Here is a 144179-nt window from a genome sequence, read left to right on the forward strand (position 1 = left end):
TTTTAGGCAAAGCTGAATCTTCCTAATGCCTTTTAAGAAGGGCCAAGGGAGTATGTGTCCATTGGAACATGAGCTCACATGTTTCCACCTCCTGCAGGCTGAGAGCTGAGCACCTGGGTGCCTTTAAGGACTTGGGAACGCACAAGCATGAAGTGACAGAAATGTCAGCCCAGAAGATCTTGACAGGAAGGAGCTGAAGGTGCTCTTGAGGTGTGTGCATGAGGAAACCTCTGCAGGGCAGGGTTACTGAGGGCTGGCACTTCAGCCTTGGATCCCCCATGCCAGACATTCAAACACCTCACAGGTCTGGCATGTGAATGTACAGAATTGATCAGAAATAGGTGAAACCATACATCTTCTAGGAAATAAAAGTTTTGAAGGCAGCCAAGAGTAGCTGAAAAGATTGCAGTTAAGAGAAGAAGATGATCCTTAAGGGAGGAAAAAAGTGGGAAAAGTTAAATCAGAGTAAACACAAAAAAAGCCTCTTTGGATTGTTAAATTGACTGGGTAGTTAACTGGTTTTGTGTAATAAGAATCTGAAATGAAGCTGTATTTACTTTTAGGAATTTGTTCAATAGGCATGGATGACAAAGTGCTGTATCCTTTTTTTTGGAGTACAGACACACAAGGATTTGCCTCGAGCACTGCAGGTAGAGACACAGAGGGACCTGCACCCAGAGGGAAGTAAACTCTGGAAAAGAGGTTTTTATACACCAAGAAGGCACCAAGGGATGAGTATTGGGACACTTTTCTAGGTTTTGGATTAAACCTCTGCTGCTCAGGAAGATTATTTTAAATGAGGCACAATGCATTATATTTAAGGATACATTCTCTATGTCTTTTGGGATTGTCATTCCTGACTTCTAAAATTAGACTTTCACTGCTCTTTTTCTTCTTCTGCTTTTTTTTTTTGTTGTTGCTGTTGTTTTGAAATTCAACAAATTATTTCAGCAACCGTTTCTCCCTTATTTCTTGAATAACAGAATACAGTAAGTTCTACTGTTACATTTTAATTTTTTTACCTTAACTAGTTAAAATGTTTCTGGGAAACAACTATGTGCCCATAATTTACTTTTCATATAAAGTCAGAATTGTATATTATATTAGAAATCAAGAATATAATCCAGTACTAATAATATATTTTAATTTTTTTAAAATTTACAACCAGATTTTCATCATAATAATCATATTATTATTGTTATTAGATTATTATTATTATTATTTAGAATAAATATCTTTCATATATAAAGGCTTTAAGAAAACTAGCCTACCAGGTAGAGGGCATAGAAGCAAAAAAAGGAAGGCAGAGAACTGCATATTCTTCTCCACCTTCACAATACTGATTCACTCCAATCTTTTGTAAGGCTTTCACTACCATCTCCAATACATATAAAAAAACAATTATTTGCATATTCTGATAAAACTGAATTCTACTGCAAATTTTCAGTTAACCTCTTGTACTATACCCCATGAATTGCAGCAGTAATTTGGCACACACAGCTGTAGGACTTGTACATCAAGGGATTTGTCTTAACATCGAGTTGGCTCTCTAAAAAGTCATTTATTTAACCTGTAGAGAGAGCATCTCAGCACAAGAGCATCTTAGTGCAAAGGAATAAGATAGCAAAATAATTCCAGAAGACAATAAACATGAACGTGTAGACAACTCTTCACTGCTACATTATGATTTCATTAAAATTATAACCACTGAAAACAAGACCTTTTAATGTGATCTATTTCTGTATTGTTCTGTGCAGAATGATTTCACATGTCAAATACATCAGTTTGCAATAGGAATTGTTGCTTTCACAAGAGTACCTCCAATTTAAACATATACTTTAAAATAAACAGAGGCTAGGATGCAAATTGCTATAATTTCTTAGCTTAGAGTGCTTTAAGGAAGCACAAAATTAGAATAATCTTCCTGGATCACAAAATTTACTTCTTTAGTATTACAGGTAGCATTTGATGAATTCACTTTCAAAACTGTTCATAGACTTAGCTTAAAATAACTTTTTTTCCTCCCCCCACCATTCTCCTTCAAAGGTAGTCCCAAAATATATTGTTCCAGTAGACTGGGCCTTTTGCCTCATTTCCAGCTTGAGTGTATTTATAATTGTTTTCTCCCTTTTTGTTCTTGTACAAACATTGGCTTTTAGCCTAAATGGCAATATTTCTTCCAGTTTTAACCCTCCTACTGAATATCTTAACAAAGACATGCCCTTTTCACTTGTTTACCCTCAGATAACAAGCTCTGGCTCTTTGCAGAAGACATTCCTCCTTCTTTACTTATCTATCCAGCAGAGATTTTGTGTAATTATTTTAATTTATTGATCTTGGACATTGACAATCAAAACTAAGAAAATATTCCAGATAAGCATCACTAGAGTCTTTATTTCTACTGGAGTTGCTTTTCTGACACAGTCATATCAATTCTGGGCTAAATTAATTCACTAATTTTTAATCTTACTGTTTAGTAGCACAGCCAAGTATATTTCCACCTTATTTCTTTGCTAAATTTTAGCTTTCAACAGAAGTGGGATATCAGTAGCAAGGTTGTGATGATCCACCCTTTAGGGGAAGGGTGCATCACTTTATATTATCTATTATTGAATTTAATCTGATTTCTATTAATCCAGTTGAAGTGATTTTTATACAATACCATACCCTATAATGACAATGCTTACATATTTGTGTCATCAACAAATGCAATCAGTATTTTTACTGTATTTCCACCATGGTCATGACTGACATTATTTAATAACTTCAGTGACAAATTATTTTTGGAATATCTCCAGTAACTACTTTGCTACCAGATATTGCAGAATTGTCTTTCCCTGTTGGAAAGCTTTTATCCATCTTCTAGTAATTTCATTAATTCTTGTCATTTGTAGTTCGACTATTATTTTCTCCCAAGCTCAATTTCAGGAAGATTGTATCAGGTGTTTTATTCATCTGTTAAATCAACCAAAAAATAGCATCTCAATTTACATAGATTGAGAACTTTACGGTGTTTTACTTTCACCTTTTTCTGTGGTCCATTGAATTGTCTCAGTATATCTGTGCATAAAATCTGCCTTTTGAAGATCCAGACATGGATTACTGCCATTTAATTCCATTTAATTTTAAATAAATCCTTTTATTTTTTTCATGAAAGCCCAGTTTTGATATGCTGGATTTTTTTTACAGTCGATCTTGTAAATACTTCTTATCAAAAATAATTTCAAATAATGCTACTTTCTGCAGGTTCATAACCTAACTAAAAAATGGCTGGTCAGTATGCATACAAATATCCAGGTCTTATCATATCCTTAGGATTTTTCCCCAGTCTGTACCTGCAAAGTCAAAGATCCCAAACATTTCTCTGGTCAGAAACATTACTGACAAGAGCTTCATTTATATTGATATAGCCAAAGCTGGGTTACAATAGATAATTGTTCGTTCTGTGTTACTCCGAGTAAAACATTTCTACTCTTTTTCTCTAATGATTTTGAAGTTAAGAATAATACTTTTTATGGCATAGGTCAGACCTGAAGTCCATTTAGCTTTATGGAATCCCTGACTGTTTCTGCTGCCAAATGGTCAGGGCAAGAGTTTAGGAACAAGCTTTGGAACTGTGCATGGTGGATTCTTCTCTTGGTACGTCCTATGAGGTTTTGGGAGTTTGCACAATAGTACCTTCTTAAATCAAAAGTTGCATGGCATTTTACAGATCTTCACTTTCATGAATGTAGCTATTAGCTTCTTGTCATTTTTATACCTCACCAACCCTAACATTTTGCAATGAACAACAAAATTTAATTATGTTCTGTAAAGATATTATTTTTACCAACAAAATTTTCATCCATTTAAGTCATTCAGCCTGCTGTTAAGGGAAATAGTGTCACTTCCGGTTCACCTGTACTGCAAGTTGCATGATTCTTCTCTGGAAAATCCTTGCATAAGTAATGCATGACTTTGCAATGCCTCTGCATTAATTTAGTTGCTGCTATCTTTCTCTATACATTTTTGAATGCTAACACATACACCAGGAGTTAGCCCCAGTGGTATCTGCCATGCAAAATGTCTCACTCTGGCTGTGCTGAAGTGGTTGGCAAGCACAGTGCTGTCCTCACCAGGGCATGACTGCTGAGGAGCCTGAAGAAGGCAATATGCCAAGGGGGTGACAAGCCTCTGAACAGCAGAATCATCTGCAAATGGCAATGCTGAGTACAATTATTTTCTTGCATTTATTTAGAACTACCCTTGCTGCAGCTTGTGTTCATTACCTTTCAAATTATTTGCTTCTGTGCAAATACTGTTCCAGAGTTGAAGATGGCAGTAAGAAGCCCCTGTAATTCCTGTCTCTTGAGGCAAAAATGAATGAGCTGCTTCAGCCTCTCTTCACACATCACATGCCGCAGCCCCCTTGGATACGCTGCAGAGCTCCTTCTCAGACAGCCACACCAAATGAAACCAGAACCAGTCTATGTAACCCACTTTCAGTATCTGAAAGCAAATGCTCAGAAAAAGTGTAAAGCAAGTAGGAAGTGATATTAATCTAGGGTTTACTCAAGCATTCAGTAATTTGTGGAGTATATATGTCTTGACTCACTGGTGGTACATTTGTGTGCAAAAATCTTATTCATTTTTTTATTATTCCACTTCAGCCTTTCCAGTCATGTTGTACCTGCAATATTCCAAATACGGTCTTCACAGCAGTTTCACCATTTGGTGCTATTGTATGTACATGAGCTTCAGGATCTATGCATAACCATCTTGAATTAAAACTAAAAAACTTCGATATGGAAATTGACTGTAACATTTAAAAGCAAATTAGTATTTTCTCTTTAATTAAGCAGTTGAAGAAAAGCAATAAATTCTTCAGAAGAAAATCACAGGCTGGGAGGAAGGTTAACAAACAATATCGTGAAGACTGTCATATTTCAGTAGAATTAAGAAGCTTTGTAAGACCCTAGATGCTTTTTTGCTAGTCCCAAATATGTAAGAAAAATGCCATTTTTATTTATTTCTCGGTTTAGATCATCACATTCTTCCATGATGATAAGATTCTCAGGTCAGAGGCCACATCTTACAGTGGTTTATTTAGAGCACTGCAATTTATCCTGTCACAGGGAGAACATGGGTTGGATTGTTGCTTAAGATTTATAGTTACTGGCCTAAGGTATACAAAAGTTGCTACCAGGACTATGAAGAAAACATTCTGTAAAAGGTGAATTCAGGATAGAAACACAGAACAATTCTGTCTAATTTTGTCTTCATCCATAGAGTGATACAATCACGATCTTCTGCAAATCGTGTTGTAGTTTAGCCTGTTGAATGAGCCCTCAGATCCACATTTTAACGAGATACTTGCCAAGAAGTACAAAGATAGCAGCCTTCACCTCTGAAGTGATAATGAACAGCAGATAACAGTTTGAACAGCTGCTGCCCTTGGAAGCAGAAACTCCCACCTTTGCAAAACCCTGCCAGATCACGAGCAAAACAAATCCCATCACAACACACAACAGCAAATATCAAACAGCCACACGGTGTTACGGTCTATATATTATACAACTGTACTGATTATTTATGTAAGTCTCTGCTTTTAGCTGATCATTTGTGTGATTTATGTAGCTGCCTCACAATGGGTAATAACCTGAAGCAGTTACTTGGTCATCAGTCCCTGTAGGTATTTTTCTACATTGCTGTTCCAAGGACAATAATGAAAGTTTTGAATCAAAAAGCAAAATGAGCACTTTATTCATAGTGAATGTTGAAATAATCGTGTTCCACTTTTTTAGCAGAGACTTAGATATGCAATTTCTATATTTATATAAACACATACGTTCATATGCATTTAACCAAAAGCAAAGAGCAGAACACTGAAGATGCTTATTAGTTACGTATAAAGACTTTAATCCTTCAGTTACCTCCTCTTTTCAGCCCTCTGTCCTGGAACACTCGCAGTGTGAGAAAGTATCACTGCCACAGAAACAAAAAAAAAAGATGAGAGAACAAAGGAAAGAGAACATAAAGACATCAAAAACAATACAATACAGAGACTGCTACTGAAATTCAATCTCACCTCCAATCCCTTTATGCAGGTTCACCTAGAGCTGAAGAAGGAGCAGCGTAAGTACTAAAACCAGCCAAATGACACAGCTTTTAGACTCCAAAGTTGAGATTGTCAGTAATTGATGAGTTAAAAGTTTGCTTTATTTCCTCATAAGCCAGAAGGCTCTTAAGACACTCAGACACAAAACAGCCTAAGATAACAGTGTTTGTTTTTTTGGTATTAACTTTTAAACTAAACTCCCCCATTTGCTTTCTTGCATTTCAGTTGCTTTCTGTTTTATGTGGTTTTCTGTTTTTCTAGTCAGTATGTTGTGTTTGTAAGCTGAAGGATCATCAGTCATGTTTATACTCAGAATTTTTAAAAAGACTGTTATTTAGGGGAAAAGGTCTTACAGTCAGTTAAATAATCACAATATAAAGGAAGTCAATGGAAAGAAGGATCCTTTTTAGTACAAGATAAACCACTGCAGATAATTGGAAGATCTTAAATCTTTATGCATCTTTGTAATGTCAGTGGTGCTTTTATCTTCATGCAATACATCTATATTTTGGTCAAATAAAGAATTTTTCATGTATATTGATCCGAAGGAAAATACTCCTTAAACTCAATTATACTTATTTTTGCAAATTAGCTCCTTTGCAATATCTGTTAAACCATCTGAAGGATTATCCTTGGAATGGAAAATTTAAACCTAAATATTTGTACTAAAACTTTGGCTACATTCATCCAAGTAAGGGGCAGAAATACAGTGTGAACTATAGAAATAGTAGTCAGTGTTACAAATCATACTATAACTTCATGAAAACCCTCTCATATAAATATATCTAAAGAAGTAGTACAGAATTCAGCTTCTTTTATGTTTTTGCCCAGTATTTGAATTTCATGAGATTTAAGCTGTCACATTCCTTTCCATTCTTTTTATTTATTTGTTTGTAGCTATTTATACTGGAAAACTGATAAAAGTGTATGCATAGAGTTGAAGACAACCCAGTATTCTAGACCTGTTCAAAATTTGTTCAAGGGGTAGAAAGGGGGTTCAGAAGCTCCCTTTAAGCCACTTTTATCTACAGAACAATTACTGTATCTTGCAAACGGAGGCAATCATCCATAACACCTGATATTCCTGTAGATGAAACGAGCAGTGCACCCAAACAAACAAGCAAACCTTGATTATTCAGCTGGAGGCTGTGGAGTGGTAACAACTAATCCCCCAATCTGTCAGCTCCCGGCGTCACAATCTCCTGCCAGCTCTCGGTACTGGGGAGTCGGCGCCACAGACCGCGCTCCAATGACGCTCACGTACAACTAAAGCGTGAGGCTGGGTTAACAACTGCAAATGAAATCAAGGTGAGTGCATGTTCTAGATGGTATTTTAAAAAACAAGATTTATGACTTCTACTTTTGGTAAGACATCCTGTAATTGTTGTATTTTCCTCCTCCACCTACTCTCATTGTGAGCAGATGAATACTCGTGTAATTAAAAATACCTTGCTATGCCTATTTAAAAAGACAATACCCTGATAATTACATGTGAGGAACAAACATATATGCTAAATAGGGGTAGGATATCTGAACAACATGCTTTTTTCCAAAGCACAGAGTACTATGTGGAGTCCTTTAAGGCTTCACGTTCACCACAGTTACAGAATTCACAGCCTCAGATAAATAATCTAAGTTGTATCACCATCCAAAACTGTATCAAATACACCAAATTGCCTGCTGCAGTGATCTATGAGTAACTAAAATTTCAGAAAATATGTATACATTTTTCCTCAATGCCAATGTGTAGTCCTGCATGCAACACCCCGAGCCAAGCTTTTAATTTCTTTGTTTCTGTCCATAACCACAAAAGACTGAACTCACCCACGCAAGCAGGTAACTCCCAAATTTGCTGTAATGTTAGTGCCTCTGTATGAGTATTTAGCAAAAGACATTTAAAATAAACACTGGTGAAGACACAAACTGAACAAGGATTTTTTACTCCTTTTTTTTTGGTAGTGTCTTTCTTATACTGGTAAAGATGTAGCAGTTAACAGTTGTTTGCATTATGCTGGAGTAATAACATGACATTAATTTTACTCTAAACAGAATTCATTAGTTGACAGTAGATGGTATCCAGAAATTCCAATTATCTTTTCAGCAATCTTTTAAATTATGACCATGCCAGAGAAGGTTAAATGTGGTGATTTCCTAGCTCAGGAAAATTATAAAGTTTATTATGTTGTTCTGAAACCAAGATACTTACACATGAAGTCCTCTGATTTGTTTGTTTAGGTTTTTTTTTTCTTTCCCTGGTTTGATTTTGTCATTATTGCTTTTTATTAGTTGATATCTGTATGTGATTTCCTCTGGCCGTTTGCAAGGGACATATAACCCACATGCCAAACCACTAGTTTGTAGACAGGCACTAGACTGCAGAAAGCAGTTTTAAAGTTTTTCTAAGAATATCAACTGCACTACTACTCAGAACTATAAAAATGTCATATCTAAGATTATTTAAAACAAAGTGTAGCATTGCATTATTTGTAACATACTAAGCTCTGTTATTTTGATTTCAAGAAGGAATTTATGTTTTTTAAGCTCTGTTGGAGGTCTGGGGGACAGGTTCCTTTTGCTATAGTTGAAACACTACACAGAGTGTTGTATTTTTGTATGGGGAGGAAGTTGGGAAGAGGAAAAGGATGGGTGGAAAGTGTCTAACAGCCTTTCCGTTCTCAAGGTTTCTGTCTAGGCAGAGTAGGATTCCTAGGCTCAAAGTCCAAGGATAGTTTTGGTTACACAGCAGCAGGTGAAGCAGGTTCTGCTGCAACTCCAGACATTGTGCCAGGCAGAAGTGAATTACAGAACTTGCAAGGAAAAGCCTAGCCATGTACACTCACCCAAATGAGGACCCTTCTTGGAGCTTTGGTGCAATGCAAAGCTTGCAAGAGACTGGGATGGGCTGAAAACTTCCCTGGATTGTTTTGATCTTCATTGAGTCTTTCCATAAGAAACGTCAGGAAGGCACAGATACCTGCATTCTTAGCCCAAAGGTCCACACCCCTGAGAAAGGCATGTGAGCTACAAGGCTGTCATAGTTTGACATGGGAGGAATTCAGGGAAGTGAATGAATAAGTTTAACTGAAGTACTTTTTTGTTGCCCCTCTGCAAATGCACAACCTCTAGGTATTAGTGTCCCAACTATATGCATGCATATCCAATTAATCCATATGCTTACAAGTCTATCTATGCATATATTCACCTGCAAAAGATCCAAAGAATAATCTGACAAATGCACGCGTCTGTACTCAAATCACATGCACAAATATGTGTAATACTTCAAATGTTTACTCTGCACCTATATGTGTAAGTGGGAAAAAATTTGCATATGGATGCCAAGATGATATAAGACATGCATTTCATTTTTTCAGCAACCACAGTAATGGCACTGTATGAATAGAGAGCTACAAATTATTTTAGTATGCCTGTCCCACTCTTCGAAATTCCTGATTGCACGTCTAGTGAAGTTGGGGAATTCTGAAAAGGGATGATATTTATGGTATTTTGCACATGATGATGGCGGGAAGAGAAAAGACAGGTTGAACTAGAAGGGAGAAAAATACCTGTTGATTATTCTGTTCTATCTGCAAGCAGAAAAAGCTAAAATTACTCTTTTTGATGGTTTTCCCATGTGTAAATGTTATTTTGATGGTTTTTCACAAGCTATGTCACTTCAATTTAATGAACCCTTTTTTTGTGAAAGTCTAATTTTAAAATGGCTGACCCATCCTAACAGGATAAATACAACTTGTTAGTCAAAATACTTGTTTTTACTAACATTTCTTTGAGAGAGACAAAGAGGGAATAGAACTTGAGAACAGGCTTGAAAGACATCCAGCAACATTCAGTTTCCATCCATCTGATGATTTTAGTTAAAACTGATGGCACTTAGCCCCAATAAATCTAACAGTTCTTGGTAGTACCTAAAGAGCTACTTGGATGGTCAAGATGAGACATGACAGAGACTCCGATGCAGAGACTGAGACTGTGTCTTTACTCCCCTCTTCAATTTACACACCAAATAAAAATGGTGGGGCAATGGCAATAAGAGGAACTCTTTATATAGAAGAGAGGAGAATCCTGAAATTCTCTATCAGAATACCTTTTCATATTATGTAGTTCCAGCCATTTTCACATGAAGGTTCCTTCATCTTGCCCAGAACAATGGCTAATCCTTTTCTAAAACAAAGATTTGGAGGAAGACTTAATACGCAAGTTAATGTTTCTATAAAAGTCAACACACTCGCTATTTTAGGTGCAAGTATCTGAGTTATTCACAGACAAGTGATTTTCAAGGTGTGGTCAACAGATTCCTGTGAGCACTTCTTTAAAAGCAGCACTTAAACACTCTTTTGTATGACGAACAGCTGCACACCATATACTTGTTCCTGTCAGCTGCTCAAATAACATTTTTTAAAACACATTCCCCCCTCCCACCCCCCGCAGTTATTACCATGCAAGCAATTGTTGTGCTAACATTAAGAATGATAAGCAATGAATAAAAGGTCTGTGCAAGGAAGCCCTTTACCCACTTAAGACCTCTCCCACAGAGATTATTATTACATTTTACAGCTGGATTACTGCCTGAGGCAGAAAGTTGAGCAGGTACAGAAAGGATTAATTTTAAATAAATATTTCCACATCATGAAATAACACAAAACATGAAGAATAAGAGTTAGATTTAATGATCAGTGAAAATTATGAGTGAACTCATCTCTTACACTTCTTTTCTTTCTGAGAATTAAGGAAAACATCAGGTTTAGGTAATCGGTAGCATATTTAAACAAAAATATATGCATTGCATAAAGATAAAAGCAATACTGAAATTTGAAAGATTTTCCTTTTGTGTAAGAAATTAAAATGATGCACTAGTGAAAAAGTGTAAATGGGAATATTTTAGTAGTCAAAATAAATATTTAATAAAAACCACACACCCAAGACAAAGTATCAAAACAATAGAACTTAGTATTTGAAAGGACACTACCTACATTGTCTTGTGTTAAACATGACTAAATTCAGTGGTTTAATTATTATCACACTGCATTGAGCAAACATTGCTTATATTAGTGTTGTAAAAAGTCATGAGAATAGAAATACTGTTGCAATGACAGAAATAGTAAAACCAGATTACCATACAAGAAAGAATTTACTACACCAAGGTGTCAATCCACAGTCATTCATACAAAGTCAACAAAATGGACTACTGCATAGCATACTGGTTACTGTACCAAAGTGCATTTATCAGCATTCAATGAACTGGGGAAGAAACCACCCTTTATAATATAGTTTTTAAAAACAATCAGATGATTGACAGTTGAAGAAAACCCACACATTTCCTTTAAAATAAAAAAGCAGAGTCTAAAGATCTTAAGAGCACCGTAAGACTTCTTACCAGGTAAAAGAGTACAAACCATTAGCATTGTAAATAAAGACCATCTAAAAATTAATATATCATTCCATATTTAGAATGCAACTGAAAATTTTAATGTGTTGTTGCATCCTCCTATACTACATCCAGTGGCTTTTTGATGAATTTGTTAAGTTCTGGAAACAAATAATGCAAAGAAAAGCTGTTTTTCTTGTACAACACAGGTCTAGAAAAATTTCAGCTGATGTTTAAACTGAAATGTAGATAATGAGAATACAAACAGATTTGCTGGGGAAAAGGAGGAGTGTCTGGCTTATCCCACTAATTCACCATTCAATTCTTCCACTGAATCTTTGAAAGTAGCATTACTTACTATCCCTGACTACCAATAACTTTTATGAGTGCTATTTTCTCATTATTAAGGATTCTGCATGAAGATTTTTCTCAACCCTTTATCCTTTAATTCCCACCCATCCCTCCATCATATTCAAAAGTTGTGGTTTTCTCACATAGAGCATTGTAATGCCTTTTGCTGCTTGATAAGTGATATGCAGTCAACATTATTTCTATTTTCAAAGCACTGAGAACACTTTCCAGTTGGCTCACAAATTAAACAATAATTAAAAATAGCTCCCCTTATTCTTTTGTGACATGGTAAAGACTATTCACCATTTAATATACGCTCAATTTCTTCTAGTCTTTTCAATGCAGCAACTCTCTTTTTCTCAATGTCTTTGATTTCTTTTGTAGATTTTTTGGGAATCTCTTTGTCCACACTGCTTTTCTCTGTTGGTTTCTTGTTTTTTGAGTGCTCTTTATTATCAACTGTTGATTGGGTGGTTGTCTTCTCACTTTTTGCTTCTTTCAAATTCTGAAATGAGTTTTTTTTTGCTTCTGTAGCTGCAGTCCCATCTGATGGAAGTGATGACTGTTCCATAGCACCAAGTGATGCAATTTTACTTCTAACTATGTTTAGATGACGCTGAATATACTCTTCATGAGGTGCCAGTGCTAGTGTTTCAACCAGACATTTTTCTGCCTTTATTAAATCCTTTTCCTCAAAATAAACCACACAAAGATTATGTTTTCCTTGTACATTTTTGGGATCCAGTTCCAAAATTTTTTCAAAACACTTTTTTGCTCCAACAATATCCTTCTTTTGGTTCATAAGGATATCACCTTTCAAAATCAGACCTTTGGTATGATCAGGGTAGTATCTCAGTAGGTCTTCCAAGACAGGCAAAGCCATCAATTCTTTTCCTGTCTGAGAATAAAGCAGGGCCAAATTGAACAAAGCACTTCGGAAGTTGGGTTGTAACCTTATAGCTTTCTTCATCCACGCCTCTGCTTCCACGTCCTTTTTGTCATCCATTGCCAGCATACCCAAATTGAAGTACCCATTTGAATCCTGTGGTTCTTCTTTCACATAATGTAGCAGTCTTTGCTTAGCTTCAGGTCTAAGTCGAGCATCACCTAAGTGACAGAAAATGCATTTAATTCTCAAGATATTTCCTGAAACATTTATTCTGAAGGATTTTTAGACTGTAAAATGCAGTCTTTATACAAATTAAAATGCAACTGTAAAAGTGAAAGGGTTTAAATGCTATTTTTCATCATAGCTATGTAACAGCAAAAACAAATGTTATCTACCTTCGTTATGGCATGAAACTATATACAGTTGACTTCCAGCCAAAGTCAGCATCATTACTCTATTAGCTGTTGAATGATATTTAGGTTTGGTATAGCAGATACAAAAGGCGTCTCTACAAGCTTAAAAGAAATTATTTTCATGCACAGTTGAGCAAATGGAATGCAGAACAGACATCAGTTCTGACAAACCAGCTCTTATAGAGGCAAACTTTGAGTGGAAGATCTCATTTTATTAAAGATAGATTGAAAGAGTTTAGACAGAGAGCACATAGAGTGACTTCTAATGTAGCCAGGCTAAGATATCTTCTAACACCAAAACAATAAAATCTGTAACCCCTATATTTTAATTTGCATCAAAGTTTAAAAAGGATTTAGTAAAACAATTTTATCTGACAGTACCAGGATTGTCAAGCTAGACATGCTTGTGGTCTGTGCTATTTTACTGAATAGTACAGTGAATGTATTTTACCAACAAATTCCAGACACAGACTTACTGAAGGACAGGGGAGCTGCTTTAATCTGCCCTCTTTCACCTCCTGAAACAATATTGCACCTTCTTGTATGAAAAAGTGAATGCTAAATAGTTAATACTTCTGCTTGTTTGAAGCTGCTTGTACTTCTACAGAAAAGGAACAAGGCATGTCTTGAACTACCTAATTTACAATGTGATAAGGGATGGAAAATTATTAAGTGTCTTCAGCTTCAATCAACTCTGTTTTATCTTTCTTAGGGGCAGTTCACCATCTTAACAAAAGGGAAACAAATCTTAGCAGCTCACCTGCCAAATACTGCAACAGCCTTAATTCACTAAGGACTCACCCTTATCCACAGAGCTATTCATATAAAAAAACAAACTCATGAAAATCTAACTGAATTCATCCCAATTAGCAGTATTACAGAAAAACCTATGAAAACATTCCTATTTGTAGAGCAGGATTTAAGCCCAGAGACGTAAGCTAGATTTTTTTAGTCAATAATTAAATCAATCACTATAAATGCAAACCAGGTATTAAATGTATTTTACTAACTACTATCTTTAAAGTTTATACAGGTATTATTTTGAAGATGTTTGAGTAACACTATTCTTTATATGTGTAAGATATATTGTAAAATAGTGCTTGTATAAAAGATGCTGATCAGCTAAGGTATACGTACACTTAGCACAAATTCCATACACTAAAAAATAACAAAGCTTCTTTTTTAAGGATGCTGTGTACTTCCCCTTTCCAAAACCAAAAGAGTTAATAAAAAGTTAAACAGTGTGGATGCTATAAATGCAAACATGCAATAGGCACAGAGAGGACAATTAACATACCAGATTCCTGCATTAGCAGCGCTGAGTTGAATAACGCCAGTTTATGCGTTGGGTTGAGTTCTAGAGCTCGGTTGAAATTCTTCAGGGCTTCTGTTGGGTCTTTCAGTTCAATGTAAACAATTGCCAAGTTGTACCACAGGTCTGCATTGGTTCTGTCTAGTTCTAGAGCTCTAAGGTAAGCTTCCTTGGCTTTCAGAGGTTTGTTCATTTTTAAAAGTAATTCTCCCCTGTTGAAGAACCATACTTTTCTTGTTACCCATATAAGAATTGACAGGTTTTTTTTAAAGTTTGTCTTCCTACAGACAGCAGGCGTCAGATAACAGTGGTTTTTTATTTAGTTTTAAGCACAAAACAATACAAGACCCTATTTTGCATTCTATTCATAAAGCTTTCAGATCTCAAAAACCTGTATACAACAATCGCATAAGCAGGACAAGAACAAAAAAGGAACTGATCAAGGGTGCCTGATTTGGCTCTGTAATTACACTGCAAAACTATAGTTCAGGCATCCTTGAACATCCCAGTGGGAATCACAACAAACAAAACAGTGGACAGAAGCCTCAATATTCACATCCACATTACTCTTAACGAAAATGAAATAATGTCAACTAAATAGTTACAACTTGTGTTTTCTGGACCATCTTTAACAAGAAAGTATAAAGAAAGCTCCATGATTCACACTAACCAAAAGCTTTTTAGTTCAAACTAAACTATGAGGTTAGAAATTAGAGTTAGAGATTCATAAAGAAATCTAATGGAAGTGTCTTTCTATACAATGTTTGAATACAGAATCTACATGAAAATATGCCATTTGAAGGAGGAATTTAAAAGAACAGGCTTGTAATGAATAATTGATTATTGTCCCAAAACTTCATCTTCTCACTTGGAAATGAAACAATTTCAGAAGATAATTGAACTGTACAAACTAAATAGTGTTCATAGTACTACAAATACAAACAAGTTTACTCAAGAATATGTATCTCTAAAATTAGAAAATATACCTGCTGATGTAAGCCTGTTTGAAATCCGGCCTCATACTAATTGCTTGTCGATACAACTGATCTGCTTCTTCGAGGCGAGATTCGTTTGCACGAATTAAGTTTGCAAGATTGATATAAACATTTAAATGGTTAGGAGCAACTCTTGCTGCATACTTTTTCCCTGGAATAATCTGTCAAAGACAATATATTACCAAACACAGATGAGGAGAAATATGAAAGATGATCAGTATAGAACTCCTTTTCACTCTGCTACATTTATTTTAGGGTACTACTGGACAGTATTGTGTAGGCTTTTGATAATGACAAAGAACAGTAATTCTTTCCCAGAAAAATCATATAAAAAATAAACAAAATATTATTTATGTTTTCATAGAAATAAAGAATAAACAACTTGTACAACATTTAAGCTCTGCTGCCACTTAATTTGGTTCATGTAGATAGCCATTTGAAACCAAACAGACATTGGAAAATTTTCTCCAATCAGATGAAAATATTTCCTAAAGCATAAACTGACATTCTGTCAGACATTTTAATTCCTTTTTATGACCCTTCAGCCTAAGAAAAGTGTAAGTAAGATTTTACAGCCAATGATTTGCCAACTGATAGAGAAAATGAAAAGTAGTGAGGAGAGATGAAAATGCTATGACATTGCAACTGCTGTACTGTTTATACTTTATCCATTTAGGATCTTTCCACTGTTTCACAGAAACAGTGTTTCACAAACTTCTAAGTGCCATGCTTCTACTCAACAGGCTGCTCATTTTTGCTGCCAGTTTCATTTTCACCACAGCTTTTATTATCTTCACACATTCTTCAAAATACTATTATCTTTTACTCTAAAGATCTTGAACAAGTAAAATTTCCTAGGTATAAATATAATTTAACAAATAGAAAAGGTAACAAAACGCATGTTTATGAAAGCATATTCAGGCCAAATTTTTTTGTTGCTGCTGTGGCTACCTTCTCCAACCTTCAATGCTGTATTTAAGCCTTCTCTGAAGGGCTCAAAAACTCAGTCATCATCAATGCATTAGCTGTGAGTCAAAATAAACCAACTGTTACTAGAAACTGCAGGTTTTGGCTGCTGCTTTCTTTTACAACCACAATTTCAGTAAAAAAGTATACACCCTATTTTTTCATAGATAGCTTTTAAAAGAACACTGATAAACTTTAAAGTAGACAGCCACACAAAGCAACAGAAAAAAACCCAAAAATTGTATCAGAAATAGAGGTTTTGTGCTGCAGTGGTAGATGAAGTTCCTAATTACCTGTGGCATCAATGATTTAGCAATCATATACGATTCTTCAGCTTCTTTTGTTTTGTTTAGGTTCTTGTAAGTTCTTCCTACATTCATGTGGGCACCAATATCATCTTAATAAAGAAAAGAATGAAATTTAAAATATTTCCATGCACTTAGTATAATGAAATTAAACACATATGTTTCTGATGAAACATCTCCATCACTAAAAGAAGAAAGCAATTCTATCAGTTTTCATCTTAATTGTGAAGCTACTAATTTAACCAGGAACTGGTTAATGAAGAATTGTAAAATTAAAACTGTAAGAAGTTTAAGGTCCTATCATACTTCCCTGTATCTAATTTCTTGCTATAATAGAGGCATATAAATTGAAGGTTATTTATTAATCTTCTAAAAGGAAAGATTGTCCAGTAATACCTAGAACTTCTTTTGCAACAATATATAAAATGGATTAAATGTGCATTTTAATATTATCTAAGATTTTTTAATTTTCTTACACACTTCCTTAGTTTTGAATAAAAAAAAGTCGTATTTATACTCCATTAGAAATCACAGTTGAAGTTAATTCATAAAGAATGTGATACGAGAAATAGTTTTGAAAGTATTTGCAGCTTTTTATAGACAAATCTCTTCTGGAGGACTTTTTTAGTTTATTTTCAAAAACCCTGGATCAATTAACTTATTATACGACTTTGTTTGATGTTCAGTTGAAGCATGACAGAGCATTGAGAAGCTGTTAGTGTAAGCTAAAGTATACTGAAATACCAGGAGTGAAGAGATGGCAATTAGTTAAAGCTTTACCTGGTTGCACTTGTGTGGCCTGTATGAAAAACTGCAGAGCTCTTTCAAAATTTTTTTCATTTTCTAATGCATGCCCCACATTGTTCCATAGTTTTGCATTGTTCTTATTCACCTAAACCCAGAAAAAGATACCAAAGCATAAGGTATTAAGTTGAAATTACTTAACAATTGAGTTTCTCTTAACAATATCTTAAGACATAAAAATGTATTGCAAATGACAGATTTCATCAAGCTTCTATATGCAAAGAATAACAGAACACTACATACAGAATGATTACATTGTTCTTGTTGTGTAACATCAATTTGTTTTAGTTATTTGCTTAGAAATACCAATCATCTTAAAATTCATTTTAACTGTTATGGGATATTTTACCAATTGCCTCATCATGCCATATGAACTTAGAAGAAATAATTCTATGCCTCAAACTTTTTGTAGATTTTTGTACTGAAACATATCCGGCTTTCATCCAGACAAGAGAATGAATTCAACTGCTTTGACACAAGAAAAATTATCATCTATTTTCTGCATATGAATTTCTATATGTGCATCACACTTCCTTTAAAGCATTCCCAAAAGCAACTAATTAAATGTCAATACTCTCAATATAGAAATTAGTGTGCTGAAACAGGCATAATTTTTGTCAATTTTTATCATGTTCCACTGCAGTTTCTTAAGAACAGCAACAAGAACTTCCCATTATCCTTTCCAAACAGAATACAGTACCTTTAAAGCAGACATGAACAAAGTGTACTCCGACTCCCAATCCCAGTTTCTGTGCAGTGTTTTTAAGGCATGAGTGAACAGCACCGCAGCCAAACAAACCCAAGAAATTTTTCTTAGTACACTATTAAATAAAACAAACAAAGACTTGTTGTAAGCACATCAGCAATTCTAATTTTTATTAGAATAAGTATATCATATGGTAAAAGGCAAACAAAGGACCACATTTGTGATTAGCACACTCCAGTTTGAAAGGAAATATGTTCAATCTAAAATTAATTTTGTTTACCTTCTTTTGTTGTTATGCTCATGCAAGTCCCTTAATAAGAACAAGTCCAATTCCCACAACACAATAGAATTTTTATAGAATGTTCACAGAAATTGTACTTCTCTTAAAACTTATCTGTAATTTAGAACAATACATATGATGCCAAAAAGTGAGGTTCTCCAAAACACTATTTTTAACAAAATGTTAAAAAATGAAAACAGCAACTAAAAAATCCTCTCATACTTTTGTTTCACATCAGACAATTCCACACATTCTTTACTGCACACATTGCAAATCTTTCCCACACTGCAGAACACACCTTAATGGAGAGGTCTGTGGAGACTACCCAATCTTCCATAAGCAAATATAATCCTAGTGCTACTGGAATATCTAAGTAGGAGAACATTTTAGTGTTTTTCTAGCAATTTTATTTATAAAGCTGCAAACTGGGGCAAAGGTCACTCTCTGTGACAAGCTTGTCAGGAATAACCTTCATTTTGTGCAGTTTATTTTTCTGGAGTTTAAACATGACAGATCTAAAACATACACATTAACATGCTGATCATTTGGTTTCTGGATTCTAATTTAATTATAAAAAAGATGCCAAACATTCAATAGCATTCCCACAATTATGAATACTATTTGTTTTTAAAAAAATCTCATTCTTGAGTGGACATACAGGTGTTCACCCTTAACCACTATTTCTCACATTTGACTTCCAGAACAGTTGTTCACTCTGCTATCTATTTCACAAGAGTTTACTAAAAACTGCAAGGTTTTTTCCCCATCTACTTCTAAGAAAAACAAAATGCATGTTTTGTCTACCATGTTTGGTTTTAAAAATACTAAAAAAGGGAAACTGTAAAATTAAGAGAGTAATTCTAAAATACTGCCAAAGTGATCAATAAGAACTCTCATATACAGTAATCTGTAAACCCATCAGGCTTATAAGAATTCCTCTTTCCACATATTTCTAAAGCAAGGAACCTTTTCTTTCTCATTTTAGAGAACTTATTTCCAATATTTTTGTAGTAAATGACACTAGCTGCCTAATTTTTCTCCCCAGCCGTCCTCTCCTGGTTCCTTTCTTTCACATCACTTCTATTTTTACTGCCTTGTAGTGGGATTTGTGAGAAATCCACACTCCCACAATATATCATTAATTTCTCATTATCCAGTGCTGTCGCTTCAGCAGCACCAGTTAGTGTAAATTTTTTGCAAGGCCTCATCTCTAACAATAGCAGACAACACAGACTGCAAATTTCTGCCTTTCCATTTGTCTGAACTGGCATTAGGACACCACTGGGCTAAGGGCAAAGCATCAGTGGGATGTGTGTCCAAGCCAATGCAAAAGATATCAGAAAACACAAAAGTGTGCACAAAACATGCTTTTAAAGCACAATTTTTAAGGAGAAATTATTAACCAAAGAATTGTTTTGTTTAAAAAATACTGAATGGCTGATATCCATTCCTAGCATGGCATTTCTGAGAATTTAATTTTTTACTGATTAAATTTTCAGCACCTTTAACTGGCTGACTCACATGCACTGTATAAACTTCAGTCAGTAATCAACTCTGAATAAAGTGAAACCAGTTTTGATTTACACTCATCAATTATTTTCATAGAGGATAACCATATTTATGGCTATGCAAGCTTTCCCATTAGAGCTTTTATCAGTATGAATTTATTTACCTTTTATTTGATAATTTCTTCCATCCATGTGCTACTAAAATGCAGAATCCCATGCTAGGAACATATAACACTCGCTCTGCAACTACAAATCCAACAGGAAAAAACAGGTTTGACGCAGGAATGAATGGTAGCACTATTAAGCAGAGAGCCTAGAAAGGAAATGCAAACAACATTAGTAATCAAGATATTGGCAGTGACAAGCTGTACCCAAGAAACAAGTTAAAAACTACAAAAATATTCCCATAAAACCAGACATAAATAGTAGATATTTGGTCTTTTTTTAATATTCAGATCTGTTTCACATTGAATATAGCAAGTAGTAACCTGCAATTTATTCTATTCCTTACTTAAGGGCTTGGAAGTATATTTGCTTTACTATACTACAAAAAGAGGACAAATAAACACATTAATTAAATTCAAAACAATTTTAGTAAGAGTTCCAGATACAGAAACAAGACCGTGTAAAACCTTGGTCATTATCTGATAATTAAAAATTTGTATCAGCTTATTTGAGGCATAAAGCAGCAATTTTTACAGTACAATAGAGTCTGTTGTGCATTTCTGTAAGAAATGTGAAAAACAAAATCAGAGTCAGTCACTGAATAAACAGCAGTTTTTGGACAAAGTGCTAAGAGTACCCCAAAATATCTGAAATTACGATGAACTTAAGAACTGCACAATTGTAGTTCTTAGGTTGGGGACTCACTTCTTGTCAAAAATTGTGTTTATTAAGAGACAAAGAAATCCATCTGTTGCAAAGAAAGTGGACATGACCAGTTGCTTTAAGTCCTGAATGACTGTTAAGTAGCAGATTTCCAAACTCTGGTTCCAGAAAAGACATGAATAATTATTTCAAAATATCTGGCCTTCAAGTTACAAAAAAACCCCCATAAAAACAAATCTACAGAAATGGAATTTTTCTTTGAAGAAAGAGGAATTTTCTAGAAACTTTCAGTACAACTGGCTGTTAGAGTTAAGCATGACATTAACTGCCTCTTCCACGCTAAAACAGTTAAATAATCCAGTTTGAAAATCAACCCAGGATTACATATATAAAAATGCAACACTGATTGATAAGTAAGATTTTGTGTCTTATTTCAAGGATATTTCAAGAATATGCACATGGATCATTAACACAGCCCAGCTGCTGATCCACAGCATTTCATTAAGCTCCATGAAAACAAAACCACAACAGAGCCTTGCAACATACAGAATACACTGATTACTTGGGGGATATCAATGGCTTTGGCCTATCGTATAGCTTCATTTTGTAGCACATAACAATTAATATTTAATATAAAATACTGCATTCCCATTTCCTATGAAATCTGCTCCCAGGCACTTCAATGCTGAAGAAAATCAGCATAATATTGAAAGTTATATACACAGCATAGGTATAGATTAAAGGAAAACAACTTGCATTAAACCAGGACTATACTGTGTCGGGTGACATTGAGGTGTGCATGCCGGAGTGAATGACCTCAGAAAATCCTTCCTATAAAACCCACTTGAAATAAAAACACATATAAAAATACCACCCTCAAACAAAACCTAACTGACTTACACCAACGTATGCTAAAAAACCCATTAACTCTTTCCTCTTGTGAACTTCACCAGATAGGGAATAAACAGAAATGCAGGGAAATAAACAGCCTTAATATTCAGGACTGTCCTATAAAAAAAGTGAACCACACCCAACACACATTTTTCGTGCTAACAGTGCAGTGAAGAAATACTTATGCCTCAGCTTATATAAGGAGGAAAATGCAACTACTCTGCATACTTGAAGTGCTGGGCACTTCTTTTCCAAGCATGTCACCTTGCACATCTACTATATAAATAATTTCTTCTCTTCATACACAGTTTCCAAATTCAAGACAAGAAATTTCATCAGCAATACTAGATATCATTTTCACTGGTCTTCTAGGGAAATATATTGCCTTGCTCCAGTGACAAGACAAGAAGAAAACATATGAGTCAGAACTATAATGCTAGGTCTTTTAGAAGTGCATCAAAATTTGTCAGCTGCTTAGCAAAGAACTTCTTAAATCTTAGGTTATGCATAAATATTACCACCCATCTGAAACTTCTGTTTGCTGATTAACATACTAAAAAATGCATTATTTCTGAAGCAGACTAAGATAAATGCATGCATTTTTTTGTACGCATAACTTCATCGCCGAACTAATAAAGTATGGTATCAGGTTATCATTCACCTTGCAAAAATTTGCAATGGAATCAATAATTGATGACTTTTTTTTTTCCAAAAATACCAGCTCCTTTGATCCTTCCCATTTCTTCCAAAATATTCTTTTCTATTAATCCATCTCAGTTTCAAGATCATATATAATACTGAACAGATACAGGAACTGATTTTACAGCTTGACAAAATTAGTTTTTCATAATATGAAAACAACTTAAGAAGAAAAACAAAATAACAATAACAAAAGTGGAAACTTATTCCTAAATGCAAAAATATGTCCTTTCTTTTACACCTATGAGAAAGAAAATCAAATCTTTTGCTAAATACACATCATGACTACTGACATTTAAACAAAGTAGACAGCTTGCAGGATGAAAATGCATTCTGGTCCTTGAAAAATTTAAATTCTATTGAAAGCCACCATGTGCCAGTTGAGCTCTGAATATCTGAGAAAGGCTGCAATACAGTTTACAAATACCTAACAAGGGGCATATTTATTCTCATCTCTAACAGAGTCACATACTTAATTGCAATTTAGCAGTTTCGTCACCAGACAATTCTCCTCTTAGGCGTTCATTCTAGCCTAAAAGGCGAGATACACATAGTATCTCTGGATCACAGCAGATTACACATCTGACCATACAACCTGAGCCACTTGCTCTTAACAAAAGGACAAAACCAGGGCATCATTCATACCATCAATACTGTCTTGGAGGAATCTCCGGGGTATCGGAGACTGAAGACCATCAAAGATCCCAGAAAGCAAAAGAAGGTAAGGGTGGCAATATTTCTAACATCTAACAAAGACTCCACAAGAGGAATAGTTCCCATTGTCCAGTCGCAGCATAATTCTGAGGGATTGAGAAGAAGCCAAGCATTTACAGGGAGGAGGTAGTTGAAAGTCAGCTGTCTTGCTGGGGATGGACTAACAGCAGCTGGGTTATCAAACCTAAAGCAAAAGAAAGGAGAAAAAGGAGCTTTTAATGAAGAAAGATATGATGTTGATTCACTTTGTTGCAAACTTTAGAGTCATAGCTAGAACTACTAATTACAGACATAAAATATCCTACTCTTCCTGCATTTGTCAGGTGTGAAACCATGCACAGTGATTCACTGAAGAGAGGGACAGACCTCCTCCATGTTTATGAAACTGTTTTGGGATATAATCAACATAAGTTTGAAGAAACAGAATGATTTACATCTCAAGTTGAGTTCAGTGGTCCTTGTTCATGTTTTTAATAGTTCGTCTGAATTTTTCAGGGACAGTTCTAGATTCTTGTGTTTCTATATTGCTCAAGCTCAAGATAAATTAGTCTTTCAGTTCTAACATCATTCATATACATCTTCAAGCAGTCTATCTGAAGACAACAATGGTTTCTGCATATTACATAAAATGTAAAATATATTCTGTATGTAGAAGAGGAAAAATTTAAGAGGTTTGGAGAATTCAGATAAGGTTCAAATAAAGAGACAAAAATATTTAAGCAATAAGACATTTAATTTCTGAATTATTAAGATAAACTATCAACTGTAAACTTTTTTAAATGGCTGCCTGCCAAGATAGCTCAGTATTTTGAACATTTTATTCAACAGTTGCTGAAATATATCATTTAGCAACTTCACAAAAAATGCAATATTGTACAGACACTGAATACTAATATTGAAACAGGTGAATAACACTTAAGTTCATATATTTTTGGCTATTTCATTCCGACTTCATTAAGTCACATCTTATTTATAAACAACTGTAAATAAGAAACACTTTACTATTACCTTGTAAACACTGGAAGCTGAGACTGGATAACCTGGACTCTGACAACTACAAGCAGGAGTGTACTGAACATTAGGACTATGAGCTTCAACAGTGTTTGGAGCATAGAGAAAGGAATACTGCCCTTTCCTCGAAGAATCTGTACAGCTGTGTCCAATAATGCTGGCAAGGTGTACTGCAAATTAAAAAATGGTGTATAATCAGACAGAGTATTCATTAGTTCCTCAGATAAATATGAGCTAATACTTTTTTTCCTTGGTTTTCTGTAAACGTCTGCTCCTAACAGTTAATTAATTCAGCTTCTTAGTATCCTTATGACAAGTCCCCAGAATCAGGTCTCCATTCTAATAAACTAGTCAAGTATTCTTGCTAACACTATCACAGCTGAACCTGTACACCCATAGCTATTTTGTGCTGACAGATCAAAAAATTGTACCATCTTCAGAGGCTTGAACAAATGAATCAAAACCACAAAAGGAACTCTCAAGAAGAAAAATCACTATTTTCAGAATTATCAGCCCCTCTATAAACAAAATTCCTTACGAATGACAGAAATACAATTTGCTTCCTGATTAGCCCTGGCTTTCTATTTTATGCCACTACTGCAGTAAGTCATCCCTCCTTGCCTCATGAACATCATAACCTTGCACAGTTTCTCATTACATAAGCTAATTTCTTCTCAGTGTACCTCTTTCCCTTTGTTTTCATGACTTCTGCTGGTGATGATTTATTGATTCACATATACCGGCTGGCTAAACTAGAGAAACTGAAAAGTTTTTGAGGACAGGTAAAAATCTAAGTTCATGTAACACCTGTGCTTTCAGAAGAAGCCTCAGTTTGCATTTTAGCTTTCCTACTCAAATGACTTACACAACCTTATTAAACTTCAGTGAAATTGAAGATCAGATCAAAAGTTACTAGAAGAAAGGAAGAGTGGGTTGAACACCAGTCACGTATTGGTGATTTCCTTAAAAATCCAGCTAGAAAATTGTATTTTAATTCACTAGACCTGCAAAGGCAATAGTTACTAAGACATCTATGTGAGTCTGGTATTTCGGCCTTGATTATGTGTCCCCAGGATCGACAATCTTTTGGCTTTTATTGGTGCATTTTTGGCAAAATTTTCCAGCAAGCAATTAAGAAACAACTATAAAATCTTCTTAAAATATGGAATGTTAAATTTTAATTTTTAATTTATTTTGGTTATTGAAAAGTCTAGAATTATTGAAATGCAGGAGAATCTTGTTTCTTTAAGGAAAAGTCACAATTAATTTAAAGGCTTATCAATGCTTAAAATGAAATATATCAGATAACAGTATTCTTAGAACAACAAATTCCTTAAGAATATTAGTTATTCAAATAGGACTACTCTAAAGTATTTGGTTACTCAATAGAAAATGATGAAATGAATTTGTATATAAGATGTTCTCTATTTTTACTACAGGGATTAAAACCAAATAATCCTCCATCTTCATGCACCTCAAACTTTAATCAAGACTGTTACAAGTTAGGATTTGCAAATCTCAGTCAGTTAAAACCAAAGGCTTCCATTAAGACCTGTCAAGTCGTTACTGAGTATATTTGCTAACATCTCCGCATGGCACGTAAAGGACAACTTGGAAATTATTTGATTCCCTCACTGTTAACTGTCAAAAATCAATGGACTCCACAAAATCTGAAAAATGTAACAGAACTATTGAGTTAACCTTAACTGAGAAAGATCAGTGCCAAATATGATGCTTCAAAGTACTTAATGTCTCATAACAGGAATCCACTTTATTTTTCAACAGCTTACCCCTTGAGCAATAAAGACTTCATACACACAGCATATCCCCACCACTGTTATTCCTTGTTCTTTACACAGTGTTGCAACAGCTACTAGAAATACAGTCACTGCAATTGGTGTCCACACTGCAAATAAAGAAGATATTATTGAAAATGTTCCATCTTACAAAAAACACATTTAGTAAACTAAATTACTTTAAAAAGTGAAGGCTTTGACTCCTCACATCTGAATATGCTATGTTCTGTAAATATTTTGAGTATATGTAATGTCTTATGAAAGATGACCACTTTTACTCTACAGATAATAATACACACGCACCAATATTAAAATTGCCTCCCTTAAACTGAATAAAATAGATGAAGGGTAAAAGACTAATTTATAATAAGCAAAACAAAATATGTCAGTATTTCCTAAATCACCAGAGCACTTTTTCAAACGGAATACTTTATAGGGAGTCATGGCTTCTCACTATGTCAATCTGACTCTGGCAAAGATGGAAGCCTCCTTTATCTGCACTGAAACTTTGGAGTTTACTTGTGACTGATCATCTGAGGCACCTCAGCACAATTCCACTTAAATTGCAGTAATAAAAGTCAGTGCAAGAATATCCTAGGGTAGGTGCTATAAACTAAGAAGGCATTAAAGAACTGCCTAAGTCTTGGGGAAAAAAATGCAATTTATAATGGAAAGTAGTATTATATGGGTATCTTAGCTCTGAAGGAGTTTTGGTACACACTTGCTGAATAACCAGTTCACCTCTATTATGGTTTTAAGAGCATTTTTATCAGTGGTAAAGAAACTGAATTATATCTCTATTTGTCAATCATTTACCTATGGTATTATCCGGACCTTTAGACTTTGTGTATGACAAAAAAGCAGCTAGGAAAAAAATAGACGATAAAAGCTCTGCTCTGCCCACAACTCCAGTTACCTGAAAAATAAAAGAAAAAAAAACTTAATTTTTTTAAAGTATTTATTGTTATTTGATATTTTAAGATAGCATTTATTGAGTTTTTATTAATAATCTAGGTATGCCATTTATGTTACTAGATATTTATTATTATATAGATAGCAGATCTCTAAGGAAGTATTCCATAGAACACAGGAGTTACCAATCCCCAGGAGCAAGAAATTGGGTAAGAAGAGTAAGAGGTCAGTGTTGTTGAGTAGAGAACTGTTGGTCAAACTAAAGTGAAAGAAGCAAATGCCCAGACAGAGGAGGTGAGGACTGGCAACTTGGGACAAAGCTCAGCTGTGCAGAGATGGAGTGTGGAAGGCCCAGGCAAAGCTGGAACTGAACATGGCAAGGGACATAAAGAATAACAAGAAAGGCTTCTACAGGTAGGTTAACCAGAAAAGGAATGTCAGAGGTGTACCTCCCCACACCAACAGTACTGAAAAAACTGATAACAATGGACAAGGAGAAGGCTGAGGTACTCAACATTTCTGCCTCAGTGTTCAATCACAACTTCTCTTCCCTTGATGAGACAGTGAGGAGTGGATTTTATGAAATTCAGAGAAGAGTTAAAATGCATATGGCAAAGGGTTCTTTCAGAATCCCCAAAGAAATACACTCATTCCCATGTCGAAAACTGTTTTCAAAAAATGCTGAAGTGAAACCAACACTCAGCTATGGAAGACAGGTCATTATGCTCATGGTTATTGCAGTAGCCACTGTGCTGCCTACAGCACCTTCTGGGACCACCATTCTTCCTCACTTGTCCTCTTGTGTAGTGCCTCTGACTGCTTCCGAATTTTTACAAGTAACATGGCTGAAAAATAGCATGTTGTCCCTAGGCAGATGGTCATATTTAGCTAAGGAAACTGCATAGCTCATGATTTAACTATGACGATGCTGAAAACTGACTTTTTTCCATCTGGACCCAGCTAGAAAATTTTATTGCTAGTACATTCTTGGTCAAGCATGATTGATCCAGCACAGCATAAAATGAGAAAGTAACTCAGTACCCAAGGTCACAGTGTAAAGAAAAGCATTCTAATCTGAATCTGAAATCATACTCTAGTATTTCTCTTAGGACTACAGTATGTTTACCAAAGGATTCACTGAATCACGCACAGAGAGAGCATGTTTCACCATTGGTAAGACACTACAGTTTGTGTTAATATTTTGAAGAGCACCTAAGTATTTGTTTCCAAAATATCTTAAGATGTTTCAAAGATTCCTGGTCTGGAATCCAAAATTGTCTAGCATTAAGACATTAAAGAGAACTTTATCTGTAGATCAGTTGAAAGAGAACATTAATAAAGCATGTTGGTGTGCCTCCACAGTTGACTGCCAACAAAAGAGAGGTTCTATTTCTGGATACAAACGTGACTTATGAGAGAAAATTCCAGCACTCACGACGTTAGTTGATATCCTGTAGTTATAAAGGTGGTTTACATACTTCTGGCCAGAACAGTAGCAAAGCAGTTAGCAAGACTGAACTTGAATTGTAAAGATAAGGACAGATGAATCTATGGGGCTGTTGATTCAACTCATGTCCTAAAAACGTCTTCCTCAGAAAAACAGATATCACTGCAAGAGCCTAGCTCCTTCTTAACTCAAGCAGAAAATTATCTTCTACTTATCCCGCTCTGATAACTTTTCCAGGAAAAAACTGTTTATCTTAAGATAGGCAAAGGATTGAAATATTTATGTATTGTATCTGCTGTTTCAAACTCCTGTACAGGTGATTAATAAGTAAGAGATTAATTTAAAGGAATTAAGACCAAATACCTTTCAATTATACTTTTAAAAGATAAAAATCCAAAAATCCTAGTCCAAACATACATCTAACATACACCTAACATTATTACTTCCTCTTTTCTGCGTAAGGAAACTTCCATTTGTTCTTTTTACACACTGAAAGAGGTGAGGGTAAGAAGCAAGCAAGCCCTTATCTAACTCTTCAGTGAGTACCGGGGTACAACAGCAGGGGGACTGAACTAGAATTGCGCTCGGCGGTGTTCCCAGCCAGCAGCAGCTTGTAGCGATCCTTGTGTTGCAGCGCCCTCACGTGGCCGACACCAGGCCTTACACACGCTCTGCCTTACACAATGAGCTTCTGTTACACAACGGGTTGTAGGACCTGCACGCTACTTCTTACTAACTCTGATGGCACAGCACTAAAAGCATCTGTGCTACTTGCCACTTGAGGCAGAATCTGAAAGTTCAATCATAATGAAGAATCACTGAAATTTGGAATTGAAGTGATAAAATTACCCTGGCTGATCTAACCTGTGAGCCACTAACCTAAGTCACTGGAAACTTGCTAGCGCTGCTGCAAAGATCCCGTCACATTTACTACAAAGAGGTAAAGCCAAATTCAGCAATTTAAAGCATGGTTTTTCAAAGAACCAGAAAACCAAATTAAATAAAGAATTTAATTTTTTTAACTCATATTTTATCCAAGTTTTTAAAGGGGTTGGTGCAAACTCCTTTAAAACTCCTCTCCAAAGCCGGGGTTTCCTGCTTTGGAGCAAGCAGGAATTTTTTGGTGCCGAACTTCCTCATTTTAAACATTCCATTAACTTCTAGCAAGGACATATTAGTAGCTTAAATAACAACCAACTTTATCAACTCAATTCCTGTAAAATTTGCTCAAAATGCAAAGATGTAGGTTTCTTAATTATTGCTTAAAGGGATCTGTACTACTAGTGAATAAGAGATAGATGCAAACTCTTTACCCAAAAAATCAGGACCAAAAAATTAGAACATAAAGCCCTCTCATTTTATTACAATCAAAAGACTCTGTTCCCCAGTTCCCTACCCAAAAAAACTCCTTCCACTCAATAAAGTGGTATAATCTTCAAAGCAGCAAAAGATTCAAACATTTTCAGTTTTCTGAAAATAAGCTAATACTATTTTAAAAAAAGAAAGAGACAGGGCTTTGCAATACCTGTGTACTGAAATCCAGGAAAGCAAATTGAAGGGGAGCAGAAATAACAGCAGAAAATGCCAGACGTCTGCTTTATCAGATTTTCTGGCAGAAAGAAATCTAATGAATAGTGATCACAAGAGTTCATTTCCTCCACAACATTGCAAGCCTGGCTGGCCGTTAAAAAGTATATAATCAGAAACCTTGTACAAACAAAGCTTTTTGGTTTTTTTTTTAAATAGCAGTGAAGAATTCCTTCAGAATCAAAGAAAAGAAGAGAGAAGCGAAATGTATTTCTTCTTCCTGGCATGCTTTATGTTAAAAAATGGAAGGTTTAAACAGAATTGGGCCTAAGCCGGCTATAGCATAGGAATAACAATCCTAGAGAAAATCCCACTGAGACAGACAACTGACATAAAAGAAAGCAGACAGAACAGGCATGGTGATTAGCCACAAGGGGTTCTGGAAATGCATTGAGAGGCATTCATAGTATTTGCAAAATAGGATACTGTATGAATCATCACAGAACACAAATGTCTACGTAAACTGAAGTCATAAAAGCCAACATGAATAGCAGAGGCCTAAATTATTCAGTAACTAAATTCATGTTTCTTTAATTATTTTCCAGTAGTTGCATGTAATATAAAACAACTCTTGAGCATGGAAATTTGTCACTTCCACCACTCACTGCAAAGGAAAAATTAAGTACAAATAAAATCATACTTTCTGAAGTTATATATATATACAAGCAGATACAAACACCATGAAATTTAAGTTTAATTAACACAGTTCAAACAAATTAAGCACATTACAGCTGTACCTACCGCTTCAGTATGTATTGGGTGCACTGCGAAGAGCAAGGATGCAACTACACTGCTCCTGTTGTCCAGGAAGAGCTTACAGACCTTGAGGAAGACTATGCAAACCACCACATGAAAGACCAGATTTAGAAAGTGGTAAGAAACTGCATTTAACTCACTGAACAAGTAGTTTAAGCGAAACGTTAGAACTGTAAGGGGACGATAAGATTTATGACTCCTCTCCTGAAAGAAAACAAATAAAATAGTCACCACTAACTTACAAAATTACTTTCACTCCAAAATACCTTCCTAAACACCTTTCCATATCTAAATCTCCTTCCACTGTCAGGCATCTACCTTCAAAACAAAGATTTGAAAATCAGTAGCCCAAAAAAAGGCAAAAGAAAAAAAAAAAGCTTTTTCCTCTAGATGTGGTTAAGGATTTTTTTCAGTAAAAACATACTACTTGAAACTTCACTGGGGGAATTTAGGAACCTTTTTAACTCGCAATGAATACAGAACTAAATGGCATCTAGAAGCTTTGGTTACAGGGTTATATGAAAATTATGTATCAGAGTCTATTTACAGACCTAGCAAATAGTATGTCACAAGGAACTAACCCTGTAGGTTATGAACATAAGAAAAGATTATAAAGTGGAATGCCTTGATAAGCAGAGAATGTATGAATGGGAGAGAATTTTTATTCATTTGCTCAGCAATAACACCATGTGTGACTTTTAAAATGGTATCAAAATCCTTTAGCTATTGCCATTTAACAATGTTTATCAAGAGCCTCAATGCCAATGCAGCTTTTCAGATAATACACAGCCACTCTATATGATTACAAATCAGAAACTCTGAATTCATATCTATCTATCTATCTATCTATCTATCTATCTATCTATATATATATACTTAAATAAATTTAAAGGAGTCAATATCCTAATCCCAAGCTTTGTTGTTTAAGTTTTATTTTCCTTCCAGGTTGCATTCAGAAATAAATGCCCTTTCATGGCAATAACTAATTTGAAAAGAGAAAAGAAATTGGTCAGAGTTGTTCAATTTTGATATTGCAATTACATAGAAAATAACATCATGCCGCTGTGTGCTGTAAGTACAACTTCATCTTCTTACCAGCTCTTTTATTGAACAAAGGGAAAGAATATAAGCTACAAGTGTTCCTGATATTATTGTACAAAACACTAACACCACCAAATTCCATCAAATCCAAGCTGTTCTGTTAAAACCACACTAGGGAAAAGAAGTGTAAAAACACTCTGCAAGGTTTTTTTCAATTTCCTAAACGTTTCAAAGTGTTTCACAAACCACCTACCTCAGACATTGGAGTGCCCCAGAAGTCATTCTGAAACAGATTTCTTAATGGAGTAGAAGGATGCAAATCTTTATTGTCCAATATTGCTGAAACATCATCAAAAACAAACCCACAAAAGAGACTGTTCCAGTAGCAGGCTGCCACCACACCAACTATTAGTGCAGCTTCCTTCAGGCTTACGTCAGCCATCTTCTCAAGGAGGTTTCATGGACAGAAACTGAAATATACGTAGAGAAACTTGAGTAGTTTTACTTACTAAACTTGATTTAAAAAGTCAAATTAAGACATCAAATACTTTACAAGTTAATGATACTCCATACCTATAAATCAGTAAGATAGAAAAGTTTTTCCTCAAGTCACACATGTAACATGGTTTAGTGTTTAAAAGAAATACTCTCATTAAAATATCTTACCCTTAAAAAGCCTTACAAAAGGTAGATACACTGCTACTTTTCATGTTTACTTGCGGGCAAAGAAAAAAAAGCATTGATAATAAATTGTGATGTAGCTTTTCCAGACAGCTATTGCAGTTCAAGAGAGTGGTGTAAACTGATAAACTATGAAAAATAAGTTCTCTGGAATCCTGAGTAATTTAACATACACAAATTCTTAGTTAGCAACGAGGCAGATAATGTGTCAATTATTTATGGGGTTTGGATTTAAAGGTGTTTCTCAAAATATTTCAAAATAAATTAAAACTAAACCAAACTTCAAACATTTTGATGAACAAACTGGAAACTTGTAGAATTTCATAAATACAGGGGTTCAAGGACAGGTAAAGGACATTAATAATGTTAAACTTACCATTGAAGGTCACACAAGGCTCATTAGCATTCTTTGTAGAAGTTCATGAAAAGGTCATTTTTTTCCTCAACTCTGCCAGTTGCTCTGATGTCACGGACTGTTCATGAGACTACTGCCTAAAAAAATAGTATGCAAAAAACCAAAATTAACTTTATCTTGTATTATTTTCTCTCATCTTGCTTAACTTCCTAAGCCCCAGAAATTATTGATCAGCAGTTTTATGACTGTTTACATAATATTCTATGGGTGAACTGATCAAAAGGTGAAATTACAGTGTATTGGGTTGTTTGAAAATACTGTTCTGCCTCAGAAGAGTAAGAAGGTAACTACAGGTCAAAGGTATTCCTTTTGAGCACTAGTGAATCTGCATAGACCACTGCCAACTGCTGGGACTGATGGTACTGAAAAGCTACACAGCTGAACACTAACTTCATTTTGAGAAAATGGACATGACTGAACAAGAGTAGTTTCCCCCCAAATTGTAGAAGGGGAGCATCTGTAAGGATACAGAGCAGCTAGTATTAGCCAGATTATGTGGATCCATGAATACATAATGACTGAAGCTTTATGCTTATCACAGTTCACACATCAAAGCTGATGAGCTATTTGAAAGCTACAGTCTGCTTTATTGTACTAAACCCTGAAATTCTGGTGATTTTTTTTCTCTGGTCTAGTGTGCTTTTTAAAAATTGTGTTCATATTTATCATAAAACATGCTGAACTGGAAAGGACTCATAAGGATCACTGAGTCCAACTAGGTACAGGAAGGAATACACGTGCAACAAGATGCAGGTGCAGCTAAACTGAAAACCAGGACACATATAATTTCAAAGAAATCAAACTAAACCATTTGGTGTTCCTCACATAATCGCAGTTAAGGGTTTTTTAGTACTTGGAGCATGGGCTATTGATGTTACTTCAACAAAGAAAGCCTTTTTTCAAAGCTGCCACCACCTTTGTAATTAACAAAAACAAATTTAAAAAACACCACAATGTTGAAGGATGTTGTGACACCTTTTTCATAGAATGACACAATGGTTTGGGTTGGAAGGGACCTTAAAGATCATCTAGTTCCAATCCCCCTACCATGGGCTTGATGCAATTACTTGGAAACACTAAGATAAGTTTACAACTGAACATGTCTGCGATCCTCTTGGCAGACAGAGAAATCTTATCAAAAAAAGAAAACAAAGCATGCTACAGGAATACACTTTTGAACTTGAACTCATTACTTTTTTAGATCCCCCTTCAAAGGTGGATATGAAACATATGCTTCTACCCTGCCAGAATTTGAAATTCCTTTTTTGCAACAGCCTCTAAAGAGTCCCCTTCCTACTTCTTGAAGTTCACTAATTCTACTGAAAAGGACCTACAATAAACATGTCAGGATTTTCCAACATATTAGCCTTTATTATTTTAAATACTGTGACATAGTAATATTACCACACAGAACCAACTGTAAGATTTATTTAAATTCAACCTTTAAGAAAAGGTTTTGTTAGGTGTTTTAACACTTATTCAGAAACAGCTACTGTTACCCAACTAGCAAAAAATCAAAAATTGATTCCTAAGTACTGCATCTTATCAAAATGGGAAGCTTAACCAGCCTTAATTATTAGCTCTTTCAAATTTTAGTAGGTTTTCACTTTTCCACACATGGAAAACTATATCAAAACATCTACTATACCTATCCCTTAATCCCAGGTGATTCTGATGCTTCCACAAGCCTTTCATTTTGCTCTGAACTAGCATTCCTTCCATCCAGAACTCCACACTCTACACTATTGTTGACCATGCTGCTCCCTGACAGAGCTCCACTTACCTACACGACAACTGTAGGGAAAATACTGTTTTCATTTGAATGAAAGGGAACTCTTAAGCATAAATAAATTCAGATATTAGATAAATACAAAGTTCATGTTTTAGTGGTTAGCCCACCATCAGAGAACTCCAGAAAATATCCACATTTAACACGGGAAGCTTTTATTGCAATTCACCTTTGCACATTTCAATCACAGATAAAATTACAACTACATGCAAATACATGGCTATACCTTGGTCTTTCAAGGCAAGTATTTGAGTCACAGACACTCCAGACAATCCTGAACAGGTTTACTGAATTTACTGTAGGCAATGAATATATGCAACAAAATGCACTGTTCTGGTTTTAGCAGCAAGTCACCCACCATACTGTTTGAACTGTATCAACTTAGTAACCTTTAAATCATCACACCATACCCCTCTAAAATTTTAGTTGTGTGCTAAAGCACCAGGTCTTGAAAATTGAGAGGCATAATGGAAATCTGGTAAAGCCCTCATATCCAAGCACTCTGCTTCCAGGCTAAGCACAAAGAGAAAAATGGGAAATGTAAGGCCACATAAAACCTGTAGATTGCACAAAACTGCAGTACAGGTACTTTACTCCTTCTGACTTGCATTCTGGCATTCTAAGGTCTTATTTTCCTGAAATATACTGTAAAGATACACAGGGTTAGGAAAATTACTTTTTTCTACCTGGTCTGATTACAGAGTACTTTTAATGTTCTGGCTGACCTAAAGCATAAATATGGAATAAAAAAAACCCGCAGTCCTTTATGTTAGCGTAACAATGCAGATTTTGAGCAAGTCTTGCAATCAGAACCACTACTTCCTACCTGCTATTGTAGCTGGGTCCACCCTCACACTCCAAGCTCCAATCCTGCAATGATTATCAACACGTTGAGAATGCAAAAGTAAACCAGAGCTTTATAAAAGATCACCCGTACTTGGTAAGCCAGGCAAAAGTATGCCTGCCTTTAAAGTCAGTGGAAAACAGCAACTGCTTCTTGGCAACCAAAATAACTTTCACATCAACTAATCTATTATCAGTTTGATGTTGGAAAGACAGAATCCATGTAAGGAGTATATTAGACTGAGAACCTTGCAAATCACAGACGTGCAAGAGGCTGCTGGAGCCTTGATATGACTGGGCTGCTCATGTGAGTGGATATATTCTCCTTCTTACCAACTGACATGTTGATCAAGCCAAGTATGGTCTTGCAAGTGCCAGTACTTCACTTCCTATGATGAATGTATTTGATAAACACCTGCAAAATGCTGCCTAACAACTTCTTTGCTAAAACAGACTTGCTGCAAGGGAGAACCACATCACTGCCTAGTCCTAAACATGCAAAGAGACTGACCAACCCTCAGGTTATTTTTTCATCTCACCTACCTGCTACTCTCACAGCTACTAAGACTGCCCCTGAGATACCTTAAGCAGCCCTTGGGCTGTATGACTGCCAGCTTGTGGTTTAGTACACAGCCACAGAGCTACTATTTGACTGGATGATATCAGGACAGACATGTACTTCCCATACTTTATTAAAAAGACTTCTGTTGAATGCTTTAATTTACAACAATATCTGACCATGTCATGAAGAATATACAGCTGAAAACAATGAATGGCAAGGTAAACCTTAAGAGTCAGAAAATGCACAGTAGTCATAAGAGCCAACTGTAAAAAAAAGAATACCCAGTCTGTGCCAAACAGCTTATCATTGGACTAAATCTCTTAGGCTGTTTGGCACAGAAATCTGCACTTTGCACGGCACCGTTTTCACATTTGTACAGAGACGCTAAATGGAAAGGACAGAAGAGAACCAGCACTCTCAAGCCCATTTGGCTCATGAAGTACATAGTTATCCTGTTCCAGCTTCTCGAGATCACTCCAATAGTTCATCCAATCTTCAACAATAACAGGCAAGAGTAAAATGCAACAAAGTTTCACAAAACTGAAAAAATGCGCTGACAAAAAAACAAGTAACAACCACCAAAAGAGCCAAAGCACCTTTAGAAGGTAAGAAGATGCATTTCTGCGTCTTCTTACCTTCTGATTGCTACTAAATCCACGGCACTACGGATGGTTTAGCACACCACATGTTGCAAGATGAAGTAGTCTGCATAAGAAAACTTCTGTTGCAAATAAAAAATGCATAATGATGTTCTAAGAGTATCCTCAGTTGGGAAATTTGGGAGTGCAGAAGCCATTTTCTGTCCATCAATTTAGGAAAAATTGGCAAGTGTCTATCTTGGCAAGAACACAGCTGCAATCTTGAAAACATGCAAAAGCTATTTAGCGTTCCATCATTAGCTATCTGCCACCTTACGTTAAAAGACCCTTGCAGGAACAAATATGTTTTTGTCTGTTAGACACATCTGACTGTCAAACTTTAGAAACTTAAACATACATTTAAATTTTTTTCTTCTACTGAGTAATGGCACTTGCATGGATTGAAAGGCATTAACAACAACGTGTTATGCCAATTTACTAAAAAATAATCAGGCAATACTAGAGATTTATTTACTAGAGACACAAACTTTATTAATCACTGAAGGTTCTGAACTGTTTAGAACATCGGTTACAGTTCACACAGAAACCTTCAAATTATCAAAGGTGGAAGAAAGTGAAAAGCTGTTAAAATCACTCCTAGGGTTATTTTTATTTTTAAACAGGTAAGCAACTCATTCATCTAAGAGCTGGTAGCTGAACTGATGAATATTAGCACATATATACAAACAAATAGCACAGTCACTTAAAAACAGTATTTTTAATTAATCTTTTGAGGCTTTGCTAACATCCTAATTTGTGTTGCCTACTTGCTAACCTTTATTTTTATTCTGAGTCAAAGTGAACATTTTGTGCTGATTATTACAAATGTTTACTGACAGAGAGATCATAATTTTGTTTCTATTTTGCCTTTCCAACAAAGCCTTAAACTTTATCTACTCATGCCACTACAAGGTACAACTCCAATAGGAAAAAACTCAGATGCACAGCTGAAATTTAAATGATTGGGCTTGAATCTGATCTAGAAAGCAAGAAGTATTTGGGAAGATGAGAGGAGAAATGATACAAAACATGCCTGAATTTCCCTTTCATCTTGCTGAAATCCTATACCAGGATAAATATAACAAGAAAAAATTTATTTTGAAAACCTTCTGCAAGGTTTTTGCTACCAGATCAAGAGGCATGGGACTACTAAGAAACATTCTTCACTGCTCAGGAAGGCCTTCAGCTGTCTCTTCACATGGTTCTGAAGGATTAACTAGAAGAGCACTGGCAGTTCTGATACAAGTCAGAACACGTGCTGCAGGCCAGATGAAAATCTCCCACGGGGAAAGAACTTGCGGGCAACCAGGCAGCAGGACTAACACTGCGACATTTTAGGTTACTCTGATACAAACAAGGACCAAAATGTAACACAATTTAAAATGGGTAAGATTAAGCTGCTGGTTTAGCTTCAATGTGTTGTGAGTAGATATATTGCAACTGGTACACATCAGTTGAAACACAAACCACACAGGTCTAGCTTGTACTTTATAACTCAGAAACCTAAATCAGTAACAGAATTTCACATTTCAATGTCAAGCCTTTAGGGGGTTTTTGCTACATTCAAACAGCAGCAAAATAATGCCCGTCCTATTTAGAGCAACTACATAAAACATCTTTTGTGGCCTCACTGATGCAAAAATAGTGTCTCTAAAATAACACTTATCACCACTCTCACCGTTCCATAAATGCACAGCACAAACTGTATGCTTGTTTACTCCAAAGAATAAATGAACAAAAGCTACACGTGAGGTATAAGCTGAAAACACAGCCTTCAGACTCTGCTACTCTGTCCTTACTTAGTATGCTGGGTCTGTATAAGATTTCTTATGTACTTTAAATAACATTCCATTAGGCTTTTCATAGTGCAGTTTCTCAATTAGGTCTTTGCAAGGGCACACTGCTATCAAAGCTGTGATTTAACATGTATGCCTGACTCTTCCATCAGAGTAGGTCAAACTGCTCACTATGGAGCTGACTTGATTCCTTGGCTCCAGAACTGTAAGTATCTATTCCCACTAAAAGAAGATTCACTTACACAAAGTTCATCGTGTGAGATGATGCAAAACATACTGATTTACTTGGTCCAAGCCATGCTGTATTTTAAATGTTTTCTCATTTAAAGTGTGTGGGGTTAATACTTCAATTCCTTTTACTCTTTTTTCACTTTTGGAGTTTCAATGCCCACGTCAAATCCAAAAACCTTTTATTTCTGCACCAATGGTCTTTAGTAGCTGCACTATACAATTACAACCCAGATATGGTTTCACTAACAGTAAATGTAGAAATGTGTTCTCTGCTGATTCTGAAACAGAACACTCAAAAATGCTGATGCATATTAAATAAAGCACATTAAATCGCTATACTGGCATTAACAGCTGGTTAAGATGATGAAGATGATTAAAAAAAAAACCTCCTATACAGGAGCATTCCAGCATCAATGGATTATTTTCTCTACCACAGAAGGATTCATTTCCTGAAGGCTTAGTTTGTGGCTAAGGTGCCATTATTTTCTGTGTCACTTCCTACACCTAAGAAAGTCCATGCTACTAAGAAATCATTGTTTTACACCTAACCATAATTAATTTTATTTTTAGTAACATTGTCCATTCATTAAATATAACCCAGTCTCTTTCCCTTCCCTAACTACACAGTTTGCCTTTAGCACCCAATATGGAACTATATATGGAACTGAGATATAGAAGTCTTAGGAGTTGTGCTGTGACTGCATAGCTATACAAACTGCATAACTATAAGGAGTGCAAGGCATCTTGCATCTTGTCAGTCTCCTACTAAATATCAAGGATATACTGATCAAGAGATAGCAACAAAAACTGAAAAGAATTATTAATCCAAAAAAGGACAAAAGTACAAAGATAACGTTATAATCGCCTTTCTCTTACCATTAAAAACAAAACAAAACAAATCCACTTCAGCTCTCCGCAGCTGTTGAACGAACAACTACAAAGAGATAAACACGCCTGGAATGGTTACTAGCTTTCTTTTTTTATTTGAAAACATGTCTTCATAACCCTTTAACCAAAACACAGGATCCCAAACTTTATCAGCTATCAGACCTCTACCAAAACTCAGACTTGCTGGCTAGCAGTACCCAAAGGATGCAAGTAATTTATAGGCGTGCTTTCCCCGCGCCTTCTGCCCCCACCGTTCCCTGCCCACCCCGAAGCGCGCCCGTACCCGGGCAGCCCCGCAGCCCTCCCGCCGGCCGGGCAGGAGCCGGCACGCTGCCCGCAGCGCTGGGGCGAGGCACGCAAGGCAGGGCAGCCTGGGCGGCGGAGGCGGCAGAGCCGGGGCGCGGTCCCGTCCGCCGCTCAAGCGCCGCAGTCAGCGGGCGCGGCCGCACCGCAGCCCGGCAGGCGCGGGGGGCTCACCGACGGACCACGGCGGGCACGGCCGGCGGACCGAAAGTACCGCGGGCAGCAGCCACACCAGGCCCACTCCTTCCTCCCTCCCTCCCTCCCCCCAGCTCGGCAAGGCCCGCCGCGGGGCGCGGCCGCAGCGCCGTGCCCGCCCTACCTGAGGCCGGCACCACCGCCGGCACCACCGCCGGAGCCGCGGCCCCGCCACCGGAGCCGCCACCCACCGCGCGCTCCGCCGCCACCGCCGCACACGGAGCATGCGCGCCGCCCCGCAGAGGCTATCGGGAAAAAGGTGAGCGGGGCGGTCGGCCCAGAGGCATGCCGGGAGCTGTAGTCCCGGGGAGCCCGCCCGGTGGCGGGGGTGGTGCTCGGGGCCGTTGCCCCGGCGAAGCGGCGCTCTCGGGCGAGATCGCGTCCTGCCCGCCTGGCGGCCCCTCGGGACTGGGAGAGCCCGATTGGCACCGTGGGGCTTGTGTGTGGGTGCCACGGAAGGGCTGACTTTCCCTGCGCCCACAGTATCCGCGACCGCGGGAGAGTCTGATGGCGTCGCCTGGCAGCGGCCACCGTCATCCCCCGGGAGCGGTGAGGCCACGGGGCGGGGGGTGCTCCGGCGACGAGACCAAAAGCTGCCCCCGGCCGGAGCGGCTTCCCCGGGAGCAGCCGGGCTGGGGGCGGCGGCGGGGCCGCTCCGCTGCGGCGGGCCGGCCGCGGGTCCCGGGCAGGCGCGTCCGGGCGCAGGCTGAGCCCGGCATGGAGCGTCCCGCCCGGTCTGCTCTCGGCTGCTGCCTCTGCTGCGCCTCCTTGGGAAGGCGGCTGCAGAGTAAGGCAGGCTGTTAGTTCAGCAGAGCTGGAATGAAACGGGGACAAAATCGTCTCAGCAGCATCCTGGAGGGATCCTGGGCTGTCACTGTATCCTGTTTCTGGGATGTGCCAAAGAGGAGAGAATGGGAACCTGCCAAGATCCTCTCTTGGTTGGGGCTTTGTAATTAAGATCTTGTGATTCTCAGACCTACTCAGGGTAAATGCAATTTGAAAGTCAAAAGTAGCTTACATTGGGTTACGCCATGTAAACAAATACGGAGATAGCAGAGCACCGCGAGGTGCTTCTTGATGCTCCGTCCCCTCGTGTGCAGGCACTCTGTGCTTGCTGCCCATTACACACACCCTGGTGGGACAAGATCAGCTCTGCCCAGTGGTGCGTGATCTCCCTGTCATGGTAAGGTGTCACCACGTGAGCTTGGCTGCCTCTGCGTGGTTTGCTGCAGTCAGACCAGGGCACTGATGTTCTGGTAGTACTTGAGCATACCCTCCAATCTTCCTTTTCCGTCTGAGACTGCTGAACTTTACGACATCTGAACGTTTTATGTATGCTTGATTCCCTGAGTAAGTCCAGAAAATCTTGTGGTAACTAATACCAAATCCCCATCTATGTCACACATTTTGTAGACCCATGAGTTCAACGTCTCACCACATGGATAATCTGTTTACTAAAACCACGGGTTTTACTTAATGACAACAGATGAGCAAAGATTGAAAAAAAACCCCAACTTTTCAATTAAATAAATTTTCTCACAGTATGTACATACTGTGGACTTTACTCTGTGCATGGGTTGTGCCCCCCTAACTTACTGTAGCTGGTCTCCCAACAAGTTGGATTCAGTTGTTTATGTACAATCTAGTTATGTTTTATCCTTTTGGATAAAATTTTAGGACTGATATTTTCTTAGGACATTATTTTGTAAGTTAAGGGAAAAAGATACACGAGATATGGAAGGTGGGAAACAATTGACAGTGTAAGTTTGTGTATTTGCTTTCAGAATAGTTTTGATTGTTGAGCATTTAAAACTTCTAACTCATTGCTTAAGAAAAAATAAATATGTTTAAGAACTCTGATCCTTAAACAAGTATGTTGCTGAAATCAAGTAGTATTCAGTTCACTGAACAAGTCAAAGTGCCAGTATTCTCTTTGTATTATCCTTTGCCATTACGACAAAACAGAAAAGCAATAATGCATATAAAGTGTCATCCTTGTGAAGTCATGGATTGAATGTAATGCCTGTTTTATGGTTAGCAAACACTGAAGAACTATAGTAAATAGAGGGGACCTTTCAAGTAGTTCGCATATTCAGAAAGGATGAGGATCATTTTTATCCTTCCTTAAGCGTACAGTTGTATTTCTGAGTCTGAAAGCTCTTCTTTCAGAATGCTTAGGCATATTAGTTTTGGAAAGTAATACCAGTTTCAGCCTTTTATTAACAAAGGAGATTTCAGTTGTTGAGTCTTTAGACTGCTGAAGGGGGAACAGGGTGCATGATGGATCAGATCTCAAAATATTGTGCTCAGCATACAGTATTGCTGAAATTAGTGCTTGAGCTTGATTTTTTTTCTATAAAATACATACCCCGCTGTGTCATTAGCTTTTTGAATAATACTGCATTTACTATTCTAGTTAGTTTTATTTCTTTCTTAATTTTTCTTAACCATTTGTGCTATATTCATAATTTAGGGCAGTAAGTAGATTAAAAATGTTCTGTTCTAAACTTGGTAGAATTTACTTTTTGAAATATTGATCAGAAAGTCTGGAGACAGCTCCAAAGAACAGAATAATCCCAGATTTCCAATCCCTTCTGCCTTTTTCAGATACTGCATTGACTTTCAGGTATGTGAGAAATCACTGTGGCCCACAATATCCTGTAGGTAAGCAGTAGAAAAAACTTTCCATCACTTTCTGATTTTTCTCAGTTTCCAGGTTGATTAATGTCCTTTGTCAGTTCAAGTATTCTAATCAAAAAGAAATGATGTTTAATAGAATGCCAAGAAGTTGGTGTTCACAGTATGAAACTGAAAGTGTTGATTGTGTTTTAAATATTAGAAATAATGATTTTTGTGTTTGTTCATTGGCTTAAAAATACCACATTAAGAGATGGGGAAGAAAATAAGGATATTGAAATCAAAGTACAGATTTCAGGAGTGTTCTGATCTTCACTGATAGTTCTAAGAATTCATTGAGTCTGCATGGTGTAATTCTTAAAGAAAAACTGGTTTTATTATAGACTCCTAGTTTGCAATAGATCAAAATGTAAACAGAATGTTAATCAGTGTTACAGTTATTAAAATCATCTGCTGTGTTCAGTGGCCAGCCTCCATTAAATCATTTGACTTAAAATTGGTTTGCACTGATAATAGCTGATAACTGTTATTTTAATCTTTGTTCCAGGAAAAAAAAGTCCCACCTTCAATATGGCAGCTGTTTTAGATTGGAAGAAGCTCATGAAAGTTGATCCAGATACCCTGCCTCGTCAAGAGGAGCTAGCCGACAAGTTGCTGGATATCATCATCAAGGTGCTTGAGAAAAAGGGAACATGAGGGTTCTGTCATACCTTCTTCCCTAAATCATCTCTGCTCCTTCACATACATGAAAACTTTATTTTGTGTATTTCATTGATATGAGTGTAAAACGACATTTGTCTCTTTCGTTAGGTTGATGGGAAAGACTTAAAAACTGAAAGTCCAGAAAAGACGATACACCTTTTTAAAATTACTCAGTCACTACTGAAGGTTTGTATTAAGGCTTACTTTCTTCAATTCTGCAAATGCATTTGTTTTGTTTTGTGTGTTTTTGTTTGTTTTTTGTTCGGGTTTTTGTGTTTTGGTTTGGTTGTTTTGTTGTTTTTTTTTTTGTTTGGTTGGGTTTTTTTTGTTTGTTTGTTTGTTTTTTGTTTAAATTGAAGCATCTTTTTTTCTCCTGTTCGTGAAAATACTGCTTACTCCTAAGGTAATTTATATGTCAAGTGGGTGCTTGCACCAGAGTACTTTCTTGTGTAGCTGTTGGAATTTAGTAGTGGGAAGTGAAGTGAATTGGAATAACATAGTTAGATAAATGGAAAATGCAAATAAATTTCTCAAAATAAATATGTTCTAAACATACGGTCTATGGAACAATCTTTTAATTTATGGTAGTAGTAAATATTTCTTCTTTGCTTGCTATGTTTCTTTTCTCAGATGAAAGCTCAAGAGGTAGAACTTGCACTAGAAGAAGTTGAAAAAGCTGGGGAGGAGCAAGCTAAATGTGGTAAGCCAGCTTTTTTATGCTGTTCCTAAAAGATTTGTTAAATATGTTTTTAGGTTTTTGTTCTTGCTGTTTTGTGGCTTTTTCTAAGGTTTAGAGAACTGGACAAAATACCAACTGCTCTGAAGTCAGTTGCTTTAATGTATTGTGTTTTTTACCTTATTGGGTAATTCACTGTATCTGTTCTATTTTAACAGAAAATAGTTTTAAAACCAAGCTGGTGAAACTTCAAAATGAATTAGAGGTATGTTTTCAAATTTTGTTAGTGTATAGAGTGCTCTGGTGGTGTCTTTTTAATTATTTTATTTTAGACTTGTATTTAGTCTTGTAAAGTTATGAAATAGCCCTACATTTTAGCAAATGCTTTTTATTGTTTTTTGAATATGCACCAGTCTTAGCTGAAGAATTACTTGAGTTTTTTTGCACTTGAAAAATCCCATTTATTTTAGTCTTAGTATCTGCTTTGTTTTTTTTAGTTCTTTCTACTTTGAATATCTACTGTATTTATAATGTTATTTTAATGCTTATAAGATGGCACAAAAGTCTGCTGGTGGTCGTGATACTCGTTTTTTGCGTGATGAGATCCACCAACTGGAGAAGCAATTGGAACAAAAAGAGAGACTGTTAACAGATACAGAAAAAGAGTTGGAAAAGGAGAAGAAAGTGAATGAACAGGTATGAAGGACTTGAGCTTGACATCTCTAGAAGCTGTTCTGTCAAATATTTTGAGAAGTTGATATTCTGAAAAAAGCATCTGAAAAAAAAGAAAGAAAACACTGATGACACAGGATTGCTGTGCATTTGTTTTTTTGTTTCTGGAGTTCTTTGTGGTGTCAGTGATGCTTATAAAGTTTTCTGTCTTGTAGCTTTCTCTTCGAATTGAAGATGCTGAAAATGAAAACATCAGATTCAGGAGAGAGGTTAGCAAAAATTATTGCTGATTTACTGTATTTTTAAATTTTTTATAAATATACTACTATATTTCTGTATTTATAATTTTTTGTGTGATGTTTAATTTTGGAACATTGCCTGTGTACTACTGCAAAGTAAATATGTTGTACATCTGCTCCAATGAAACATAGTTAATTGAGGTCAGGAAGTCTCTACATTTCAATTTGAATACTCCTACTGTGCATTAGCTTGGCCTGGATTTTGGGTTTTGAATTTTTGACATTTTTGTTAAATATTGTTTCCAATATTGTCCTGGGGGTAAAACCTTGATAATCATTTGTCAAAATACCCTTCTATATATGTGTGTCTATATATGTGTGTCTATATATGTGTGTCTATATATGTGTGTGTGTATATGTATATGCCTGCAGAGGTATAACAAAAACTATTTTATTTTGTCTCTATATTGGTTAATATTTGGTCTTCCAAAAGCAAAGCTAATTTCTAATATTTTTCATGCTTTGTTCTCTTGGTCTTGTTTTCTCCTTTTTAATATGAAGAAAAAGCGCATAAAGAAAAAGGTGAGGCTTCTAAGACTTCTAAAAGCAGACTGTAGGAATTTGGATGGGTTTTGCGTGTCTTAGCTCTTTGTGTTAGCTTTCTAGAAATGCAGCAACTTTGTCTTCAACTCTTAGAAATGGATTTAAGTTTGGGTTGCTTTTTGTGCAGAATGAGCAATTGCGTCAGGATGTGGTTGACTATCAGAGGCAAATAGATTCTCAAAAAGAAGCAATTCCATTACGAAGAGGAGAGGTATCTGATTACACATCACAGCTGTCCAAAAGAAGCTCTGAACTTGTCCAGTATTTGGATGAAATTCAGGTAAGAATCTATGCATTCTATTGAGTAGCTATTGGAATTTTACTGACCATAGTGTCTGTCATGACACTACATCAATTTACAGATAAAGTCATGTGGAGTAAGGGAATTCATAATAAGGATTCAGTCATACATACAATCTGCATCCCTGAATTTGGTAGAGGTAATGAAGTTACTGATGGGGAGAGAGATTTGTCTTACTTGCTGTTTGGGTTTGTTGAAATTGATAACCTAGAGAGGAAATACTCTATTCTGTGCTAATTTTGAATAAGACTTTCCAGTTCTTATTCAGGTTTTAAAACAGGCACTTTCTAAAAGCAGTTTTTTCTTTATCTTTTGCAGAATTTGACTGAAGCTAATGAGAAGTTGGAGATTCAAAACCAAGAAATGAGGAAAAACCTTGAGGAATCAGTGCAAGAAATGGAGAAGATGACTGATGAATATAGCAAAATGAAACTAATTGTGCAACAGTCTGATATTATTATGGATGAGTTAAGAAAAGAGAAAGATCGATACAAATTTCAAGTAAGAAATGACTCATCATTTAGTATAATTCTTTTTTAGGTTTCTACTCTGTTTTCATATTTTAGCTTAAGTTAAAACTTTCTGTCTATGCAGTTAAAACCTTACACTCCTCTAAAGTAATGCTCTTTAAAAATAATGTGATCTTTGAATATGGTACAGATTTTAAAATTTTACTGCAGACCACAAATTTTTTTTTTTGTATAGTATGTTAGTCATGCACTGTTCTCAAAAGTCATTCCCTTGCTGTTGTAACTCAGATCTCTTAAGTTTTGTATCCTTGATTTAGTGTGTTTGTACATAATATATATATTAGTTCCAAACCTTTTTGTAATGATGTTCATCCAAATGGCATGTCTAGGTTCAGGATCTTTCAGACCAGTTGAAAGCAAAGAATGAGGAAGATGATCCACTCATGGCAGCTGTAAATGCAAAAGTTGAAGAATGGAAGGTATTTTTTAGTACTTTTAAAATCCTTTCTAGGAATTCCTTCAAGTGTTCTGATGGTATTTTATCTTCTTTTCAGAAAATCTTAGCTTCAAAAGATGATGAACTGCTAGATTATCAGCAAATGTTACTTAACTTGGAAGAGAAAATGAAAATGCTCCAACTTGATGTAGACAGAAACAGTATACTGTCCCTTCAGCAGGTACAGTTCATGTGAGACATTGCACACATAGAAATCACCATTAACTACATATGCTATTGACTAAATATGTATTTAATCTTTCATAGTTTGCAAATACAAAATACTTAATTTTGAGAATTAAGAGACAGGTTGATTCATTGCACTGCAAAGTTAGCTTAATAGACATTGTACAAAGGAAACTTCTCTGTATGTATGTGTGTATGACCTGAACTCTTCGTAGCTGACTCTATTAATTTCATATTACTCTATTATGTAGTGTTTCTAAAATATGGCTTTAGCTTCCACTAAATTTGTTAGTTAAGGAACGGTCTTACCTAGTACATTATTTTTTGTGTTCATTTACCTCATCTTGTTAATTCTGTGGTTCATCATATGACAGAACTGTCTAAATTTGTGTATCTCTCATATTCAGGCAAAATTACATAGCTCTTCATGATTCTGAATGTCTCTACTTTCTTAAAAAACATAACCTCCTCCCCGTCCCCCCAAAATAATGGCCCATTAGGAATCCTGAAATAGTCTCTATGGAAAGCATACTCTCTGATTCCAGGATGATTTCCTGCCTTGCTTCAAGTTTTTTAAGCAAATGTGTAATGGCATTTATGTTACATTTTGGGTTCTTGTAAACTGAGCAGTATGGTGAGATATATTTATGTCATCTTCCAAACCTGATGACAGATAGCTTCTCAAGAGAAAAACACTCTAAATTACAAACCAGCCTTAAGTATCAGAAGAGGAAAGCAGCTGAAAGTAACTTTGATAGGCAGTTGTTTGGTTTTAGCTGATTATATGGCTGTAGAGGTTGCTTTTGGCGGGGGGGGGCTGGGGGAAGGAGGGGACATTATTGGCATGGCATTTTGAAATGTTTGTGTAAATCAGCATGTATTTTAAGCAGATATTTAAAAATTAATCAAGTTACTGCTCAGGTTTTTGCTCAAAATGGACTGAGCTTGCTATCCTTCAACGTGTGTTCATATTCTAATGGGTTGTATCTAGGTTTTTACAACTTTGCTAAGCTCTGTACTTTTAGGTTTCAAATGTGGTTATATTTGTAAGAAATTCTGTAAGTTGTTTTTCAGAGCATTGGTATAAAGTAAGGACCTTGAGATTTTTGTGGTTTTTATTATTAAAATATTATTATTTTACATTTTATTATTATTAATTCCTGTAAATTTTGAAGTATCATTTTTATCTTTTAGCACTTTTTATTACTCACAGAAAAAGTAACGTTAAGATTTCTGTGTTGTTTCTGAAGTTCATGTACAAGTACAGAAATAGGGTAGTATACACAGAAGTCACTTCCCCAGTCTGTATGTACCTATGAATGTATATGCATCCAAAACAAGGTAGGATATGAATTTTGAAAAGTTAGATGACTTGCTGAAAGGCTGTCTGCAATTTATGTGTCATGTATGATGGATTGTTAGTCCTTGCTATCTTGAACTTGTGTCTCTTAGTTCCCAATGCAATTGTTTATGAGGAAGTTGCCAAGAAACCTGTATTATCCAAAACTTTTCTTCTAACACTGGCAAACTCTGAGAGTATTGTTTCTATTTAAAGTCATTATGCTAAAATGCTGCTTATTTTTCTGTGTTTGAGTGCTTTATTTTTACTTTCTTTTTTATTTTTCCTGCTTTGCATTTATATACCAAACTTCTAGATAATATCTGAACTCTCTGTTGTAAGTATATTTTATGTTCTATAAATTGTTTTGTATTAGCTACATGTAATTTCTTCATTTCCCATGTGGTGTTCTTCATTGGTAGTTTGCCTGTGAGTAAAGAAGGATCCTTTAATGGAGTTTCTTTTTTTTTTTTGTATGCATAGGGTGTGCAAGAGCGAGATGCTCAGATAAGATTGCTCACTGAGCAAGTTGAACAGTATACCAAAGAAATGGAGAAAAATGCATTCCTTATTGAGAAATTAAAAGATGATCTCCAAAAAGATAAAGGTAACATGACTGTTTTGTATTAATGTCAAAATCAGGAAAATCAGAAACCACAAATTTACCTTACATGATTTATTTTTTTAGAAATACAGGAAAAAAATTTGCAGTATTTGAGTAATTTTTTTAGGTCTCTGATATTTTTTCTTAGTTTTCTTTTATTAAACATTCATGAAGAGTGTAAATTTTTCCAGATTACCTCAGTGGGCTTTATGGGTAAAAAAATTATACCTGATCTGTAAAAGTTAGAGCATAAAATATCTCAGCTCCATGAAGAATTGAAAGGGAGTAATAGTTTGCAATTCCAAATAAATTCTGATGTCCTTTCTGTGCACTCAGTTATGATAAATATTGTTTGAAGAAAATTTTAGGGGGAAGAGAGCCAAACCTCTTATATGTAGTGTCTTGTAATTTCTAATTAAAAAGAGCAGGAAATGAAAATCTCCTTTATAATGTTTTCTGAAGTGTTTCTGTCTTGATTAACGGCAGATAGCAAGAATTCCTAGTTGAATTATAAACATCAAAGTTTTTCTTTCCAGGTCACTCATCTCTTGCTCAGCAGAACCAAATTGGGGATATGCAAGAAAAGTTTAAAATGCTAGAAGAGAGAACTATGGAGGCTGAGAAATCAGCAGAATTGGCAGAAGCACATGCTAGAGAAAAAGACAAAGAGCTTGTTGACACTTTGAAAAGAATGAGAGACTATGAGCTGGTAAACAGTTTGTCAGAGTGGAGAGGGTATTAATCATATTTTTAGAAGATTGTTTTGTTCTCCCATATTTATTTAATTGATCTAAATAAAACTTAAATAAATAAATTTGGTGCCCTTCCCCTTCGTTCTTCCCTTCCCTATTGAACAGTAATTGAATGCTCAAGATACAATTCTTCAAATGATCATGTAGTTGGAGGACTCACTTTTGAAATATGCAGGCTCCTCTGTAGTCAGGGACAGATGTACAGGATCTGCTTTCTATTCAGTAACTATTTTCACTAAGCATAGTACAGAAGAGTGATAGAGGTTGAAAAATATTTTTTCTTGTCTGTGTAATGATGAAAGAAAGATTCATTATCTATTTTAGTACGTCTTCTATTGGTTGTTTAGTTCTTACTTCCTGTTATTCCCTGTTTTTTACAGGGAATATATGGCTTGGAAGAAGCTGTTGCTGAAATCAAAGATTTAAGAAAGCAAGTCAAAATACGAGAACATGAGATTGAGTCATTAATTAAGGAAGTCAATAAACTTGGACTTAAAATAAATGACCTTCTTGATGAGAATGAAGAACTCAGAGAGCGCTTAGGTATGCTATATCCAGTACATGTTCAATTATTTGTTGTGTAAAAATTGAAATAGGATTCTGTAATGGTAATTTTTTACTGTGCTAAGTCACTGGAAATAGCTGGTTATGTTCTGCTAATATTTCCAAGTAGTTTTAATTATTTTGGACAAACTGCATTAATGAACTCGGCTTACAGGTTCCTTTGAGTGAACAAAGTAGGAGAGTAGGTTCTCCACTATTTTTTTGTTTTGATTCCTCTTCAGTCATGCATTGCCTAATAAACTTCATAATATGGCATCTGGAAACCATAGTGTCCTGAAGTTGTAATGCTAGATGAAACACACAGAGAAAACTTCTGATAGGCTTCTTTTTAAATAGAAGAATTTAAATGTAAATAAATTTAATTTTAGGTGCCACTTTATTTTATTTTGGGTTTTGAGTAACTGTGGTAAATTAAGCTTTCTTCTGTTCTTAATACATGGAGTGTAAGATGTGTGTTTATGTTATATAGATAGTTATATATTTTTATAGATAGTTGAGAATACAATCAACTACCCACAAATTATTTTTTTAACTCTACTTCTCTAGTTAGGTTCTTACATAAATCAACTTCATTAACTACCATTAATCTTCCTCCTTAATAAATGACTGTGATCTGTTTTCTTGTAGGTCTTGAGCCAAAGACAATGATTGATTTAAATGAATTCAGAAACAGCAAAGCACTGAAGCAGCAGCAATATAGAGCTGAAAACCAGATTCTTTTGCAAGAGGTAAGTGATAAATTCTATTTTTGTGTAAAAGCTACGTAATAAAAATGCATTTGAACAAAATGGAATACTGATTTGTGAATAATAATATGCAGATTGAAAGACTAGAAGAGGAAAGAATTGAACTGAAAAAACACATTCGTAAGTTGGCTCAGGAGAAAGGAAGAAGAGTTGCAACATTAGGTAGGATGTTTTTGATATACACTGTCATTTCAAAAAGATTCTGCTTATACATAAACATAAAAATTCTGTTTATAGTTAATGTAGCTATGTTGTACTTGCTCATTTGTTTAAATTAGAGGGCTTAATACGTTGCATTGAATCTGTAGGGAGAGGTGAGTGGTTTTGGATTTCCTGATCTTACAGCCCAGTATCTTCTTGAGTTGTGATGACTTGTAATGCACCTCTGGGCCTTCTGTCTTTGCTTTACAATAGGTGTAGGATCATCTTCCCAAAATTTCCAGTAAATCAACATAATTCGTGTGTTCCAAAATTCTTAAAATTTCAATTCCATTCCACTCATGGTACCATAATGCTCAGATGGAAAGGCAGAAAACTAGAACTCAGATACAATAAATGGAGTGTATTCTTTTGGTTGAAGACCAGTTAAAATTTCCTAATAATTTATTACTTTTACATCTGCTTGCATTAGGATTGGATGCTGATAATATGTCAATGACTGATAGCTTTACTGAAGAGAAGGAAAAGAATACGAGGAAGTTGGATTTCTTGAACAGACATGACATTGCTGAAGTAGAAGCAAAAGTAGGTTCATTAAGCAAGTTTATGAACGTTTCTTGTATTTCTCTTTCAATGACTAAAACCACCTATTTTGTAAATACTTGTTAAAATACTTATCTAGGGGCTTTTATTAACTGCTTTTAAAAAATCCTAAAATGAATAATCTGTCATATTTTTTAGAAGACAAGTGAATATTCTATATTTTTTGTAAATACTTGCTAGCAGCTCATGTAATGTGCAATGGAGAAACACACTTGCAGATGGAATAGCACCAGCTGAAGTTCTGAAGACAGAAAAATAAAGCTGAAAACAGAAAGGCTGTGGGAAAAACTTGTGGCATACACGAGAATTCAGATCACTTGGAAAAAACCAGTTTTTCAGTTCATTTAGGTGCTAAGTCTATGAGATAGAGTGGCAACTAGTTAATCACAAGTGTAATTTTGAAACTCTTGGTGTTTTCATATGTAGAGCTACAACTTGCAAGGCCCCACAGACTTCTGTTTTGTTCCAGACCACTATTCCAGCTGCTGCATGACCCAAGAGTACATATTTCGCTATGGACAGTGTTACATGGCATACACCTCATGTAACTATTCCAGTGAATCCATTTCTGTTCCTATTTAGGCGAGAAATCAGTATGTGCATGGGGAAATTTTCATGAATGCCTATTTTGAATTTGAAAAAGTCTGGGAATAAAATATTAAACTGCTAAAATTAGATTCTGTGGTTGTTTTTTTAGAATGAATATCTTGCAACTGAATTACGTGAGAGAGAGAGAGACTTGGAGAAGAACAGGACTGTAATGGCCAAATTTCAATCTAAATGTGAGTTGCAGCCTGTTTTAAAACTAGGGAACATTATCAGATACCTATAGATAGTTTGCTAATTTAGTTGTTCTGTTTCTGTAATTGTGATCATAAATATCTGACTTGTAAAAAAAATCTTGTGTTTATATTAGTGTATATCCTTGTGTCTATGTGTAAATATACATTTGTGGTGTTACCAAAGCAGTGATAGTACATGAAACATAGTTTATTCACACTAAATACTTTAAAATGTTATCTCTCATGTTTTTCCTTATTGATTCAGACCTAGTAAAGTCTTTAGGTGTGTGAGTAATCCCACTTGTAACAATTATACAACTTGTGTAGCTGTAGGGATTTTCTGGCTGAAAGGAAGTATTGGGGAATTAGAGCCACTTGCTGCTTACATATATATCTATGTTAGCTGAAGTGCACTGTTTAAAAACACAGGAATAAAATAAATTCTAATTTCTTCTGGATAAGAAGCTTTATTTTTTTCCCCAGAAAATGTGAATTCTTAAAATTATTTTTGAATTTCAAAATAGACTTGGTGAAACTACTCAAGTTTTTGCAGCTCCCTCCTGGGTGTTCAGGATGAGTAGCAATATTGTTTGAATGCAGAAAATGTCCTGACAGGTTTATTGTGGTTTTTTCAGTTTTCAGACTTCTCATTTTTGCTGGAAATTGGAATTTCATTGAGAAACTACAGGGGGTAGGAGTCTAGAGACTCCTTGACAGCCACATAATTTAAATGCTCCTTTTTTCTTATTCTGGAGAAGGAATTCAGGCAATTCTTAGATACTTCATTGTTACACCCAGACATTTCCAACACAGTTGTGTTTCTGAGCTGGTAAAAATCAGGCTACTAAAGAAGTTTAAAATGAAGTAAACATTGAAGACTGGAAAATTCAGTAAAGTTACTTGTGTCCCATGAAGCTTTTTTTTTTTTTGATATATCATCACATATTTCATCTCCCAGATATTCCTAGCAGCTCTTGATTTTCATTTCATAATTGCTTATGCCTGTGCATGTATAACATGAACATTCTTTTAATGTTTCAAATCAACAAGAATCATGATGAAATGTCCTAGGAAACCTTAAATCATTTTTTCAGTGCTTTTTGACTGATTTAAACTTTTATTGCAGTAAAAGAGTTATCAGAAGAGAATAAACAACTTGAACAAGGAATGAAAGAAATATTGCAAGCCATCAAGGAAATGCAGAAGGATTCTAGTATGAAGGGAGGAGAAACAGCCTTAATAATCCCTAGTCTGGATCGCTTAGTTCATGTAAGCTTGCCTTCTAAAATATTATTTAGCTTTGTAGGATTTACAGGAATAACATGTTATGTTTTTTGCTGATTTCATGTACTCTAAACTTGAGGGCTCCAGTTTACTCTGAAAAAATTAAAGCTTTTCTACACTTTTTCTTTATTATGTTAATTAACTGTTTACTGCATTAGGCAATGGAGTCAAAGAATTCAGAGGGCATCTTTGATGCTAGTGTACACTTGAAAGCCCAGGTTGACCAGCTTACAGGACGAAATGAGGAATTGAGACAGGAGCTAAAAGAGACTCAGAAGGAAGCAACAAGTTTGTCTAATCAGCTGGCAAGTGCCAATGAAAAGGTACATAATTTATTTTATATAGTTTATTTCCAACTTCAAAAGTGGCTGTTCTGATAATTTAGAACAATCCACATGATCTATAAGACACTGAATTCAGCTTATTGAACGATGTCATTGTACAAATCAAACTGAAATTTATGTAGTGGACCAACTAATTTGTCCTTTTTAACTTCAGATCTTAACTCTTCTTAATGTTACTTTATCCTTGCAATATTAAATCATGTTAAACACCAAGCATGCCTGTCTTCTGGGGAGAGCTGTGGCCAAAAAAGCTCACAGATCTATTTCTTCAAAAAAGCCAGGAGTCTTACATTTTTTATTTATAAATATGTAACAGAAATTCAGTGATTGAAACGATGAGTCGTTCTTTAAAGTCTTATATCTTGTTTTAAGTTGTACAATTTATTCTGTGGAATGGTTCTTCCAGGGAAGGAATGATGAATGAAATAATTTCTTACAAGAAGCTGAATTTAAATTTGCCTTTTATCACAGCTTTGGTGATAAACTAATCCTCTAAAATAGTGTTAGAAAACCAGAGAGCTTTTAAATTAAATGAAAAGGCAAAGATTTGATTAGAAAAAACTGTCAAATAACCACTGCAATAATTCTTTCCATAACTTAATCTTACTAAAGGAGTAGGAATGCACCGTGTTTCAAACAATTGGAATAAAACTGTGATTATATGTGTAGTTGCCCTGATTGCTGGGGTAATTTGATAAATTTGGATTAATGTATTATGCATTTATTGATTTATGAAATCATAGCATTTTTAAAGGATATTTTAGGGAGTATTAGAGTGTTTTAGAATATAAGTGAAATTATTAGGTTCTTAATAACAATTGATGTAGCAGTATATTTTTCATCATTTTTTTAAATCAAATAGCAAGAGCTACTTCTTTATGAGAGTTTTGTATCCTGTCTTTAGATTGAACAAATGAAAAAGGAAATTTGCTTACTACATCAGTCAGAAGGTGCCAATATTGTCTTCCAAACAGTGAATCTTCCAGAAGGAATGGCTCCTTCCAGTGTTAATACAATTAATTCTCTGAATGAATATATAATACATCTTACACAGGTAACTCATATATTCCTTGAAATAAAGAGTATTTGTAACATGTATCTAATTCCTTTCAAGTCCAGTAGAATGCCATGTATGGACATGAGAGATGTCTCCAACATTATTTTGGTGTTCTAACATCTACTAAACCCTTTGGGATATTCTGTAATTTAAAGTTGTAAGTATTGTGCTGTGCTGTAAGCCTGAAAGGTAATAGCTAACTAAATGGACAGCAATTCAGATTTTTTTATGTTTTAAATCTGAATTTTGATCTAAATATTTGCCCACTCTTCCTTCTACTTCCACAGTTGCACTCTTTCTATGAGAACCTCTCTCTTACTGCTGTCTGGATTCCACACCTGAGTCTGCATGTGCAAATCCTACCTGAACAGTTTTTCCCTATAGAGCCAAGGTCTCTAGTCATTTACTATATGATTTTTCATTCCGTTATTTGTCAGAAATACATCGACAATTGTAGATAAAGGCATGAATACATTGAAACCAATTCCAGTGATTCCCATGGGAAGCCTAGGAAACAGGCATATTGTAATGAAGAATGATTTCAGAATTGGAGTAAGAAAAGAAAAGGAAGTTATCTTTTTATTATTGTTAATTTATCTTTTTATGTCTTTGATCATTTTTTCATTTTTTCATTAGAAAATATTTCTTCAACTCTGTGTGCTTATAAAGTAGAAGAGTATTTGAGAAAATGAGAGGAAAAAGCCCCTTGCCAGTTAGACATTTAGTTTTCTTTGTGAGCTAGCTACAAGTCATAGTGTTTTGAACTTTGAGGACTGAAACTGCAGTGCAGGCTTTGTGTTCTCTTTCACACCAATAAATGTGAATGCTGAAGCTCATTGGATTTTTTCATCTGTTGCTTCTAAAGAAAATGCATATTTCATATTCATAGTTCACGCAGTTCATGGCAGAAGCATCTATCATGAAAACACAAAGGACTGCCATTTTAATTAAATTGCTAGTTTCATGTTTAAAACTTACATTAATAATATATGTATTTTTATTTGGAAAATAATAACTAGGAACTGGAAAACAAAGAAAAGTTGCTTAAACAATTAGAAGATGCAGTGGAGGACTACAAGCGAAAATTTGCAGTAATTCGTCATCAACAAGGCTTGCTGTATAAAGAATATCAAAGGTATTGCTCTCTTTTCTGAATTATGAAAGTTCAATTATCTTAATATTTAACAGTCTTGAAACAAGATTTGCTACTGTGGTGAATTTCTTTGGTTAATGTAATAAATGTGCCATGTTTGGATATGGACTCCATGCATTTTCTTTAGTCCTGTAAAGATTCAGAAAACCGTCTTCTGTTGGACTCTTCTCATTTTGCATGTTCTATCATGAAGATTTCATTGTGCTTTCTACATCTGATATCTTACACTTACTAGAACCTGGTATGATGGTTATTAGCCTCATTTTCTTTTGCTTTCAAGTATGCGTTCTCATAGGTTTTTGGGAGTGGAGAGGAGGGGAGGGAAAAAAGGAAACTGCTGTCCAAATACAGTCAGAGATCTCTGAAAATTTCATGTTGTCAGGATTTTGTGGTTGCTTTTCTTTTGGACTCCTTTTATATGCTTCAGTGAACCTAAATTCCATATAATTATTCTTACGGTCAAAAAAATTGAAAAGATATTTTCATCTGTTGGGAGGATAGGGATGATTAAGATAATTTGGATTTTTCAATTAACAAACTATTGGTTGGATACTCTCTGGATTGGGATGAATACCCAGATGGCTTCTGGAATAAGGGTTTAACTTTTCAGAAACTTCTGTTTGTTCTTTGAATCAGTTAAGATTCCCAGACAATGTTATCTTTTTTTTAGGCATAAAAGAGACAGTTTTTATTGAAGGCTGTAATATACTGCCTCATTTACTACTAGGTGAGATTTCTCCAATATCCAATGGGGATAAAATGATGATTCAAGGTTTTTTCTCTAAAGCTGGTACAGATTGAAGTTATGAAAGGAGATTCTTTGACTTGACATCCCATTAAATTGACTTGCAAAGAATTTTCTTTAATTCTCCTCCATTTTGCTCCATTATTTAAGAAACTTAGATACCTCTTTGGAGAGAAAATGCCACTTCTAAAATACCCTTGATGAACCATTTTTTAAACTAAGGAACTTCCTTATTACACTTGTATGAAAGATCATAGTTGGTTTTTTTTCTCCCAAAAATATAAATAAAAATGGACAGAGGAGAGTAGTTTGCGCCTAAGTGAAGCTTAATTAGCTGAATCTTTTTATGTTTTGGGTGTGGTTTTCACTGAAAAAACAATGCTGGGAAATTACATCCTTTAAGCATCAATAATATACATTTGAAGAACAAATAAGATACTGAAGAATTATTTTCATCATTTAACCAGCTGTAGGCTAAACAGAGGATATTGTTTTTCAGTAATCCAGCTACAATTTATCATGTGCTTTTCAAATTATCTTACTGCTAAAAGTAAGTACCTTAGTTTGCAATATTTCGGAATTGCTTTTGAAGTACAGTTTTAAAAATCATCAGCTCTTTCATTATAATAAATTAAAATTTGGTACTGTTTTAGTCAAAAAGAAAACTGGCAAAAAGAATCAGAAAATATTAAAAAGGAAATGAAAAAACTGGAAGAGCAAAAAGAAGAGGATGCTATGAAGATAAAGGCATATTCTGTAAGTAATTTTGTTACTTTCAATTTTCAAAAACATTTTAGGACACAGAACAGAGGTTTTAATACACTACTCTTGTTTATTAGCTGGGGAAAATGTGTACACACACCTCTTGTGCCTGTCCCAGGGTGCTGTGTATGCATGGGGGTGCTCCAGTGTTGCGTGTGCCTGTTGGCCTTCCTGCAGTCTGCTAATCCATGCACTGGCGAGAAACCACCCCAAGAGGTCACATCACTCACCTGATGAGGTGTGGGCCCTTAATTGTTCCACTTAGTACCCCCAGACCATTATCTGGAGTGCTGAGGTGTGGTGTCCACCAGGGAAGATACAGGGACATTGGAGAGGCTTCTGAAGCTGAGCTAGGTTATGAGTGCTGCATTATAACCCTTTCTGCCTTTGCTGTTAGAAGTTTTAATGCTTTTTTAATGCCAGTTTTCAAGCTGACAACTTCAAATAAAGAAGTCTCTAATTTTATGGTTACCCTTCAGTCTGGTTAATGGTTATCTTTCTCTTCAACATTATCAGTTTTGAGAAAATGCCTTCTAAGGCAGGTATTCTGTTCACACCCACTCTTTACAGCCACGCTGCTCCCTGAACAGCAGTTGTTACCCAGGCTGTTTGACTGGGAGGAGGTGCATGCAAACAAGCCCTTGGAAAACACATTGGTTTACACTAAGAATTAAGGTTATTACTTTCAGTCGTGTCATTATATATAGCTGTTAATGTATATGAATCAGTGTTTCAGAAAAACAGGAAGCAATTCATCTTTTTACACATGCATGCAAACACGTGTGTCACACATACACATAAATGTTACTATGGAAGGAATCCTGTGGTTTTTTACTTTACAAGTACAGGTTTGATCTTCGAAGTAGAAGAGTATTAGGGTTTGTTTGGAGCCACAGGACTTCTATTTTGTTTAGAAAGTTGTTCCAATGCAATTTTTTATTCTAGTATAAATGGGAGGACTGATGAGAGTGAATGCAGAGAACCATTCTTGTTCTAAATTGTGAAAGTGTCAGCATTAATTAAAATTCCAGTTAGTCAGTCAAATGTACTTAGCTACTGGTTTTGAGAATTCATCTTTTTCTTAGAATACTGTATGTTTGAGCATATGTTGTGTGTGTGTACATATTTTATTAGCAAAAAGAAATTATTTCAGACAAATTAATGGAATTTTTCCACCTAGATTAAAAAATACACAAAAGATCTTGTGTATGTAGTTGTGCTTTACCATACTTATGTACAAAGGTCTTGTTTTAAAAAATTGTTTTACAGAATTTACTTGATGCACTTCAGATGGATCCTGATGAAGCAAAGAAAGTACTTGCAGAAAATAATAGAAAAATAACTGTTTTACGAGTTAATGAAAAATCACTAACAAGGCAGTGTACCACTTTACTTGAAATGGAGCGGCACCTCAGAAAAGAAAATGATAAACTAAAGGGTGAAATAACAGATATGGAGACTGCAGTTACAGGGAAGATTGGAAACTTGCAGCGATTCAAGGTATAGTTTATGGCAGTAATAGCACATATTTTTTATTTTTACAGTTGGCAAAGAAATACCCTTTGGTTTTAAATGGAGTTATTACTAGTTTCTTGAATGCATTTTCCAAAAAGTTTTTAATTGGTGTTACAAATCTTGCAGAAATATTCTTTGTATTTATATAAGTACTGTGTCCTGGACAAGCTCAGTAAGTGGGTCCATGTGAATCTCATATTCACAGTGCAAGGTGCTGTACTTGGGTCAGGGCAACCCCTGGTACCAATCCAGGCTGGGGAATGAACACATGGAGAGCAGCCCTGCTGAGAAGGACTTGGGGGTGCTGGTGGATGGGAGGCTGGACATCACCCACCCATGTGCACTTGCAGCTTGGAAAGCCAAAACACATCCTGGGCTGCACCAGAAGCAGTGTGACTGCTGTGAGGAAAGGCTGAGAAAATTGGGATTATTCAGACTGGAAACAAGGACGCCTCTGTGGTGACCTAAATCTGGCCTTCCAGTATCTGGAGGGAGCCTACAAGAAATATGGAGAGAGACTTTTGGCAATGGTGTATGGTGACAGGACAAGGGGGACAGGCTTCAAACTGAAGGAGAGTAGATTTAGATTAGATATTAGGAAGAAATTCTTAGCTATGAGGGTGGTGAGCCCTGGCACAGGTTGCCCAGAGAAGTTGTGAATGCTCTGTCCCTGGAAGCATTCAAGGCCAGGTCAGATGGGGCTCTGAACAAGCTGGTCTAGTGGAAGGTGTCCCTGCCCATGGCAGAGTGGTTTGGAACTAGATGATCTTCAAGGTGCCCTTCCAACCCAAACCATTCTATGATTCTTTGATCATCATATGAAACTGAATCTTACCTTTTGGTCTTGCAGGTTTCAAGGGCCTGTATTCATTTTACAAGATACCTTTTGACAGTGCCTTGAGAGGCAACTGTTGATAAAATTACCCAGAGAGTTGGAATATCAGAGAAGTTTTGTCAATGTTTATTGCAGATGATTTTTGAAGATGAACAGTTATTTAGAAAAATAAACTAATATACAAAACATTTTATTAAGTATTATTCTTTTTACATGGAGCAGTTTTATGTTTAAATTTCTAGATGACCTAGTAACCTATTGTGTTGATTATTTTCATAGGAAATGGCTAGCTTTAAGATTGCAGCTCTGCAAAAAGTGCTGGACAGTAGTGTGCCATTGTCTGAGCTAGAAGTGGCCAATAAGCAGTACAATGCATTAACTGCTAAATACAGAGAGATGTTACAGAAAGATAATTTGCTTGTGCAACGGACAACAAATATGGAACACACAGAGGTAATGTTTGTGTTACATTTTAACCCTAAGGGGAAAAAATGGGCAGACAGAAAAGCATTTCCTTTTGGTTCTTTGTTTATTTGTTTGTTTGTTCTTTAAACTAAGCTTTGGATGTGTTCTCTCAGAAATTACTTTTAGTTCTTTGATTACTAAAATGAGACAGGCGGGAGGAATGTTTGCTATCATCTTCAGTTTTGGAGGTCATTAGGAAAGTAGAATGGATGTAAACACTTTGAAAGCTTACTCTCAAAGTATGTGCTCTTACTACTTCCCAACTTTCCCAGGAATGAAATGTTTAGTTCCAAAAAGTGTAAAGCTTTTAATTTTACTTCCATAAAAGAAGCCAAAGATTGTTGATAATGTACTTGCAAAATATTGTAGATACTGCAAATATTTAACTCTTCTCGTAAAACTTTTATTCTGAAGTAGAAGGGAGTTTCTTCTCAAGAACTGTGAAGTTGGCTTCAAAGATATGTTACTACCTCCCACTTTTCATGGATGGTAAAGAATGAAGGACTCCTATGTCTATTTTATGGAATTTTGTGTGTATGAAAACTTGCATTACCTATTTCAGCAACTTCATAGAGCTAGAGAATAATATATCAACTAAAATGTGTCCAGAAAACTCAAACTGAAAATTAATATAAAGTATTTAATTTGTTTTATTGGTTAATGTGGAAATTTGTATTTCTATTTGGAGGAGTGAAAGAACATTTACAAAAGTAACATTTGCCATCATATTAGACGCCTAAAAGAACTAAAAGAAATGTGATATGTCTCAAAGAGGTATTAATGTGCAAGAGGAAGTATTCTTTGTGGGATGAAGTACTCCAGAAGTATTTCTTTCCCACTGTTAATGAGGTGCTCAGTATGACAAACAAAGATTTTCTCATCTAATTGTAGCTGCAGTAGGAATCTCAGTTGCTGGTAATAAATATTCACAGTATTCACTAGCTGTGACGGGAGGATACAGAGGACAAAGACTAATACTTTTACACTTTACAAATATATACACTTTACAAACATATAGTCTTCTGTTGCCATATATGTAGGTTAGGGGTTGCACACAAGTAAAGTCTGTTTATCTAAAAGATTTCATAGATACTAAAGATGAAATCTGCTACAATGAAATAGTTTGCTGTTATGTTGCAACTTTTCTGTCATATAGCGTGAGAATGAATCCCTGAAAGCACAGATATCTTCATTGAATAAGGAACTGGAGATCACAAAAGAAAAACTTCACACTGTAGAACAAGCTTGGGAGCAGATGACTAAACTGGGCAAGTATGAAAGTTATATTGCAACATCAAACACCAAATGGTACATCCTGTATAAAAGTAGTATTTTAAAATATTTTTAAAATGATGTGTCTTAAAATAATGAAAATTAAAAAAGAATGATAACTATTGTATGTCTTTCAGTAGTGATGTCCATTTTTGTGCTGAATTTTTTTGTTTGTAAATTTCATTTGACTAAAAGCAAGTTCAGTATTTTTCTAATAAAACTCTTCCACTTTGACTTTCTTGGGTTATTGGGTCAAGGGGTATTGGGTCTAGGGTTTAAAATCTTTTAACACAACGTCACCTGAATTTTTTTTTCTTAATATTGTCTAACTTGATTGTCTGTCATGGTGTTTTGGAGTTTGTTAAGAAAGTGAGTTCATTTTGCTGGTTTCATGCCTTGCAACAAAGTATTCTTTCCTAATGGGTGGGGTTTCTTTCTATAGATTTCATTCCCATTATTCAGCCCTGTTTCTTTTACAGATTTTAAAATAAATTTCCTGAAGGTTTGCCAATTGTATTAAGCATAAGGTGAAAGGCTACATTAAAATAGCTATCAGTCTCAGTAACCATGGTTGCAGATACATGCATTGATAATTGATAGTAGTATTTTATTCAAATTGTATATTTTTCTAACATGTAGTAAGGCCAGATAACCATGCATCCAGATGTGTTAAAGTTTACTTGACACAGATAAAGCAAGACTCCTTTTTGGTTTCATGGAGGAAATAATTTTCATAGTTGAATCAGTTTGTGTATGTCTAATTTAAATATTTTTTCTTGTAGGGGATGACAATGCCATGGACAAAGCCACAAAAGCAATAACCAACAGTGAGATTTTGTCCATTTCTAAAAAAATCACAATGTTGGAAATGAAGGAGCTAAATGAAAGACAGCGAGCAGAGCATTCACAACGAATGTATGAACACTTAAGGAGTACTGTAAAGCAAATAGAAGAGCGTAATTTTGAATTGGAAACAAAATTTGCTGAGGTAAATCTGCTGAGATTTAACAACCTAATTTGATACATCTTAAAAACATAATTTTGAGCTTTTCAAAAATGATTTATATCAATAATATCAATTTGTATCAATAAATGTGTATACATAAACTTATGATGCAAAACATAGTTTTGTAGCCTTTAAGAGCTGCAATTTTGCATATGAGAGTCATGGGTAAAAATAGAACTAATTAATTTGTCAGTAGTTTATTTTAAAATTCTGTTTATAATACAACACATGATGAGCATCTTGACAGATAGTTTCCTAGTTTTGTCAGTGGTCTGCAAGAAAAAAGTCTGTTCCAAAATTGTTATTTCTTTTGTCTAATCCATATGATCTCTTTTTCTTATAATTTTTTCATTATAATTACCAATTATTCAAAAAAAAGGTTAGAACTTTACATCACTTGTGCAAATGATAGGATTGTGATTCTGTTACAGACTGGCTACATCCTATGCCACAAGTTTTCTATATTACAGATATAGAAGTCATATGCTATTGAAGCTGATGAAGCTCAGTATTCCTGGCCTATCAGTCTTAAGCTTGTTAGATTTTTTTGTCCGCACTATTTGTTTTTGAATTTTCTGTAGACATTTATTTTTTACTAGCAGGAGACTTTATTATAGTTTCTACAATAAATTTATCTATGGGAATTGTACAGATTTGTTCTTGTGATGGTACTGGTCTATAATTTCAGCACAAGGGCTGAAAGAGAATAATTGATAGGAATGAAAACAGATTGTATTAATTTCCACTCCTTGTCCTTTGCTAGAGTGTAGTCTATTTTAGATTGCTGTTGGGTGACTCCCTGTTTCTCTGTTGTTTTAGTTATGTTTGTTACATGGTTTTTATTTGATTTAATCTGGGAGATGGAGTAACTGAAAGTGTATAAAGCTTTTCAGCAGCGGCATTGCTGAAGCCTTTTCTGATGGGATGGGTTCTTTTATTTCTATAAGGAATGCTTTAGGTGATGCACCCTAGTGTCACATTTTTCATATTCTCTTTTGTATATATTGTTTGTCTTGTGATACTTTTATACTTTAGGTCTGATGGTCTTCCTTCATTCTGAGTTGATGAATGCCTAATGCCATTCTTTATTACTAGTACCTCTGTATCCCTTTTTGCCCCATTTCTGTAGTTCCAGGACATACATTTTCTGTTTCATATACTCCTGTTGTCAGTATTTCCTAACCTGGTGTAATTGCTTTTTTTGTTTGAGAAAGAGATAACAAGATTGTACGGACGTAATTAATGAAAGCTGTAAGTACTACCAGTTTAAGAACTGATAACTAGAAGTCCACTATACATTTTTTAAGTCATAAATCAACTTCAGCATTCTACTTTTAGTTTTCCACATATATGAGGATACCCTGCACTTCTTTTTGTTTATTTAGGAAATCAGTTATTTTTTTAAGAAGAAGTGGTATCAGAATAATGGGCCACAACTGTATGTACTGATGTCCTGGGGACTTCTGTGTGTTAGGATTAAGATAGATTAAGATTATTTCTTTTAATGCTTTTTGGTTTGAATTGAAATATTGGTTACTCAGTATTTGATAATCAACTTGAAAAATCAGACTGCTCGAAAGAATGTCGTTTAATTAAGAAAGGATTTTTTAGAAGGAATAAAAGAACACAATATTATTGTCAGTCTTGGCATTTATAACCTCTGTTATAACCAATTCCAATATAAAAGACAGTATATAAATATATAACTGTTAATTTCCTAAAGTGTTTAAAGTCTTTTTTTAAATTTGTTTTTATTTTTCATTTTAGTTTAGGAGCAAGTTATGGCAGTAATGGTTTTAAGAAAAAAAATTCGCTAATGAAAATTGTATTTAGTTTAGAATCCTTTTCTGTGCCAAACTGTGTATCCATTGCTATGTGCATGGAATCCTGCAAACAAAAAAGATGTTTAACCAGAGAGTAAGGGAAACTGGGTTTTGAACACAACCTCATCACATCTTAACTGTGTTTTGTAATGACTGAAAAAGAAAAAATACTTTTGGTGCTGCTATTTCATTGCTGAGTTTGAGCAGTTATGTGCTTAGGATGCCATTTTGTTCATTTGTTTCTGGTTTTGATTTTTTTAAGCTCACCAAAATCAATCTTGAGGCACAGAAAGTGGAACAGGAATTAAGGGATGAACTGTCAAAGAGTGTAAGTAAGGCAGTAAGTGATGCAGATAGACGACAGATCATGGACCTAGAGAAGCGTGAGATGGAGCTCAAGATTGAAGTATCAAAGTAAGTCTTGCATTTATAAATTTTGAATTAAGTATATGTTCAGAAATATGTGAAAATTCAGGCATATTAGTCTCACATGATACATTACTTGTGAATAACTAACATGCAATTTTCAATGCCTGTATTTTTGAGTATATATACATGCCAAATTTAGGATTGAAAATGAAGCATTTAATTCCTGACTATAAAGAATGCAATTTGTTTCACTTTAATTTGAACAAGGAATTAAGTGCTGGCTGGGATAGATAGGGTAAGTGTGCAATTAGATACTTATACTAGTATTTTTACACTAATTAAAGTTGATTTTGTTTCTGTGCCACAACCCCCGTTCTGTACATGAAAACCTTGTAGAACTAATTGGAAAGCAGTTCTTTCTTTGAAAGACTCATATCTCAAACATTAAGGTACAGTAGGTGCGAAGATTTACATTTACTTAGAAGAGATTAACTTTGCAGAAATTGGAGCTTTTTAGCTATGTTGGTATGAACATTTGTCTTTGAGTAATTAATGTAATCCTGTTATATGCCTAAACCAGAAAAATCTATAGGGATACTCGCAGTGATTTTTGGCACTGCAAGTAAGTTTTACAAGTAAGTTTTATTAGATTTGGGGAAGCAGAGAAGGGAATTGAGAATGAAATGTTTTGAGCATTTATAAAATGTTGAGTGTTTATATCGTGAAGTAGGAGAGAAATAGAGGACAGAGATGATTAGGTCAGGTAAAAACCCCATGTCATTGTTTTCCTGGAGTAGGTTACTGCTAGCGAACTTCTGTATAGTGTATAAGAAAATGTCCTGTGAAAAAGTTGAGAGGCAACACAGAAGAATTTTCTTAAACAGAACTCTAAGTAGTAGAGAAGAGTTTGCTGAAAAGAATGAAATCCAAATATGTTTTGATATGAGGAAACATAACTTTTCTTAGTATCTTCTATGTAGAAAAACATAATAGGTTATTCACTGGTTTCAAGTGACACAATTCTCTTGTTTTCCCTGAAAGGTTAAGAGAACTGTCTGATGTAGCACGAACACAAGTTGAAGCTCTGGAGGCACGCCAGCAATACAGAGATAAAGAAGTGGAATATCTTAGAATGCAAATTTTAGATTATCAGGTAAAATTTAACCTTTATTAAAACTGCAGTTTGTATTCTTTTTTCCCTGGAGTGAGAAGAAATGAAGTAATTTTGCAATGAATTACAAAGCAGCAAAAGTATTTCAGAAGAATCTTAGCAAGCTAGTCCTTGTAGTGCCCATACCCTTTCAAAAAGTTCCATATTACATTAATTATTCCCTTCACTATTTACTCCATTCTAGCTGTGCAGCTATTACATATCCTGATCTTTTTCATATTGTTTACATACTATTCATTCTTGTATCATCAATAGCTCATGGTCAAGGAAAAACTCATGGTGAGGAAAGTCTAATCATTTTTCACAAGCAAGAAATTACTTGTAAATATTGAAGATTTGCAACAGGTTTACTATTTTGTTTTGTTATTAGCTAAAACAATTTATTGGAATTTGGTTTCACACTATGAAACGGTTTGAGACCTTAAATCCAACACTTGTGTCAGCTTTAACATTTTTATATTTTCTAAGTTTAGGTACATATTTCTTCCTCAGTTTCTGGTATTTTGGAAAGAGACCATTCTTAAGATCAGTATCTGAAAAGGTGTACTTCTAAAATGTGCCTGTAGAAACAATAGTGGAAAAATTAAAAGCCTGTTAGAGGCTGATTCTTACTCTTCTCTGTGGAATAATACACGCAATATATAACACATATATATAAAAAATAGCTTGTTTATAACATATGCATGTGTTAACATGTTCTGTGTTAAAATGAAAAATAAATTTGTTCTATCAATTTTGTTCTTAGGCACAATCAGATGAAAAAGCAATTATTGCAAAACTGCATCAAGATATTGTAGCTCTTCAAGGTAGTGAATCTGTTGCCGTAGACCAGTTGGAGAAGTTTAAGTTGAAACTACAGAAGATGGAGATCCATAATCTACGTTTGGAGCAGAAGCTTGATGAGAGAGATCAAGCCTTATATTTTGCCCGACTTGAAGGAAGAAATAGAGCCAAACATCTACAACAGACGGTTCAATCCTTGCGGCGACAGTTTAGTGGTGCTCTGCCTTTAGCACAGCAAGAAAAATTCTCTAAAACAATGATTCAGCTACAGAATGACAAACTGAAGATCTTGGAAGAAGTTCAGTATGCCCAGCAGGAGCGTAGAAATGCAGAAAACAGAGCTTTAGAGCTGGAGTTGAAACTGAAAAGTTTAGAAGAATTAGTAAGTGCATTGAAGGATAGCAGAGGAGCTCAAAAGGTTTGTGATTTTGTAGCTTTGAATACTTTTCCTTATCTCATCTGCATTTAAATTCAGTTTCAGTTCAGTTTGTATTCTTAATATATGTTTTAATGTAAAACTTACTAATTTCAAAATACACTGTTAGAATATGACAGCTGTCATATTTTGTTTTTTGTAGAAATCAGGGCAGATATATGTAATTATCTTCTTTTGTGCCAAATTAAGGCACATAGGAACTAGACACTAACTTTAAGTGCAGTTACATTAAATTGAATTAAATTATGAATCTAATTAAATAATACATTAAATACAGACTAGCATTTTGAAGTTTTGTCCCATGAGCTTGCAGTGAAATCTTCACTCCAGATCTGTGCCTTTTTAAAAAAAATCCAGAGGCAGTAATTTAGACAGCATGGTTAGAAATGCTCATGTAAATTCTGCTAGCATATTTTGCAACTGTAAGCAATGTCGCCCTGAAATCTTAAGAATGCTATCTCACTTCTCTTCAAGAGAACTGTATATTAGATATTATGATTGTATCTGTTGTGACTAAAGTTGTCTGCATGTAAGCAATGCTTGTAATGCTCTGGGCATGTTATAGTTTTAAGTCAGTTTTCAAATATTTTTCTAGAGCATTTTGACAAAAGTATGTCTGTTATTTTTAGTACATGTACATTTTTTTGAATACGTACAGTTTTTAATGATTTTGAATTCTCTTGCTCTTTTAGAAAATACAAACCAAACTTCTTGCATACTTTTTTTTGTTCGTTCTGGACAGATACATAAGGTATAACTTGAATCACTTGAAAATTGTTTGCAATGCACTTTTGTCAGTGTAAGGGAAACCTTTTGCCTCTCCAGTTGGCTGCTGCACTTATCAGTCATTCCCCTTGCAGTTTCATACTCTTGTCATGCCTCCTCTCTCAAGACAAGTGAAGAAGCTTAAAAAGGCAGAGCACGTGTCTTCCAGTTAGTTTGAAAAGTTCCATCCTGCCTCAAAGCCAAAGAGTGAAGCCAAATCTAGTTGGCCTGGGGTAAATTATAATATACTCTGTGTTATTCATTGCAAGGTAATTGTATGGCACATGAAAATGGAGGAACTGCATCTGCAGGAACTTAAACTCAGTCGAGAATTAGTCAAGCAAAAAGAAGAGGTGAAGTATTTGCGTAATATAATTTCTGAATATGAATGTACAATCAGTAATCTGGAAGAAGAAATTGTACAGCAGAACAAGGTATGTATTCCTGCATGCTATTGAAAAAATATACTATTCCTTATTTTACTAATTGATTTTCTAATAGCTTTTTAACACAAGTGTTTATATCTTGGTTTTATAATCCTTTTTTATAGCTCGTTTGAGTGTTTTACTTTTTGGTAACTTTTTTTTCAGTTGAAGTTTTCTATAAAATTCCCATTGCCTTCAATAAATAAACTAACTATTTTGTTACAGTTTCATGAAGAAAGGCAAATGGCTTGGGACCAGAGAGAAGTAGAACTGCAGCGCCAGTTAGACCAGTATGATCATCAACAAACTGAAATACTTAGAACAGCTTTAAAGGTACATGCACTAAAAGTAGGCACATAGGCATGTTTTTCAGAGCTGTCAGATTACATGAATATCAATTTTTCTGTGCAGTTTGAAGATGCTACAGGCTCAGTTCCAGACCCTAGTTTGCCAATCCCACAACAACTTGAGTTGGCTTTAAGAAAGATTCAGGAATATATTCAAACAATCCTGGAAACTAGGGCAACCTGCAGATCACTGGAGGAGGTAATTTAATGTATAAATTATAATTTAATGTGACAAAGTTTGTGTTTCCATATGCCTTTACTTTTTTTTCCCATGAAAAATATTCTTTTTAAAATGTCATTTAGACATGCATAACACTCGGAAAATGTAAATAATATAATCACACCATGAGCAAAATGAAATATTTTTTCCATTGGAAAAAATCATGCAGGAGAATTTTATAATGTTTTTATTAATCCATTTAGTAGGTTTTATTAATCCATTTAGTCTTTAGAATTTTTTAATGTTTTATTAATACATTTAGTCTTGCTATACAAAATTCAGTTGACTATGCATAGTTAAATTTAGCAAGTGCTACAAAATACTTTTATCTTGGGTTGTCAAATTGCTACTCTGCTTATGGTTCTTAAATAATTTGTAAAACACCAGCTTCTTAATTTGGTAGGACAAAAGGAGTTAAGTGTCATGTGCCAAGCAAATAATACATAAAGACACAGTAATGATATTCTAGGACGTTTTCATCTAATAGTAATCCCATACAGACAGATCCCAGTACAAAGTGTTTTGTGTTTATAAGTATATTTAGACAAATTTTTCTGGTACATTTCTTGAAAAGTGAGATTTTTTTCCAGTGTTTGAATTCTGGAAATGCAGAAATTGCCTTTTGTTGTAGAAATTGGAAGAAAAGGAAACCGCTCTGTGGAAAGCTGAACAAAATGTTATATCAAGAGACAAAGTTATAAATGAATTGAGACTTCGATTACCTGCAACATCAGGAGAGAAAATAATGTCTGAATTAAGCAAAGAAGAAGATGACCCAGAGTACCGTCATGCCATTAAAATTGCTCAGCAAACCATTGCAAATATGCAAGCAAGATTAAATCAAAAGGAGGAAGTGTTAAAAAGATACCAATATATGCTTGCCAAAGCAAGAGAGGTAGTTAAACCCTTTTTTCTGAAATTTCTTCGATTTTCAAGTTGTTTTAGTTGATTCTTTGTTTTCTCATTGCTAGTGAAATCTAAAAATAAAAGTTTCTGATCTCACACAGAACAGAGACAATTACTTACTTTACATGTAGAAAGTTCATATATAATTTTTTTGCTTTTTAGAATAGTAAGTTTACTTAGTCAAGATGCTATGTATACAATGTCTGTCTAGGAATTAAAGTAGTATGACATGAAGAAAATTAAATTTCTGCTGATGTGGTTCTCAGTCTATTTTGTATATTTCTTTGGGATTTTTCAGTATTTGCATCTGGTAGTGAATTTGGGCAGTACAAGAAAAGTATACATTTATGTATAACATTCTTCTTAAAGCATATTTAAAACTAAAGCATTTTTTAAAGCATAAACAGTGTATCTAAGCATACTTTATATTATTGAAGCATAATTCATATTGTTTTTTCTTTATATCCATAAAGTGTATTTTAGAACATAAATGTTTTGTCAAAGAGGTACTTCAAGACCAGACATGCATTGGTTTTAGATCAGAAGCACATTTCCAAAGCAGACTTTTATCATCTTCACTTAGTGTACTTTGGTTAACACATGGAGCTATTTCTTTTGGGAGAAATCAAGGGGTTTTGTTTGGAAAACACCCAGAAGATGGAGTCTTAAAATGAGCCTGTTGTGCTCTGTGTGCTAGCATTCCATCCATGGGATCACATTATATTCCAAGGTACATAAACTCAAAATGTACCTGGTATGGATGTTACTGTCCATACTGATAGTCACAGTTGGTGAAGACCAGCACCAACTGTTTTGTTCTCCAGCTTCTGTGCTGTTACACCATACTACTTGCTGCTTAGTTTAAAACTGCAAGAGTTAATTTTTTTTTCTCCCAATAGTGTAAAAAGGAAAAAAGAAAATCATTGATTATAGCTAGAAGAAAAGAATTTAAAAATTTGCAGAATTAGAGGAAAATCTGCAGAGCATTATTGAGCAATGAGTGAACAAACAACTTGAAGGCATTGCAGTTTAATAACTTTATGTGATAATGTACATCACTAGAGTTTTATTTTGAACTACCAGGAACAAGAGGAAATAGCAAAGAAGCATGAGGAAGACATAAGAATTCTACACCAGAAGTTAGATTTGTACACTGAAAACTCCCTTAATAACTTCAAAGCGGCTGCTTTGGTGAGTCATGTATTTGTAGAATTTGTGAAGTTGTTCCTATATTTTTTGCTTTGTTGCTGGAAAGAACAGTTTGGCAGTCAAAAGTGAGTAATAACTGGTGACAGGAAAAATAAAATGGTGATTGATTTATAATTGTTGCTTTGTTTTTGAGAGATTTCACATGAGAGGCATTAGGAGCCAACTGTAAAAAAAACAGAGTGACGACCTCAGAATATATGGGCATTACCCATATCATCCTAATTTATGGAGAATGCTGGGGGAGATAGTTATATATTGCTTCCTATTCTTCTCTTTCAGTGTATGGTTATATTAAGCTAATCCATTTCAATTCAAAATTCCTCTCTGGACCTTATGATAAGGTGAAGCTTGTATTCTGCTGTATTCTGTTGATCATTAGATGTACAAAGCTCTTTTCAAACCAGCCTGACCCATTTCTCTGTGAACTAAAAATCACATCTCAGTAAACAAATGATAGCTATTAATGCTTGATTATATTTAGGAATGAGTTAAAAATGCATCAGTAATGCTTATCTTTTGCTTAAAGCTTAAAATGTTTATCATTTGCATTTGTTGTGTTTTGCAGGAATTAGGGAAAAAGACTTCTATGTCCCTATCCAACAGCAAATATTTTCATCACTTAGAGCAAACTGTAGCAGAACAGGACAATTCTCTTGCTTCACTTATTGGAAAATTAAAGAAAACATCATCTGATTTGGAGAAACAAAAACAAATCACTATATTGAAAATCAATGAGTTTGAGACAATCAGAGCCCAGTAAGTTTTTTAACTATTAATATAATGCACATTGGAGTGGTTCAAATCAATTATGTGTTGCTGCTACAGGACTGATCTATCAAAAGGAACATGTCTTTGCTGACGTTAGGATTTAGCTGAAAAAGAAAATCCCAAAAGTGTTAGTAAAGTTGGCAATTGTGAGTTATTTTTAATCTCTAGCCCTTCACTGGGGCTAATACTGTGGCTTGGAAAAATGCTGTTTAGTTGTTAGCTTTATGCCATTTAATGAAAAAGAAAGTTGTTTCTAAGTTACTGCATTACTTGCTGGCTTGTGTTCTGTCATTTTTCTCCCCATGACACATCCATTTGGGTTTGCTGCTGAGCAAGTTTAAATTCATGAAAGTATAGCCCATGTTTAAAAGGAAAAAAATATGATGCTTCTTTACCTGTAAGGGCCAGGAATGAAAATTAAAAACGCTCTAATGTAATTTTGCTGACCTTCATGAGTAATTCTCTTATTAAATGGGAGCTGCCTTTGTTGAGTCAGTCTTTCTTTGCTGTTTTCAAATCTAAGTGTCTTTTAAATTTATTATTATCATTATTATTATTATTATTATTATTATTATTATTATTATTATTATTAATAATAATAATAATAATAATAATAATAATAATAGTAATAATAATAGTAACGTGTCCTTTGTGATTTATTTGGAGTTTGCTAACTTAATTATTACACTGTACCCTATTCATGCTTATTTTTTCATTAGGCTTCAAGAAAAGCACATAGTTGATGTGCAGCAAATCAAAGAAGAAGCAAATGAACTGAGGAACATATTATCTCAGAAGGAGAAGGAATTAGCAAATGTTAAAGCTGAACTACAGGTCCAAAAAGAAGCAAATAATAGAGCGCCCACAGCAACAATGAAAAACCTGGTGGAACAGTTGAAGAGCCAGTTAGCCATAAAAGAGAACCAGCACAAAGTTAGTCAACAAAAATTAATCTCTATGTCACTTAAAGACTAAATTTTTCATAATGCTTAAGAATTCTTTGTGTAGCTGAGCAGGAGATACAATATAACTGCATAACATGCTGAAGTAAAATGTAACTGCCTTTTCTTGTTTTGTAGCAGCATCTTCATTTACAAAAAAAATTGAATTAATTATTTTCAGGCTTTGAGTAGAGCACTTCTAGAGCTCCGAGCAGAAATGACTGCCAATGCTGAACAGCAAATTATTTCTGCTGCATCACAAAAAGAGGCATATATGAATGTGCAGGAGATTGTTGACAGAGAAACCAAGGGGCTTACGGTGAGTACTAGGTAATATCACTGTACTGCTCTGTTGTGTTTTACAGCAGTTAGGGAAAAAGACTTCAACCTGATTTGGCACCTTCGCTGACTTTTTTTGTTTCCTTCTAGACACAGATAGAGGAACTGAATAATCAGATTACAAAACTTACAGAGAACCTTAAAATAAGTAAAAACAAGGAATCTTTATTGTCCGATGAAAGGGATGAGTTAAACCAAGAGTTTCAGAAGAAAGAAAAAGCACTTGCTAAAATATTGAGGGAAAAAAATGAAATAGACAAAGAAAATGAAGAACTGAAGAACCGAATTAGGAGGCTAAGCAGTAACATTCAGGTAGAAGTGACTTTTCAGACTATGTTTGATCTTGGTCAAGTTTCTGTATAGATGAGCTGGGGGGATGAAAGATTTAAGTATCTTACACTTGATTAAAATTTTTTTTTCCTAATCAGCTGGGTTACATGTAAGCTATTAGCTTGTTTCTTTGCCTCAGCTAAAAAAAAAAAAAAAGAAATTACGTACTTCTTGAGATATGTTTGAAAGAGTCTGAGGAGTTGAATAACCACTTCCATAGCTTCGTGGAAAAATGGTATTTTGTCTTCTTCCTGGCTGTCCTTATTTGTCCTTTTAGAAGAAAAGTAAGGGATTTACAGAAGAATCATCTATGTATTGTTTAAAATTCAGGTACTTGCTGCTGATTATTCAGTTCAGAGGGAGAAGCTGCATTCCAATATTTTAATAATTTAAAGGTAATTTTTAAAAGATCATTTAGGTTTTAAACAAATTTTACTAATTTGGAATTTAAATCCTTATTGTTTGACTGGAGAAAAATCTCAGTAGTTACTAAACTTGAAGCTGGAAAATTTGTAATTTTTCAGAGCAAAGCTGATGAACAAAATCTGATAGATGTGCTTCAGAAAAAAATTAAAAAGTTGGAAAGTGAACTTGAGAAAAAGTGTGAAGAAACAGAAAAAAAGGGTCTAAGAGAAGACAAGGTATGTGATATTTATACCATGGCTTTGAAAGAGCTCATCAGCTGAGGTCAAGGTTGTTCACCTCTCCCTATTTCTTCTAAAAGCTACCAGCCAAACTTGATCAGAAAAAAAGCAGTTTCATGGCTGCAACTTCTCATATTTCCCATGCTCTTTGTTACTGCTCTTGTTATTTAGTATCCTAATGTTTTCCTGACTTTTTCTAACGGATGTTTAATTCTACAAAATCTTAGAAAACTAAGATTTTTTAGGTAGCGGTGAAATTGATTACAGGAGTTCTGCCCAATGTGCTTTTGTGAAATCAGTGCAACAGTAAAAGCATAAAATACTGAGGAGCAAAAAGGTGAATCTTTAAAGGAATGGTCTCTCTGTAAGTGATTATTCTTGACAATTGTGACCTCCACATACAAGAACTTCTGAGTGATTAGAGTTAATCACTCAGATTAATTTATGTTAATTTATAAGTTTTTTGATGGTTTCTTGCTTGTTTCTACATCAGTAATTAATTAGTGGCTGCTCATATTAATTATAAAGTATGCTGGAATATTATAGCATACTTGTGTAAAGAGAGACTGTTGATGTATGATGTGAAATATTATTCTGCAACTGAATGTATGCTTTCAATTAATTTGAAATGTTTTAAATACCTGTTGCTTTGTGTCTAGAGGTATTTTTCTCACACTTGGCATGCATTTTTCCTGTTTTCCAAGATTTTCCTTTCATTCCATTGCTTCATAGCAGTAACTGTTTAGAACAAAACCAGAAAATGAAGTACAGGGAATAACCAGAGAGAGAAAAATTCCAGCTAAAAATAAACAAAGAAAACCCCAGACCAAACCAAAAATTTCATACAGGAATATTGACTGTGATTTTTCAGTAGCCATTTGTGATTCTATAGGCACAGGTTTTAACCAATGTATAATTTATAGTTACTGAGTTATTAACTCTAAGTAGAGATTCCATTTCTTGTAGGAAGAAAAAGCTCTGCAGCAGGGGCAAGCAAGCCCCTGGTGAGTTGTAGAAGACAGATCTGTTGTAAATTGCCATACAAAAAACCTACTTTGTCTTAAATCTAATGTGTAATTTTAAGTAAAAGGACACATTGCACTAGCACCTCTAATTTCATGAAATGCTTCACTTCTTTTTTTGTAAAATGAACATTAAAATCCAAGTAAGAATTTGGTAGGAGCAATCAGCTGCAATAGCTTTATCCACCAATCACAGCAGTGTATCCAGCTGAACGTGCTACTTAACTATGGCAAATAAAATATGCTGCTATGGCTGCCTGGTTTGAACTGATAAATGAGGAATATATAATTCTTAGTTTTCTAATGTGTTTTCTTGTTTTGCTGTAAGAGAAGAAATCAAAGGGAAATACAGAATTTATTTATGTTCTTCACAGGCCTCCAAGGAGGAAATAATTAGATGGGATGAAGGTAAAAAATGGCAAATCAAAATGGAAGGATTGCGGAACAAACTAAGGGAAAAGGAAAAAGAAGCAGATGCTTTATCCAAACAGTTTAATACATTGAAGGAAATTTATACAAAGTGAGTTGGCTTTAATTGATTCAGCTACAAAATGATGGCATAAGAGAAATCCAGATATGTTTGACATACAGTAATTATTGCAGTTTGCTGCCTTTCTAAGATTGATGGTGAGAATTTGACATTGCTGTTGAGACTAAAAGGATTAGTTAATTTTCAAGCAGCAGGCTGCTGACTCTTCTAGTATCCTTTCCCTTGTGGAAGCCAACTACCTTTATTAGAATAAAGTGTCTTGAGATAAAATTTATTTAAGTCCTTTATTAATCTTCCTGGTTTAGCATTCTATGATTCTCATAAAGGAAATAACAGCTTTATCAAGACAGGCTGTTTCTCACAGTGGTGTTATTTAATCAGGTTGCTAGGACTGGATACTTGTAGTGTTACTGCAGTAATGACAGTTCCAGGATTGTGAATTGGAAGCCTTTTCAGGAAACAACCATATGTCCATACTCTCTGCAGATGTTTACTTCAGTGAAATAATGGCAAGATCTTACTGATAAAAGATGTGGTGGTGGTGATTGTAGCTGTTTGTAAATTGTGATTTGAAACTGCTTCAAAATTGCCCTTATTCTTAGCAAGCCTTGCCTGAATTTCACATAGAACAAGGCAAGAACAACAAGTGGCTTATGACGTGCATGATACTGACTTAATGTCCACTGGGTTTTTTTGGGCTTTGAGTTGAGATTTTGGTAAGGCTTTAGTGTCTATACAGTAACCTTATTAAATAGAAAAGGGGGTGTGTTTCAGTTGGCAGATAAAATGCAAATGTGATTCTTTAAGACAGAAAATATTTTCTATTCAAAAGAGAAGTTTAGCAAATAAACTTTAAAATGTAAATTCACTGGATGTTGCAGGGGTGAAAAAGAGAAAGTTGCTCTGCAGAAGAAACTGAAAATTACTGGTGTTACTGTTGACCGTGTTGTTGGAGTAAGAGCCACAGAAACTGAAAGAGAAGTGGAAGAACTAAGAAAACGGAATCTAGAATTAGAAAATGAAGTTGCACACTTGAGGTGGGAGACTTTTTAAAAGAATATAAAAAGTGAGAAATCTAAATTAGTAAAAAAATATGTGGAATGAGATAGTCTCTAATAAGCAAACTGTAAATCAAGAAAGAAAAAAAGAAACAAGAATTTTAAAATTTCTTCTTGGAGTCCATGATGAGCAAACTTAAAAGTATTTGGCAGCAGTTGTGCATGTTCAGAGAATATGCAGCATTGGCTCATTATTCTAAAAAGCTAAATAATATGAAAAACATATGGCTTCTATTGTGAAAAATTTTAACTACAATTTAGAGTTGGTGAAAGTTATGGAACTGCTAAGTGCAGTTAGGAAGTGCTTAACCAGTTGTCCACTACCACAGTGGATAATGAGTTATAGAAGCTGTATACATCTGAAAAGAGTGGATTCCTTTTGCCAAAGCAAGTATCTTCCATTCATTGGGATTAGTTGAAATATGGCCAACATTGATTCAGAATAACTAGCTTAGAAACGTCAGAAAAATCCAGTGTAGAAATCCAGAATTTCACAATGCTTTTACATTGAGGGGTGTTTTTCTGTTTGTTTTGGCTTGATTCATTTTTTGATGTAGAACACTGCAAGCAATCCCACGAGACTCTGTTGTAGAAGATTTACACTTCAAAAATCAATACCTCCAGGAGAAACTTCATGCATTGCAGAAACAATGTTCAAGAGAGACGTTTTTGAAACCATCGGTAAGTTAATTATGTAACCATAGTACATAGAATACTACTTAGGAAAAGATTTTGTTTTCTATTTGGTATTCTATGTCATTTAGCTGGTTTTATTTAAATGACAGTATCCTACAGCAGGATATGATATACTCAACTTCTAGTGGTTTTTAAAAAAACCAACAACAAACCAAACACAAAAAACACCCAAATCCCCAAAATTTAAAGTTTCTGTGTCCTACAAGTTGAAGATGAAATATTCAGTATCCTAGCATATGTGGAGAAATTAAAAAATAGTTTTTTAAACATGAGTCTGCTACTGAGAGACTACTTTTATATTACATAGTGATTTAAAATTAATGATGCACAGAGTTTGTGAAATACTGATCTTCATTTCAGTTGCGTTAGGTGGTTTTGTCCCCCTTTGATTTTTACAAGGCTACTTACATTGCAAATTTTGAATTATTAAGTTTTCTGAATCTTTCAAGAATAGATTTAACAGTAAATTCTAGTTTCCTTTATTTCCTGTTTTCTTTTACCGTGTTCTGCTTTTCTTTCATGCTTCACTCTATCTTCAACTTGACTCAGAGTACATGTGACCAAACTGAACTGACCGAGTCTGTTCCTATCACTGTCAGTAAACAAAAGTATCTGAATATCCTTCACAAGAAATCTATTTCAAATAGGGCCGAAATCAAACATCAGACTAATAATAGAGTTACTGATGGCAGTGAAGTAGATGAGGATACAGGCATGCAAGCATGCATCATGCCTAATGAAGTCCAGGAGGCTGCTGCAGATGTAAGCAAAGAAGGGTGTCCTAAAGAGCACCCTGAAGATGGTGAGAAATGCGAGGACACAGAGATTTCTAGGGAAGGACTGAAAACCAAAATTATAGCTGAAGCTGGTAAAGAGAACTGTGGTGAAAAAGAAGAAAATATAACCCAGCCTGAAAATGGAAAAGTTAATGAGAAACATGAAGAAGAAGAGAGGAAGCAAGAAATCTTCAAGCAGTCAAATGTTGATGAAGAAGAATGTGTAGAGGAGCCTGATGCTGACAAAATGAGCTGCAATCAGTCTGATTCAGGGCAACCTCCTAATCAAGCTAATGACTGTGAAGCAGAGAAAATAAATATGAGTAATGAAATGAATCAACACACTGCAGAGAATAAACAGGAAAATGACCCAAGCTGTACAGAAGGGATTGAAACTGCCCCAGAATTTTGTGAAATGCTCGAGGTTTGATGCTGTAGTGGCCCTCTAGCATTTCTTCAGTACAAATGATGTAGAAGTAGAATAGTTTGATCTTGATAAAGCAGTGCTTTCCTATGCATGGTCTGCAGGGATATTGAAGTACTCACCAAATGGTCCATAAAGCAAACTATATTACTTTCATGATAGCATGCATGTCAGCTTGCAAGTAAGCTACTGTCAATTCTAAAATTTTGATCCAGAGAGTTTACAAATAACCCTAAAGATACATGGAGCTAATTGATGTCTTTCATTCTTTAAGAAACTTATGATATGTTATTATTTACACTAAAAAAATGCTTTAATGAAGCAAATACTTGATTGCTATAGTTAGTGATAAAGTAATGAATCAAAACCACTGATTATTAAGTTATTAAAAGGTTTTACTCTTTACTAGTCAGGCATAATAATTTACTGTATCACAATGATTTCAGTTGGCACTATTAAGTATGAAAAGCTGTCCTTGTATAGTTGAAATCACTATCCTCCATGGATAAAGACTTAAGATTTTGGGAACTAACAAATTCAATGAGAGTTACATACTACTATTCCTGGCTTGCTCTCTGATCATTTGAGATAATTGAAATTTCTTATGACAGATGTGCTATTTAAAAAACTATCAGAATATGCCCTTAAAATTAGGTGCTATTCCCAGGTACAGTGTCACAGCCTACTTCATTCAGTAGCTTATTTATCTTTTAGTCTTTGAGGTTTACTTCTACAGAATAGTTTGAGAAGTAATTTTGGTTTGACAAAATGTTTACTGATTTATACTGATCTGTAAACTTCCCTTAAAGGTTAAGCAAGTTTAAGAAATGTAGGAGAAGTTGGCAAAATCAAAGCAGATTAGTTTAAAACTGGTAATAATGCTTTCTTTTTTGATTTCTGTGAAAAATACTAGATTTCTGTTGCTCTTAATCAGCTACAACTGATAGTTGTATTGAATTAGTACATTACCACTTAATAATATTTTTCCCCCTCTTTTCTCAAGACATCAGGAACAGGATCAAGTGATCAGCATCGAAGAGAACAAGAAAAGGAAAATATAAGATTGTCATCTGAAAACATTGAGCTAAGATTCCAACTAGAGCAGGCCAATAAAGATTTGCCAAGACTAAAGGTAACATCTTCTTTACTCCCCTTTACCCTCACACTGGTCAGGGAATTGCTTAAAAAGAAATGGATATTTTTTCTGTACATACTGTAATTTTTTCATTTGTTTACAGAAGATGAGATGGTTGAATAGCTAGTAGAAATAATGGAAAATGTCATTGAGATGGGAAATTGCTTTCTCTTAAATTTTTCCAAGTAAAATCACTGCAATTTTTTTCACCAGTTTTTTGCCTCAAATTGAGATCTAAGTTGCTTATTACTTTTTTTTTTTGTTTTTTTGTAGGACCAAGTAGAGGACTTAAAAGAAATGTGTGAACTTCTCAAAAAAGAGAAAGCAGAAGCTGAACGAAAGCTGAACAGCATTAGAGGGGTGAGTGTTCTAACAGCACTTTCATCATAAGTAAATGAAAAAAACGTGCAAAAAAAAGCAGCTACGTATTATTGAAACAAAATCATTTGGAATCAACCAAAATGAAACATGAATTTTTCTTGTTTATTTTATTGACACAATGCTATAATGAATTAATGGCATTAAGTTAACAGGACCATTACAATGACTATTAAATATTTGCACTATCATGGCCTTATTTTGTCATTTGCATTAGTTACCTTCAGAAGCATATTGTACAATAAATAGCAGTTACAACCATAATAATGAAAATTATATTCATGTATTTATGTAAATGATTTGATGCAGGTGTAGAAAGGGTAAGTTACTGTTAGTGAAGTTTTTTGTTTGTTGTGCTACAGAAGGTGACACAGCTAAATTTTACTCGAGCTACTGCCAACTACCTTAATTGTATTTCCAAAGTTCAAGGGAAAAAAATACTCAGCAGTGTGTCTCCTGCAGTTCACTTATCAAACTATTTGAGTGACCTTCTAGGGAAAGCCAAACTAATAAAAGCTCCTAAGTGACTCTGTAGCTCAGTATACAAGGAGAATTGAGTTCTGCTCCTGCATACCTGGAAAAGATCAAATATTTTTCATTATTTTACTTATGGTTTGCATGGACTGCTTGTGTACTTGTCTCTCTTATGCAGTGGTAATCTTGGACAAGAAAATTCAGTTTGTACAACTGTTTCACACAAAGGTTCTGAGGAGAAAGCAAATTCTGAATCTTTCTCCATTCACAGGCAGCAAGATGTGACAGGTTTTTCTTTAACTCTGCTGTGTACCGACACAAACCTCCTAATTCCTCCAATTATTTTTGAGAAAAATAAGTACTTTTTAATAATGAAATTTGGTGGCTATATACATTTATGTAGAAGTCTAGGGTGTAAAATCCTTCCCATTTTCCTTATGAGATGCCTTATGGCCCCAGAACTAGAATCAGCAGCATCTTTAAATTATGATTGCTGAGGAAATTGCTACAAAGAGAATAAGAAAATAAATGGATTTGAAGACTTTCTAACAGATTTTTTAAACTCATTAATTGTTGTAGTGAAATAAGAAAATTAGAGAAATTGCCTATTTTCACCCACATTTATTTATTTATCATTTTGCAAGAAGAATCTATTCCTTTGGAAAGGGAGATCTACTTATGCTTTAATATATAGTTTTTCTGTCAGTTCAATTCAGCAGAAGGAGGGTTGCTATAAAGGGCCTTCTTTTCTTCCCTCAAGCTTCCAGCCCAGCATTTTTCCCCAATGCCCCCAACAGTAATTGCATGGTCTGTTGGATTGGGGGATTTTTCCACAAGAAAAGCTAAATAAATTAAGTAGTTCTTTGATTTATTTTCCTAATCTTTCAGTTTAGTTCAAAAGTACAGCAGATTTTGAGACTTAACTGCAACCCTTTAGGGTAAGGTAGAAAATGAAGGAGTTGATTTGTTGGCTTGGGGAATTAATAAATCATTAGATGTTTTGGAGAGGTAAGTATGCTGGAAATTCTAGGGTTCAAGTCATATCAAAATAAAGCATCTTTTTTCCTATAAATGTGAATTGCAATGGGAAAAAAAAGCGATAAAGTAAGATTTGGAGTATCTCAGAATGTTAAGACTAACTATTTGCTCACTTTTACTTTTTTCCTTCCCCCCTCTGTAGGGTGGTAAAAGTGGAAAGACAGTCCCAGAACTGGAAAAAACAATTGGCTTGATGAAAAAGGTTGTAGAGAGAGTCCAAAGAGAAAATGAAGAACTGAAAAAAACTCCAGCTGTGGTTTCTAATGAGAAATTACTTGTTCTTAAGCAGGAAAATGAGAGGCTAAAGGTACAGATTTAGTAACTATATTTAGGTAACACTTTATATGCAAGTTAGTAACAAAATGGAGTAGTAAGCCTGTTGATACTGATTGGCACAAAACTGTTTTGAAAATACCAGTCATGAAATATATAGAACAGAAAGGCAAAACTTCATTTTAGCATAATATACTGCAGAGTTTAAGGTACTGTATACCTTAAGGATATATTTAACTATGTGATAAAATGTTCACTGTGCTAAGTAGCTGTAACTATGCTATGCTTTAAAAATGGAAATCTGAAGTCTTCTACTAAGAGATGTAAATGTGTTTTAACAAATTGTTTGATCTTTAGTCTGAAATGGAAAAAACGAAACTTGATCTGGAGGGCCAGCTGAATGTGCGTTATGAATCTAAAACCAAAGGAATGGAAAAACTCATTACTGAAAATGAGAGACTGCGTAAAGAACTGAAAAAGGTATGATCATTTTAATGCATCCCTTTATTTCCATTAGGCACTGGTTATGGTAAGTATATGGTTTTTATTTTTCTTAATGGTTGATATAACACTGATACTGCTATGACAGTTTTATTTCACTATATGTGGAGAGGAGATGTCCAAGGACCAGCTCAAGACCAAATCTGGAAGTTGAAGTGCTAGTAGTCTTGGGTGCAATTTTCCCCTCCATCAGCACTGACCCTCTCTCACCATCGTTTGAGATGCTTCCTGTGAGGTTAAGTATTCCATAAAGCTTTTCTTTTATTGAACAATAGGAAGCTGACACTGTAGAGAAGCTACGAATAGAGAAAAATAACTTGGAGATATTAAATGGGAAATTAAATGTTCAGCTGGAGGATACCATTAAGAAGCTAAATTTGGCTGAGAGCCAATTTGATGGAGCTGACAGCAGAAACTGGAAGTCCATTGTAACAAGGTAGGAATTGAGAATGTTATAAGAGGACAGAAAAATGATACCATTCTTATGCTATTGAGAGAAATAAACAACCTGTCTTCTGTGTAAGGATGGCAGAGAGCAAATTTTTGGTAAGAAATATTAGTCCTGGACTCCTGGATGACTTCAGGGTGAAGTAAGTTGATGAGTTGCAAAGTATTATTTAATAAACAGAAATGGAATGTATCTACAAAATCAGAACCTCTGACAGTAAACTTGTTAGGACATAAAATCAGCTGGACAGGAGAGAGACTTGTCTAATTTCATCTTAGGTCAGATCACTGCTGATGTCCAAGATTTTACTCCCTTCCCAGTCTTGCACTCCCACAGGATCCCTTGGAGGGTCTAGTGCTACTATGACATACATATTGCTGAGCCATTTTTTCACTGAGACTTCAAAAAGCCATTTGGTTGTTTTTAAGCTTCCCCTGAACTATCCAGTGAGGTAAAATGTCTCTATGCAAGGCCAGATGACAACCATATTTTGTCTAAGGAGGGTAAAACCGACCACAGGACAGGACAGAAGTAGCTAATGGCTACAGCAGAGAGAGGATATGAGCATGCAGTGAAGATCACAGGCCCTTAACAGCTGGCATATCAGCACAGCAGCATTCATACATTTATTCTTTTTGTTCTTCACCTCTTTTGAAAAACATTTCTACTTGGTTCTATTTAGTTGAGAGACACATAGTTATGTATAGCTACAAAATACATGGTCATGTTTAATTGTACTTGCCTATTTCAACTCTTGTGAATAAAGCCATCTATTTGCATTTACTTTAACATGAATTTAAAGTAAGTTAATAACATAATGACCTTGCTAACCTAGAGAAGCTGCTTAGAGAACTTTAACATGCAATCTACCTCACCAGCACATCTACCAATGCATATACATGGTAACAGTAAGTGTTTCTTAGGGCAGACAAAGGGATGGGTGTCATCCCAGTGACCCTTCAGAAGACTCTGGCAGGTAGCAAGGTGTTGGACACTGAATTGCTATCTGAAAATCCAGATGGATTCAGATGGGAGATTGGGCTGCATAACCTCTAGAGGTACCTTACAACATTTCAAATTCTACACAAACCTTTTGGAGCCTTGTAAAGCTCAAAGCAAAATGGAATCTTCCTCAGACTGCTCTTCCTCCAGGATAAACAATTTACTGCAGAATAGTTTTGGCATTGGAGTCTTCATCTTCTCCATCTGTATTAACCCTTTTCTCAGTACATTTTCCATAAATTACTAAATCATTAAAAAAACACTTTCAAAGGTATAACACTGAAATAAGATCCAACTAGTGTCTATACTGCACCAGTATGTACACTTTTAGCAGCAGGTGTTTGGGGTTTATGTGCAATAGCCTAAAGAGATTCCTGTCCCCTTTTAATAAAGTGTAGGCGCAAAAAGAGAACTACAGAAGTGTAACATCTAGAAAAGCCTTTATTTATTCAAGGATTAAAGATGTGTTTCTCATAATGCTTATTTCAGAAAACTGTATTTAAAAGGCCAGTGGTTATTTCAAGGCCAATGCCCCAAATATATTTTAGGGTGTATTTTACAGCATTTATTCTCCTAAAGATATTTTAATCTCTGTTTCTGCATAAGTATTAACTTTTGCTCTTATTCTTTCTAAATAAAAATACTGCCAGAATGCAGGAAACCAAGTTGAAGGAAATGGAAATAGATATTGCTAAAAAAACCCAAAGCATTGGTAACCTTAAACGGCTGCTTCAGGAAGCAACAGAACGTGAACACAATGCTGATAAAAATTTACAAGATCTAAAAGAACAAGTGAGTAAAATTAACCTAGATAACTCTAAAAGTAGAATGCTTGTCTTTGTAATGTCTGTAGTGGCAGAATACTTGTTTTTTCTCCAATCCTTTACTTTTTAGGTTTTTTGAGTCATAGTTGCTATATTTACATATTTTAGCCAATTAATGAGGTTTACCATGTATTATCAATATATATTCTTGACTTGCAGTCAACTGTTATTTTTCTACTGTGTTCTTCTATTGGGTTTTTACTATAGTTTCAGTGATCACATGAAAGCCTGTGGATGGATGCTTCAAAAGGTCTTACAATCTTTCCAGCTTGTTCTGCAGTAAGGTTGCTGCAGAGATTCCCCTATTCCCTCCAGTTTGGATTTTTGGTTGGGGGCAGGAGCGTATTGAGTTCACTGTCCCAAACAGGATCCTCATTTCTGTTTCCAGTCTGCCCTCTTATGTGCAGTCTCTAGTATTCTTACAAGTGCTATTGTACACGTGAAGGAGTTAATGAATTTTGAACTCAGGTACCTTTGAAGAAATGCATCATGTTTTGGCTTTTAAGTACAGAGGTGCAGTGCTAGAAGTGCCCCTACATCAGCTTTCATCTCAATTATTTATATGCAGATGATTTACTTCCTCAGGCACCTGGTACTGGCCCTTCTCAGTGTAAGATATCAAATACAAAACTTCCAATTTGTGAAGTCATATATATATATTATGTGAGGAAGTAGATGTGTTCAATAAATAGAACTTGGAATTGATTCCTGTAAAACAATTACTTCATTAATTTTTCCCTGGTCTTCCTTTTCTAACATCAGTGTTATTAACATGAAGTGTATACTAGGAGCAGATTTAAGAGGGATAGAATATTACTCTGGGAGCAACACAGTTTCAAGTTTCTTTCATGTCTCAAGTACTGATGAAGGGATGAAATCAAAGTTAACTACATTTCAGAAAACAGAGCCTGACTGTGTAAAAAAAAATAACCCAAATCCTTACCACATTAGGTAGTAACAGAACAAAAACCTCTAATTGCCAGTAGCCTCATGTGAGTTCATGAACTGTCACTGCATTTATTACCTGTACATAATCATATATTTAAACCACTACTGTGCTCCTGCATCTTTACCAGGCATCTCTTTCAGAGGCTCCCTCCCTCTCTTATAACTTAACTGCAGGCCACCCCTAGTCAGTGTACCCTCGTTGGGGTTGGCATTGCAAATCACAGAGTTTTCATACAGTTTTTCAAAATGAACTGGGACAAACGTGCAAATAAGCACATCAGTAATATTTTTAAAGCATTTAAATTATTTAGGCATATAAATTTCTTATGCATATGAATATAGTATATTGGTGTAGCTATGTATCCAACTTTTTTGTAAATCTAATTTCTAAATACTTACTTCTTCACCCTTCATGAAATATGTAGCAATGATCTTTACTAACTTTGGAAAGGCTGGCAAGAATGAGCTTTGGGTGCAGAAACTGTACAGGAACAATTATTTTGTTTCTGATAGCTTAATGTTTGGTTACATCCTTAGTATTATTTTCATTCTTTTTTATTCTTGGGCTCAAGAGAACTCTATCTGAACTGTACTGCCATGGATATTGTTTTCAACATTAAAACTTCCTTAATTTTTCTTTTAAGATTGAGCATCTTAAACATCTTCCTGAAGCTACAGGGACAGAACAAAACATCATGAAGGAGCTTCAGCTTTTAAGGTAATGTACTTCTAAACTAACTAAACACCTCAGCCAATATACATGAAATAAGATCAGGAAATGGTCATTGCAATTTTTAGTTAAATATTTTATGGTTTAAAATGCTTTAATAATTAAAAAAAATTCTATTTTTTTTTTTAATATTCCAGATTAACTAATAATCAATTAGAGAAAGAAAAAGCAGAACTAGTGCATCAGATGAACGCTTGTAAGAATGAAAGACACACCTCTACAAGTGAAGGTCCTGCAGCTGGTAATAATTTTCAATACCTTAAAATAATTATCTTCTTGTATTTAGGGTCTGAAACCACTTAACATGTGTGCAAACTGATAAGAAATCTACAGAATTATTTTAAGTAGATTAATACTGAAGTAGTGTAAACTCAAGCAGATTGAGGTCTTGGATTTTGTACAAGCTTTTTAAAGAGAATTTTCAGTAAAAATCTCCATAATCAATTATTTTGAGCAACAGGCTGTAAACTTTATATGATTTTCCCCAGGTGACTTGTTTGGTGATCTCAATTGGTTTTATTTACCTGTTTCAGCTTTCAGGAGATGCAGAACTATTGAAACAAGATTATTTGTGCCATGGGTTTTCACTACTTAATATTTCATAAAAAAAAAATCTTTATTTTTGCAGGACACAATAAAACTTTGGAGGATAAAATTGACAAACTACTGAAAGAAATGGATGATCTCCAGTCACAGCTGGAGGCTTCAGAGCTCGAAAAACAGAAATTAAAGGTGAGCTGCAAGGATCATCCTAGGCAAGATAACAAACAAAACTATGGTTAGCTAGAAAGCTGTTTAATAGCTGAATTAATATTTAATGACCAAGTCAATTTTTAAACATTGTTTACAAAGCCTATTTTGTTTTTATGAAGGTACTGTTTATGGGTAGAATTTTTTGCTTCTAGACAAGATTGTTATTCTCTTATATATGATAAGTTTTTGCCCTCAAGAAAAAGGCAAAAAAGGTGTTGTGTAGTATTAACAAAGTTCGGGATAAAGGTGGTACTCCTTCATTCTTTTCAATAGGAAGAGACAAAAGAGCTGAGAAGAGAACTAGAAACCTATAACCCTTCCTTTTTCGAAGAACTTGAGGATCTAAAATATAACTACAAAGAAGAAGTTAAAAAAAATGTTATCTTGGAAGAGAGATTGAAGCAGCTTTGTGAAGAGTTTGGCATTCAGCATAGTCCAGGCAATACTTCTGTTGATTAGGGTAGTGTTCAGTATCCTCATCATTGATACAAAAAATAAAATTGTCTGTGTTTATCTTGGAATTATACAAGTCTCTTAAAGTTATATTAGTTTGCACACACCTAAGAGGGCAGAATTGGATTATTCAACAATTCATTGTCAGTATTTATATACAGCAGTCAAAATAAAAGGGAGTTTTACCTCTCCCAGCTCTTGTGCAATGGTATATTTTAATTCAGAACAGTTAATTTGAGTAATAAGGTGTCAGGTAAAATTAAAAGTTTGGGCTTCTCTTAAAAGTTAATAAGCATTTAAACTGTCAGCATACTAAGTATGCTAAGTCCCAGATCAGTAACAATATGTAATTTGTTCTTGTTGTCTTGTGCAACCATAATGTTTAACTCTGAACTCAGGGTGAATGTGCTGCATGTCTTTTCTTACGTTCCTGGTTATTTTTACCTCAATGTTAAAAATTCCAAGAACAAAGAACTGAAAATGAAGCTGTAGTATCTCAGCCAAACCACTGGTATTTTTGTACATAACTGATTTTTCATTTTGTTTATTTTGTATTGCTGGATGTATACTTTTATAGCAGAGATGAAATAAAGCCAACTCAAATGATCATTCAGTTTCACCTTTATTATTTATATACCTTATCTTAATATGCCTGTGATGAAGTTTTGTAATTGAGACACAGTTGTAAATGGGAATTACTAAGCCAAGTCATGTCTCCCTCTACTTACTAGGCTCTCCAAAATAAAACTATTTTCTATTATTTACTCTTTTTGTCCCAATATAGTGCAAGTGCCTTTAAAATATAGGTTAGCTGGGTTTTTAAATAATAGCATAATGCTGCAGATGTAGTTAAGTGATACCAGGAAGTTTTCCCCCGTAAGAAACAGTTACAACTTCAAAAAAATTGTCAAATTTTAAGACTAATTCTGGTCCCAACTGAAATATGTCTTTTCACTGTTAAGAAGCATTATGCTAAGTCTCAAATCTACATACAACAGTGTCAAAATAATTACATTTGTAGAAGCACAACCTATGTAACTTTTCCAGTTGATTGCATTCATTAGTAAAGCTTTTAGGACCAGCCAGTGGTAGAAAACATACTTCCTACACTTAATGCTAACAGTTTCCAGGAATGTGTTCAAAAGTCAAGGATTTTTCATAAAAGAAACATGCTGGAAGCTAGATCTCTGCTCTGACTGCCATAACTCTGTTATTTAGTCATTTAGGATAAACTTAAAATGATACAGTAGTACCTGGGCTGTTGCCCAAGCTAGAAGAGTATTCATGAAGAATTCTGTGGTAGACACAAGTAAGAGCAATGCAGAACATACAACAATTAACTTAAAAGAATAAATTAATTTCAAGCATCAAACTTGATATCTTTGAGTCTGTCAAATTTTTGTCCATCCAACACTGAAAAACGGTGAAACAAACTCTTTGGTTCAAAGTCATAGTCACATTTAGTTCCATTAAAAGAAATTACAACAGGCTGAGAATTCAGGTATGTCTCTGCAAGTGGCCAAGGTAAACCAAGATGATGGCGATGGAGCTAAAAGAAAAGGAAAGAAGATCAGTTCAGCCATTTTGATATAGTGCAAAAATTCCCAGCTTGGGAATGTGTGGGTGGCTGTGGTTTCTAGGATCCTCTGCATCAGGACACTTAAAATCATTTATAAGTCATCTCTGTAACATGAACAACGAAGTGCAAAAGGCAAACCAGAACCAAGGTGTCGTCCACAGTTTCAGAAATAGTACAAACCTGCCAATTAATCAGAAATCATATTCTTATTAAATAATACTTGTTCTATTAGTCAACATTATGAGAATTAAATTTTTTAACAGAGGAATTAAGCTTTAATGATTTCTATACAGAGAGCCAAGAACATATGTTCTCAATTACTTTATAAGCATGTTGGGAATGAAAAAGTTCAACATGTTATGTTGTCATTCAGTGGCTTTTCTAATTGTACTGTCATCTTGTTTGTTGAAGAATATTCACTATTAAAGAATTTGGAAAAGAAGACAAAAAATGAACACAGTACATCACATTTTATATTCTTACAGTGCTTTCCACATGTCCATCCACATACTTGCCTTGATTAAACACCCATCATGGCAGTGCCACACAATTCCTTCAACTTTACCCTCTGTACAGCTTTCAAACCAGGACAGTATGTCATTTTGCTTCAAGGCAGGTGGATTCTTTATTTCAAAAGCTCCATGTGGGACCAGAAGATGTACAGGGTGCTTCTTGCTTCCCAATCCTACATTCAAAGAAACAAATACCTTCCTCCTAGTTAAGAGTGTTTCCTCACTTTTGTTATTGCAGATATCTTAAAAGCACTCTGTAAAGGTAAACTTCTATCAGATGCTACAATGTTGTCCTGCCTTTAACAGAACAGTTAATTAAATTTTTAAGTACCAAATGCAGCTGTCCCTTCTCACATTTTAATTTATATTTATTAAAACATCCTCCTCCTCTGTATAAAACAAACATGACACAGATTTATAGTTGTCTGTTTTCCATTGTGGTCACCTCCTCAGTCACCATACAGCTAGCAGCTACATCCTCCACCCTTCAGATCATGATCAATGGCACAAACATCTTAGTTCCTGAAAAATCTGGCAAATCTTCTCATGAATACTTAAAACTGGGCTGTTAACAACTGCATTGCCTTTTCCTGTTAACATAAATCTTCATTTAAGAACACAGCTATTAGAACTTTTTGTTGCAATTCTTGTACATACTGAGGAAGTGCTTAGGACACCAGGGTAGGACTGTTTTTCCTATCCATCCTTGCAAGTTATCCTAACAGCAAAGCACAGAAGTTAGAACTCACTTGTGCTCATATGTAATTGGTTTCTCCTTATAAGGCCTTTAAATGAAGAAGCCACGACTGAAATTTAGGCTAAATTACATTTCCTTAAAAAAATTCCTATTTTATCATCTAAGAATTGCAACTTGTGGGGGCTCCAAAAGCTAACTTTAGGGGCTCCAAAAAATGGCTGAATGAAGTTTTCTACTTCAATTCATCAAAAGAGTATGCAAAAAAGTGAAGGCTCCAAGAAACAAACTTAAAAAATTCTACTAGTATTTTAACAGTAATATTTACAACAGTTTTCCCAGTTTTTTGGAAGACAAAAGCAATGCATTTTTATAGTAACTGAGGTTTAACAGACATAACTAGTCCCATGACAACTCAGCTTTCTAAGGTATTTCTGGGTGAGAGTTCCTTCAGCCAGCCCTTTCTCTCCTTTCTAAGAAGGTTGCTACTGGAAAACTCTTAAAAAACTAACACAAAGAAAATGCATTGATTTCACTCAAAAATACCACTTAAGAAAAAAGTATTTAAGAACAGACCATATAAACTTACCATATGGATTTGCATTGATATTAGTTCCAATCAGCTCCAATGTTTGTTCTAAAATTTCTGATAATGGCACGGGACTGATTTCCAGAAGCCCTGGGTCAGCATGGTGTTTCAGTACCAGTGCTACTCCAGCTTCATAATTTACAACAGATGAGTGCCAGCAATACTGCTTACTGTTCTTCTCCACAGGCACCCAACCTAGGAGAAAACACATTTTACCAAAGTAAATATCTGAAGTTATTAAATGCATACTAGAAGCCTTTACAGGCATTATAAAAAATCCTACAGCTAACTACAAAGGGAAAGAGTAAAAACTGTTGTATCTTAGAAGAATGCAAATGTGACAATTATGCCTTCAGCTGAAGGCCTGTAAGTTTGTACAGCAAACTGCAATTATTTCCACGTGTCACGTGTCAGAAAAACAAAGCCTTTCTGGATAGTGAATGAATGACATTCCAATTTTATTTTTTCTGAATACGTTAACTACTATTTTTAACTCTGGAATTAATTCCAATTCACTTCAGAAATTCACACACACCTTTCCCCAGTTTTACCTGTGCTGCATCATAGGTACCTGGCATATGTCCATTTTCATCAGGCAAAGGATTGCCATTAGAGAACTCTATGTCCTTTGCTGGAATCCAGGTATCCGGAACAGGCTTGAAATCCTCTTCAATATTCCAAACAAATTCTAGACATATAAATGCAATACTTTGTTTTTGATAAGCTGTTAACCAACTTTGCTTTAGTCATCTTTCAATGCAATTATCAAAATATGATTGATTTAAACCTTGTTACAGACAGTAGTCCCAGTTACTTTGTACAAACACCAACATCTGTCACACTCAAGTGCTTTACCATTAGGGTAGTTTAAAGATGCATTTAGCCTTTAAGAAGTTTAAAAGTTCAAAAATTAGGATTAAAATTTTAGCTACTTAGTCCAGTTTAAATCTCTTCAACGTAAAGGGTGATGTTAAAAAAACTGGAGCAAGACAACTGATTATTTGTTAGCCTAGTTGTTTTTCTAACTGGATACCTCACATTGTCAAAAAGAAGGAAAGAAATGTTCACTAACCTTTGCAATCTTCCAATGAATACAAGAATCGCTTAAACCTTTTTTCACCTTGTTTGGAGGGTTTTCGATCCAACCTGGCCCATAGGTAGGGCTGTCCTAGGAGTTCCCAAAGACAAAACCAGCACTTTACTGAGGTGACCATATCCTGCAGAGTACTGAAACCAGCTACATAACAGGCAAGATAGGAATTCCTATTTGCCACTAGAGAAATTTTATAAGCAAAGCCATCCACTCTAAATTCAAAGTACACTGTGAATTTCCAAATCTATTTTAGCTTCTATGTAGAGTCCTGCCTAGTGTAATACAGAGTTCACTTACAACTGCAGGTGAAGGCATGAGCCCCAGTCAGTCAATGAGCCACAGTCTTCTCATTTCTTCCAACCTCTCTACTTCTATAAATATTCCCCAAGGAAATCAGACACTCTATTATATGTGACCCAGTTTGCAAGGAAGACTTACTAACAGAAGTTTAAAAACTAGAATAGTTCCTGGATGTTAGTATTCACTTCAATCATACTTCACATATTTTAGAGAGTAAATGCTAAAACAACTTTAGAAACACGTTCCAAGTCTATGGTAACTATTACTTTGTGGTGAACATGCTTAATGACACTTGAGTTCACAAACAGCTGTAAATAAATCATACAAAAAAAGGGAAAACTAAGTAAAACAAGTTCTAGTCAGCATGAGAAGTCTGCAAATGGATCTTCCTTATTACCTTTATATGTTGTTACATAACAGCAGGTTCCATCCACCTTTTCAGTAGGAACTGCATTGTGTACATCTGCCTCTAATGCCTTTCCAGTTATAGTGTCAGTTGCCAAAACTTTAAATGGCTGAAAAGAAGACAAATGTCTATGTTACTGCCTTGCTCTCATAAGGATTCCTGCTCCTTTTTCAGTTGCCGTCTATAAATCCAGCTCTTTAGGTATTACACATTATAGGGCAGATTTCTAATAATTTCTTCAAAACTTGATAGTTTGCAAAGTACTCTAAGACAGAATAACTAGGGCAATCTGTTTGTAAAGTCTCTCCCTCTTTCCCATTTTTGATTATTATTTAAAGATGATTTTGCTTTCCCCTTTAAACAGGGCATATAAACTGCCAGGGTCGCACTCCAACACAGCAACATTTTGAGATCCACCTTCCTGCACTAAGGCTGCAATAGAAATTCCTCCTGACTAGCTCTTCCCAGGCTTTCAGTTTGGAGATGAAAGTCAATAGCACCATGATAGTGCAATACACAGAGCAGGTGTTTTTGCAAGGTAGCAAAAGCACCCTGGTATTAAACACTCAGCATCAGCAATGTCAGTTAAACACTTGCTTTGAAAGAGCAAAGAAATACATGACCTGTGGATCTTAAACAAACAGCCAACTAGTAAAAATTTCTAGGACTTCTGCAGAGCTTCTCTAAGAGTTTCACTGCAAACATGCAATCAGTGATGTTTGGATTCAAATATTTTTCTCTATAATTATCATACCTCCCCCTCTTCTCTCCCCAGTCAACTTTGTCTTTTAATCTGGACTCTCTCTGCTAGCAAAACACAAAGCAAGTCCTTGTCTTGCAGAAGTCTTGAAATAGAATGTGGAATTCATAAAATGAGATCTTGTGTGACATGACGTGATTGTTTCATATTATAAGATGTGTAACCATAACAAATAGCGCATATCAAGATTACATTAAAAATTTCAGGGTAGTGATAAAACATTCCCATTGGTTTCACCACCAGTACCACCCCCTTTTTCCCTACCAGTCATAAACACGTTTTGTTCTTGCCTGGACTTCAAAAACATAACAAAAACAAATCAAAGCAACAATAAAAAAAAAAAAAAAAAAAAAAAAAAAAAAACCAAAAAAACCCTAACCCAAACCAGCCAAACAAAAATAGCACATGCCAGTTCCAGATCTATTACCCTGTTAGGTTTTTCTGTGAAGATAATCACCAGTGTAGGAAGGTACCCTTATATTACCATTATTGAGACGGTTTAACTCTAAGTCGAACAATTATGTTACTGTTGTTTTGGCAACCATTTCAGCTCTTTCATCCAGAAGCGAATCACCAATGGGAGAACACCCGCAGTTGCATTCCATCTCACTACACAGCTGCCACTAAAACCAGGGAACACAAGCTGGAGGTCTGCAGCTAGACAGGTGAGTGTGCCGCCCCAGTCTGCCCACATCTCACAGCCTCGCTTTTCCTCCTACGAGGCTCACAGGCGGCAGTGGCAGGCCGCTTTCCCACAGGCTCCCCGTGCGGCCATGCTGGGGTGGCCCTCACTTAGAAAAAGCAAACACAGCATCAGGGTGAACACCTGTACGCGCTTGCCAGGAAAAGCGTGGGGCTGAGCTGGCACGGCTCTCAGACGGGCGTTCCTGCCTGCATTTCAGCGGGAAGCCCCTACACAAGCCTGTCCCGTGAGGTTCCCTCAACTCCGCAGCCGACCTTCTGGCCACTCGGCCGTGGCTGGGGGCGCCGGCACGGTCCGTGCTGTTGCGAGCCGCGGCCCAGCGGTTTCCCCTGCTCGGACACGGCCCAGCCCCACCTGCCTGCCCCCCGTCCTCCCGTCCCGGTGCTGCCCCAGCCACCTGTCGCTCCCGCTTGGCCGAGGGCTCGTCCTTCACCTCGGTGACGAACAGACACGGCACCTTGCGCTGCACCGCGCCCCGCCGCCTCATGGCCCCGGCCGGCCGCCCGCGCCCGTCGCCGCCGCCGCGCCTGCGCCCGCCCGCCCGCGCTGCCCTACGGGAAATGGAGTCCGGCGCGGCCGCCGCCGGGGGCGCTGCTGCTGCTGCTGCGCGGGGCGGGGCCGCCTCCCGTCCAACATCGGGCCCAGCAGCGCCCGGCTCCGCTCGCCCGGCCCGGCCCGGCCCGGGCGGGGGCAGCTGCGCTTTCTCCGGCGCCGGCTCCTGCGAGAGTAGACTCCTATGGACTCCTGGGTCTATAGGTTCTGCCAGGAAGTTACTCCAGCGCGGACTTCTCATGGGCTCACAGCCCCCCCACCCACCTGCCCTGGCGTGGGGCCCTGCGCAGGCTGCGGGTCCATGTCTGCCGCACCGTGGATCTCCATGGGCTGCAGGGGCACAGCTGCCTCGCCATGGCCTTCACCACGGGCTGCAGGAGACACTCTCTGCCCGGCATCTGGAGCACCTTCTCCCCCTTCTTCTTCCCTGACCTTGGTGGCCGAGGGTTCTTTCTCCCACACATATTCTCACTCCTCCCTCTGACTGTTGTTGCCCAGCTGTGGTATCTTTGTGGTATCAGAGATTTGTTTTTAAGACCACAGTTGCATCAACAAGAAGTTGGGTATTATTTAAGCTTCGCTAAATTGGTTTGTTACACTTCACATTAAAAAAGTACCAGAATGGGCGACTCTTTGAAACGACACGATATTCTATATTTTACTTGGATGCAGCAGAGAGAAAGGAAGGTGTTCAGCCTGGACAGGTCATGTAGCAGCATCATGCTGGTGTCCCAAGCTGGAAGAGCAGTTGGCAACTGTTAAAATGTAACATTCCATCCTGGCTAACAACTGCTCTCAGTTCAGTTCAACAGTTCAGCCACATGGAGAAGGTACCACATGCTTCCTTCAACTATTTTTTGTTTTAGTTACTCTATCCACTGAGTTTATTGTCGTCTGAAGGTTGGCATTTGGAAGAAAACTGTTTTCAGGATAAGATGATTTGCCTGACTGCTGATAGCTTTGATTCAAAGAAGTACTTACATTCCACCTGGTAAAAATCTAGGGATGGTTTTAGGGCTCTTGGTTATTCCATCCATTTTTAAGGGTCTGGGAGTTAGGTGTTAATGCCTGGGAGATGGGCTTTGTGTCTCAGGGGGTGGCCCAATTGTACTGACTACAATCCAAAAGTTTTTGGAGATGCTGCTCTTAGCTGTTAATGTCTGGAACTGGGAGAAACCTGCTTCCAAACATTCCAATATTTTCAAGTAGGGCCTTGTTTTCATTTAAAAAATTACTCAGAAACTCATTCTAAAATAACACCCAACGTGACATTTACAATTTTCAGGTGGGATGCCATTTACATCCAGGATATAAGCCTGAGTTTACGTATTCAGGGTGAATCTCGTGAGCCCTTGCCTCTTTGGAATCACAAGTTTATCATATGTTTGAGATAGATACCTCAGGTTATAAGGAGAAGTGAATTGCATCATCAGAGATGGTGCTAAAAACTGCAGACTCTGATAAGATGGAGATGTGGAACAACAATTTTATGTCTGACTAAAATTGGAATGACTTGTGTTGTGAAAGTACTATCTCTGCAATATTGTGCACACTTTTTTTAACTTTTTAACTGCCACATTGATCAATAGAGGGACAGCTGCAGTATGAGCATATGTATGAGTAAAGAAACAATTAAATAATTTAAAAAATCCATGTAGACAATCTATTATTCCCATTAGGTTTTTGTTTGTCATCTTTAAAAACAGCTGAAGTTGAAAGATGGTGTGAGCAGTGCAATAGCAGTAATGCCAACATCAAATCCCAAATTTTTTAAGTTTTTGTCAGGAATCTTTTTGGGTTTTGTTTCTTACCATGTGTTTTCCCATAGATTCATGTCCTTTAATAGTAAGACAGTTCAAGTGCAAGATTTGCACTTGTACAGCACATTTAATTGGAGATTTATCTGATTTTTCCATTGTACAGAAAAGTAAACTCAGCCACGTCAGTTAAATGACTTAAGAGATTTTTTTTCCTTCCCACCAGCTCATGAAAAGTCTGCAGTAAATTCAGTAGACTGTCTTACCCCTATTGTAATCTAGAAACAATTTTACATCACCAAACACCATTGACTTAACTCAGTAACTTTAGAGCTATCTAGAGCTTATGACAAGTCATAAAAGATAATTTGAAATGTTGTAAACTGTAAGAATGTGGTCCCACAAAATCTTGATCATACATTTACAGCAGTGTGAACTCTCATATATTCAATCCTAAGTTCACACAGCATGTACTAATCCATGTTTTCAATTTTGGTTGTTCTATTTACAACACCTGAAAACTCCTTTCTCCTGCAGCAAAACTACAGCAAGTTTTCCTGTTTCTGGGAGACAGAGCCTGTAGGCTGTAGGAGGATAAGCTGTGACTTCTTTCACAGAAAACCTCGTAATATAAATGGACTTTATTTGCCACCTAGTAACAGTGAGTAAAAATATTTTCTAAACAGTTTTTTCACTAGAGTAATGAAATAGACAAAAATATCCTTCCAGTGCTTATGTAATATATAGTAAGGTCAAGAAATGCACTATGAATCAATCAGGTATGATCTGCTAGCCTAGCAAGTTTAAGGGAAAGAAAGGAATTTGAATAAGATTACCACATGAATAATTTTAGCTGTCATATTATGAATCTTCATACCTATTAGTGATATAAAAGATGAAGTCACATTTAGATTGCTGAGATCCACGGAATAAAAATGTTGCTTAACTTGAATTTCTGATAGATTAAATCTCTCTAGTAATTCAAATGGTTAGTATGGAGGTAATAATTTAAGAGAAATCAAAAGCAGTGTGTGTGGTGGGATGAGGAGGGACACCAATATCTGTTGATAGAACACATGTATGGATGAGACACCCCTTGTAGAGATAACACCAGATAACAGAGCTGTTTGTGCAGATGTATTTCCAGTTTGTTGTTTTGAATAAAAATTTGGGGCTTGAACATTGGTTAAATATTACTGAAGTACAGTAATAGTGTATAAAGCAACACTCTTATTTGTGGAAAACTCGATCATTACAAGACCCTTTTTTTCCTCATCCATTTCTAAGAGGAGCTCTTAAATACCAGAAATCCTGGTAGACAGCTGGAACCTGGAACAAGATAATAGTCCAGGGCAAACAACAAAGCTGTCGGAAGCAGGAGTGAGGAGAACAAGTCACCATGAAACCTCATGTTCCTGAAATTGCCCCAGGAACATGTAGCCTGTGGTATCTGGGCATGTGGAGCCTAACTAAGCACACAGGATCAAGGCAAGACCTGGAGTGCTGTTTTCCAGGTGCCCATTCTGCCTTCAGCACAGCTCCCCCTTACACAGCACACTTTTGGCTGTGGTGCAAGTCAGAGACTGTGTCCAAAAGTACTGTGGGCAAGGGTATCCTGTACCAGAGCAATGTCTGACAATCACAGCTGGAAACAGACCAAACCCTTTTACTTTTTACTGAAATATGTACAAGTTCAAAGCCTGTGTGTGCCACGTTGCTGATACTAAGTGTGCTTTTTTTGTTGTTCTTATATTCAAAAATCTTGTCAAACAAATTTAATTTAACTTATTCTACATGGGGCTAAAAATAGCCTGTTCTGAACACTGAAAAAGGCTCCATCAAGTTAGTGTTGTATCTTACACATCTCTTATATGAGGCGCAACAAATCTTATTTGCAATCATGTTATGAGAATAGGTTTAACATTATATACATGGTGCTCATAGGCAAGCAAGAGATGCACAAAAATAAAAACAACTGGAATAATAGAAAAATGCCCACTCTTTCTTTTAGACTGGAAAATATATCAAATTTCACTATTTTTAATATAATGCACAGGATATTGTGGTTGAAAATCAGTCAGCTAAAACAATAACTGTAGACTCGCCATCATTCATAATTTTTCTTTTTAGTCCATTGTATTTCGTTGCTCTTGGAATGTGTTATCCCAGTACTAAAGCCATTTTGCTGAAAATATTATGTGTGCAGATAAATTCCTTAGCAAATTAATATATAAATTCCTTAGGAAAATTATATATATTCTGATTTTCTTTCTGATTAAGTGTAAATTATTTTTGTGTACTTTACATTCCTTCACAAAATCTACATTTTGTACCTAGTAATGAGAGTTGAGATTTAGTTTGATATAAAAAAAGGTCTTCAAATTTAAAATTAACAATCCTGTGCTTAGCATTGCTGAATTCTTCAAAATGGATGCTGTAGGGATTGATATGGCATGTTTGCAACTTTTTAAAATAGGGCAGTGATGAAAATGTTCCACATTTCCAAAGTCTGTACTCAACAGTACCTGTGTCCGTTCAGAGGAGCTGGCACCTGTGTTTTTCATACTTTCTGGAGTTGGAAGGCACTCTCTTGCCAGCCTCTGCACAACGTATATAATGCCTAATCTTGATAATGTTCTCAGAAGTATGCCTGCTGCTGTCAGTCTGGATGTGATACTTCCGTTTCCTTCTACCAAAAGAAGTTTAATGTTCTTGTCTGCAGATGTCCCATTGAAACAGGATGTCCAAGGAGGCATTCTGCATCCAGCCCATCGTCAGGACTCACTCAGAAATCAAGACAATGTTTTAGTACCAATTCATCCTCCACTGATTATAAACCTCAGTGATGAAGAGGATGATGAAGAGGATGATGAAGATGATGATGACGAGGATGACAACTGTAAACAGTTTTTTTCTTTTATAAGCAAGTTGTATGGGTTTTGTCAGCTCTTGCAATGTATCTCACAACTGGCTTGTTATAATAACCATGAAACTTTTAGAAAAGACTTGTTGAAAAGTTTTTTGAGATAGTTTTCAGCTGATCTTTAAAATGTTGGAACTGGTAGTCACCAGATGTGAGCAGGCAGTATTTTTTAAAGCCTGCAATCTAATTCAAATGGCCATCAAAAACTCTTCAAAATTCTGGGATGAAATTACAAGTTTGGGAGGTATTTGTTTCTGAGAAATAAACTTTTGAACAAGGGCTGTATGCACTCGTCAGTGAAAGTGAAGTCACAAGTTTTTTACAAAAGATAATTGTGACTTAAGTAATTTTTCAGCTGATTTACCAAACTCTATAGGCAGTAATTTTTTAGAGAAAGTTATTCTTAAATCTAGCAAAGAGAGTTGATGCGAAACTCTCCAGTAGTTGAACTGAATGTTTTTACATTTATATATACATATATGTTAATACAGTTAAACCATTGACCATATCTCACTTAGAGATAAGAGACTCGTGGGGATGGAACAAATGGCACGTTCCTGGAGAGTGAAAAGTGAAAGAATGACCTGCTTTCAGGCATGCATTCAGCAAATTGCTGTGCTGCCCCAACCCATTTTTCCCTTTCCCACTGCCCGTCAGGTTGGCTGGTAGACCAGCCTGTTAATGCCTCCTAACTTGCCCTCAGCCTGAGTATGCCACTTAAACAGTATAGAAAACAGGGCTTTGCTAATCCTCATGGCCTTAACTGAGAGAGATCCAGAGCTCTCACTTCACCAGCTCTGCCAGCAGGCATTACAGGGCTTTGTAACTTTGGGCAGAGGTTTTGTGACAAGCACTCTCTGGTGACACATTGAATCCAATTTCCTTGGGGGTATAAATGAAAGATTATTTTGAAAATGAATATTGAATATATTTTTGAATCCTTTTGAATTAACAAATGTTCGCTTTTAGAAATATGTTTTAACTGCAATCCCATTGCACATGAAAATACCTAATATTAAGTAATTATTTTTCAGTTCAGAAGCACAGGTTGCAGTCAAAACCTAAAACAGCCAAATGACAAAAATTAAAGTCATTATCATATTTTATTATTAAGAATTATTAAAGGTCTTTGTATAGTATTTGTAATATTTGTAATCTTTTACAAATATTTCCTGCAGATGTTTCTACCTGGATGCCTAAGACTGTTATAGATATTGAAGAGGAAAGAGCAATAAGGGATATATGCTATAAATCTGGTAAATATGAAATTAATCATTCTTTCCTTAAAAGCAATGCTTCCAATACAGTAAACTTTAGTGCTTTTTTTTCCCATCTTGGGGTATGTGTAGGAGAGTATTATGGGATTCAGAACCCTTACAAACACCAATCAACAAAAACTGTGTCTTCACCATGGCAAGATGAGTTATTACCCTTGGAAACTACTGAGCAAAACTTGCAGAAAGGCAAGTATTTTGATTTCTTTGCATTGTATTTACCACTTCTAAAACTGCTGTAACAGAGAGGAGCTATTACATAGTTTGCACTTCCTCTCTGCTTTTTAAATTAGGTTAAAATAAAATATTGCAGAAACATATTTGTATTTGTCAGCAAATTGCACAAACACTTCATTCTTTTTGCCATATATATATAGTCACACTCGTGCTGATTACCTGCATCAATTGTGGACGGAAAATGTAGAAATGGGTTATTAACACAATCTTTTCTGACATACACAACATAGATTTTTCATGTAATTTCATGATAAAGATTTATGTAGTCTAATTTTAACCATCCTAAGGTTAGGAATGTAGTTTGAATTTCTCATCTAGGCTCTCTGGTGAAAATGAAGAGAGACAGGAACTCCAATGAATCTCCTTTTTATTGAATCACCAGGCAGTGCCAAAGGGTGAGATGAGCCACTTTTCCAGAGGTGCTCCTGGACCTCTGCTGGCTCTCTTGGGTGTCTTGCTGTCAAAATGTAGTGTTAAGTTAAATTTTTCTATAACTAAATTTAGATTAAATGCCTCCTTCAACTGTCTTGTAAAAGAAGAACAAAAGAGTTACATTTTGTTTTGAATTCTGGACTATCCAACATAATTAAGGTCAAAGGAATATGAATTTATAAACATTTACCTCAGTTCTTATTGTTTATCATTTACTGTTCTCTTCTAACTTCTAAATTTGAAATGTTTGTTATTAAAATAGTTTTGATAAATTCTTTCTAACAAATACACAGATATATTTAGTGTATAGATGAGAGAATCAGTGACAGATGTGTGAACATACCTTTTAAGAAGTGTCTTTATTTAGTGTCATCTATCATTAGATGCATTAATAGAAAAAGATTGATTTGCTTCTCTAAAACAGTTTTTCAATTGAGTTCTCTGAGGCTTCAGGTACTGTGATGACATGCATTCTGGAAATGCCATAAATTCCATTAGATAGCATTAATAAATATAATTCATGGGTAGAGAAAAGCTCATCAATAAGCAGGTAATTTACAGCTAGGTCTTTACTTTGGAGCCATAGTCTTCTTTAGTCTATGAGTTATGATATTTTCTAATAGAGCATGAAAGATAGACATCAGTTACACTAGACAGGATTCAAATAATTAATAAAAGAGAAAGAAGGTTATGAAATGAGAGGTTAAGAGAAATTGCACCAAACTAATCAATGGCTCATAGGGGTGGGAGGAAGAGAATGTCAGTGCCATTACCTGTGCTTACACACAGCTAAACATTCTTTCTGTTACCTTTCCAGGCGATGGCAACACGATTCCTATAAGATTTAATAATACAAGAAAAGAAAAGGAGAGTTCAGAAAGGAGAGTATCAATAGAGAGTATTCCCAGAACAGACCTTAAATCCTTTGACAGTGGAGGTAATATACTGTAGTGTCAGCCTCTCATTGCTGAATGTCATGTGATAAATAAAATAACTAAATATGCATGCATTAAACTTCCACATTTTGCATTTGAGTTATTATATGTCCTTTATGTTCTAGACACTCTTTCTCATGCTGAATCATTAAATATAACAATAAATCATAAACATTGTTTACGATTATATATTATGCTTATTTTAGGATTGCAGTGGAAAAAATCCTTTATGCAGATTACAGTAGATTTTGGGAAAGAAAGGGTTCTGTGGAGTTATGAAAAAACAGGCACAGAGATGCAGACAAATTGGTTAGAGCCAAGGACGTGTGTTTGATCCCTGCATGGGCCATTCATTTAAGAGATGGCCTTGGTGATCCTTGAGTCCCTTCCCACTCAGAATATTCTGTGACTGTGATTCTGTGACTGTCTGAAGTCTAAATGCTTTCAAAAACTGTTATTTTTGTGAGACTATCCATAGTTAAGATGAAAAAGCTTTGTATTTTTCAGTTATCCTACAGAAAAATAGCAAAGCTGTAATCCTGCAACTTGTGTAACCGGATCCGATCCCTCTGCACAAACTTGGTTTATCTTAATGAAGACACACTGTTTTGACCAATTGAGTTTGGTATTGAAACATGTTAATAAAGTTGAAGAATGCCACATTCTCTTTGAATTTGCTTGATACTTAGTGATATTCAATCCTTTTTTCATAAATATTTATTAATGATAAAAATAGTAATAATTGTAGTATTCTTTTTTCCCCCTTAGTTTATCAATACAAAATAGTGCAATACCATGCTAGGGCTGCTTCCTCTAGCTTGAAGCAAAATGCTGTGTGTCTTCTAGCTCCAGAACTATTGCACAGTATAAATGAATCTTACATTCTACATCTTTTCCTGTCACCTTTATGTACAAGAGTATCTTTCTTTTTGGATATTCTTTATGTCTGTATAAACAGTTAACACTGAGCCACAATTCAATAACTGAATCTCTATTCACAATTATATGTATTTAAAGCTTTTAACAGACTGTTTAACAACTCTGCTTACCAGACTATTTTCTCTGATTTTTTTGAGCCTTATTAAATCAGCTATTTGGTTTCTATTCACTTCAGTTAAAAACATGCCACTTCAAAAAAGCAGACTCTTTGCATTGTTCACCTTTCTCAGGGTGCTCTCAAGTATAGATAACTATGAGACTTCTTTCCTGCAGGAGGTGGTGGTTCTGTGATACAGAGGAGCACATTTATTGATGGAAACAGATTTGAGGCACTACCTAGGGAAAAAGAACCAATTATATCAAAGTATTCCAATGTGAAAGGTACTTCATTACTATGTATTTGCAAATTTTTAGATTAGATTACTTTTGTTCCTCTGCAAGTGTGTTGAACATTATATATTTTGTGCAAAACCAATCTGAAGTGAAATTTCCATTAACAGTGTGAATTCTTTCACTGCAAGATGACAGCAGTTGTTGTATGTTATGGTTTAATTCTGCTTCTTTCAGCCAGTTTGCATCCTCTGATAGATTCAGTTATGAGTCCCTTAGTTACAAAAGTCTGATGCACACGTTAGATCATGGGGAATGCTGTGCACTTTCCACTTTGGACAAGTAAAACAGATTTGACTGTGGGTAGTATCTCACAGAACAGAGGACTTAATAAAACCAGTAAAAATATAGTTAAGGAGAGAACATAACACTTGTGATAGAGTATGTTTATCAAAAACTAGTCCTGTAAGCAAATTAAAATACCTACACTAAAGTACCTTAATGATAAGTTTCATCCTTTTCACGGGAGAATTCCAGAGTATATTTGTCCATTTACAAAATATTATTGTGAGTAGATTGTTATCCAGTCATTTCTTGGCAGTTTTAGAATAAAAGGGAAAAAAAGGACAGATTTTGGTCTTTAAACTACCCCATAAACTGAAGCAGAAGTGGAGCATTTCTGCCTTATTTTGGCCTCAAATGGCAGGAACCAAATGTGCTTATTTACATTAGCAGGAAAAAAGGGAGAACAAAGCCCCATCTTCCCAAAGAGTAGCAGGGCCAGAAGAGTACTGTGGGTACTTTACAATGCAACTTTCCCTGTGAAGTTCAGTTTGTAGTTTGAAGTGGGCTTACCTATGCAACCAGTGCTGTTGCAAATTTACCTCCATCATTTGTAGTATCTTGTTATGTTCCTGCACTGCACATGTCCAGGGTGTATCCAGATGCTACAGGCAGAAGTCATTCATGGTTCAGCCTGGCATCCTTTGAAGTGCATGTGTTGGTCACCATGGGCTCAGCCATGGGTGTTCTAGAGGTCCACACCTATGCAGTGTAGAGAAAGGATGATCTGATTTTTGCATTTAGAGTTAATTTTTAAGTTGTTCTTTAAGATTTCTTCTGCTAGAGGAAATATAGACACTGTTGCTTTCCTTCTGGGTAATGACACTTTTAATATAATTAACATGTGAAACCATGTGCCATCCAAAGGGACCTATTATGAATTAGGGGATTATAAAATAAAAATACCACAGTATTTTTGGCTATGAACATTTTTTGTGCTTTCTAAAAAGTGAATACATGTTATTTTAATCCCTCAGAAACAAACTACACTGAACTGGTAAAGAACCACCACTTTAAGGAAGTAAAGGAAAATAAAAGGATTTCTGAGGAGCGAAGAAATTCAGCTAGTGCAGTAACTGGCAAAGGTATTTTGAAAAAGACATCAGCTTATTCATTTGTATTTACTAAACTGTGAGATGTTTCAGCACTATCTAGTAAATTTCTGTTCTTAGTGTCAAATAGGGGCAGCCCATTTTTAAAATCTTGTTTGGTCTCCAGTTGCATGCACTCTGTGAAATTTTGAATAATAAGACAACCATTTTGGTTGTATTTTCCCTTTTAGGAATTCACACTCCAGACCCCAAAGGAAAACCAGGTTATCAACAAAGGGGTCAAAGTAAGGATGATGAAACTGCTTCTTCCAGTCCATATGGGAGAGACACTGGAAGATACAATCATTTAAATTCTCCAGAACCTCGACGATCAGCTTATGTCGTCTACCGGACTGTCACTCAAAAACCAAAATTCAATGGACCTACAGGTAGGTTCCTTCATACACAGAATTCTTAAAATGCCTGTCTATATTGTGCTGCTCTCAGTTGGGTCCCTGCAGCTGAATAATAAGTTATTTATGCTTAAATACAGGCATGAGTAAATTTGATCAAGCATAATTTTCACAAGTTGATTTTAGCCATATCCATAGACAGAAACATAAAGATTTATAAAGCTTTACAGTTTGTCAGACAGAATATTCACAAAAAATCATTGAGCCATCTTTACAGTAGGAATTCATGGATGCAATGGAGTGGTGATGTGCACAAATATAGTGATCCCCACTTTATACAGCATGTCTTATGTGATTTATTCTCTTCAAATATTTAATAAACCTTGAAAAATCCACTTTTAAGTTCTTATTTTATTCTAACTACTTATAGTAGAAGTATGTTTTGCAGTAGAATTTCAGTCATGTCTCAAGAATTGTTTCTTGTTCAACCTTATTTTTCCCAGTAGGAAATATGCTGCTTGCTTTGTAGCATATATATCCATAACTGTGATTTAATTGGAGATTTCATGATTATGAATTTGTATTTATTTTCATTATTTAGGTTTATTTTTTGTCTTGAATAAACAAGGGTTTTGGTCATATTCACAATTCTGTTATCAATTTAAATGCAGTGTAAATCTTTGTGTTTAACATTAGTATTATTTTTTCACATTAATTATGTTGGACAGAGGACTGAATCTATTCTTTCTGCTGCTCATAAAGGATGGTACTTTCCTTCATCTTACTCTACTGTCTTCTTGATGGTACATGCTATGTCATTAATTTGACAAGAAGCCTACAGGTGGGATTCTGAGTCTTGCATCCTTCTTTCTGGCAATCTGCTTCAGATTTATTACACCTTTCACTTTGTTTTAATCTTGCTAATATATATATAGCCTCACCCTAACTAGTACATCATTTGGGCTTCATTTGAATTTTCAGTTTCTCTGTTCATGGTTTCTCTGGCTTATTTGTTTTTTTCATTTGTCACTTTGTCAACAGATTTTGTGGTAAATAATTTAAATAATCAGAAATCAAAAAAGTGATTTCGTCTTGGCAGTTTCAGTCAGCTCTCTTAAGCTGGGTTCATTCTCCATTTTGAGGTGCCTCCCTGTCTTAATTTCTAATAACAAGGACCTCCTTCAGACAGAGTAATGCCTATTTTAAGGTGAATAAACCGAAAAAAATTCCAACATTGGTGCTTTGTCTTGAGTACAAATAGTTTTTTCTGTGAATGTTTGCTTTCATTAAATGTGAACAAGGTGGTGTAGAGATTATATAGAGAGAACATTCTTTATGTGAAGAATGCATTTTATTAAATTTCCAGGTTAAAAAAGGATAGAACATTTTTGAAAAAATGGGAATCAGCATTTTTCTTTAAGAGCAATCATTTATATTTTTGTTGCCTTTATTTCAGCAGTACCTGAGTCCTATGGTCAGAAAGGCTCCAAACAAAAGAATCAGCCTGACGCCAATAGGAGATTTTGGACACAAACAGAAAACTATGGTAACATTTACACATTGTGCATAAACTGAAAATTGTAGGATTATTACAAAATTATAATTTTAATTAATTGCATTAAGATGGAATTAAAAGAAGGATATTAATAATATTAATTTTTAATCGATTTTTTTAGAAAATGGTTTGTAATTAGGCAGCATATTCTGAGGCACAATCGAATGTCTAGCAAAAAGCCATAATATAGCCTTGTGTATAGGGCTTTCACAAGCAGGGATAAAACAGAAGCTGTTGATGTCTTTGGGAAGGTCTTTAGCCCAGGAACATTCCCTTGGTTAAAACCAAGGATGTTCATAGCAGAATCTCCTCGTTTGGAAGATCACATGAGCCTCATGGAAATGCTACAATGTTGCAAATTATCTTTAAAGTTCTAGAGAGTCTGCCTTTAGTACTAGCTTGTGTTTCAGAGGCAATATCTGACTCATCTGATACATTCATTGAAACTTCAGTCACTGCAATATTTAAATCACATATCAGACTAAGGGACTCTTTCCTGAAACTGTGGCTGAAATTAGGAAACAATTTATATGTTTTTCCTACAGGCAAATATACTTCAGGATCTTCTAATTCACCAGCTTGGAGGAAAAGAAATCCACAAGCAAAACCATTCTCTAAATTTAAAATAACCACTCAGGTAACTGATAGAAATGGTTACAATTCAGCCTTTTTAGGAGAAATGGCATGTTTCTGCTCACCTAGAAAATGTAAAAGTGCTTGTAAAACTTCCTCATTCAAAACCTGCAAGATTCTGATCAATACTGAGTAGCTGAAAGAGCAGTTAATAGTTTTGTTTACAGTCATGTACCTTTGCCTGAATAACTAACCTGTGCTTTCTATTTCTTTTACCAATAACACTTATATGAAAGCAGAGTGCATACTCTAAAACAAAGTGCTACAAAATGCAAGTTTTGGATTCTGGCACCAGACAAAGACAGTAGAGACCATATAAGTTTGATCTGTTTCTCTGCTGGATTGTTCGTGAAGCTTCAGCAATGACTGAACTGCAGTAATTAGCTGAAGTCTGAAGCCATGAAAGGACTCAGGCTACAAAATGTTTGCAAGATACCGTAAAGATCATTCATACATTTTACAGCTGCCCTGAAAGCTGAGATTAGAATGTCTATCTCATGTTAAATTTTACTTCTTAAAATGTTTCTGAAGGAGCATGTAGTTTTACTCTAAGAAATTCTGCACAGAATTTTGTGTATATCTGTTTTGACAGCAGAATAAAGAAGACGTGGAAGTGAATAAAAAAGGAGAAAAAGAAACCTGTAAAGGGAAATAAGGAAATGATCGACTCGGATGTGGTAGATGATGAAGAAAGATGAAGAAACTGCAAATTCCAAAAAGAAGGTGCAGGAAGGAAGCACACTATAGTGTTTCAAAACTGGTTAAAAATTCTTAAAAGTATGCTCTGCATGGTGACATATAAAGATCTATATCCACTATGTTTAATCTACTATAAAATTCTGGCACTTGAAGTTATTTTTACAGACTACGGCTCTACACCATAGACTGATAGTTCATAGAAAAAAAAAAATTCTTAAACAGATCCTTCCCCTATTTTATTTGATAGATTTTTAAGGCATAATTCCTAATATGAATAAATACTATTAGTTGTACTTAGCAGTTTCAGAGGACTTTTAATGTAAAAAGCAATAGTGTAATGCATTCTAGAATGTGGTTTCCTGGTACAAAAGCCAGATTCCTACATGGTTTATCTGCTTTGTCACATGTTTGGGGACTCACTCTGAATTTGATCTTGAGATTTTGCAATTTTAATGGAGGAGCAGTTCATAACTGTGTTATGAACTAAAAAAATTCACAAGAAAACTCAGAATTAACTGAGATACGTATTTAAATGCATTTCAAACTGAAATTTGAAGAGTTGTATAAAGACTGATAAGTAGGATACTTTAATATTCCTTTCTGGGGAAGCAAACCTCTCAGTGAAGTGTTACATATACATGACTTCGTACCTTTTTCTCAGATGTTTTTTCAGTTTTTTGCATTTACCTGACCTTTGGCCATTCTTAGAACACAACCAGTTTTTGTAGAGAGCCCTTCAAACTTCTTTCTGTAACACTAGGATCCAGTTATTGTCTTGGTGGCACATGTAACTGTGAGAATGAAAACATTTTACCACCTTGGAGCCTTTTATTCTGTGACTGCTTAGAACATGAGGCTGGATCAGATACCTTCTAGGGTACTTCTAGCTGAAATAATTCTATTGTTCGATGAGAAATATGGTTGTATGTTTCTCTGCCCTACTTGATTATCTCAATAGTGGTGTAATTTTTATTTTCTTTTGAAATTTAGTTTTTAATCATTTAAGTTAGAACATGCTGTACTGATTATAGACATGTATGCAGTTATGCATCACTGTTCTTAACTAAGAGAGGAATAGAAAAATTTAGAGGATTTGGTTTAGCTAAGTAATAATGTACAAAACAAGAAGCATCTTTTTAAAATCAAATACTGGGTGTGTTGGAAATGTTCCTTCCACCTCTGATTAGACATTGGTGTTTCAAATTGTAGCACATGATGCCTTGAAGCAACATTTCACATGTTTTCTGCCTGAGACAATTTATAATCTCAATTCGAGGGCTGTTGTGTCAAGTTATTTTTTAATATATCGATAAAGCCTTTTAATTGCCTTTTTTTTCACATAAAAGTAATAGAAATGTTACATTTCCTATTTGTCTGGTGTCTCCACAATTAGAGTATTAAATTTGATAAGACCAAAAATAGGCATGGGCAAATGTTATTTTGCTGGTCTGATTTTAGCATTCCGTTAAAAAGGATTTCAATATTCAATTTGTGCAAGTATTTAATATTGTTACTATGTGGATCTATAAGTGCAGCACAGGCTGCATGTGCTGCCTGCTGACTTGTGCCACACAGATCCCTTACCACAGGAGAAAATCAGCAGCTCCTGCTTGGTAGAGGTGATTACACTCCCTCCTGGGCCTCACCTTTATTTAGCAGGGCACCAAGTTCTCAGGTGGACATCCTTTCTGTTTGACAGTAGAAAGGAGGAATAGAGTTGGCCTCTTTGGGAAAATCCTGTAAGTGACCAAAGTAGGGTAATTTCCCATGGGTGAAATCTGCAGGGTGTGCTGGGCTGTGGTTAGAGGCCCTATTTGACTTGGGGCTCCCAGCATATGGTTAATTCCACTATCTTCCTTTCTTTTTAGTGTGGTCTTAAAAAATCATGATATTAATAGGTCTTTTATAGAATCTGAGCACCTTTCTGACTGGAATCATAAAGAAAAAGGCACCTCTTTATATAATTTAACCCACCTCCTGACCCTAAAAAAGCAACCCAACAAACCAAAGCCAAAAGAAAATAATTTTCTAGCATCTTAAGATGCGAATATCCCAGCAGATGGTTGGGCTAAGTGTCAGACTCTTCTGAAGGGAAACACAAGGAAATGCAGGAAGAAAAGGATGTGGCCATGAGGGTAATACTGGGCTGATCCTCAATTTTTGTGGAATCACAGCTTCAGTACTCTTTTCACTGGAGCTTCCCGTGGAGAAACTACAAATACCGTTCTTTTTAGTTATAGGTTACTCAACCCAGGAATTCACAGATACCAAAAAATATCTCAGCATTGCACATTAAATATATGGCTCAACAAGATATTTAAAGTTCCTGTGAGGTGTTAGCTGCTCTTGACAGAAATGAGAGGAACATTTAGGGATCAAGTGGTTTGTGTGATCAAACACTTAATTAAGATTTTCCTTTTACATCTTCAAAGACACTAAGATTCTCTAAAATAATAAAAATACTTGTTTGTTTTCCAGATTACAGACACTTTCCCTGTTATATTTTTTAATCTTGCCTGGGTTTCTCTGTCATTAAAACCTCAGACAGGAGCCAAAATAAACTGAGAATATTCAGGATTTCATGCAGTGAGGACCTAAAGATTGATTGCATTTCTGTACTTCCACATAATCACTGCATGACAGATCCCCCCCACTGATTTACACTCATAGTGGTTGAAAATAAGCTCTGAGATAATGAGCTAAAAATCAGAGGCAGAGAGCCACTGAAGCAGAGTTGAACTTCCCCTGGTATTAAGTATGCATAGCCATAATCTGCTGCTGAATTGGAAGGCCCAGGGGAAATAAGAGATTTGTTGATTTCACCCTAGAGGTGTTAAAATATGCTAATGTTTTTCCAGATGGTACTTATAAAAGCACATCAGACATCTCATCTAGGTGAATCATATTCCTTAGTAAATAGAATAACAGTGCTACCACCTGTATTTTGACAAAAGTTTGAAAAGCTTCCAGTCTGAGATCCTGCATTCCTTAACAAATCTATATGCCTAAATTAACACCATTGATTCCCAGCATCTCAGCAGCACTGATATTTTAAATATTCTGTTTATTAATTAAGGTAGGAAAGTCCATCTCAAGTTAGCACCTGAACAAGAAAAACATTTTTTGTTGTAAAATAAAAATGAAGTAAAATGTCCCTGGGAATTGTAGACGTTGTTTAAAAAGAAGTATTTTGACATTTTTACCCAATAAAGATATTTTCTGATGAAAGCTCCCTTGTACAGCAGTGCATTATGTAAATATATAAATTTGTTTAAAAAACCAACCGAGTCTGTCGATTATTTACCTGCGCCTGCGGCCACCAGGGTGCGGTGCAGTCCCACGAATGGGTCTGAGCAGCGCCCAGCGGAGCCCTCCCCTCCTTGGCGGGCGCTGGGTTCGCTCCCTCCGGAGCTAAAGCCTCCCCGCCGTGCTGTGCGAGCTGTGCGGTCAGAGAAAAGGCCGCAATAGTCGTATTGGCCACTTACCGGCCAGCTCGGGGGAGAGCTACAACAACCTACATTCAGACTTGATAAATAGCGTTTTTTTTTCCTCATGAAACGGAGTGGTGGTATAACCCTACTTATCTCTCTTTCTACACACTTTTCAAAAGGTGTTTTCTGTTATCTCCTGTTTTGGACAGTTCTCACCACAAATTTGTCAGGGAAACGGAGAAGTCTTTGAAAAGAGATGTTCCAGACTGAGAGTCTCCTTTAATCTTTCCAGTCGGGAAACACTTTAGATGTTTTTATATGCCTTTCATTTTGTATTTGGAGTATTTTACAAGTAGAAGTAATGATAGAAACATGCTACTGTGATAGGTAAGATTTGAGGCAGATGAGAGCACAACCATTATGCTTAAAATTCTACTCCCTCTATCTTTTTTTCACTTCCTAAGAAAAAGGATGTTAAGCAAGATTACATATTAAATTAACAGGGCCATTTGAAAAGGTAATAGGGACTGAAGCTTGCCCAACTGATTATCGTTGTAATTGCAAGATTTCAGTCCTTCTCCTGAAAGAAAATTCTTAAATCAAAACTGAAATTGAAAAATCCCAAAAATTTGAAATGGAGTGACTACAACCAATTGTACTGAGATGAAATTGGGTGCAGTGAAACGGACCAAAACTTGCCAAATTTATTCCCATTGAAATCTCTAAAATCTGTGAAGAAAGGGAAACAAAGAGACAGAAGAGGGACTGAAAAAATAAAATTTTTAAAAACTCCCAACGTGATACAACATGAAAACAAGGAAAACCAATAGGATGACATGAAGTGCAGCAATATGGAGCAAAGCTTGCCCAATTTATCCTCATTGAAATCTCAAGATTTCATTCCCTTTCCTGAAAGGAAATTCTTCCTTTTGGGCATCCTTCCTTTCAACAGCCACAAAGTTTTTGAAATTAAAATCTCTTTAGACAGGAGGAAGCATGCCAGGGAAACTTCAGGCCTGCACTTGTATATGAAGAGAACTGCCTTGAGTCTGCTCAGAGGATTAGTGGGTGAAATCCTCTGGGAAAATATTTTTGCTGGTGCTGGCATTCATCAGTGCTGCTCACTTTTTAGACATCACCTCCTAAGATCCCAGGAGAACGCAATTCCCAAGTGTCATAAGTCAGGGTGAGGCAGAAGGCTATCTTGGCTGAACAGAGATTTCATTTGGAAATTAAAGAAGGTGTATACCCAGGTCAGGTGACATGGGAAGAATACAGAGATGCTGTTTGCCACTGTAGGGGAAAATACTGCGTGGCCAAAGTTCAGTTGGAGGTGAAGCTGGCCAGAACTGTGGGGGATAATAAAAAGAGGTTTTTTTGCAAATATATCATTGGCAAAAGGCAGTGCAAAAATAACATCATGATGTTACAGGATGAGGATGGTTGTCTTACAAACAGGGACAGAGACAAGGCAGAGGTGTTTAATGCAGTCTTTGCTTCTGTCTTCAACATGGGTGGTGTACCAAGGGAGTCTCAGTGCCCTGAGCTGAGATTTTTGAGCAGTCTTGGGAATCTGGAAAAGTCCCAGCTGACAGGAAGCTGGAAAATGTTGTCCTGATTTTCCATAAGGGCAAGAAGGAGGATGTCAAAAATGACAGGCCTGTTAGTTAGTCTCATTTCAGTGCCAGGTAAAACCATGGAAAAATTATTTTGGGAAGTTTTGAAAATACACCTGGAGGACAACAGTCTTTGGTCACAGACAGCATATCTTCACGAGATGGAAGTCTTGCCTGTTGAACCTGGCTTTTTCCTGTGACAGGGTATTCCACCTAGTTGATCATGTCTAGTACGTGATACAAAGTCCAACTTGTGGGGCAACATTTTCCTAAGGATGGGGGAAGAACTGCAATGAATACAGGCGGACTTTTGGATGTGGAAGGGCACAGTGGAGGCCTTCTGCCAAAAATTAGCCCCATGACTTTGTCATTGTTCAACCAAAATGCTTTTCAGGAGTAACTGTTCAGGAAGGTGGCTCAGTGCCTGTACACTTTGGTTCTCCTTGAATTATGCTCTGTGTGTACTTCCTGGTTTCCTTTATGAAGAGGAGCATGCTAAATAAAAAATGAAGGACATTGTGAGGTCAACTCATACTTGTAAACTCCAGAGTGATTCAGCTTGGAGAGATTTAGGATTTTCTGCCTTTCTGTGAGCCCAGTGTTATTGCATCTAGAGTTTCCAGAGCACTGGTAATGTTGAGTTTGAAATTCTTGGTTGTCTCTACAGTGGCTTTGCCTTGGAGTCTTGAAGATAAATTATCATTTGCTCTGTGTCTGAGGAGGTCTGTGACACACATCCGCCACAGTAAGTTGGGATCCCAGATAGCACACTTGGAGGAAACAAATCAGTTTTCTAAAGGGACAAAAGCCCTTGACAAGAAGTAATCTTGGCTGTAATTCCTTTGAAATGTTTTTTTGAAATGGTACATTCTGACAGAACACTTCTATTTTGACAAATTCATATTTTCTACTGGAAACAGGTCGTTAGAATATTTCCAGCTCTCTGGAAGTTAAATTTAGTGAATGTATTATTCATGGCACCCTAACAGTACCTCTCAAAGCGGAGCTGTCCCAGTCGTTTAATTCACTACATAATCAATGTTTACCCAAGCATCTCTTCATTTTTGTTGTCTGTTTGTAAACTCTTTGCCACATGCCTTTTTGATGAAGTGGTCAGCACTGAACAGTGGTTCAGAGGAAGCTCTCTCATTGATTTTTATGATGGTGTTAATTTTCAATATCGTTTTTAACATTACTCTGTTTGCATCCTAACATTTGTTCTTTTGATCAATGCCATGTATTGAGCAGAGACTGTTATTGACTGGTTCTCAGAAGTATCCAAGTCCTTTATTCCCCTCTGCATTTGCAGATAATTTGGAGTCCTGTAAGGTGCATTAGTAGGTCAGATTATTCTTCCCAATGTCTATCACTGGCTTCTCTCTTTGAGCCCTGCAAGGCAGGCAGGCAGTGGTGCTGCAATCAGGCTTCCCCCTGAGGTGCACAGCTTGAAATTTGGTCTGGCACTCTGCAAGCACACTGCACCAGCAGCTGTCCAGCACAGGCATGGAAAATCTTCCCCACAGAGACCTGTCCTCTTTATCATCAGTGTGAACCCCCACTCTTGCTCTCACAATTACCCATTCTAGCTGCAGGTTATCAGAGGAGAAAATACTGAGGAGGAGGTGACATGTCCTTAGTTCTCTCAAAGAACTGTGACTCAGAAGCCTAGCTTTTTGCACATTATGGTGTATGAAGAAACTATTACATGAAGTAATATTAGTATTACCCTAAAAATCATCAGATACATAGCTGGTGAGCACTATGATTTAGGATGAGAATTGGCAAGATAACTGCCTTAATTTATGTTGCTAATCTCAATCCGATAAAATTGTGGCCTTTGCTTAAATATTCTGTTTTTAAGGGAACTGAAGACTTCCTGAAAACTAACCTCAAATGCTCAATAGTTTGTGATTTTGTTATTCTTTGACATGTGCTTTTAATTGGTGTTCTTCTCTGAAAACTATGCTGTGAGTTGAGCACACCATGCTGGGGAGCTGAGCACACTGAACAACCACCACAGACTATCTGGTACAGGCAAATACAAAGAGCAAATAACACGGGGGGGGGGGGGGGGGGGGAAGCAAAATGTAGGGTAGCACGGAGATTTTATTTTTTTTTTTCCATCAAAATGAAGAGGAAGTTTAATATTAGAGTGATCAGCTTAGAAAGCTATTGAAATGAATAAATTATCTAGATTTCATGGATGAACGTTTTCTACCTTTAGTAGGCACCTGTTAAGAGATCAGTTTACCCTCTTGGGCTTTTGCAGTGTAACATTTTCCTGCTTGTAAAACAAATAGCAAGGATTAAACTAGATTCTTTTTTTTTTTTTTCTGGCAGATTAAGCACCTGCCTTCTGTCAGGTTCCCTGCTCAATACTTCTTGCCAGTACTTGCTTATAAAAGAAATTTGTCAGCTACTAAAACATTGAACTAGAAATGATTCTTTGCATACATTTATAACTCAATAGTAACACAAGTTATATCTGCAATTTAACTTTCAATTACTTTCTGGAGGAGTACTGTCCAGGAGAGAGCCTGCTCATTGTAACTTGCTCAGTCATGCCCTATAAGGATGATTAAAAGCAAGTGTCACAAGAGACTCTTCCTCCTGATTACACATCCTTCTGGTTATTCTTGCAAAATGATGTAAAAACAATAAAACTGTTACCACTGAATAATCTAATAATAATGGTCAGCCCATTTAAAAAAAAACCTCCCCCTTGCCCAGTCTTACAAGTTGTTGGCACTAAATTGTCAGCCAGGCCTCCAGAAATATGAAATTTTTTTGGTTTTATTTTACTTTCCCAAGGAATTATCAATATTAAAAATTAACTTCTCTATGACCCCTGTGCAAACTTCACTCTTCAGATAATTTATTGACATCACCATGGCTAATCCAGGACACACAGATTGTTGAGGTGTACCTTAGCAGAGTTTAAAAAAGTAAGTTTGTTAATGAAGCAGGAGAAGTGGCCGCATCCTGCTCAGCCTCTCTGCTGTGTTGGGGGTAAATGCACAAGACTTCTTTATTTTGCATAAGGTTTTCTCTATCTAATGGAATTTAACTGTAGAAATGTGAAGCCGATAGGGTAAATGGTACCTTCCCTGTAAGGTGACACTTTACTCTCTGGTTTCTCCTCTCTCACCTGGCCCCAGGAATTTCCCTTAGAATTGTAGAACAGCTATATCACTCTCATGGGCATCAGCGAGGACAGTTGTTTTTGTCCAGGTCTTAAGAGTTTTCTTCACAGTGTGAGGTGTAAATTAGACAACAAGAAAACTCAAGGTAGGGCAAAAGGCTTCAGCATCCGACCGACAGTCACTCTCTGAGGCACAATCCAAGGATGGTGATGTGGAGCCACCCTGCACGGCTGTTCAGGCTGATAGGAAAGGAGTGGTGTCTCAGTGTAACCTCCCACAAACTATGAGGACTGAGGACTCATGAAAATTCACCCTCATTTCTGAAAAAAACCCCACAGCATTGTCCTGTAATGCCAGGTGTGGGCCACGTAGAGACAAAGCATGAAGCACAAAAGTTATTTGGGAAATGCTGGAGTCAAAGTAGCTGAAGGAGACTCACCTTGGAGGAAAAATCCACAAGATAACTCAAATCATATTTGAGTTATGCACTGCCTGACCCTTTGGCAATATCTGCTTTATACATACCCCAAGCAGGAACAGTCATATGAGATGTCATGTAGTTGCAGTGAAAATGTATTGGGAAAAGTCCTCAGGTACAGCTGGATGGGGACCTGGTTCGGACTGGAATGCCTGGAAAGCAGCAGAACTTCTGTACCTATTACAGAAGCTGGAAGTGCCTTCTCTTTCTTGCTACTGTGGATTGCCTTTTGTATTCAGCTTTTGGATCAACTTGAGGTTTTAAAGAGTTTTTCCTGGAAATGCATTCTGAGATTGAGGAGCTCGGTGAGTTTTTTGAAAATAAGAAGTACTTATTGTGGCTTAGGAACAGGAGAGAGAGTTAGGCAAAGGAGTTTGGGTCTTTTTTTCCCTTGTAGTTGCTTGTCTATTTGTTCACAGTGATTATGAGAACTTTGCTATTTTGTCAGACTTTAGTTCTTCTCTTGTTCTACATGTTTTTTGGTAGTCAAAACAGTATTTTATGCAAGATGGTAGCAAAAATCAAAAAATACATGTCCATTTCTTTTGGGAGCTGATTTCGTTCTGAAAAAAGATTAAAAGCTAGAACAAATCATAGAGAGTCACTATAAAAGGAAACAGAATAAACAGAATATAACTTTATTTATAATTTGTGGTGATTGCAAACAAATCCTGCTATTATAATCACTTTGAGATGCTAAGTAGTGGTCAAAGTTTTGCTCTTTCTCACTATGCTGTGCCCTTGACACTCTGTACTGAAGTAAATAAAACATTATTGTACCCAACTTTTGGCTGTCACCATTGTACCCAAATTTCTGCTGTCACTATCACTTCAGAACTTAATAAATGAGAAATAGTCTTCATTTTGCCAAGAGATAACTTTTCAACAACAATCAAGACATTTCTTTTGTGGCCAATCCTCTCTGGCCTAGCCTGATCTCCTGCGAGATTCAACTATATCTTTTATGAGTTTTAAAACTCAGGTCTTGTGAGGTTCTGCCTTTTGAGGTCTTGCAGGCAATCATTGCAATTATATTACTTTCTGTCCAGCCAGCCTTTTCTCTATGAATGAATCACTCATGAGGAGAATGCAATTATATCATGTCAGCTTGAGAGTTTAGGAAGATTAAGACTCTAATTTTCATAGCATGGTATCCACAGTGGGCAAAAGAATGTGCTGGAAATAAAAGTTAGCATTAATGAATTATGGGGAAATAAAAAGTAGGATGCTTGTGTTTGACCTGTTGCAAAATACAGATGGAGAGAAAATAGAAGTGAAAATCAGTCAGAGTGAAGTAAACCAAAAGCATCTAGTGAATAGGTGATGGACACAGTACATCCCCCTTGGTGAAATAGAGACAACTCAGGCAAAAAATTCAGTTCATGCTGTATCAGGTAGGGACAACCCACATATTCCTGTGAACCAGGATGTAGATCTACAACAGAGTGACCTTTTCTCATCAAGAAATAATACCTGTGGAGAGATGCCAGCAGAACTCCACTGTCAAATCCTGCCTCTTAAATGCATTGATGAATTGAACTTCTAAGTGTGCTCTTTTCTCCATTAGTATTGATGGTGAATTAGGGTAGGCCACAGACTGTGGCTTTCCTGAATAATCAGAGTTAGAGCCATCCTGTACTACTGGATGTAATCCTCTAATATGAACAGGACTGATTTTTCTTTCTATCCAGCTGCTTTGGTTTAGCTCTATTTTCTCTTATTTTTCCTCCTATTAAATACACAGGATGAATCTATGCCAGATACTACAGTTAATTGCATTCACTTCTTAACTAAACATGGCAGACTACAGTATGCAGTCTAAATTGTATGCCCATTTATTACCATCTTACCATTTTGCATGAAGAAATGTAGATAAACTCAAAATATTAGATGTAAATTGAAACTACTGAGGTGTAACAGTATGCGGTAGAGAAAAATGCTTTTGCCTTTTCCTCTTGCAAGCAAAGTGATATATATAATTGCATGCTTTTGTAGCAAGATATGTTTTGATAGTAAAGAGGTTTTTTGGCTACTGAATAAAGTGACAAATAGACTGAACTGTCCAGGTTAGAATAAATGCCCAGATTTCTGTATCTCTGCAATTCACTGCACTTGTTTCCAGCCCCCTTCAGTTCCCCCAGCTATTTTAATCCTGTTGGCTACTGATTTGAGGTGTTTATATGCTGGGATAGATGTACTACTCAGATTCTGAGGGTTTGTTTATTGCATGCTGAGTATGTCTGATGCTTCAGGTTTGCTAAGTATGCACAGATCAAAGGTGAACTTAGAGCTGAACTCAGTACCATGTATGATTTATCTGAGGAATACCTCATAGCTTATGCTGTTGGATGTCTGAAAAAACACAAGTGTCACAAAACACCAGGAAAATTATATCTTTGGGTTTTGTTTGACTTGGGATGGAGCATAGGATTTTAGTATCTTCTGAGGGATAGTCGATGATAATGCCTTTGGTTCTTCAGGATCTGTTTGTCATCTGGTTCTGGTGCAAATAAATCTGTTATCCATTCCTGCCATTACAGCTTCACAGGATTTTTTTTCATATTTATATTATACAAGAAATCACATACTCGACAATGAACTGATTATTTGCAATTTTTTCTCTGTCTTCTGCCAGCGAGAGAGTAATGGGGCTATACATGCTTATCATGGAAATATGGAATGGTTTGAGTTGGGGACCCTGAAGATCATTTAGTTTAAATTTTTAATAAAACAATTAAAATTTGGACAAGATTTTCTGCTCCAATGTTTGGGGATTTTTGTTTTTCATTATGTAAACATAACAATATCAATATAAAGAACAATATCAATATCAAAAAAAAACAAGAATGGCAACAGAAAATTTCACAGCATTTATCCAGTAGTTGAATTAAAAGGAAAACTTCTATTTTTGCATAGAGTTCAAAAAAATCTTTATATATATACTGTGCTTACAAGACAGATGTCAGAACAAGGGAATCAGGAATATTGTCTAATTTAAATGCTTTTTTTATACCTTTTTTCACAGTCAGAAGTGGCCAACATTGACTTTAAAGTTGAAACAGTGGGCTTTTCTTTAAGAATACATGGTGAGGCTTATTATTGTTTTTTTTAGTCTCCTGGGATGGAGTGGAGAGGCTTTTAGTTTTTTAAAATTGAACTTAGTTATCCAGAGTTTTATTAATTTGCTCACATAAAATGGTACTTTGGAAATCATTAATATGTTTTCTTGTAAGACTCAAAAGCAAGTTTGCTTTCCTATGGCAACTGCTGGCTTCCTTGCTTTGAAGAGCTTTTATTGATACTTGAAGTGTATATGATCAATACTGTGACATTTGTATGGGTCTGGTTCTGGATCATTAAAGCTGGGAAAGCTTTGTTGTTAGTTGCAGTGAGCATCAAAAGATCCATGCTGGATCATGCTTTTAGTATTAATCTTCACCATAACAAGGCTACAGCATAAGATCAAAAAGTATTTGATTCATTTTTGATAATTTTATAGTTCTCGACTTCTTAGCTTGTTTCCACCTCCCACAATGTTTAAAGCCTTCATGATTTCTGCTGATCTGGATTTGTAAAGTAATTATTAAAAGCCTTTGATATTTATAAGATATCTAAAACATTTCCACTAATTAATTATTGATTCCCCAAGTGATTAAATCTTACCAACTTGTAATAAATATTTAAGATTTCTGTGAAATAAAGAGGGTTGACTTGGTTGGTTTTTTGGGTTTTCTTTTTGTTTGTTTGTTTCGTTGGGGTTTTTTTTTCTGTTTTTTTTTTTTTGTTTGTTTCTTAATTTTACCTTCATAGCTTTGTAATTTGAAGTAAGAAGACTTTTAAGACTAAAGTATTATCTAGAAAATCTAGACTATCTAGACTGTTATCTAGAAAATAATCCATGAACATTTTTCAGCACTCTCTGAAAGGATCAACAAGAGCTAATCAATCAATTTTCAAAGCTTGACTGCTGTGGGAGTCACATATGTAGTGACAGGGTGTGTGTAGTGACTTCTTCTCAGTTTGTTTCCCAACACCTGAAAAAAAAATGGATGTGGACAATATGACTTTTTTATCTTATATTTTTTAAATAATGCACTTAACTTAGCTTGTGAGAAAACAAGTTACAGCAGGTGACCACTGAGAGTTCTCTTTCCACCCACTTTGAGTCAATTTGGGACCTTTTATAAGTCACAAAGAAGATCTGCAGCAATTGCTTATTGGTGCTTCAGCAAGATAGAGAGCTAGATAGCTAAGATTAATTGCTGGGAGACTGAGTATTAATATACTCACCACATCCAATGAAGAGAGTTTGTTAATCCAGCACTTGCCTCTCCAGTGGGGGAGGTATAGGACCTTTTGTATAGCCTAATGTTGAATTGCTGTCTTTTTCTCTGCTTTTATTTCTCCCCTGTGGAAGGATAGAATTTAAGAGCATAGTGCAGAAGGCAATCTCACCCCTGAGGAGTTGCAGGTGTGGTTATTACCAAAGATTAGGAACAGCCCTGCCCTTAATAGGCCACAGCTGCATCCAATAAGAAGACGAGTGCTACAAAAGAGTGGATTAGCTTGTTGAGAAGAGTTAGGCTTTTTTGGTTGTGCTGTGAAAGACAAGGAGTCAGTGCTGCAAGGAGATGTCCATGAGAAATCATTGAGAAGGAATGGAGCTTTGCAATGAGATGACAACATCCCCTTGAAGATTTTACTCTTTATCTTGGTGTTTTTGTCAAAAATTACTGAGTTCCTTGCTGTCCTGTCTCTGCACTTCTGAGAAGCCCTTCATAAGTAGTTCTTTCTAGCTCACTTCTAAGTCACTTTTTGAATTCAAAGATTTGAGAGTTTGAATTTGTGTGTGACTCATTTGCACCTTCAAAGGTTCTTGACAAAATCAAATATGTCAACCAGGAAGGATTTTTGGCCGAAATATAAAATATTTTGTCCCCTTCATTCCTGACAAATGGGGCCACCTAAACATTGCCAAGGCTGTTATTGTGAGCTGAATCTTCTGGCATGTTGTTTTGACTTTTGAGAAGCAATATACAGACACATTGTGAACTTGGATTTAAAAAATCCTCTTTATTTCACACAGTTAAGGCATTTTTCAGTGTAATTTTCTTTCTTACCACCATCAAACACAATCCTGTATTTTCATGGCATCTATTCACAAAGCTGTTCCTTGTTCCCTGCTGCATGGTCCTTGACAGGCTAGGCAAGATGCTGCTTTTAGCATTGTGGCATTCTAATGTTATTAGTGATTCTCTTTAAAAATCAAAGCTATCCTTTCCTTGAGAGAGTACTTAAATTTATGAAATTAAGCTCAAAAAGGATTTCTAAATCATGTTGTCTTACCTCCTCAGAATGACAGGATATCAGATTTTACATTTAACTTACACCAAACCCAAATGCTTTATAAGTCTTGAAGTCCTACATGGCTTGTGGTAGGATCTTATCTGTAATCCAACTCACTAGGTCACTTTTGTTTGAAGATTTTTACTCTGCACAATAACAATGGAAACAGAGCTGAAGAGCTTTATATGCTTTCGTGTGAGCATTTTTCCTCCTGAATCCTTGAGCCTCTCAATAAGTACACTCCTTTTTTAATTTTGTTATCTGAAGTGAAGTGACTTTAGCTCACTAGCTTTATTTCATCTTAACAACAGTATTCTTGTCAGATCTAAGCCTTGGCCACATAGCTGAGCATTATCAGCTGAAGCTCTGTGCAGTCACAATATCAGAGTTCACCTTGGAGGAACTGACAAGGCAGGGAATCTGAGTAGTGCTGGATTTTGCAGAGACATGATGATATCCCATAGAAACTCAATATTCTTTTTGTTAGCTTTTATAATGTTGTTGCTACCTTTTTTAGAAGACGTTTTGGTGAGTCATGAGAAAGTTACTTATAAGATTGTTGAGACCCTTCTGAGTAAATAGGCTTGTATACTAAGCATGTGACCTGTATCTGAGTTTTTGGACACAGGTATCCAGTATTTCTCTGTATTGTAACAAACATTGTAGCCCTGTGATCATTTATTCGATGATTTGTGGTCTTTTTTTAACAATAACTTTCTAACTATTTACTGTGCCTTGTGAAGTTACAGAATGATTAACATTTGTTTCTGAGATGGTGTTGAATACATTTGCTGTATAATTATTTGTTTATACTCTTTTGATCCATACTTTCCATAAAGACACATCCATAATTAATGTCGCAGGTCTCTATTCATTTCCAGAGATAAAAAATATTAATTCCCATAGCTCTTTTGGACCTCCAGGGGAACAGTAATTTTTTTGTCTAAATAAGCTATTCAGCATTCCCCTTTGGTATTATTAATTTTGCTTTTTCAGAGCAACTGCTTGAATGTGTACCAAATGAACATATTTAGCACTAAAATTAACTACATTCAGATAACTCATCTGTTTAAAAAAATCCCTGAGAAACACAGGCACATAGATCTTTGCAAGTCTGAATGTAAGCAAAACCAAGGGAAATACAATCAAAAAGTATAATATTGTAATAAAATATCAGAACACATAAAAATCCTCAGTCACCAAGTTATTGGCTTCATATGGACTCGTAATTAATTCATAGTCTGCTTCTAATATGGCTGGGAGAAAGGACATAAACCAAGAATGTGGTGTTTTGTTGTTTTCCCCTCTGTGACTTCTTTTCTGCCAGATTCCAAATGAAAAGAAACCAAGGCTGGCATTACACAAAATTTAATTCAGATGAAACTTCAGATGCTAAAGTCATTGCGTATACATTGCCTAAATAAAAAATGAGCTGTTTGCAAGCTGTCTTGATGTGGTCTGCAAGGTCTAGTACATAAAAAAGCAGCCCAGTAAATTGTCAAATGCTGCTGAAGTAAATAAAAAGAAAACCCCTCTGGCCCTTTATTCCTACTTTGCTGTATTACAATTACTTTGCAGATACAATACTCTGATACAGATAAAATAGACAGTTATAAACCAGCATGCTGAAGCAGAATGATTTCTTATATTACTAAGTCACTGCAATACAATTAAAAAAGAAGAGACGCAATAAATTTCTATTTGTGAGGTGTTTGCACCATTTCAATTTTTCATACAGCAAATGAAGATCTATGACTCTTGTCTCTTCCCTGCAGATGCTAATGGTAATCATAACTTCCTAGAGGTTAAGCCTCTTCATTATGTCCAAGGTGCCCAAGCTATGATGCTGACAAAGTAACACTGACTTTGGATGTCTTCCTGTTTAGTCATTAGTAGTGCTTTCTAACTGGCATCAGAGACCATGTTCAAAGCATATAAAAGGCAACTTACAAGCAAGACAACTGTCAGTTCATTTCAATTTGCTAAATTTCAGCCTGAATATCTGCTGAAAATAATTAGACCTATATAAATCAAAGCTCTGGAGAACTACAGATATGACTGTGACTACTGCTGCTGTGACTCTGCTCATCTTGTTGGAGTGAATTTTGCTGTTCTTGCTCAGCTGTAGTTTATTCTCAGATCCCACGGTGTGTGTGTGGGGCTGGTGATGGAAATTAACATCTAGTTATCCTTATGTTGTAGCCTGAACTTGACTAAAACTCACTGCAGCTGTGTCATTTATTAGAAATTAGTTTAACTGATACTGCCATGAGATCCATTGCAGTGGCTGAGGGTACTTACAGTAACATCCATGGTTCTGCCTGACTTTCTATAAGTATAAGATCTATATATCTTATATATATCTTATATATATCTACTTATACATCTATAAGTAACCCACAAAAAATGTTACTAAGAAAGATGGCGAGTGAACCGACCCTTTGTAGGAAAGCTTTCACCGCAGAAATGCCTCAGTTATTGTATCTCTTCTTTCTCAAAGAAAATAATGTGTGCCAGAAATCTTCCATCATGAATGAAGTAAAATCTAATATGAAAATAAAAAATAAGAAAATGTTTTTATCTAGATAGAAGACAAATCCAACTATTTGAGTGGATCTTTAGGGTGGTGTTATTGTTATGTAGAAGATGTTTTCATTATGAGAAGATAAGATACAGGATGATACCTTGAATAGCAAAGAATACAAGAGGTACTGTATTATGAAATCTGAGGTTATTTTCAACAGCTTGTATTTTTGTACTTGCCACTTAAAAACTTGACAAAAGCAGGCTTCTCAATATAGAAGTGGTAAAAAGTCTTTAAGTGGAACGTCACTAAGGAAATCTTTAAAAAGAATCCATGTTCTTGCTGGTAAAACTTTTAAATTTTGATCTTGTACACTTAAAGAGAGACTATTTTTTCCATCTTATCTGCTCCGTATGAGATATTCTGTGTACTATGCATAAAAAATAGGGAATTTGCATGTCAGACCAGGAATTAGAAAAAAAATAGAAATGTAGAGACCTAGAATGTCCTGAGTTGGAAGGGACACATTGGGATCTTCGTGTCCAGCTCCTGGCCCTGCAGAGGACACCCCAAGAATCACACCATGTGCCTGAGAGCATTGTTCAAACACTTCTTGAAATCCAGTCTTCTTGGAATCTGGTCTTAATTGATTTGAAGTAATTTGAACTAAAATCTTCTGATTTTATTAGGTGTATCTATAATAAATACATTTAACTACCATGGATCCATATCTTACTGCAGAAGTCAGGACAAAAATCTTTGTGTTTGGTTTTATAAATAACTAAGGAGGCTTCGGCTTTAGGTCTGAGACAGAATGATTAGGCTGCTGAATTTCCTCACAAAGGCATGGTTTAATACTACAGGTAGCAGTATTCTTGGACCATTGTCAGTGTTAGAGAAATGATCTTTTGTTTGTCTGCTACTTGTCTGATTTACATTCGTTCTTCTGGAAATGTTTTAGAGGGCAGGAAAAAATTGATGCACTGACTTATCCAGCTTCAGAATTGGAAAGCTTAACATTGGAGAGAGGCAGAAAATTTAAAAATGCAAGAAGAGGAAGTTTACATTCACACACGGAAGTACATATTGTGAGTAGATACAGAAAATCCTGGATATTGGAAAGATTTATCAAAATCAATGAGAATAGCCAAATGCTGTAACTGTAAGCATGTACATAAATCTTTGCAGGATCCAAGGCTTTGTTAATAAGTTTTGCTTCATGATGGAATTATATATTTGAACAAAACAAACCATATGACATCAATCAATTTCAAAATCAGTTGAAAACAAAATGAAGTAATCTTTTACTGTTAAAAAAAGAATAACTTTTTACTGTTAAAAAAAGAATAACTTAAACCTGGTGGGTTTATTTTTTTTTCTCATAAATGTAATGCTTACTGCAAAAAATAACCACTTATTTTTCCTCATTTCATGCTTCTCTCTTCACCTAAATTAGTGAGAAATATATTCTTAAGATTACATTTTTTTCTCTAAGAAACTTGCAAATTAAGGTTGTGTTTATCTTTTAACATCAATGAATTATATAATTTCAATTAGACTTTTATATTTTACATATTTTATATTATATATTTTATATTTTCAATTAGACTTTTGTAATTTCATTAGACTTTAAATGTTTCAAACAATGGCATAAATCTGATACTACGTACATGTGCAAGCTTCACTGTATAATTTTAGTAGTTCTCAGTACTGCAGTTAGGAAAGCATGTGGGGATGGAGTTCAATGTCAGCAATGAAGGACCTCAGTATCTTGCCTTTACTTTCTTGTAGCAGATTACTTCCCTTTACTATCCATCTGGGTGTTTAAGTTTTTAACAGATTATAAGCAAGAAATTGGAAGCATGATCTTCCTCTGTCTAACACATGCACATATTTTTAATGGCTGACTGCAGAATTTTCACCTCTGGATGTGGATATGTGCTTTGGCCAACCTGATATTGCTAATCCTCTTCTAGTAGAACGTCTGTGTCAGTTTTGTAATCTTCCACTGGTCTGCATTTACAAAAACTTCCTTGAGATAGCATCTTTTGTTAGCAGTTTTCATTTTCTACTCCCTGGTTGCACTGTTGAGAGCAGTTTTCTGTGACTCAAATCAAAGGGATCTTAGTGCACATTCACTACTTCTTCCCTGAAATAATACTCCTCTCTTTTTGCAAATTCACTTTCTGCATCTTTCATCCTGGCATTTTCCATACACATACAGTGCCAGAAGGAAAAGATGCTATCAGAAGACAATGTCTCACAAGCATACAGACTTGTAGGTTGGATTGAACCCATACCTGATGGATTTCAGGTATTTACTGATTAGAAAAGGTCTATGTTGGTGGGAGAAGGGAAGCCAGAAATGATGGCTGGCTCCTGGTTGACATTACTCCTGAGGAAACTTTCAACATTTATTTTAAGATCACATAGACACATGAGTGAATTGTGTTAGTCTGAAAGGCATTTCAAAGCGGGCTGGCCTGATTGTCGGCCCTGCTTAACTCGGCCCGGAAAGGAAGGTATAGAAACTGAAATGTCAGCTCAGCTTCAGGTTGTAGATTGCTTATATCTCTGTTAATTATCTTAACTGTTTAATGATGATTAGTTTAAATGGCAAAGCTGAGATCAATTTTTGGCAGATGTTCAGGTAAGGAGTGATAGCTGGAACTAGGCTCCCCTGTCTCTGAGTTAATGAACCTCTGAGGGAAAATGTTAAGCTTGTTCAGACAATGATAAAAAGCAGTAGCTGAGTGATGATGAAACCATAGCTAGCCAAGCAGTCTGCACAGCAGCTTTGCTCAGCAGGGACAGAAGGAAGAACTCCTTGAAGTGCAGGAGAACTCAGGGAGTATATTCCTCCTGGCAGCACAGGATGACTCTTTGGTAGCAGTCTCATGCTTTGGAAGAACAGCTGGCAAATTTGCTAGAGGCAAATATCTGAAGGCTTGCTGTGTGCCTGCCTCTCGAGGCTATGCAAAAAAGGTGTGAACAGGCTTAGAAAGACCTTTTTAAAGGAATGAAGCCTTCCTGTGTCCAGGGGAGAACCAAGATCCACAAAATGGGTGGTTTGCACTTGGGAGCATGTCAGTGGAGGTCCAGAACTACTCAGGTCAGTCTATTCCTGTTGTCTTGTTAGTAGCCAACCTAATCAGGGTAGAGCCGGGTAAGAGCATGGCAATCCTAAGTATAGTTTCAAAGGAGAAATTAAATTAATAAGAAATTCCAAAACCTAATAAATGTTTAGCTCATAAGCAATTAAAAGTCCCCCAGCAGAATGAAGGCTCCTAGATCTATTGTACAAAGTGCAGTAGATACTTTGCAGGACAGCCAAATGCTGTGTCAGTGACAAAGGCTTCAAGTAAGATGTTACAAAACTGCAAGATTTGACAAAATGTGGTAGCTGAGTTTCACTCTGACCTGCTTTAAGGTAAGCAATATAAGGAACACGTCCAGGTTGACACAGTATCAAATTTTGAATTGATGCTTGCAATGAAGGAGAAATATCTTATGGTCATTTTGGACAGTTATCAGAAATCATTGTCTTAAAATGCTGCAGCAGTCAAAATGGGCAGCAAGATATTGAATATCATCAAGATCAAGACAAAACTGAAGTTCTGTAAGACATGGACAAGAACAGGGCAATGAGGAAAGACAGGGACCTCAGTTTAGAAAGGAAGTTCAGAGAAGGCTGAGAAACAAGTTGAATTTGGAGATGTTATTCTCTAAGACCACAGTAAAAGAATTAAACAGCATTTAAACTAGAAAAGGTTGATTTGAAGAGGTAGAAAAAAGCAATTCTTTATAGATGAGGCAGTGATCTTCTGAAAGTTGCTACTACTGAAGGCCATAGAAGCAGATGGTATCATCAGTTAAAAAAACAAAACAGACTTACAGAAAAGAGTTATTCTAATGGAAAATAAGATTTTAGGTAAGGGTGCATCCACTAGCATCATAAATATAGTAGTTGCAGGTCCTGGGAAAGTAGATGGAAAGCAGACATAAGAAAGTTTTCAGGCTTGTATCCTTCCCTGAAATCTCCTGTTGCCATTGTCTGAGACAGAATACTGTGCTAGGTGGTCAAATTCCCTAACCTGGAGAGAACTTACTCTGTTCTGATATGGTTGAACTTAGCTGGACTTTCTGGAATGACAATAAATACAGATGACTATTCCTGAGAGAAAAGTGATGTTCCATCATCTGTTTGAAGGCATTTTAGGACATGACCTGGTTCATGTGTGAAAGAATGCTCCAGAATAACTCCTCAGTGCTGAAAATAATTCTTACCAGAATGCCTTCTTTATCTGTGGACTACAAAAATCATGGTATCCTAGTTTTGGGTGATGAAAGTCAACTTTATCTTGTGTGCTTTCAGTATTGAAATGATAAGATTGTATGAGGACAACAAAGAGGGTATAGAGGAGATACATCACTTAAACAGAGAAAAGCTATCTATATCTGGAAAAATACAGATGAAAAGATGACAATGACAAAACATGTTTTAGTGGTATTGGATAGAGGCCCTGTAGATACATTTGCAATTTCTGTGGTATGTCAGTAAATTTTCTAAGCTTGTTCATCTGTTTTATAGTTTTCATTTCCTGTAATTTTTCACACTTGCACATCATAATAGGTAAAAATAATACTTCCCTTTTCTGTTGCCATTGTGAAAGGATATGTCTCTGATTCAAGTAATCTGAAAAAGACTTAAATCTAATGTTTTAACTGTACAGAAAGTATTTTTCAGGTCACTTTGAGAGTAATGCTATCTTTTCAGCACTATAATAATGATAAAATAAAAACAGTTTAATTGTCACAGATGAGGCAATGCAGTGTCTTTATATATCTAAACTATAGCAAAATCTTCACACAAATATTTGTATTTTGTACATTTATGGCCATCCCTCTCTGGCTGAGCATATCTTATTTATTTCATCCATGCATGGAAATTAATGCCTTACAGCTGTATAGACACTGAAAATCAGGTTGGCCAATTGACTAACCTCTTCCTGTGTTTATGTTAATAGGCTTACTCACTTATGGTCTCCTAATGTGGGCTGGAAAGACTGACTTTGTGATTTTAAGCGGTCTTAAATGCAGTCCTAGATAAAGTTGCAAGACCATGTGCCAGAGATTCAGAGGGCAGTTCACTCTGCTATTTTATTCCTGCTTTATAATGCTTCAGTGTAATGGTGAGAGATAGTTTTGATAGAATAATTTGAACAAAAGAATCCATTTCTGTACATAAAAAATTTTTGCTAGCTTAAGTGAGACATGTCAAAATGTGCAATTTTACAGAGAGAGAAACTCATAATACAGCAATAGAGTTGCACAGCATTTCTGTATCCTGACAAAAAGATGAACAAGTGATTCCTATCTGCTATCTATAATGAGTTCAGTGAACTTTCTCTGTAGCTGATAACGAGATCCAGCTGATAAGAGCTGTTAGTCAAAATGATGCTGGTGACTGAGCTACGTGGGGTCGTTGAGGAGAGCAGGATCAGGGCTCTGTCTCTCTGTGAGGAGCAGGTTGCACAGCCAGAGCTCTGTGCCTGCTGGGAGATGGTCGCTGACTCCTGCGGAAGGATCTGGCTTCTGGAGCTGGGCCCCATGAGGCACCAGTACAGGATCAAAACACAGATATGTGTTTGGATTTAGACTGTAAATTCACCTTGCTTTTTCTGTTCCTAAGTGTGATAAAACTGTGTTGTAGTCCCCTAGAAAAATCTACTTTCTTTTTTTGCTTCTCCAAGTCTCTAGAGAGGACCTGCACTGCCTGTTACCAGCCTTGAAGACTTTGTTCAGGATCTGCACAGCCCACTGGAGATCACATGGAGATATTGCTTGCTGCTGGATATATCTAGGCAAAAATCCCCCAAAACTAAACAACGAAACCCAAACCAAACAAACAAACCAAGTGAAAGCTGGCATTTGTGAATTAGTGCTGTAATTACAAGGCTAGATCATAAAGCTAGATCATAATCAAATGTCAGTGTCTTTGGCATCGAGAATGTGCCGTCAAATAAAGTGTAGGACAAAACTTAGTGCCAAGGATTCTGTGAGGAGCAAGTAAAGCATCCTTGTGTGGTGCCCCTGGGAACACTGGGACTTTGCTCTGTAGAATGAAAGCTTAGCCAGAATGCTTGCCTGTTTTTCTTCATATGAACCTTGGACAAAAATGAGTAAAAGGAAAAACAATTTCACAGATGAATCTGCTCAACTGATCAGGGAGAAAGCCTTAAGGAAGACAACTGAGGAAGCTTTTTGGAAAGCTGCATATAAAATTTGAATAGATTAAACAAACCATAAAACCTCCAGAGAGACATTCACTGTTCATACAAAATTCTTGATATTTGAAATGAGGAAATATTTTGAAATATCTTTTTTAGGAAACTAATGTAAATGAAAAATTTCTCCTTACCTTTGTACCTATTGCGTATATTATGTTGCATGTCTTGGGGTGAAAGAGAGAAAACTGTTTTTTCAGGTGATCTCCTGATCTCCTCATGGTATCTGAGCACAGCTTTGATATAATTGGAAATCTGCCCCTGCATAGTCCCCTCCAGATGGAGGCAAGGAAAAAGAGATAAAGAGATGGTGGTGTGACTGACCAATATCATGCTGCTGTGGAAAACTGCTCAGACAAGGTGGGTGCAGGCAATTGGTTCATGTAGCTCAGGGAAGAAAGGAATGACAACAGCTATTTCAAAGAAAGCTGATTTTAGGTCAGCACAAGGAGGACTGGAGGATGGGCTTTGGTTTAGATCAGCTGGCTGCCCCTGTTGAGAGGATCAGCTGGTTGTGTAATTGATTATTTTATTTATTTCTCAAGTTAATGAGGAATGTGAATATTTTCCTGAGCTAGCCTGACTAGCATGGAGGAAGGGTGCAAGTTGCTCAGTAGAGTATAAAAATTCAGGTAACAAAATGAACTTAGATAGAAACAGGCTTGGGCTGGATTCAATATAAATATTCCCTCCTGGCGACTGGGGATACCCAGTGCCATCATAACAAACACATAAGGACCAGTAATAGGAATCATATTTGCATTGTGATCCTACTATATGTTGAATTGCTATGTTCTGCTTGTATTGTGATTTCACTGCTCTGTCATATCCCTCTGCTAAATCAAAATCCAGTGTAGCATGAAATATCTTCAAATAAGTAAGTTTAGCATTAAACATTAAACCCTTCTCATGTGAAATGTCTAAGAGAAGCTGCTCAGGGAGTAATGAATTCTGACAGGGAATACAGGATATAAAGGGATTTTATTTTTAAAGTCAATTTCTCAGCTCCTATAGACACATATCAGACAGGATAAGGGAAGGGAGGGGGAGTCAGGGAAATTGCCAGTGTGTTATGTCCAGCTGTTATTTCTTAATGTGACTTCATGTTGAATTTAATCTTACACAAAAAGCATTTTTTATTCAAGCAAAAGAATAGTTCTCTGAAAATAAATTGGGTTTCTGATAATTGAGGATCGGTTTATTTCTATATAAACATGCTTAATTTGCCACTAGGTGCCCCCACAACCATAGAAATGTTAATTGTACAGAACTGATACAATAAAAACTGTTTTGAAGAAAGTGTAGGCTGTTAGAAGTCTCTGACAAGTATTATTTTGCTGTACCCTCTATCATGGATCTGATAATATAATAAAATTGTTGGGTTTACATGTCATATAGCTTTAAAATGTTTTTTAAATGCAGTTATGCTAAGTGTTCCTTCCCTATGCCCCATTCTACACTTGAAATAATCCATTATCATATTTCTATTTTTTTCCAAATAAAAATGGAGTAGTGTGTGTAAATAGTTCGCAAATCATTTTGTATGTCAGCCAAAGATTTCCATGAGATCAATTACCAAAAATAATTCTTCTTCTAAAATGGAAATTTCTATCTGTTTATTTTTTCTGGGTCATATGTGTAATTTTTTTGCTGGGACAGGATAGCTGAAGACCAGGACTATGAAAGTTTTGACTTCTATGCAGTTATCTGTACTTGTGGCAGCTTAGAAGGGTTCAAGTCACTGCTGACTGGGTGTTTAGATCTCTCAATAAAATTTCACATTGACTCAGTAGAAATACTCATTACATTTTATATTTGGATGAGTAGTGGACTATGTTATAGTGTAGCAGAAAAAGAATTTAGATGAGGAAAAATTATTTGAATTTGTCTCTGTGTTTAGCTGGGTATATATATACATATAGAAAAATCAATATTTTGCCATTATATTTTCTTAATACAGGAGGGAATAATGAAACTTCACAAGACCATGGGATGAGAGATTTCAGGAAAAGAATAGAAACAATTTATTTTGGGCAAGCATCACTTGTAGACTTCAGCTGTGAAGGCTAGAAATCATATTAACTGCAAAATAAACATTTCTATTTCCAGAGACACAGAATAGACTGTTATTCCAGGTAGCCCATCAATCAAGAGCACTGCTTAATAAAACAGCTACTTAAGAATTCTTTGTGTTTGAAAATGTGAATGCTTGCTGCACTTTGACTTGTATACCTTAGATTTTTGCTTCACGGTAGTTAAAAAAAAACCTCTCACTTGGTGCTCTATACAAGCACTGTATGCCTGCTAGGGAGTTAATTTGACAAGAGGGCACCTGGAATAGTACACCTGTAATACTTTCTTGTGTTATTAGTGTATTTCTTTCCAGAATGCCATGGCTCTTGACATGTCTCAAAATTGTACTTTGATCTTTGCTTCTCCTTGTCTGCAATCTCACTAAGCACACTAAGCATCTCCCTCCTTCCATCATCTTGAGATCGCACTGCAGCCAAGTCTGTTTGGCCCCCCTGAGGTGAGGCCATTGCATCAGGTGATAAAATTTTGTTGAAACCTCTCAGTTCAGTTTGCTGCTCAACTCCTCCATTACTTCTACTTTGTTTTTTTTTTTTTTTTAAGTAAAAAATTAAAATTATTAACCTAATTCGAAGGACAAATTGTGAATGCCCTGCCCTGGGAAGTGTGTAAGGCTGGGTTCACGGAGCTATGAACAACATGGTCTAGTGGAAGGTGTCCCTGCTCATGGCAGGGGGCTTGGAACTATAAATGATCTTTAAGGTTTCTTCCAGCTCAGTCCATTCTATAATTCTATGATATTGGGTGCTCTTTTCCTCCTTCAAGAAACATTTCTGTAGAGTTTTTCCTGATCATCCAATGTTGCTTCTCCTTTTGCAAGCTCTGGAAAATTGGAAGGCACTTTCAAAAGTATAATATTTGAAATTATAGTTATTTGGTTGAAAATTTGTTGTCTAGAATAGGAATTTAAAGTTCATAAAAGTTAAAACTAATATAATTTTCCCAAGTATGTTTGTGCATTTTTTAGAGATGTTATATTCATTTAATGAGGGGGAGATGAGGGGGGGGAAAGTAGCTTCTTTTGTGTAAGTACTGTGACAGTCAGAAAGGTTAGAGATTACCATACAGAAAATTATTCCCCTTTCAGGTGTTTCAGAGATACAGATTTATGACAATAGCAGCGAATAATGATGGGCATAACACTTCAAAGTTTCAATGGTAAAAACCCCACTTTAATGTTACAGCCTATTTTTATCCAATTTTCCAATTCTAATTTCTAATTCTATTACTAATTGTAATTGGTTAGTAATTCTCTTGGCACTCAATGCATTGGTTAGAAGGTGCTTGTGTGTGTGTACATGCTGAGGCTCTCTTGACATGCTTCCAGGGATGGGGCATCCACAACTTCTTCAGGATCCTATTCCACAAACCTTACAGCAGAGAACTTCTTCCCAATAACTAATCTAAACCTGTGCTCTTTCAGTCTGAAGCCATTCTCCCTTGTCCTCACTACATGGTTTTATAGATAGTCTCCATCTTCCTCGTAGGGTCCCCTCAGGTATACTGGAAGGCCACAATGAGGTCACCCTGAAGCCTTTGCTTTGCCAGGCTGAGCAAGCCAAATTTTCTTAGCCTTTCCTCATAGGAGAGTTGCTCTGCTCCTTGGTATATCTCTCTGGCAGTGTGAAGCAGTCAGTACTGGGCTGTCAAACCTTTGGTGCATATGGTAAATAGTATAAAGGCATCTCAGGGGAACTTGTTTAATTTTTTATGAAGGCAGTCTAGCCAATCTGAGCTGAAATTAGCAAATAACAGACCACTAACTGAAGAGATGAACTGAGTTCTGATACTTGTAAAGGAAGAAAGAAAGCAGAAAGGGACTGAGACATCTGCACAAATTCCCTTAAGTAGGACCTCAAACTCTTACTTTTCTTAGGCAGTTTATGTACAGGAAACACTTAATGATTGTTGAAATGAGAAAGGCAGACAGAAAGGTCAACCACATATTCCCTAACAAACACATTAACAAGAAGGAACTGAAAAGTTTTGAAAAGGCCAACATACTGACACTGCCTGCTGGCTTCTCCTATGAGGGGACAAGATTTTGAGAGTCATTATGCTTTATTCTATGTACTACTGCCTGCCAAAGCTGGAAGGAGAGAGGAAAATACAGGCCAAAGAGAAAGATGAGGAGAGAGAAGGAACCTCTCTGTCCAATGAAGGATAAAGAGAACTACTTGCAGGGAAGAGCAAGAATGGACAAAAGGCCAAGGTGAGAATTTGATATAGATTGAGACATAGCTAGTAACAAAAAGAAGTACCAGTTTTAGGTATGTTTCTAGAAGATGTTAGGTGGTAAATTTCTGAAGGCTATGAGCACAGGCAGACAGGAGCAGTGTGCTGGAAAGTTCAGAATGATTTCTCCATGTAAATACTTGGGCATTTGAATTACAAATATTTCTGGTCATGTACAGAAAGAAGGGTCAATGAAAACCTTGCAGGTGTGTCATTGCTGCACAGCACTAATCATTGTGGTTTTTACAGAAATTACATTTTTTTGATGCTGCATTTTCGTTCACAGTCCTTGAATGATACATCTGGCATTCCGCTTTCCTATGGAATATTACATGGGAATATATTTTTGAAATATATGGAAATGGCTGCTTTTTATTTCCACTAGTGCTGAACTGCTACACTGTATTAGTTATTTCTGAATAGTAAACAGCTATCACACTTTATATACCTCTGTGGGTAAGCTTTCACTCACACACACACACACATATGCATATGTATTTCTATAAAAATAAATGCATGGGGACTTTTGGTTTTTGTTCAGCTTATTCCTCATTTCTTGACAGTATTTGTGTGTTTTCATGCTACCTTGGTTTGAGTTCAACAATACATTATCAGTGTCCATTACAAAAGGAATATTTGTTAGATTTGTTATTCAGCAAAAAAAAAAAAAAAAGAAAATCCCATGAGTAACAGTAAGCTAAAGTATAATCTATTCCTTATAACACTGAAACGAGTGCTGAGCAAGTTACTTAAAACTCTACATGAATAAAGTATTGGAAACAGGCCCTAAGGGAAAGCTAAGGTTTAATGGTTATATGTATAATAGTGATACATTTCCTGACACACAGCATTCAAAAGAATAGATTCCATGATGAGTGTTTCTAAAGTGCTGGATTAGTTGGAGCTAAGCAAAAATTGGTATATTTTTATGACCCTTCCTATTTTTTATGGGAACTAATCCTACCTGGGAGTTAATTATTAATCTATGCTCAGGGTAAGCATCAAACCTGTAAGTGAAAAGCAAAGTGAATGAAGACTTAAAAACCCCATGTCCTTAGTTTCTTTCCACTCTAACTATAATCAAATGGTAACCTGAAATTTTCATTTAAAAATATTATTAAATTAATTGCTTTTCAAATTGTTCTTTGGTGGCAAGGGTCACTACAGCACTAGACATAGTGGAAACTAAGGAAATATAATTTAAGATTTTGCTATTGGGTTTTACAGAAAGAATTCTTTCCTTCAAAAGGATTGACTATTAAGTAACTGACCAAAAGCTGCTATTTGACATAAAGCTTCCATTACTCTGGACTTTGAATTTATGCATGTCACGCATGTAAATATGTCTCTACCTTTATAATTTATTCTTTAAATCTTGTTATATAAAGATATCTCTCTCATACTTTTTTTCCCCTACTGTAAGAAAAATAATAAAAAGACAAGATATTTTCATATGAATTGTGATTTCATATAAAGTGTGATTTCATTAACAAAAACTTTTTATACATAAGCTTATTCTGTTTCAGTATCAGGCTAGTCGACGTTAATGGAAAAATTTTACTGAGCACAGAAGTGGAAAGGAAATCTTCAGAATATGTTCAAAGTCCATAAATTCTTTCTAAAAATCTAATCTTTAAGGTTTGTTCTAAAAATACAAGTTTTTAATGAATGAATTAAAGAGGTAAAGAAATGAGTGCTGCTTTAAGCACTGTCAGAACTTATTTGGTAGTCATATTACACTGCTGATAAAATAAAACTCATAATTTCACTTTTTATCTGACAAACTGTGTTAACTTGAAGTTTCAAGTCATAATCATAGAATATCCTGAGTTGGAAGGGATCCATCAAGTTCAGAGTGCAACTCCTTCCTGGCCTGCGCAGGACGTTCCAAAAAACACACCATGTGCCTGAGAGTGTTTCCAAATGTTTCTTGAAATCTCTCAGGCTTGGTGCTACGAGGACTTCCCAGGGGAGCCTGTTCCAGTGCCCAACCACACTCTGGATAAAAAAGAAATTAATGGAATTTATTGATATAAAATTATTATTATATAAAATTTTTTTCAAAGTATCCATGCCATGTCCCTCATATCGTCCCCTCCAAGTTCTGTCATCCTCTTTGATTTTTCCCCTGCTTTGGAAACATCTCTGAGGTCAGTTTTGGCCTGTTTTGGTCCTTTGCACTGCAGCTCATTTCCTCACAGGCCATTTTTTGAAGGCACTAAATCTACTGATTTCCTGGGGTTTTTTTCAATTGCATTTCATTTGATCATATCTCCTTTCAGCACTGTCTGCAAACCTTTCTTTTCTTTCTTGTACCATCCCATTTCCCTTCCCGAGAGGACAACGAAATATTGGGATTTCAATGGGGATCAATTGGACAGGCTTTGGTGCATGTCCCTGCCCTTGACGGCATGCTGTGCCTGCTGATGGCTTTGACTTTGGGGAAGATGTTTTTCTTTTTTCTTTTAGGTATCCATGCCATGTCCCTCATATCTTCAACTCCAAGTTGTGTCTTCCTCCTTGACTTTTTCCCCTGCTTTTGCAACATCTTGGGTTTAGTTTTGGCCTGTTTTAGTCCTTTGCACTGCACCTGATCTAATCCCGGTCCATTTCCTTCTAGTCACTAAATTTTCAAATTTTCATTTTTTTTCCCTTAAATTGCTCTTCATTTGAGTCTATCTCCTTTCCAGAGTGTTTGTAAGCCTTTCTTTTCTGTTAGGCACCATCCCATTTCCCTTTCCTAAAGGAAATGAAATTTCCTTCCAGGAAGGGAAACAGAATCTTGTAATTTCAATGGGGGGATCAATTTGGAAAGCTTTGGTGTATGTCCCTGCACTTGATGGGCATGCCGTGCCTTTTGATTGCTTTGACTTTGGGGAAGATTTTTTTTCTTTTTTTGGCCATGCCCCTCATATCTTCTTCTGCAAGTTGTGTCTTCCTCCTTGATTTTTTCCCCTGCCTTTGCAACATCTGTGAGTTTAGTTTTGGTATGTTTTGGTCCTTTGCACTGCACCTAAAGTAATCACGGTCCATTTTCTCATTTTCTTTTAGTCACTAAATTTAACAAGGTGTTTTTTTTTTTTTTTTCCTGCAATTGCATATCCTTTGATGTTATCTCCATTCCAGAGTGTTGGTAAGTCCTTCTATTCGGCTTTGGCCTTCAGCAGGGATTAATTTTGACAAGCTTTTGTGCATGTCTCTGCACTTGATGGCATATGGCCTGCCATTTGATGGCTTTGATTTTGGGGAAGATTTTTTTTTTTTTTTTTTTAAAGTATCCATGCCATGTCCCTCATATATTCCCCTCCAAGTTGTTTCTTCCTCCTTGATTTTTTCTCTGGCTTTTGCAACATCGCTGAGGTTAGTTTTGGTTCTTTGCACCTCACATAATCCCAGTCCATTTTCTTGTAGTCACTACATTTCCCAATTTTCCTTTTTTCCCCTGCATTTGTATTTTCTTTAATTTTATCTCCATTCCAGAGTGTTGGTAAGTCCTTCTTTTCTGTTTTGGCCTTCCGCAGGGATCAATTTTGATGAACTTTTGTGCATGTCCCTGCACTTGATGGCATATGGCATCCAACTCCGTCCTGGTCTGCGCAGGACACCCCAACAATCACACCATGTTCCTGAGAGTTTTGCCAAATGTTTCTTTAACTCTGTCAGGCTTTGTGCTATGACCAGTTCACTGTGGAGCCTGTTCCAATGCCCAACCATCTTTTAGGGAAAAAAAAATTTAATGATATTTAACATAAACTGCCCCTTACTCAGCTTCATATTAATCTAGGGATTATTATCCTCTCTTATAAGTTAAATTTTCATTCAAACATGAATGATTTTGTTAGAATCACCACAGGTATAAATGAAAACTGAGATTGCATTATGAGAAACTCAATTAGGAGACAATTTTATATTAACACTTTACACTCAAGATATGTTTTGTATTTTGTTTTCATTAATGTGCAAAGTAAGTAAGAGAAGGACTGTTATTAAATGATGATTCCAAAATGTGATATTATCTCTGTCTTGGTGAGAAATACCAGAATCAAAGAAAACTCGCATATTTTGACATAAAAAAAGATACTAAATTAAATGCATCCCACTGTTTCATCTATTTTGACTGTGTGTGGTATACTAATCCTCTTTTATTTACAGATGAAAATAATTAGCATTTATATTAAACCTTCCAATCCCCAATGTTCGCAGTTGTCTTGTGAATAAACCTTTATTTTCCATGTTTCCACCAGCCCAAAATTTTTTGTAGATCAATGAGACACAATATTTAGGCATCACCTCAAAAACTCAGTATTTTTCTTCTTATTACAGATGAGACATCAGGGAAGACCTTTTACAAGTACTGCACAGCAGCACCACAAACTCCCTTTAATCTTTTCTGAAACTATGATAGAAAGAAGTCCAAAATGTGTTTTTGACTTCTGTACCCTGACAATTACTTTGGACCACTGAGGTAGGGTCATTTTGATCATTTAAACCAGTTGAAAAACATGCTGTATAAAGAAAGTCCAACAGAAGCAAGCCAAAGTAGTCACAGTACCTCCCAACTGCTGTGGAAAGCAAGCCAACTTCCAGGTTTAGCATGGAATAACAAAATTTTGCTCCAGATTTAACTCCCCTTCCTCTCCCTCTGCAGCGTGTTTTCTTCAAGATGCTACCAATACTACCTCCACACACATTATGCAAATATTCCAATATTAGCAACAAAAACACAGCATGAAGGACCATCAGTAAGATTTCTTGAACAGTCACTGAAAGAATCAATGTTATCTTGTGATATGTTACATGAGTCTTCAGTGTCAGCTTTATTCTATGAGAAATAACAAACAGATTCTTCCTTCTGACCTGAGCACTTAAAGGGCTTTTCTGCAGCATAGCCCAGATGAACCCTCTGTTGGGAATAACATGATAATTCAGTTGTAAGAGCAGAGCAGGTGCTCTTTCATTTATAAATTCCATATCATTTATGAATCAAAAAATGTCATATTCTGGAAATATATGTTTGCTATTGAGGGACAGGCAAAGAGTGAATTGATAAATATTACTACAACTGGTGGTTTAAGTTAGTTCCATAATGAATACAAAGTGAACACTACAAGATGTTTGGTGGTTAAGATTTATCAAAGGTAAAGGAAGATGTAATGTAATCCTTTCTCCTTTTTTTTTTTTTTATTGTGGTCTAGAGCATGGATTCTAATAAAAATCTGGTTATAAATGTATCTGTCAATGGATTGCGACACTGAACTATAAAAAATTCTTCAATTTTCCCCAGATGAAATTCTATTTTATGTCTCAATCTGAGAGTTTAACATTTGCTGCTGCTTATTCTTCTTCCTTCTTATATAATTTTTCCATTTGCATTTTCTTGAGCCTTTTGCTGAAGCTACTCCAGCACTCATCAGTCCTTTTGTTGAGCTGATCCAACCTGTCAGGATAGGAAGAAATTAGCCATGGTCAGGTTCCTTTTTGATCACTTTAGCAAACTCTTTCAGTGCAGGGTCTTAATCCCCCAAGAATAAGAAAAGGAGTTGCAATCAGAAAAGACCGAGCAAGGAGAAAATTTTTGATATATCAATAAACTCTCATATTAAAAAATGGGATGTAATTTTATCCTGAATCTTTTCTTCAAAGTTACTTTGCACTCTGTAAAACAATTATATCTCCATCTGTCTAAAGAAATAGAATGAATATTGCTAATGCTCAGGGTACTTACTGGTCCTCAGTTTCTACCTTCTTTCTGATTTTCCCATGGAAATTTTCATGTCTTGTCATTCATTCTCCTCTTTCCAATACTGTCAAAGTGCCCACATACTCCCTCTTTCACTATACATCACATCCATTCCTCTGTCTGGTTGTCTGACTCCTAGACCCTGCATCAATGATGAGCCAGAGCCCCACAGTAGCCACACAGTTTAAGCACAGTTTTCCAGGTGACAACAGCCACACTAAGGTGGAAAGTTTTGACACATTGCATTGTCTCAAGCTTTGTTTAAGCATTAACAGCAGTCTTCCAATAAAATGCCAATAGACAGAGTGATCCTTGAGCAAAGACTCCTCCTAGGTTAGCAGCTATAACCACTAACATCACAAGCCTCTTGGAAAACTCAGACATACAATGTCTGCTACAGGATAACTTAGAGTGACTCACAATTAGTAAAGTACTGATGATCTGAGATAATGATGGAATAATAAAGTACCCGTGCAGCAGTTTTGCCTCAGCAACTCATGGTGACACACCTCTAGCCTAGATAAGAAATATAAGTAGAAGTGAATACTGTTCCTTAAAAAAAATCATCATTATTAAATTTTTTTCTCTAAGATTCAGGAAAATTGAAGAGAATAATACCAAATACAGACTCAAAATTTTATTTTACCATGTTACTTTTTTTTCTTTTCTTCAGTGATATGGTACTGTCTAAGAAAGTACTTTCAGAACAGCATTACTACCTTAGGCAGTTTAACCAGGATTAATTTTCAAGCAAGCTCCTGACTAAGGACTCAAAATGAGCGAAGAACTTAAAGAAAAAAAGAAATCTAAAGCTAGAAAAATGTTAAGTATGTAGAACAACCTCCCTGTTGCTCAATATGAAATGCTGAAAGTTTCCAAGAAAGGAAAAAACCTAATGTCTGGCTTCAGAGATGTGCATAATTTAAAGAAAAAAAAATTAAATAAATTGTTTTTTTAAAGTATTAAATAAATTAAACAGTTTGTGTTCTGTATAGTATAAGGAAGTGTCATCATTATTAGCCACAAGAAAGAGCCAGGAAATTTACACCAGAATTTTTGTTTGTAACAATTTTAGATAGAGCTCTTTTAGAAAGCCAGCCAGAGGGTATGACTTAAATGGAACCATCTGTCAGCAACTAAAATAAAGAGGTAAAAACTGCATTACTTAGTGCAAAAAACCCCAAAAACAACAACCTGAAATTTGAAATAGTATTCAGCTTCAGGTAAAAGAAAAGGATGTGTTAACAGGAGAAGAATGTAAAAAAGATATACTGTAAATGTAAAATGTGTACATTAGGGCAGATAACTTTGGTAATTGAAAAGAAATTAAAACAATCTAGTCCAGTTTTACTAGAAGTTTTACAAATCTATCTAAGCAAATAAGCACACTTGTTGAAATACCTTTGGTGTTCTCATTTTGCTGCCTTCTGCATTTTAATGTCTGGTTCTTCCCTCTGCTTCCAAGATATGACAAATTGCTTTGAAACGCAGCAATTTGTTAAAAACTTACTTTATGTTTCATTGAACTCTTCTGTAAAAGCACATGTCCTTAATAAAATGTTATTGCGATGCCAAGATGACTTTCTGCCTTTTCTTTTATGTATCTTCAGTATTGTTAGCATGCATACTTGTAATTCCTTAAGTCTGATAACTTAGCATAGTCCTAGTATTCTGTTAGGCCAGGAGACCAAGCGTCCTAAAGATCTCGTAGAAGGAGGCCAGAAAACTCTCCGCTATCTTGGGAAACCCAGGTACTCTAGAACAAATCCTGTAAACTAGAGACTTGGCCCATCCAGGGGGGAATTGCACAGATGGGGCAACATCACACCATTCATCCAGGCCTCCTGTTGGGGCATCCTGGTTAGATATGCTAATTTGTAAGGTCTATAAATTGTATACACGATCTGTTGTGGGGGTTCGTTGTGACTCATTCCACCTTGGTGAAATGGTGCATCCTTATTGAAATACTGAGATAAAAATCCCTTATCCCTTAACTGTGTCTGGCTCTCAATTTTTAAGACCAGGAAAAGACATCAATTGCAACTATTTATACACCTCCTGTAAGTTGTCTCCATATTTATATACTCAGTCTTATAAAAGGTGTGGTAGGATTCTGGGGGGGACTGTATCAACATTCTCAGGTGTTATTCAGTAGAAATTAGTTTAAGGGTTGACATTTTAGATAGAGTCACTGTGGTACCTACAACTCTTAGGAGGGATTTCCTGTCCTTTCATGCAGGATGGGTTGCAGAGAATGCCTGTATAAACAAAGCCTGGAGGACCCCAAAGACCTAGAGGGCTACCAGATACTCTATAAGAGAAGAGGGGGCTCAGGGAATATCTTGATCACCGTAACTTGGATAGTACTACAAAGCTACTGGAATATGTTTTTACTGCCTGATGCTTTCTATCTTTCAGGATTTCGGTTATCCTTTCAGAAAGAATATTAGTTTGGTTGACATGTTGCAGATAAATCCATACCACCTATTTTAATAATCTCATTAAGTTTAGCGTCATATGGATTATTCATTACTTAATTCAAAATTATCTTGAAAAATCACTGACACAGGCAATTAGGAGTAAAGGGTTAATGTTCTTGGAATAACGATTAGTATACTTAGAAAAAAAATGTACTAATTCAGTAGCTCTGTTGGAGACATGGAGATACTGGACAGATTCCAGGAAATGACCACAAAAATG

The 144179-nt window shown here is 35.9% G+C and overlaps 4 protein-coding genes across 5 annotated transcripts; 2 read left to right on the forward strand and 2 right to left on the reverse strand.

Annotated features, from left to right (window-relative positions):
* Positions 1–10766: 10766 nt before the first annotated feature.
* On the reverse strand, positions 10767–40244 carry TMTC3 (transmembrane O-mannosyltransferase targeting cadherins 3). Of its 2 annotated transcripts, none has more exons than XM_058804632.1 (15): positions 40157–40244; positions 32749–32864; positions 31945–32161; positions 30636–30854; positions 26765–26864; positions 25943–26058; positions 24150–24322; positions 23073–23325; positions 20174–20322; positions 18216–18336; positions 17492–17603; positions 16700–16803; positions 15432–15601; positions 14431–14657; positions 10767–12938 (listed from the first exon to the last, which is right to left on the reverse strand). In XM_058804632.1, the coding sequence occupies exons 3-15, from the start codon at positions 32131–32133 to the stop codon at positions 12127–12129; spliced, it is 2745 nt and encodes a 914-aa protein (XP_058660615.1). In that variant the 5' UTR covers positions 32134–32161; positions 32749–32864; positions 40157–40244; the 3' UTR covers positions 10767–12126. The 2 variants fall into 2 exon arrangements, with proteins under 2 accessions (XP_058660615.1, XP_058660616.1); XM_058804633.1 differs by lacking the exon at positions 40157–40244 and adding an exon at positions 39523–39634.
* Positions 40245–40396: 152 nt separating this feature from the next.
* CEP290 (centrosomal protein 290) lies at positions 40397–88563 on the forward strand. Its single transcript, XM_058804462.1, has 54 exons — positions 40397–40581; positions 42640–42696; positions 43217–43341; positions 43480–43557; positions 44002–44071; positions 44266–44312; positions 44600–44743; positions 44935–44988; positions 45689–45841; positions 46181–46363; positions 46722–46811; positions 46887–47009; positions 48837–48960; positions 49494–49666; positions 50090–50252; positions 50901–51001; positions 51094–51181; positions 51651–51763; positions 52479–52563; positions 53690–53832; positions 54006–54170; positions 55096–55245; positions 56268–56383; positions 57800–57902; positions 59178–59408; positions 60538–60711; positions 61880–61991; positions 62778–62983; positions 65087–65238; positions 66235–66346; positions 67110–67565; positions 68618–68782; positions 68999–69106; positions 69185–69319; positions 69972–70235; positions 71330–71437; positions 72021–72211; positions 72943–73156; positions 73346–73483; positions 73594–73815; positions 74358–74474; positions 75874–76019; positions 76871–77026; positions 77605–77728; positions 79947–80075; positions 80352–80438; positions 82111–82275; positions 82599–82721; positions 83018–83178; positions 84843–84984; positions 86609–86682; positions 86832–86935; positions 87323–87426; positions 87721–88563. The coding sequence occupies exons 3-54, from the start codon at positions 43240–43242 to the stop codon at positions 87904–87906; spliced, it is 7374 nt and encodes a 2457-aa protein (XP_058660445.1). The 5' UTR covers positions 40397–40581; positions 42640–42696; positions 43217–43239; the 3' UTR covers positions 87907–88563.
* Positions 87328–95050, reverse strand: RLIG1 (RNA 5'-phosphate and 3'-OH ligase 1). Its single transcript, XM_058804464.1, has 7 exons — positions 94934–95050; positions 93065–93182; positions 92347–92442; positions 91846–91962; positions 91275–91469; positions 89995–90164; positions 87328–89449 (listed from the first exon to the last, which is right to left on the reverse strand). The coding sequence occupies exons 1-7, from the start codon at positions 95021–95023 to the stop codon at positions 89261–89263; spliced, it is 975 nt and encodes a 324-aa protein (XP_058660447.1). The 5' UTR covers positions 95024–95050; the 3' UTR covers positions 87328–89260.
* A 659-nt stretch (positions 95051–95709) lies between these two features.
* Positions 95710–108544, forward strand: C5H12orf50 (chromosome 5 C12orf50 homolog). Its single transcript, XM_058805942.1, has 11 exons — positions 95710–95835; positions 97383–97506; positions 99568–99744; positions 100947–101024; positions 101118–101231; positions 102529–102648; positions 105235–105342; positions 105540–105737; positions 107158–107247; positions 107802–107893; positions 108485–108544. Exons 1-11 carry the CDS (start codon positions 95710–95712, stop codon positions 108542–108544), a joined length of 1287 nt encoding a protein of 428 aa, XP_058661925.1.
* The last annotated feature ends 35635 nt before the right edge of the window (positions 108545–144179 follow it).

The sequence above is a fragment of the Ammospiza caudacuta genome, chromosome 5 (assembly GCF_027887145.1).
Source record: "Ammospiza caudacuta isolate bAmmCau1 chromosome 5, bAmmCau1.pri, whole genome shotgun sequence".
Lineage (NCBI taxonomy): Eukaryota > Metazoa > Chordata > Aves > Passeriformes > Passerellidae > Ammospiza > Ammospiza caudacuta.

Excerpts from the sequence above, each read along its gene's own strand:
- TMTC3 (XM_058804632.1), bottom strand. The coding sequence starts at position 32,133 with ATGGCTGACGTAAGCCTGAAGGAAGCTGCACTAATAGTTGGTGTGGTG. Across the intron at positions 23,326-24,149 it reads CAGCTTCCAGTGTTTACAAG|GTTTGATAACCCAGCTGCTG; the intron begins GTAATAGTAAAG and ends CTTTTGCTTTAG. Across the intron at positions 12,939-14,430 it reads GCTGCTAATGCAGGAATCTG|GTGATGCTCGACTTAGACCT; the intron begins GTATGTTAATTG and ends TCTGTCACTTAG.
- CEP290 (XM_058804462.1), top strand. The coding sequence starts at position 43,240 with ATGGCAGCTGTTTTAGATTGGAAGAAGCTCATGAAAGTTGATCCAGAT. Across the intron at positions 56,384-57,799 it reads CTGTATAAAGAATATCAAAG|TCAAAAAGAAAACTGGCAAA; the intron begins GTATTGCTCTCT and ends GTACTGTTTTAG. Across the intron at positions 73,484-73,593 it reads GAGAAACCAAGGGGCTTACG|ACACAGATAGAGGAACTGAA; the intron begins GTGAGTACTAGG and ends GTTTCCTTCTAG.
- RLIG1 (XM_058804464.1), bottom strand. The coding sequence starts at position 95,023 with ATGAGGCGGCGGGGCGCGGTGCAGCGCAAGGTGCCGTGTCTGTTCGTC. Across the intron at positions 93,183-94,933 it reads CGGCCAAGCGGGAGCGACAG|CCATTTAAAGTTTTGGCAAC; the intron begins GTGGCTGGGGCA and ends TCTTCTTTTCAG. Across the intron at positions 92,443-93,064 it reads TTATGTAACAACATATAAAG|GACAGCCCTACCTATGGGCC; the intron begins GTAATAAGGAAG and ends GGGAACTCCTAG.
- C5H12orf50 (XM_058805942.1), top strand. The coding sequence starts at position 95,710 with ATGGGCGACTCTTTGAAACGACACGATATTCTATATTTTACTTGGATG. Across the intron at positions 97,507-99,567 it reads TTATTTGCCACCTAGTAACA|ATGTCCCATTGAAACAGGAT; the intron begins GTGAGTAAAAAT and ends TCTTGTCTGCAG. Across the intron at positions 107,248-107,801 it reads GACACAAACAGAAAACTATG|GCAAATATACTTCAGGATCT; the intron begins GTAACATTTACA and ends TTTTTCCTACAG.